The 144,179-nt window shown below is 36.9% G+C and overlaps 5 protein-coding genes across 10 annotated transcripts in view; 2 read left to right on the plus strand and 3 right to left on the minus strand.

Annotated features, from left to right (window-relative positions):
- Window positions 1-3,731, plus strand: part of CNGB3 (cyclic nucleotide gated channel subunit beta 3) — a 60,599-nt gene extending 56,868 nt beyond the window's left edge. The window contains exons 17-18 of the mRNA XM_064703590.1: window positions 2,192-2,372; window positions 3,498-3,731. Coding sequence (XP_064559660.1) covers window positions 2,192-2,372; window positions 3,498-3,731 — 415 coding nt within the window. The remainder of the gene's footprint in view (window positions 1-2,191; window positions 2,373-3,497) is intronic.
- A 3,086-nt stretch (window positions 3,732-6,817) lies between these two features.
- CPNE3 (copine 3) lies at window positions 6,818-35,921 on the minus strand. 5 transcript variants are annotated; one of them, XM_064706550.1, is made up of 17 exons: window positions 35,849-35,921; window positions 33,134-33,192; window positions 26,337-26,476; window positions 25,514-25,693; window positions 24,280-24,354; window positions 23,791-23,862; window positions 22,957-23,040; window positions 21,279-21,368; window positions 17,881-17,979; window positions 16,673-16,759; window positions 16,043-16,102; window positions 14,946-15,079; window positions 14,466-14,520; window positions 14,313-14,364; window positions 13,537-13,670; window positions 11,064-11,300; window positions 6,818-9,678 (listed from the first exon to the last, which is right to left on the minus strand). In XM_064706550.1, exons 3-17 carry the CDS (start codon window positions 26,466-26,468, stop codon window positions 9,568-9,570), a joined length of 1,602 nt encoding a protein of 533 aa, XP_064562620.1. In that variant the 5' UTR covers window positions 26,469-26,476; window positions 33,134-33,192; window positions 35,849-35,921; the 3' UTR covers window positions 6,818-9,567. The 5 variants fall into 5 exon arrangements, with proteins under 5 accessions (XP_064562620.1, XP_064562623.1, XP_064562621.1 ...); XM_064706553.1 differs by lacking the exon at window positions 35,849-35,921 and adding an exon at window positions 35,587-35,814; XM_064706551.1 differs by lacking the exon at window positions 35,849-35,921 and adding an exon at window positions 35,561-35,814.
- Window positions 35,922-35,965: 44 nt separating this feature from the next.
- RMDN1 (regulator of microtubule dynamics 1) lies at window positions 35,966-50,257 on the plus strand. Its single transcript, XM_064706555.1, has 10 exons — window positions 35,966-36,253; window positions 36,885-36,996; window positions 39,681-39,768; window positions 40,716-40,875; window positions 42,228-42,317; window positions 42,956-43,011; window positions 45,071-45,158; window positions 46,711-46,741; window positions 47,929-48,062; window positions 50,060-50,257. Exons 1-10 carry the CDS (start codon window positions 36,143-36,145, stop codon window positions 50,096-50,098), a joined length of 909 nt encoding a protein of 302 aa, XP_064562625.1. The 5' UTR covers window positions 35,966-36,142; the 3' UTR covers window positions 50,099-50,257.
- Window positions 50,258-53,129: 2,872 nt separating this feature from the next.
- WWP1 (WW domain containing E3 ubiquitin protein ligase 1) lies at window positions 53,130-110,648 on the minus strand. 2 transcript variants are annotated; one of them, XM_064706557.1, is made up of 24 exons: window positions 110,468-110,648; window positions 87,845-87,935; window positions 84,078-84,216; window positions 81,732-81,856; window positions 78,807-78,944; window positions 78,643-78,706; window positions 76,428-76,609; window positions 73,268-73,619; window positions 71,921-72,016; window positions 71,120-71,294; window positions 67,768-67,822; window positions 67,589-67,673; window positions 67,361-67,489; window positions 66,399-66,471; window positions 66,235-66,306; window positions 65,164-65,252; window positions 62,387-62,546; window positions 59,605-59,738; window positions 59,368-59,508; window positions 58,328-58,448; window positions 57,066-57,170; window positions 55,623-55,719; window positions 55,250-55,322; window positions 53,130-54,052 (listed from the first exon to the last, which is right to left on the minus strand). In XM_064706557.1, the coding sequence occupies exons 2-24, from the start codon at window positions 87,912-87,914 to the stop codon at window positions 53,953-53,955; spliced, it is 2,775 nt and encodes a 924-aa protein (XP_064562627.1). In that variant the 5' UTR covers window positions 87,915-87,935; window positions 110,468-110,648; the 3' UTR covers window positions 53,130-53,952. The 2 variants fall into 2 exon arrangements, with proteins under 2 accessions (XP_064562627.1, XP_064562626.1); XM_064706556.1 differs by having other exon boundaries at window positions 78,643-78,709.
- A 19,770-nt stretch (window positions 110,649-130,418) lies between these two features.
- Window positions 130,419-144,179, minus strand: part of ATP6V0D2 (ATPase H+ transporting V0 subunit d2) — a 19,862-nt gene continuing 6,101 nt past the window's right edge. Inside the window, exons 2-8 of the mRNA XM_064703592.1 lie at window positions 142,999-143,170; window positions 140,966-141,144; window positions 138,170-138,249; window positions 136,247-136,324; window positions 132,847-133,023; window positions 131,383-131,460; window positions 130,419-130,849 (exon numbers count right to left, since the gene is read on the minus strand). Coding sequence (XP_064559662.1) covers window positions 130,688-130,849; window positions 131,383-131,460; window positions 132,847-133,023; window positions 136,247-136,324; window positions 138,170-138,249; window positions 140,966-141,144; window positions 142,999-143,170 — 926 coding nt within the window. The 3' untranslated portion in view covers window positions 130,419-130,687. The remainder of the gene's footprint in view (window positions 130,850-131,382; window positions 131,461-132,846; window positions 133,024-136,246; window positions 136,325-138,169; window positions 138,250-140,965; window positions 141,145-142,998; window positions 143,171-144,179) is intronic.

The raw sequence follows: 144,179 nt of genomic DNA on the forward strand, positions 1-144,179 counted from the left end.
AAGGAATGGGTTTTCAAAGATGCAACAAAACATTTGCAATTAATTCTACAGAGATATGCTTCAATGCATCCATAGACTTGTATGCATTTCCAAAACCTTAAGCAGCAGTTAGGAATGGATTGAAAGTAAGGCCTGACAAGATGGAACTACACAAATCAGATACTTTTGCATTTCCTTCAAAAGCATTCCAGAATGGAATTTCAAACCAAGATTGCTTTTCACCTTCCTTTGGCTGTAGCTTGCTAGGATCACCATTTTCACAGCTTTGAAAGGGCAAGGTATTGTCAGATTTCATCATAAAATTATGACAAAATGAGTACCTTGCTACCTTGTAAAAGATCCAAATATTTGAAACAGTTTGTCATTATTAGTATACTTCAGCACCCCTAGTGGTCTTTACTGTTGTCTCGAATTGCTATCAAAGGTTGGAAGGTTGGTCACAGACTTGAAATTCCCCCAAAGACTAAATATAGCAAAGGAGAGACATTTTGTTGTTTGGAAATGCTAGCAAATGGCTGCATTCATCCTGTTGTAACAGCCCAAGTAGTCAAATATCAGTATCTTGAGAATCACGATGCCCCTGAGGAACAAGGAAACCAGACAGAGAATGGGCTGACTGCTCAATTTTCAAAACTAGCATTAACAGGTAGAAAAGGGGCACAAATGCATGGACCAAAGATCCCCAGCATCAATCATTCCTGGCTTTTCTCCAGCTTCTATCTAAAAGTAGTATGACCTTGCTACTCCTGCCTCTGTCCCACACTGCCTCTTCTCTTTCTTGCCCACCCTAGGTATATTCTGCCCATCCATTAAATTCTGCTTCCTCCAGACAACCTTTCTAAACTGTGGAGCTAATCACACACCTTTTATATCTGCACTCCCATTTGAGCTCAAAGACCTCTCTAGGTATCAGACTAAAAACAAGATATTCTGTTTGATTTTAAAGATATGCAATACCTGCCCTGTGCAGGAGGCCATGTTCCTTACCAGTCAAGGCATCCACAAATTCTGCCAAAACTAGACACAAAGAAGAAATTTGTACACTGTTCTCATAAAGATTGTGGTTATGGTCAGTTTTGGAATGAAGTTACCAGTTGCTCTGCCCTGGAAGGTTTCCATTAGAGTTCTTTTTGGCCATCTGACACCCTTAAAGGGATCCTTGAAATAAACTGAAAGGATTTATTCAAGTAAGAAATTTGTTCTATTATCACCTGCCCAATAACACCTGTATGTTTTTTGCATAATAAAGCATGCAAGCTGCTAAAGCATACCTTTTTATAATTTGTGACAATGAAATTAAAAAAAAATAAAAAGTAAAAAAAGTAAGTAAACCCTTCACTTCTGAAATTCCCAATGTACAAGATGCTGGAGAATATTATAGCATTATGGGATTTACTATACTTCAGACTGTGAATATAATCTTCACTCACAAAGAACCTTAAGTTAGGGCTTTTGCAAGGATAGAAAAGTGGCCTTGAAACCTGTACAGTAATCTAATAGAAACTGAAAGCATGGGAACCCTCTGCTTTTTACTGGTCCCATTTATCTTGGATCTTTAATCTAATCTTTACCCTCATTATTGATTATCAGTTCTTGCCATTATGGCTGCAAATCAGTGCAGCTATGGAACAGTGTGAAAACCTAGTCTGCCACAAGGCTGGCAGTAGTGCTTGTATTGTCAGGGTGTCTTCTTCTCCTGCAGAGGACCAAAACTAAGTACCACTGTCTGACCTGACCTATGAGAGATGAGCCACGCTGGAAGTTAGTCTGGTAAAGTATTTCCTCCAAAAGTGCCAACTGGAGTCCTGGTGGAGCACCAAATGCTCTCTGGATTTGCATCCAGAAGACCAGATAAGAGACTGCCATCTCAGGATGGGGCACCCATCCCCCTCCACACCTCTTCTTTCCTTATCTTTCTCTTTGATCTCTTTTGTGACACCTTAATTTGAGCCAGCCCTTGTTTGTACTCCAGGATATAGGTAAGCAACTCCAGATTTGAACAGTTGCCTCCATCTCTACCAGAGCCTAGGGCAAAACCTTTACTGTTTCCCATTTTGCTCTTGTCACTTGACCTGGGAACCAAGTAAGAGCCATCAGATCTTCAATACCATAAATGTGGTATTTCAACTTTGCAGGAACTTCACTCAGTTTCACAGCACCATTGTGTATTCTTATCCACTTCTTTCTCCAGGGTGCTGCTGAAGCAGAAGGGGAAACCTCCCCCAGGACCACCAGTGCAACAGCCACGGGGCTTGGCCAGTCTCTTTGGGCAGAAACAGGAAACTCCAAAATTGTTTAAAGCAATGCTTGGAGGAAAAGGAAGAGAAGGCCTTGCTAAGCTGCTGCAGCTGAAGAAACAACAAGAAACTCAGGTAAAGCCACAGAAAACATTGTAGAATCTACTCAGAGGGCTTGGGCAAACAGAGTAGATGAAAATGCAGCCTTGCTGCAATCAACAGCAAAAACTCCCAGTAGCTGAGATATAACCACTTTTCCTAATCTCTGTAAACACTAATTCTGAAATTTGGCTCCATCTTTCTGAACCTGGACTTTATGCAGACCAGAGAAAACAAAAGCAAGGAAAAAAAGCAAGCAAACAAAAAATCCTCTAAGAAAGTAAGGATAAATGGATTTTACAAAGGTCTTAAGGGCATCTGATCTTCTAATTTTATGCAAACAACAGTAAATGCAGAAATACCCAAACACAGTAATCTGATCCAGCTGACTTGGGCATATGGTGAACTTTCCAACTCAGTGTCAGATCTCTGGTAAAAATCCTGAAGACAAACTATAAAGTGTAGCCCACACAGCTAAAACTGATTACATCTCTAATATCTTGCACTTATGAGAAAACTATTGTTTTAACTGATGAAAAATAATTCCCACATAATACCTTGTTCTGAGAAATGCTAATGTTAATAGGAACCTGCTCACTTCTACATATTTACCCAAAGGTGGTAGAATTATTTTCTTTATAGCTGAAATAGCTGTGGTTATATTTAAGTAAAATAAAGAACTTTGCCCTTTGTTCACATCAATGACTATAACAATATGACTGGAGCAGAAATACTGCTCTTTTAAGTGTGCATTTGTGAACTTATTAGCAAATAGGCTTGGCCAAGGAATGGGGGCAGTGTGAAGTATGTTAAGGTTTGCATAACGCTCTTTCTTTCTCCACTAGTTTAAGGACATGAAGGAAGGCAAGACCCAAGGAAGGGTTCTGTGCCCCAAAATGGGTCTGTTTCATCCCCCTATATTAGTAAGAAGCAGATATTTTTAATATCCACAAGTGTTTTCTAGGTTTTATACTGATATTCTGATTTGGAAATTGCATTTTTCATTTAGAAACCAATTTTCAGCATCTGAATAGAAGTTTACATGTGTTGCATACCATTAATAAAGTTGTCATGCTGTGCCTGTCCATGGCATGTGCAGAATAGAACTACTTCCTGAACTTCTTTTGCAGTATTGGAAAATATTTAACTTCTTGTTTCTAGGAAACTAAAGCTGAAACAGAGACCAAACCTAAAGAAGAGGAGAAGAAACCTGTGGAACCTGCAGCCCCCTCTGCACCCCCTGCTAAAAAGGAAAAGCCACAGGCAGATGCTAAGCCTGCAGTTATGCAGAGAACAACGAGTAAGGAGTCTCTGATCATTAGTATGACACCATCCCCCAGAGCAGGAGAAGGAGAGATCCTTAAAGTTGAAATTAAAGAGAAAGAAAAGAAATAGATGGTGCTGTGGGGTGTGGCCCCATCTATTTGTCTTGCTACATTCAGAGGCCTGGCCGGACTTTGCTTTTGGGTATAGAATATAAAAGTAGAGGCTACGTGTGAGAAAAATCTACTCCAGCTCCTCATCTTCCTGCCCTCCTCTCCTGGCACAACTGCACAAATTATTTATATTCTTAACCTCGACACTGAAGAAAGAACTTTTGGTGTATTAGAAATTACGGCTCAGATTGTATTTCACGACCACTTGTTTCTTGTTTTATTCATGCTCTCCCTTTTCTCTTACTCTTTCTTGTTCCTACTTCTCTTCTTCCCTCTCCTTTTTATCCTTGCTTTCTTCCTGTTGTTCCTGTTGCTCAGTTTGCTCTTAGCTTTTGTGTGCATTCTTTTCTGTTTTCTCCTCTGCCTCGCCATAGTTATCCTTTTCCTTGCTACTGGCCTACTGTTACTAAGGTTCCTTATGTTTCTCTCTATCTTTCTCCCTCCTCCCCTTATACTTCTAATCGGTGACCTGGGTTTGTGACCAGCGTGGCTCAGAGCAGACAGCAGCTGCTATGTGTTGGGATGTTTTACCTTGGGACAGAGGGCAACATAACAAAAGCATTGTCAAAAAATAAATCCCAAAATCTGCAATAGGGAAGCAGATTATAGAATTGTTGCCAGCCCTCTGAAAGCATAAACATCTGCTCCAGCTGTCTTTGATTCTGACAAATTAACATGGGAAAGAGTTCACCCTCCAGATCTGACATATAATTTTGGGCTGCTGATTTACTTGCTTGATCTTGTCAAGGGGTTGTGCATGCTCCCTTGTATATCTCATCAAGTAAGCACTTGATAGAGCTGTCTGAAGAACCTTGGTATCTAAGCCAGCTACTTCAAAAATAAAGGCTATTTTATAAAAAGCAGGATTTACACTTTCTGCCTCTGCATTGCAAAGTCGCAACCCATGCTCCAATTGTTCATCTCCATCATAGACTTAGACTAATGGTGCAAAGAGAAACCTGTGTCTCCATGTCTTAGCTACACCACATTTGTGAACTACAGTAAAGCCTTCATGAGTGCCACAGCTGGGGGATACAGCCTCCCATGCAGGAGCTCCCACACTGCCAACCTTCTGCATTGACTCATCAGTCTCAGATGCACTATTACACAAAAGATTACACAAAAGCTTGAAGTGTGTTTTAAGTTAAATTCCCAACTACATAAATTTCTTCTATGGGTTTGTATCTCCTCTCTCTCCCAATCCCCTTTCAGATACCACTGGATGAACAGTTTTGTAAACAAAAAACATTATGCAGAGGCCAAGCCAAGAAGTGAAAAAGCAGGCTTCACAGCTCCTTGGCTAACCAGCCAACCAAGGCACCATGCCAAAATAAAACACTCACTTTGCAGGCTATATATGACCCTACAGGCTGTGCATTCTGTAGGCCTGTTCTTTAAAGCCTTTCAACTTCTGTAATCACAGGCAAAACTGGAAGCCTAACCAGAATCAGTGGGAAGTTTGCCCAAGTAAAAGCTGGATGAGTGAATTCCATATGTTGCATATTCCGCAATCCTCTGACGAGACCCAAACCATAATGTCTTTCAAAAGAAATTTCTGCTGCATTAGCAGTGAGGTGAAGGTTCAACTGCTTTTTGGAAAGAACTATCTTTATTTGTATGCAGCTGGTTATCTGATATGTATGAAAAAACAACATCACAAAAGAAGGAGAAAATTTTAAATTGTTTCATAAAGAATTATTCATCTATTGCACATCCAGGACTGTCTCAATGAAATCTCAAGATTAGAAATACTGCTGAACTGTTCCATGAATGAGACTTTATATGAATAATAATACTCTATGAATTGCAATATATAGTTTCACATCCTTTTTTTTGAGAGAGTTGTCAAAGCATTATGGAAGGGGGGAAAATATTCCCCATATTTTAACATCTTTATATGAATGAGTAAAGCTCACTCTCATTGAAAAGAACCAATTCCCTTCTGCCTGCACAAATGCTACCAGGTAATTTTGAACGTTTTCTCCGTGCACATATTTAAGTTCATCAATCACACACTGACATAAATTACAAAGTAAAGGCTGAGACTGCAGCACCAAGTGCTTCACTGCAGTGACAGAGCTTCCCACAAATTGCTGCTTTGCTACAGCTCAGGTTTGCAGAAAAGTTTGACAGTTCTACCTGCAAGACTACTGTTAAGTACAGCTCTTGAGTTCCTTAGACCCAAAAGAAACTAGGGGAAGTATCAGTGCAGAAGACAGTGGCCACACATAAAGAACATCCATCTGGCTTTCTGTGACATCCTACTTTTCTGTTATTGGGGTATTTTCCTCTTCCCACAACTCCTCCATTCTCAGGATTGGCAGGCACAAGAAGGCTGCACAAATCAAAGTTGCAACTATTTGTATGGTTTTCACCAGACAGAATGATACAAGAAAGGTGTATATTTACTACAGGTGTTTATTTATTACATCTTGCAAGATGCAAGATGTAATAAATTCTTTCAGGAACTAATTCCACCCTGTAGATTCTTGATTAGTGAAGAAGCAGAATGAATTACTCTGGTGCACTTAGAAGATGCAGTTTCCAGTGTCACAGTTGTCTCTGTGTGGCATCACATTCCACTGCAACACTGGCTCCTGTATCTTAGTGTCCTAATTCAGTCCCTCAGATCTGGCTACATTTGAATGTAAAGAAACTAAAGTGTAAAGTAGGATAAGGTATCTGAAAATTACAAGAAACCATCTCTCTATGCCTCTCTAACTAAAATGTAGAGATTGTTCTGGGAAAAAAAGTTTTGAATAATTGTATGAAATAACATGCATAGGAGAACTCTAATGTGGCACAGAATAGGAAACAGTCACAGTTAAAACTCTCCAACTTCAGAATACCTTCTTGCTAGAAGCCTGTTTAAGATGCTTTATGAAGAATAAACTGCAGAGTCATTACCACTAAGTGGAAAGGCATTTTTTCCTCTCCCTTTTATACTTGTTATAAATCTGTGGCATACTTACCATAGGAGTCACAAAAGCAGCATTTAGCATTACACAGGACATGCTGAATACAAAAGCACCTCAGAACAGTAAATTGAAATGATAGTTTTAATGCATAGGTATTGTAAATCAGTTAACTTTATCAGAACTGAAATACATATAAAAGTAAAAAATTCTGGTTACAGGTGAGCTCTCTGCTGTACATATGTATATATTATGACCAATACAAGGCAAAAAGCATCTGATGACAAAGATTGCCATACATCACTTTTATCACAAGGTGGTGCCAGTGACCTACGAGCACATTCACTTTACAAAACTTGGACAACATTTTGCTTTGTCACCCAAAAGCTGTTAGTGCCTTGTAACATGTAAAAATAAACAAAAATGGCAAAACAGCACAGTAACTCCCCTTCCCCTTGACTCACAAACTGCTGCATTTCTTCACTCAAAATATCACTTCAGCCTACCCTGGAAGTTTTCAACAGGCATTAGCTGCACATCTCTAAGTTATACCAGTTCTTGCCACGGTCCTGTCTAAAACATTTAGTTTAAAAATAATAGGGCACACTGATAATTAGATGTTGTTGACATGCTACTTTAACTCCCTAAGCTTGAGGAATATGGGAGCAATTCTCTAGTAAGAGGTAATGAAATCTCTACCATAGAAACTCAGAATTTATGTATAGAATACAGACAAAACAACAAGTTTTCTTTTACATGCAGCAGATACTTAGTATAGTAATACATACTAACACACTTAAATGCACTTCCATGGCAACTTAAAATGGAATTGGTAACACATAACACAGGTGCAGCATTTTCTCTTTGGCAGACAGCTCAGAGGAACTTCAGTAGTATCCTGTACTTCTATCAGTAGTACTCCTATCATCCACTACAATTAATGCAAAGCATTAATACTGCATCCAGTTCTCTCTGTACATGAAGCAGATAGCTGTGAAACAGTTTACTCTTCCAACATCATTCACTCTCAATTTGCAGCAGTGTGATTTAGGTTTATTATAGTAACTTCCTTGATCTCAATATTTCGAGTTGCATATGTGATACGACACTTCATTGTAATTTATACATAAAGTAGTAACAGATTTTAACTACACTGATAAAAAGATGATTACAGATTTTTTTAACATAAATATATGAATTACATTTTAAAAAAGAAAGAGCTTGGCTTAACATGAAACAAACTTCTTCCTTAACATTTCTCTACTTGATAGTATTTAGGATCCCCTTCCACCAAGAAAAACAGAGTGGAGAAAATATATCCATTCATGATTGATTGATAAACGTCAACTGTCTACAAAGCATTTGGTATGTCTTGTGTAAGATAATCTCAATAGATATATCCTTCACCCATCAACATTAATGTGAATTCAGACTTTCTACAGGATTATACATGTAAAACAAACAAAAAACCCAACAAAAAACCCCAAAAAAAAAATCCCAAAAAAACAAAAACCCAAAACAAAACAAAAAAAGCAGCACACTAAGAAGCTCCAGCAGCTAAAAGTCAAATACACTATGACCTGGTGAAATCTTGAGTGTCCAAGTGTGCTAAATTTAGCAGTAGCCCATTCTGTTCTTACATACTACAGCCACAGCCAGACCATCCACATGAGATAAGTTGGATGTCTAAACCACTTCAAAGGTGAAACTGCAAAATTAATGTTCAAGATTGGCATTTCAGAAGTGATAAATGTGACCTTTCCATCCACTTATGTTACACACAGTGACAGGCTCAGAGGAGATCCTCAGCAAGCAGTATGCAGCTGGAGGTCAAGAAACCTTCATTTATTCACTAAGCAAACACATGATTTACACTTGGTATAAAAGGTGATGGGAAAACTCAACCCAAGTAAATAAATCAGAAATGTTTAGCCCTAGAGAAACGCAGTACGATTATAGGATTAGGGCTTGAGAGACTTGACTTTCTTGAGTCTTCCTAAAAGGAGAGAAAAAGGGAATATCAGGTTTTTTTGTAGGCACTTTTCATTAGCGGGCTCATGGAAAAGCAACATGACTCAAAATATGACAAGAAGTAATTTGAAGAACTTACTTTACCTCAAAATATGCAGTTCTAAATCAGAGAAAACTTTTAAACTAAAAACCAAATTTCTACTTCACAAAAAGCCCTTTAAATATCAATAGTCATGACTGTTTTATTGGGGGGGGGGGGGGGATATGGAATCCCAAAACAAAACCCCTACCAAAATAAATCTGGAATTTCCATTTTCCAGAACACTGCACATTGGAACACTTACAGCCTTTACAGTAGTAGCCTCATAGGCCAGTACTACCATGCTGAGATGTCAGAGGTTTACCTTAATTCACCCTACTTATTCCCATACTACTTTAAGAGAAGGCATAGTATAAAAGAATATATACTTTAATGACTTCTTTGGCTTATGTTCACACAGCCCTGAATCCCAGGCATTGCCCAAAGGCACTGAAGTAGCAAAGAAGAAACAGCTGTGCAAGGAAGGCCTTTACACTCTGTGGCACTTGTCTGAAAACAAAACACCTGTATCAAAACTGTGTTATGGTGGCTTAATAGAAACTCTTTTTCCCACTCTTTCCAAAATCAAATGCATCCATGTAAGCACTCTCTCTCAAATCAACATGAAACTTAAATACCATTACAATTTTGGCCCTTAAAAGGCACACTTGGCAAAGTGATTTGTAGGCAAAGTGATTTGTAGGCAAAAGCTAACATCTGGCATTATGATACTGAGGCATGAGTACAAATATACAGAAGTATATTGAGAACCAAAGTCTGTAGATACAGCAAGTAAGGCAAGCACAAAGTCTTTCCTCTGCTCAGCCCATTCATTTTGCAGCAGGATTCTTAGGAGGCTGAAGTTTGTAGGTGCTGAAGTAGTTCACCACTTGCTGAGGGACTTCTGCCAGGACACACTGAGCCAGAGCTTCTTTGGGAGACTTATAAAAAAAGAACACCAAGCTTCAGTTTCCACCAACTGCTAACGAAGATTCTAAGGCAAGTAATAAGCACCTCCTCTAGGAGGCCAATTTAAAGTCTGACATTTTACTGAGGATTTACACAGTGCCCTTGTATGACAGACAGACGGAAGCTTCCCTCTTACCTTCTCACTCCTGTTCCCATGAATCAGATGGCTGTCTTGTGCCACCTGAAGTAACAGGAGCTGAGTAAAGGGCTGCCGTGTCTGAAGACACCTTTTGTCACACGAAATATGCAGTGCAGATATCAGACTTCAGCCATGTAAACATACTTCCACTATCTGCTTAAGATGACCCTTCAGGGATTTGTCTAAATCATCTGCAATCTTTTGCATCAAGTCTCATCCACAATAACTATGGATGAGCAGCTATGAGTATTTCTATGGAGCAGCTCTTCTGTAGATAGTTTTCACTGTAAGACTAAATATCCATAAGAAAAAAAATCCCTTTCTCTAGAAACTAAAAGCATTTGAATATATAATATACTGAGCAATGACCCTAGTTAATCTACATCCAAGTGCATTACTTGATAAGCATATTCTGTATTGATTTTGCTCTCTCATTTCAGTTTGCCTGAGTTACTCAGATTAAACTAAGAATTTCTATTAAAAGTAAAAATATAAAAGCAAAATTAGAAGTTGTAAGGAGTATTATTAACAAGTTAATACTAAGACATGAAACAAAATTAGAATATATATTAGGATGGAAATAAAAATATTGATATTATTTGCCCATCCTGAGGAAATTTTGGTGGTTTTTATTTAAGTCAACTATTTTCAACATTATGATGCTTAAAATTTGACTTCCATTGGCCTACACATACATTCTTGGATTTTACAGAAATTACAGAATACCAGAATTTCATTCTTTCACCACCTTTTTTTGGTATTTACTTTTATGAAAATTGAAAACTACCACTACTACCATGGTCACACAGAGTTTCTACTGATTTTGACCTCCCTGATTATAACTTAGCCTTGAATTTTAATACTGCACTAAATTGTGAGACTAATTCACATTCATAAATGGGCATCCACAATAAAAATAAAAATTGCCATAAGAAAAAAGAAATAGTAAGTTTTTCCTCACAAATGAAAAAAATTATCCATTCGTTTAATCATGTCTGAGGGAGTTTACAAGGGTCATTCAGGTGCAGAAACTAGCCAGAAATGCAGTGCTGGAACTAGAAATTGAGGGATTTGAGGGTTTTTTGTATTTGATAAAGACTTGTCTTAAGAGTACATATTGGATACCCCACAGAAAAGCTTAGGATTAGATGCAGGACATCCTAGCAAGCCCAGCATACTTCTACAATATTTATTAAGCATATCAGTAAGATTACTTACATTTTGGAACTTCCTGAATGGCACAAATTGGACAATGTCTCTGACAGCTGGTTCTCCTGACGAGGACCTAAGAACTCCATCGTCACCATCGAGAAACTCCATGGCATCAAAGTCTGCTCCTCCCACACCAACAATGATAATGGACATGGGCAACTTTGAGGCATTAACTATGGCAGTTCGAGTTTGGTCAAGGTCTGTTATCACACCATCCGTTATGATCAGAAGTATAAAGTATTGCTGTCAAACCAATAAACACTGTGTTATGACAAAGAAATAGCAAACATTTAGCCATGTACACTTAAGAAAACCCACATACAGATACACACACATACACATACATACAAACTCACAACACTACACAGTGTTGTCACTTTGGCATGTTTAGTGTGCTCACTGAATTTTACAACCAAACGTCTAATTTGTGGTCAAGCTTCATCTGCAGAGTCTGAAAAAACTTGTAAGGACAATATAATATTTTTAAAAAAGGTGTCAATAAACAGCCACCATTCAGAACTCCAGTGGTAAGTGGTATCACCCTTCTTTCCTCCAAAATCCCCAGACAAACCAACAGTTAATCTATTTTCCCATTATTTGTTCTGGGATAGAAGGCAGTTCACTGAGGTTTTGGAAAGGTAACACATTTGGAAACTTGTATTTTTTTTCTTTTCTGGTCTATCAATACCTTTATGAAACACTACCCTTTACTTCATTTATTGTATCCAGAAAGTCCTAAATCACACCTTTCAGTGTTGGAACACACAGCCATTTCCAAATTCCTCTAATTATGTTTTCTAGCTGCTTCATGAAGTTAATTATCAAGGTATCTTTGTAGTACATCAGTAACTTAATTAACTACTACCTGATTGCTTCCACTATTCTGTTGGGGCTTCTAAAAGTTGGCATCCTCACTTCTGTTCTGGATTGGAGCACCAAAACTGAGCTAGAAGTACCAAGTCTGGAAATTAGCGAACGCTTTTTGAATTTCCAGTCTTCCCTCACTTCATTTCATATGATTACTGAAGAGCATAAACTCAAGACCCAAAGACACTCCCAGTATTATTGGAAGTCTCTCTTCACTACTTTCCCTCCCATCTGCCTTTATCTGCCTTCAAATAATTGTTCTTCCCTTATCTTGCCTGTTTAGGTATCACATTTTTTCCCCGCTTTCTGCTAGTCTGCTCCCCCACATCAGCAAGAACATCTATAAAGCAGTTATGACCACAGAAAGTTATAAGCAACTGTAGCAGGATAGCACATCACACTGAATTTATTTCTCTTCTCATACTTCCTCCATACTGGAAAAAAAAACCAGCATCAGAATCAAAAGCCAACCCCAAATCACTATGATATGTATCAAATGTCAAGGTGGCAAATTGTCTTCAATACATCCTTTCAGGCAGGAAAAACAAATCTCTTGCTAGGCACACTACATAAAAGTAAAAAAAAAACCCAAACAAAAACAAAACCAACAAGAGGTTTGCTCCTTTCCTAAGATATAGACATACATACATATACGTATATTTATACATATATATATTTTTTCTTTTTTACAGCTACTAGTGAAAATCTGCAGAGGTAAAACTTTAGCAGCCTCATGGCATATGAAAATCCATAGCTCCTTTTCAAATTGGTTTCTACAGATAAATTTACTTTAAACAGTAAATAATAAATTAAAATACATATAAATAAATTTACTTTAAATAGTAAAATAAATAAATTAAAATACAATAAATAAATAGTAAAATAAAATAAATAATTAAATACTTTAATTTATTTTAAATAGCTAATTTTATTTCCTGATTTTACATGACATCAAATACACCAGTATTTGTTGTCATCCGTGATTTAGGATTTTGTGAACTTACATGAATTACCAACATGATTGAATACTCAAGACTTGGTCTTCAGAATTTCTATTTTTAATATGGTCAACAACTCATGTATAAAATGTTAATATGAAGGAGGGCACAGCCCATACAGCACCTAAACCTTTATAGTACAGGTAATTATCTGTGTTGGTACCTATGTGTCAGGAGCTATACCATCCAATTCTTCACTACCTTAGTTAAAGATCTCTTCCAGCTATCTAATGTGAAACAAGGGCTAGTTGAATTTTTTTCTTAGCTGAGGTTAAATCGCTGTCTTAGATATAAAGGCCTAAATTAGACTTTAGCAACTGTATAACATTGCAAGAGCTTTCAACAGAAGATACCATAAAGGTGTTGTGTACTTTTCAGTTTCTATTTCAAATCTGACGAGTTTATTTAGTTAATTGGTTAAGAGGACTGTTATGTACAATCTGCAAAAAACAACTAGTTTTTCTCTTGTTTTAAGGGTAACAAGCATTTATTCACAAGGTAAAGGCCAACTGTCAAATGAATACACTCACAAATTTAAAAGAGAAAAAAGTATTTATAAACAAGAAGAAAATTAAAAAAGTAGAGAAACGCAGAGAGTACCATAAAGAACTTACAGATGCTGTTTGCTGCTGAGTAGCTGCAGCAGCAAATCTTGCCACATGATTTATAATTGGAGAAAAATTTGTGGGTCCATACAACTTCACTTGAGGAAGACAGGCTCTATATGCATCAACAATGCCTTGGATCCCTAGAGAACAGAAACAGATGTTTCATTTTTTTTAATATTAGATTTAGGGTATTTTGAAACGCCTGATTTTTCTAAAGCTGTATAAATCAGTTACTTGAGGTGATTTCGCAAAGATTTAAAACAAACCATGGTGGGAAAAAAAAGCCATGAGCGATGGAAGCTTTCAGTTTGACCAACACTTAAGGCACATACATAACACAATTTGCCTTGTGTGAACAGACAGGCCAAATAATCTATGCTCAAGGGTGTGAAATAACTACAGCAATTCTCTTCACCTGGCAGCTTGTGGGGGTTGGTAGTCTGATCAGAGAGGCCACACTGAACAGGCATTAGCAGCACCACACTCAAACCAGACAACTCCACACCAGCAGGTAAGTAGCATAAAGTGTCTTGACAGCACAAGAGAACTGTTCCCAGCCCTGTGCCCTGCCTGTTTAAACCACTTCTTTAATAAATCATTACAGAAGACAGATGCAATACAATTTCACCCAAGTAAGAAATTGGTTATAAAATTTTTCCTGCTACAGGACGAAACAAATTAATTAATTACAACAACAAGCTTCAGTTCACTTTTCAAGTGTCTTGATGCTGTCAACATAGGAATTTTATTCTCTAGGTCTGATGTTACTTTCTCAGACTTACCATTACAGAATGGGTTTGAAGGATTAAAATTTATTGGGAACTCATGAGATACCTATGAAGACACAGAAAACATAGTCAGGACTGCATATACAATCTCCTTCTGAAGTAAGAGCTTTCAGCTGTCTTAGGTAGTGAATTTACACATTCCATTACCTGAAAGGAGGGAGGAATTTGTGCACCAAATCCAAAGGCTGGAAACATCTTATCTCTAAAGAGGCGATTTTAAAGAAAACAAAGTCAGTGTCTTCCATTAAAAGCTGCCATAGTTCAGTAAGTGTAGTTATCAGTGCTGCCTTTCGTCATTAAAAATGTTATTTAAGAGGCAAAATTAAACAGAAGTTCCTCACTGTAATTGTTTCTGGGACCAAAAGTAGTCTTTAACACCGAACTGGCAAGAATACAAGCATATATTCAAATCAATGCTGCTCTTTTCATCCATTATGAAAAGCCCTGCTGGTCTGCAGTAGACACAAACTTATACTTGCAATTATATGATGGTATTTTAGTTCTGTAACTTAGCTCACAAGTTTCATTCCAGTATATCTGCAGGCATATTCAACACTGGTTTAAAAAGCTACCACAAGTATCTATACATATGTAAAAACATGATCCAAATACAAATCTAGCACTTACGTATCGTAATCCTGAACGACCATCCCGACAGACCAAATGGCTGTTAGGTATTCATTAACTCCATTAGGGCTGAGGTAATGCAGAGAGTCCGGAGAGCGAGGGTCTCCATTGGAGCCTGTAAAATCTATCCCCACCTGCCAAATGCAGCATTCATATCTCATTGCTCTTAAAGGTTAAATTATGCTTCTTATCTCTGGCAAAGCCAAAGTGAAAACCATGAAAGAGTAGTAAACACGACATCTGCAATTCTAACAGGCACAGTACTTAGATGCAGGTTTCTTGGAATATTAACACTCTTCAAACAATGTCACAACAAAACCCTCAAAAGCTCTGCATCTCTCCAGAAGGGCCAAAATTACTTTCATCTGAATCACAGAATGGTTTGGCTTGGAAGAGGCCTTCAAGGTCATCTAGTTCTAACCTCCCTGCCATGGGCAAAGACAGCTTTCACATGACCAGGTTGCTGAAAGCCCCATCCAACTTGGACTTGAACACTTTCAGAGATGGGGCATCTGCAGCTTTTCTGGGCACGATGTCAGGCTTTCACTGTGTTTACTTGCAGTTACTATTCACAGCAGCTCTTCAAAATCTGGCAAATTAATTTAATTCTGTATCTTGATACACACACACCTTTCTTCTCAAAAGTACAACTAGTCAGGCTCCACAGAAGCCTCTCTGACTTCAACAGGTCTTTGCTTTGGTGATGAAGCATGTTAATATGGTGAAGATATCATACTGTTAGTTGTGATGAATTTGGTTCACAAATTACATAACTTAAGGGTTCTAACCCATATGATGACCTCTGTGTGTTGCTTTCAAAGAACAGTAAATTTCTCACTGATCTCCATCCACTCAACTTAGCTAGTTCATAAAGAACATAACCAGAGGTTCAGAACAGTACGCCAAGAGTAAGGACTATTTTTCTGAACAGACTAGAACCATTCTGGCAAAATAGCATCCAGCTCCATGCTACAGAACAAAAATGAAGTTGTCAAGAAAAGAAAATGCAATAATCAAATAAAGCGCACAGCCAACCAACTCTATATTTCAATTTGCTCCAAAACTCAAAAAGTATTCATATAAATGATTTAACTTACGGTGAAATTCAGCTGACACCCACCCATGATGTAATCAAGGAATGTGCACTCTACAATAATCTAAAAAAAGAATATAGAAATTTTGGTTTTTTCAATGGGAGAAAACCCAGCTAATATTATTGTAGCAACTTCTAAGGTTCCAAATATGTTGTTTTTACCCATTAAAAGCATTAGTTTTGCCCTAGAGCTATCCCACCCACTCACTGTAACCAAGATACTTGCAACACATGCTACCATACAGTCAGTATGACTGCATGACAGCATCAGAATCAGGCCTTTAACAAATTTACACACATACACTAAAGCAGCTCCAAAACAACTTTCATTTATAAAATAACACATTATGACAGAGTTTTTTACTTTGCCATAAAACAGCGAGTTGGGAAATGCTGTGAATCAGAAATTACTTAATTCGGTAAGTGACCTTTCTTCTCAAGATAAAGTGAAGAGACAAGGGGGGACAGGTATGGAATTCAGCTCTCAATTTGTCTTCTTGTACAAACCAGAGTCTCTTAAATATTTTCTGTACGCGGAACTTTCAGACATTTTAAAGTTTCTTACAATTTGAGGATGAAGAGTTGTTACACCTTAACACTTAAAACCAGAATAATTCCAGAATATATTACTGACCTCACAATGCTTAACGCTCACAATGCCAGAGTTTTTATAGTTCTTTTTCTTCTGTCTTTTCTTCTCATTGATGCACTCAAATTCAACCTGCATGAATGCAAACAAATGCAACAAAAATATTATATTATCATTTATGCAACAAGTTTAATAATCTTTTATTTCAGGACTGATACTTTGGGCTTATATTAAAAATGAAGTTATTTCATAATCCAGCAAAATTAAACCCAGCCTGTCCAATGCCAGCAATTAAAAAACATATTCTCAAGACAGAAATCCTCTCTTACCCAAAAGTCTACAAACACATTTGTTTTGACAAATGTATTTCAAACAGAGAAAGAAATTCTATACCATTCTCCCTCCGAGGATTCTGCTAACAGCTCTCTTTTTGGTAAAGACATAGCAATTCAAACAAAGCATCAGTGTTTCCAGAAGCTGTGGCTGGGATTATTATTATTTTTATTATTTAATATGAATATAACACTCAAAATATTAGGAAAGTACAAGCATGCACTCTTGTTCATAGATCCCAGTATTTTTAATGCAGAAATAGTTCTGGAGTTTTTACAGGTCTAAAGGAAAATGTGGTAAAACATCTTGATATCACACATATCCATAAAACAAATACTTTTATGTTATATTGGCTATGCCAACTTTTGTCTTCAACCCTGCAAACTCTGCCTATTAAAAGGTTTGGAAACTATTATAGTTCATAAAATCAGGAAGGGTAGTATCACTTTAGAAAAAAGGCACCTAATGTAACATAGCTGCATTTTTGTGCACTGTTGTAAATACTGAATTTTCTCATATTCACTGAAGTATACATAATAGTTAATAAATGCCACATTTTAAAATAATATTTGAAAAAATACTACCAGCTTCGGTCTTTTAGCTGTAGTTAAATTTGTGCTGCATTCTGTCTTTTGACAATCCAAGTTTTTTTATTTCTGTATTTTTATGATTAGTGAATATTTTTGTGCTGATGGTGGGACATTTAGACACATAATAATAAACTGTAACCACAACACTAATCCTAGGAAAATGGATGAACAATGCAAATGCTGTTTCAGCCTCAACTACAATAGCAATGTCAAGGCGTGGCCTAGCCCAACTTGGAGGTCACCCATGGCCAGGTGACCCAGGTTTTGCTGCAATATGAATGAAACAGCTTATCAAGAACACCCAGGCAGCTTAGACTGTGTAACACTTACAGGTGATGACCGAGATGCTTCCTTCAGTTTTGACATTGTTGTTTGAAAACTTCCTATGAGATCATGAGACCCATCACCATCATAGTCATAGCACTCAACCTAAAATGCAGCATTACTTAGCATTAGTAACAGAAATGGCCCTAAAAAAACAATGAACACTGAAATGGCAAACCTGAACATCCCAATCCCTGTATCTTTTATATCACAGAGTTTTTCTTGCACTGAAGTTTTAGAACTGCATAGGGTTGCACTTAAAAAACATTAAAATTGGGTAGATGCCAATACACTCAGTCTTGAATCTAATCTTCTACTCAAGTGAAGGAGAGATGAGAATACTAAGTAGTGTCAGGTCTTACATGAGCAAGTAACATCAATTATATTGAAGAACTATGTTTTGAGAGTGATGGGGTGTTGGGAAGAGTAGGAAAACAACACAGGGTTTTTTAGATTCATCATGAATCTGAGCATCCAGCTAAAAATTTGGTAATCAGTTATGTAAGCCATCACAAGAGTTTTAGTAACACTTTTACGTTACTTCATTAATCTTCAAAATAACACAGAATTCATAAACGTATGAAGGTTCAGCCCTGAAGCTAGAAACAATATATGAATTTTTATTTTTTAAGATTAGAAAACTTAAACAGTGGATCTGTTAAACTTTGATCTACACTTCATGGATCTGAATGTCAACTAAAAATCTCTTTTCTTACAGTGAGAGTTGAATGATAAGCTTTATTATTTAATCAATGCACTCTTCTAACAGCCCAATCTGCCAAAGAAGGCAGAAGTGAAAAACAGTTTGTTTTTTTCTCTTTGAAAATGTGATCAATGTACCTTTCTACATAAAAAGCTGGTTATTTATCTATAAAAGCTTATGTTAATTTCATCCACTTCTGATATTTTATTTCAGTTCAGCAACACAGACATGAGAGCTAACTTTAATAAAAACATACTAAAATAATTTAATAGTGATGATGATAAATAGAAACAATAATAAATCAAGAGTCAAGTAGGTATCCCACATTACTTGGAATCAAAATGCAAGCTTCGACAAAAATGTTCAGAGTATGTATGGCTTAAACTGAATAGCTATTTGCATGTCCATCTTTCAAGTCTAAAAATATTGTAACTTACATTCAAGAATCAATTTAACTGATTACTTGAGCATTTCAGATAGAAATAAAAAAGCAAAACAAACAACTTCAACACACACTTGAGCTTCTGAAAGAAATTAAATTTCTGACAACAAACAGGAATATTGAAGCACAAAACATAATTTATAGATCGGGAGTTCTACTGCACAGAACATACCTCTATCTTGCAGTTTGCACTACTACAACATTTTGAATTCACTAATAAATAAAAAAATGCATGCACATGCACTGAACAGCACCTTAAATTATAAAAGCAGCCAAAGAACCAACAGGCTAATTAATGTTCATGGCAAATGTTATGTAAATTCTTCTGAATGTCATAAATTATGCCAATCAAATACTCAGCAAAGTGCTTCAGTAGCTGAAATTTAAAATGTAACATATTTCCTGACCCAATAGTTCTGATACCTGCTAGCACAGTTGGTAAATATATCTCCTTTTTATTTCAAAGGCATAAAAATTTGTCTTGCTTGATATGTTTGACCCATTTAAGCCAATTTTTAATATTTATTACAGACAAGAGAGAAGCATTTCCTTTCTTTCCATATATGCCCTCCTGGACATGCAATAGCAGTAGGGAATAATGTGATTGAACATATTTTTCCCAGCAGAATTAGGCATGCATGCTCCAGATGAAAGACTCACATTTGAGACACAGAAAAACTTCACTGACTGCAAACACACTCACATGAAAGATAATCATGAATCCAGAAGATAAAGGATCAACTTGGTTTGTGCACTGCTGGACGTACACAAACTAAGCCTTTCAAGAGGTGAAAAGCCACTCATAGAAAAATCGCTGGTTTTACTTACTATGCCAAACAGCCCATTACACATGCAACTGTATGCATATAAAAGTGTTAAAGGCATTGTTTAATTTTTCAATAACATTCCATAATACAATCCTGACTACATTCTAATGTTTGAAGTGATAGATCCTGCATTTCTAAGTTAAGGCATAATCAAACTGCCTGTCTGCAAGTCTATAACTATTCCATGTCAAGTCTATTTCGTATGGATATAAACCTGCACTTCCCAGGTAAGATTTCAAAAAACAGATGACAGAGCTGAGAGTAACTCTACACAGATACATTTAGATCAATGGTCTATAGCTTTAGTATGGCTGTTTACTGAAAAGGAGAAATATATTTATAGTATATGGAGATGTAAGAGCTATCACAGCTGTTTTGGGGACAAGAGGAGCAGAAAGGAATGAGATGGAAAAAACATAGAAGCAGCAGGGGAAGAAGGTTCTGGGCTTGTAAAGTTGTTCATTAGTCTCCTCTATAAATATGTATTTAAATCCATTCAGGTGCTGGTAACACCCAGATCCCCGTGGCTGTTAAGGATTTTCCAGGACTGCCTCAAGCCATATGACTAATACCCATTACATGCAAATCATGCTCTAAGTTTCCCTTCCCAGAGGAAGAACATCAAATACAGAAGTTTGCTGCATTTGGGTTTTCAGATTTCTTTTTCAAATGCTAAAATACCATGTTTCTAACATGATCATAATAGCTTATAAAATGGCATTTCGATTGGCTGTTTAGCTTCAGTTCCACCCCTAAAGATAATTCCTGAAGAAAAATATTCACTAGTTAAACACAATTTATTCTAGATAAAATTGGAAAATAGAAAACATTAAAACCCTGGTAGAACTATTACTTCACAGGTTTGATTAACTTTCTGACAGAAAATTCAGTTTTATATAAAGAGAAAAAGCTGCAAAAACTGATATTCACAAGTTCTAGCTGACCCACATCTGTTAGCTAGTATATTAAGTGTAATTTATTTTATCAGGCAGTATATTAAAAATTTCATTAATGTTACCTGTTGCACCAATAACAAAGTATTACAAGATCCATCACATAGAACAAAACATTCTAGCCTTTAACATGCTTCTTTCAGTGCACAGTATCTTTAATACCACCAGTATTAGCTAATGCTATGTTACAACTGTACAATAAAAATAAGAAGCTGTATTGGACGTTTCAAAGATACTTGTGTTCAGCTGGTTTCCCAAACTTGCAAAGACCAGCTTCTACCACACAATACATCACAAATGTGCAGTGTTTTCCTTTTTTCCCCTAAAACGTCTATCTGTGCCTTTCAAATAAGAAACCTAATATTTTCAATTAAAATTTAAAACAAAAAATCTGCAGTAACTAGAACAACACATCTTCCCCTTGTTACATATTTTAACTTTTAATGCATTAATTTATACACACATTTAATATATGTTACCTTGATTGACTTATCCATGTCACTGTAACACAAAGAATTGAGAGAGATTTTAAAGGGCCTCCAAACAGGATTCAGGTTGTTTTTAATAACCTGTTGGGAAAAAAAAAAGGCAGAACACCATTGTTCACAGAGGTGGAAAGAGGCAATCATAACGGGTCATACCTTCATGCCATGATTTTTGTGTGCAAAGAGCAATTGACTAATGTTGCTGTCAATGCACTCCAAATCCCAATACACAGGATATAAATCAAGCTTAACATGCATGTTCAAAAAGAGATTAGTCTCTTTCAGCTCCATTTTTTGCTAGACTTCACTATCACCTACTTATACTTTTCAGCTACTGCACTGTAAAAAGTTAAATTATCATTACAGAAATAAGATACTGGTCGCTTTCTTTTAATAAGCACACATATATATATACACATATAAAGCCATGCATTACCAAAAATGTGTGTAAAAATATTACATTGCAATTTCTGAATACATCAGTGCTTCAGAGATTACAACTCACTCCCACATATTATTTATTCTGAAATGTCATTTATGGAAATATGCCCTCAAGAAATTCATGGTGTAGTAAAGTAAGAACAGTGTATGAGGATAAAAGGCCTCTCAAGTTAAACACTTAAGTGTTATTTACAGATAATACTCAAAGATCTTCAAAATTTGTCTTTACTTGTAAATATATCCAATACACCAAACAATGATCTTACAAAAGTACAAGAAAGTACACATAATATGTGCTACTTAATTAATAACACCTTACAATAGTAAGGTGTTATTAGGAGTGTAGGAGTGTTGTGAAAAATCTCTCTTGAAAACGAAACCAAGAAAAACAGTAGCTAGAAAAAAGAGCATTTTTATAACCAGTAACATAAAGAACTAATCCACAAGACATTTCTAGGGTGAAACAACAAATTCTGGATTTATTCCTAAAGTTGATGACTGAAATCATAATAGAAAAGATGCACCTTAAGCAGAAGAATCACCTCATAGAGAAACTGTAAGTCTGACAAAAAGGATTTATAGTTCTTCAACATCCATACTTCACAATGAATACAGTCACCACTTCCTATGGGTACAGCACCTCAGCTGTAATGGGCCCCTGAGCTGCCAGGGCAGTGAGACATTCTGAAATGACTCTCAGCCTGTCAGTTGCTGTCAGAGGAGCCCTACCCCTCCTCCTGGGTGAAAGGCTGCTGCTGCTCAAGCACGTTTCCCCTCACTCTGCATTCTCCTTGGCTTGCCCTTGCTATGCAAGCATTTAGCATCATTACTTTCACTAGTAAAGGGTACAGCCAGGTGACACGTTCCTAAGAACAGCACAGTCAGGAATGCCCAAGTCTACCCCAGCATTTGGTAGAACTAAGTAAATGTCTCTGAGTATGCAGTTTTTCAATTTTTCAAAATATTTCTTTTCTCCTAGATTGCTGAAAGTTAGAGGGGAAAAAAAAAGTGTTTTCTTCCCAAACAGAATGGCATATATCAAAATCAGCATAAAGAGAATAAGGTAGATTTCCCAGAAAAGTCAATGGAAGAGATGATGCAATTTCTAACTAGTCTGCACATCAACTCCAGGACAGTCAATTCTTTTTGTAAGGCATTTTATATCTAGTGCTGTGACACACTGGAAATTAAATAACCTTAACCTCTTTGTTGTTAACTGAAAATATCCTACCTCTGTTCTGTGAACCATCACCCAGTTTCCATCTCCAGTCTGCTTGTGGAATTCCAGATAAGGATCTGACTTTCCAAAAAAATCCTGTATTTAAATAACATGCAATTATTTCAGAACAGCCTTTAGAGTGAATATCATTAAATTCCAGTTAACACACACTTAGATTAACAAAAAGTAAATTCAGGGAACAAAAGCTTTAGATGATGAAATGCAAATCTGATTATATTACCACCTGTGAAAGAGGAAAAGAAAGTGGTGAATGTCCACACATCAAACACCTGACAGTTCAAGCAAAATACTTATACCTATAAGTACTACAGTGGATAGACAGGAAACTAAGGAGTTAAAAAAATATGAAATCAAAAGGTAAAAATAGAAACATTTTTCTATTATTTTTCTAATTTTATTTTTTAAAGTCTCTCAATAGCCAGCTCTATAGTAAACATAAATTCATACACACCAAGTACACTCTTCACTATTTATTTCAGAGAGGTAATGGGCAACCATTTACATATCCATTGAAACCAATGGATATAGAAAACTCCCTTTTATTTATGAATACCTGTAAAGATTTACATTTAAATAACATTACATGTTGCTCACAGACTACCCCTGAAATGCATTTATCTTACTTAGAAATACATTACAATTCATTTCAAAACAGTCAATGAAGTTACTCTGCAGGAATCTTACTTCAATTTATTTTTTAGTATAAGTAAAATCTTAATGCATTTTATTTTATAAGCAAAAAAGAGAAAGAATACTCAAATGTTTCCCGCTTTGACAAGACTCTGATTTACTACTTTATCAGAGAAACAGCAATCACTTAAATACCTTATTGTCCAGCTTTCTTGCTTCTAATTCCAATACAACCACCCTGTTATCCTTTACTTCTTCTGCTGTAATCTAGGTAGGCAAACAAAATATTTCAGTTTACTCATATTCACACAATTCCCATGACATGCCCATTAAAAAAGTCCCCGTGTTTTCTCACAAGTGAAGCATTAAAAAATGGGAGTGGGAAGGAGAGGAACAATTTGATTTGACACTGGGATTCCATTCCATCTATTTGTCATAAATGATGGCACTGACAAAGATATGGCCCAACCAGAAGCCCATTGGATGCCCTCCTGATGTTTGCAAAGGAACTTATAATTCAGAAGGCAAGCTGCTATTTAATGGCAAAGATAGATTAGTGGAGGAAAAAACTATGCTTTACAGCATTATATAATAGACTCAAGGTATTCAAGCCACTAACTAAAAATAAAACCCAGAAACAATTAAGGATGAACTCTGAAGACATTTATTTCTTAACTCTCTTACCGTAATGCTTCCTCTTCCAGCAGGTTTGCCATTTTTAAGTACTAATGGTTTTGTCAGAGTCCTGCTAGAAACTACCTGCCAAGACAAAAATTGAGTATCACACATTATTAAAACAATTTAATAGATTTTCAAAGGAATTAAATGAGTTAGTGAGGTATTTTCATTTTAGTAATTTTCCTCTTTGTGAAGATGACAGCATTGCATTTACTTACCATAATCTTCTATAAATAAATAGGTTATACTTTATTCACTTCAAAATTTTAAAACACACATGCAGATGAACATATGCAGAGCTTCAGAAGTAGTAAGAATTAAAATGTTTTCTAGTAACATGACACACATTCATGGACAAAGATAATACCTTAGGTTCCAATGTCAAATTGTTCTTTAGGTTCTCCATACATACCTTTAAAATGCATGCAAGGCATATTTCATAAATGGATGCAGGAAATAAATTTAGAAACACAATGCCTGTCACTCAAAAAAATCATCAGCCTTCCCCTGCACAGTTTCCACCTGATTTTATTTTACCCTATTCAGGCAATGCTTCCTCAGAAGTGTGTCTACTTCCTCCTTTACCTTGAGAATGAATTATTAATTATTAATTGACATTGAATTTCAGTTCACAATGCCTCTTTATTTTAAGTGCATTATAAGGATAAATGCTTAAGACACAGGGGAAGAAAAATCCCAAGACAACTCTTCTGAGAAGTGCCTTTGAAGGATCTATTCAAAAGAACAAGTTTAAAAGAAGCTGCCCAATTGTCATAGCATCAATAGCAGAATATGAGTGGGAAATAGAAGTAAATCTACAGCTGGCAGAACTAGGATCATTGCTTGCATCGAGTGGAGGGCAGATTACAAGGATAACATGGCCTTTGTGAGCACTCATACGTTGTTCTACACTGATTCTCCTTTTTGGGAGCATAAAAATAGGAATTTGTGTATTAGAGTAAATAAATAGCAATTACTACAACTTTGTGCTAATTGAAAGCCCACTTACTTTTAGCTAGCAATCCAACAGTCACCTAGAGCACATTTCAGGGCATCATCTCAAGACCTTTTGCAAATAAAATGCATATACACTGAACTGAGACTTGAAAAGTCACATGAAGAGCATCCTATTCAACTTAAGAGTACTCCAACTACACAAGAACATAGTGATAAACTCAAGGTAAAAGTGGCTAATGATTTTCAGTAACTTAATTCTAAGAGAAATCATCTGCATGCTTACCTGTCCCAGCGTACACTCTAATTCTCCTAAGAAGTCATCATCACTCAGATCATAGGTTTTGTTATCAATGTCATATATTCCAAACTTAAGTTTCTGAACAAGCTCAAAATAATAATCAATTAAGAATTTCTTGGAAAACTTTGGGTTCAAGGAATTCTTAACTCTTTCTGTGCGATCAACCTGAAATTAGAAAGATACCACTTTATCCAGTATTTAATAAACTGAACAAGCAAGAAAATCAAATATGGTATTATTAAATATATTCAAAAGTTCTTAAAGTACAAAGGAGTATCTTCCTATAAACCTTTCATTAAATATAAGTTATATTACAAAATATTATATGTATACATTATATTTCAAAATCCACTGCCCTAAGTTAGGGATACTTGACCTATTTTTCATCACTCGCTCTAAGGTGGGACCTATTCCTGCACAGGAAAGACCAACATAAAATCTAGTATTGTCAAATCCAGGATGAGATCCCAGTTTTGGAATACTGTATTTATAAAAGCACATTAAATCTCTTAGAAAGCTTCTTGTGTTGGTCCACATATGGCTGGGGAACAGTGCTAAAAATCAGACAGTTTAAGTATTTAACAGCAAATGATTATTCATGTGCTGCCCATGTAACTATTTGTTGTGGTTTGACATAGCTTGGTTTTTAGTTAAGGGAAAAATCCAAACCTACTGGACTATTAGAGTTACCATCTAATAAAAAGTACTCAAAAGTGCTGGTACAAAATTAAAATATTTTAATGAAACCACATGCTGTAATGTTTTAAAAGGTCCAGCAAGCAGATTTGTGAGAAGCATCAGGATGTACCTCATACCACTGCTGACCACTTGTGTTCTGGAGAAGCACACACAGAGGGTCTGACTTGGAGCCAACATCTTTATCCAAGAGATCAGTGCAGGAAATAGTCAGCTCCACCTTTGTCACACACTGCGCCGCCATTTGTTACACTAGAAAGCAGCAACAGAACTCATCATTAAAATGGACTAAAAAGCAAACAATAGGATTGTCACAATGCATTAACTCTCTAACTGATCACAAGAAGTGTTAGCTTGTCAAAAGTGATAATTTGAGGTTACAAATGCAAATTTTAAAATTTATGATGTACCAACATTATTATATCATTATTACTGCCACACTCTTGTTTTTTTCCACACATGTATAAAAATCAATTTCAAAATCTGCTCATAACAAACAAGATCAGGTTTCTAAGACTGCCCAAGGAACCAAATGAAAAATGGGATATACCTCAAAGAAGGCACAGTGGTTTGAATTGCTGACAATAAAACTTCAGAAGCTTTAAATGAAATTTAAAAGCCCACATGAATGCCAGTATCTTAGAGATATTATTAATAATTCCATTAATAGGGAAAACACATTGTATTGTATACTCCTCTACCAAATCTTTGTAACAAAGTGCTGAAACCACAAGCATGGCAGAGTTGGAAAAGTCATTTAAGCAGGTAACAGGTTATCTTGCTCTAGTAAATCTAAAAAAAACAACTACAAATTTTAATAATAAACACTTTGACGTCAAGTAAAAACAGAGAAATTGGGGGAACTGTTCTTTCTGAAGATCCATTAAAAAAAAAAGAATAACTGAAAGCATTTTTACATTTTCTCTTTGAGTACCTCCATCACTGTCCACTGGACAATGTCCACTAAGACCAATACATATTACAAACCTACAGAAAAACTTGATTATCAGTTATGAATCCCACATTGGCATAACATGCATTTGCAAGTCCAAGAAGGTCTGAGCACCAGATTATTTTCTATAGATATACATATATATAAAAATCTCCATAATGATACACTTCAAGGATAGAGTTGATAATTTCCATCAACTCTTAGGGAAGTAAACCTCTACAGTACAATTGTCCTTGACTCAGAGACTAAAACTTCCAAATCTTTCCACAAGCAGCCTATCCTGAAAGCTCCCAAGCCTCTTTAGTTTCAGGTTTGCCTTTTTTCCAGTAAATCCACAGTCTAGACCAAGTATCCCTCTGGATTAATTTATCTTAGAAGTGCATGAGACACTAAAGAGAACAAGGCACAAGGAAAGGCATCTATCTGGTCAGTGCCCTATCAACATACATATTCATATTTGAATATGAAACTGTACTTAACCCAACCCAGCTCTATTCCTTTCACTGTATTCATAAGACTTTTCATGAAAGGGAGTGATTTTTTAGAGGAAAAAAGGAATAGGAACATGGAAACGGCAAAGAAGAAACTGAAAGTAGAAGAAAGAAAACGTTGTGGGGTCTGCGGAAATTTTCCTCAGGTTTCTTCTATTCCACTAGGGCACAATTCAGATCTCATCTTCATTTTGCTATCTCAGCGTTGAACCTTTTGGACACTGAAGTACATACAAATTACCTGTAAGAGAAACACTCAAACATCCATATTTTAAGAAGCATGTCAGATTCATAGAAGTCCTGATGCACCTCCCAAAACCTAAATGTGATTTCTTCCTTGAGTATCTTTTTGTTCCCCTGACTTTCATCAAGTTTAATTCATTGACCTTGAGGAAAAAAGAGTGAAGGTCTAAGTACTAAAATAATTTTTAGACCAATGGTTTTTAGGCTTAGAAAGCACACCTCTTAAAAGCAGTCTGCCCCTTTATTCCTAGTTCTCTTTTTATACTGGTATTTTCCACTCCCTATTGCTTTCCTGGCTGCCAGACCAAGCTCATTAACAGTCAGTGCCTTTCCCACAGAATCCAGTGCAGACCAGTACATGACCCCTCAATGACAGATTTCAGAAAAACAAATTTCTGCTGACAAAATGATGCTCTAACTCTCACTGACACTGCAACAGCAAGTAGAAAGGGTTTGCATGAAATGCAACAGAATTTAAACTTGAACTGAGATGCATTTTCAAACCAATCTAAATTTTCTTGCTTCAACTTGTCTGAAAATCCTCATTATTAAGAGTTCTTGAAAGCACTCAATTCTTTTGTCAAGGTAATATTTCGAAAATCACTGGTAAATGGACAGCATTGAGTCAACCTAAAAATATGGTCAGCTTTTTCCTCTTTGTGTGTGTACTCACACTTCTTGTACAACTCAAGTACTTTTCACATGGACACATCAATTCTGTTACTTCCTCTCCTCCTCCATGTCACCAACTCTCCCACTATGCATTTAATGCAGGAAAAGAGAAGATTAAGAAAGAGGTGCTGTGCAAAAAGCATCCTTTAGCATAAGAAGGGAAAAATAAAAAGGCTGATTCCCTTCCCTGAAATGGAAATGCTCATTTGAGATGCAACAATTGTGTCCACATTAGATAAAAGACAACTTGTAACAAGAACATACATTTATTTAAGTGGAGGACACTTAAACTTCAGATAAAGAGTAAAACTTCACAAATCACAAGACAGTCCTTTAATCTTTACTGTTTCCAGTTTTGAAAAATCCAAAATGAAAAATAAATGCAAGGCATTTTTCTAAGAAGTTTTGAGACTATTAGGAATATATAGTTGTATAATAGGTTGAAGAGGTCTGTAATACAAATACATTTCCAGAAATAATTTTGCTATTTTACTAAATACTAAAAAGAATGTTTCTCCATAAAAACGGATACATTTTACTGCAAATAGTTATACTGATTTTCAGTAACATTAAAAATGTTAAAAGTTAGTAAAATACTTACTAGCAAGAAAAAGTCATGTCTCATTAACCTAAAGGAGTATTTAAATTAATGAAACTTAGTAAATAAGAGATACTTCTCTTACTGCATGCCACACCTTACAGAATTTGCAGAGGGTACACATGCTTCACATGTGTGAAATCAGGAGTCTTTCAACCAGCACTACCTGGCAGGGTTCTGCCCATGCTGCACAAATCCTCATCGTCCCAAATGCACGAAAGGAAGAATTACACCAGATCCACCCAATTCTCCTCACTTCAAAAAGCCCATGTTAGCTGAAAAGTTCCCAAGGTTTGAGAGGTGGATGGTAGGGTTATTTAAGATGATAACCATCCTCAAGGATCAGCCACTGCCAGGTAAGCAAGCAATCTCTTCTTGAGGACTTGATGTAATAAAGTCTGGCAAATTGCCATATTTTCAGGATGGTAAAAATAAACTGTGGGTGCATTACCTCTTGAAATACCATTCTACAGCACATCTAGTAGGCAAACCAAATATAAAATATTCTATCTACATGACCAGATTACTTGAGCATTTGGAATTCTGGAATAATTTAACATGGACAGATTATATTGTTCAGACTATGGTAGGATAACTCTCAACTGCCACTAAGTTTTAACACATAAGAGATTTAGTTCTTTAATTAGTTAGTGTTAATTAAGTAGCTGTGCTCCACGTTGGTCATATTTAATTAAAACCTTTGCTTTTCTCAAGCTATCAACTTGCCCTCCATACTATAAAGGGAGGCAAAGCACATCAGAATGTGTGCAGGTGATAGCTCCATCATCCATTTTATTGAAATAGCTTTCATAATTGCAGAAGCCAGGCTTTAAAAAGTGTATCTGAACAGGAAAAGACTGAAAAATACTATATATAACATACATCTGAACTGCAGTGATGTACAGTCACAAGGGACCCTCTGCCTTGTCTAGGCTGCTCGAGAGCATGATTAGGTCAACTAAGAATATGACAAGTTTTTCTGCTTGAGCTGTAACTATCAAAGGAAAAATCCAAGTCAAGGACTAGTCTTGTCTTGCAGTTTTATAGATCAGAATGTTCTTTGAACTCCAGTGATGATTCTAATGAAGATAAGTGGTACACATCAAACAACTGAGACATTGTCTTTTTTCCAACAGAAACTGCAAACATGGCATTCTACCTGGAATGGAACAGATCTATTATCAGAATGATCTATCTAGCAGCTCAGTTGGGAACTGCTAGACTGCAGCAATCCTCTCTGTGCTGCAGTGTCAGAGGACAGTATTGGCTTGCCCAGACAACCTTGCAGAGCATTACAATGACATGTTCCCAATTATAGGTGCATCCAGTCTGACAAGCAGAGATACCCAACTAAAAGACAGAAAAACTAATTAAGTGGGTTTGGCATCACTTCAGTCTTTTTGTCTTTAGTCACAAGTCTCAAACCTGTTCTGATGAAAATTATTTCTGTCCTTGAACATTTCCTAGCTCCTGTGAACTGCTAATGTCATCAGATCAAAAATCTGTAATTTTTAGATATCTCAGGGCCCAAATGAACACAGAATGGCCATGAGAAACTTGCAAATGAAGTCTATTCCTGATCAGCTAATCTTCTTGCCACAATGCTACACCTAAGCATTTTATGTCAGCTGTGTGCCAAACTGAAAAAGGCAGAAAATGCTACGTCTGCTGAAAGAAGCTGACAATGAAATTATGACAAATGCATGCTTCCTCTCGCTGATAAGTCTGGTAGCAACACAATTGCTAGTGATCTTAGGCCACATGCACATAAATATATATTTTTAAAATCTCAAGGTAACCATTCAGTTTTTAAGGAAACAGAGTGCTTCACAGGAAACAGACATTTCATATGAGGTTACAAAAGCTAAGACTGTTTCACAACCTAATTTCATCACCACATTTGAAAAAAATCCCCAAAAAACAGCTTCTCTAAAAATCCTACCTCCAAATTGGAATTATGACTCCTCTTTTCAGTTTGTTAACAAGCAATACAGGTGGAAAAATTGTCCAGCTGATGTGCTGGCAAGCTAAGTACTAGAAGCAGCTTGAGTAATTCTGAATTTGAAGAATCACACAAAATCTTGAGTGTAAGTTTATCTTCTACTAGAACTGATACAGCTATCACTTCCTGAGTGATAGCTCAGGAAATATGTATGAGGTTCACTAACATCAAGTGCTGCATCCTGCATTTGGGTCGCAATAACCCCATGAAGCACCACAGGCTTGGGAAAGACTGGCTCAAAATCTGCCCAGTGGAAAAGGACTTGGGCATACTGGTCAACAGCTGGCTGAACATGAGCCAGTGTGTGTCCAGATGGCCCAGAAGCCCAAAGGTATCTTGGCTTGTAGCAAAACAAGAGTGGCCAGCAGGACAAGGGCTGTAATTCTGCAGTTGCTCCACTGCACTTGGAACTGGTGAGGCCACACCTCAAATCCTGTGTCCAGTACTGGCTCCCTCAATTCAGGAAGGACATTGAGGTGCTGGAGCATGTCAGAGAAGGGCAACAGAGCTGGTGAAGGGTCTAAAGAGTATGTCCTATGTCAAATGGCTGAAGGAGCTGAGGGTGTTGAGAAAAGGAGGCTCAGGGATGATGTTATTGCTCTGTACAACTCCTGACAGGAGGCTGTGGCCAGGTAGGGGTTGCCTCCTCCAAAGCAACAAGTGACAGGATAAGAGAACATAACCTCAAGCTGTGCCAGGGGAGGTTCAGGTTGGACATCAGGCAGAATTTCTCCATGGGAAGTGTTGATTAAGCATTGGAATGGAGTGCCCAGTGAGATGGTGGAGTCACCACTCTCAGAGATGCTCAAGAAGCATCTCATTGCAGCACTTAGTGCTATGGTCTAGTTCACAAGACACTGATAGGTCGGTCACACGTTGGACTTGATGATCTTGGAGGTGTTTTTCAACCTAAATGACTCCATGATTATCATATTCACAATTTCGTATAAAGGAGGGAATTAGAGCATTCTGAACTAAACAAGTAAGATCAGGCTGATAAAACCCTAATGACCACACTACTAATTTTACTGGGGATTATGCCAATCAAAAACACAAGATAATACTTAAGAAATCTGAGATATATGCATACATGAGAATGGAAGCATAGTTTTCTGTATGGGAAATGAATCACCTATTTATACAAGCTTTATGATGCTCTATTGGATTGGTAGCACACTGGTATAACAAGTTAGACCACTATTTGCAGGTTGTTTCCGTATATAAAAATCTATCAGTAAGTTACATTGCCAAAAAACAAGTTTAGAATTCTATTTTGAAATAAAAAATCCACTGCAAAGAAATTATTAATTTGACTTATAGGACACCTGCTTACAAAATTACTTCAAAACAAGATATTTATTTCTAAATATCTTTCTGTTGGTCTTTTTTAATATATTTTATTTTTTTAATCCTGCATTCATGTGTTTTCCCTTTAGGCACATCTTTAAGGCTCAGTTCTTCCCAGCATCTTCCTCACACAAAAGGATTTAGGTGATGTTTCAAGTGAGCTAAACTGTAAAAGGTAATATTGTGCCTTGAACAAGAAGATTAAGAAATACAGATCTCCCAACTTCAAAATTCAATTATTTTAAGCATACAGCAGCAACCAGAGGAACACATGTTCCTTGATTATATGTTTATATACTTTATCAGAGTATACCAATTATTTCATGTAAAGCCATCCATCAACTATGCAATGTGAATACTATCTTAAATTGTGTGTTCTTCATTGCAATTTCCCTATGTAGAGCCACTGACTAATTGACTACATAATTAACATTACCCACAAGAAAGAAAAACCTTTATATCACTAAAACTTGCTGTACTGTAGAAACAAGATGCAGGTGAAAACATGCTTTAAACTAATCCTTTTAACAGTTCTTTTCAAGGGATGTTGAGCCTCTTCACTGTCAAAAATATTAGTTCTTAAAAATGAGCTACAGTAACTTACCACAGAAATCTGCCTCCAGGCCTCTCAGCAAAAGGCTAAAGCTTCAAGCAACAGTAGCACTAAAAAGGGAAATGAAATTAAAACCAAGAATTGTTATTCCCACAGATCAAAGTAAGAGGTTTGAGGAACTACGGTTCCTCTTAAAATAAATAACCCATCCAACAGTTTTATGTGTCCCCAACAGCAGCACTGTAAGAATTACTCAAGGGTAATTCAGAGCCTTTATTAGAGAATAATATATACTAAATATTATAAAAGTCCAGCAAGAAGAGCCCTTTAAGATTTTAGGAATGAAGACCCAATTACTGGTTTTGTCCTATTCATTTATTTTTTTTCCCAATAAGGTCACAGTGGATTAGAGTAAGTAGATCAAAATCAGTAGCCCTCAACATTGTTAATGCTCTAACCTGTGCATCATTACACAGCTAAAGGATGACAAAGGAAAGCCCACGAAATCAGTATTCCACAGTGGTCCAGCACATCTCAGTATAAACAATAACATTTTGAAACCAACAATCACAAAATTGCACTTCACTGTAGCCCAGAAGCATTTCAAACCTTCCTGTATGGAAACCAAGCGCTCTCCAGTCAGCTGCCCTCCAGCTCTGTATCACAGCAGCCACTGGCACTCAGCATTCCCTGCACCTGGGAGGCAGCAGTCATGCTCTGCATACCCACAGCCAGTGGCTCCTAAGACAGACACACAATAATCATGCTAATTCCTGGAACCATCACATATGCTAACCACTTGCCATGAGGATTTTTTTAAAAACCCTTCTGGGCAGGGGAAGTACCAGAAGCAAACAACTAATTCAGCTGCCTCCCAACTGTGCCTTTGATAAAGCACTGAGTGAAAGTGCACTTGATCCATCTACAAGATGGAAAATGGATCTGAAGGGTACAGTCTCCTTCAATCAGAGAACAAAGTATGGTTCAAATCAGTAAAGACTATTCCTTAAACAGAAGCTTGGATCCAGCAACCAAGCTCCTAAAGTTCCTCTATTCATAAATCTTTCAGACACTTAATAATGCCCTTTCAAAATGTCTGAGCAAAAGCATCTCATCTAAAGCAATATTAAAGATAAACCAAAGAAATCAAATAGAATCAGAGTTAATGGAAAAGACCTTTAAGATTATAAAAAAACCACACCACAATTCTACTTCCTGCCTACTTGCTTGCACAAGCCATACCACACCTTCAAATGTCACGCTAGGAGGGGCCAGTATTAATCTTTGCCTAACTGATCTATGAACAGAAGTAATATTCTTGGGTTTAACAGGAACTAAGATCTACAAATACTAAGTTGATCATATATTACTTATGTTGGAAGAGCATCCTGACTTTCACAGAAAAATAAACAGGAAGGAATAGAAGGTATCTTACTCCCTAACTTTGTCCCTGAAGGTATTTCATTCAGGAAACCATGTAATGACAGCATTTGCTCCTAAATCAAACTAAGGTTAAAAAAAAATTAAATTCCATCCCATATATGTGTACAATTGAGATTTTAGTTTTATTATCCCTAACACTGGGGCTTCCCTTTAACATTACATTCTGGAGAAAAAAATTGGCATAAAAGAAGACTGTATGAGCACTGTGGTACCAATTCTGCTACTTTGGATTTCTGGATGACATTTAATAATAGCTTAGTTATTCAGCCAACCAGAAACAGCTTTTTGCTTTTGTTACCTGAACTGAAATTAGTCTGACAGTCACCTACAATGAATCTGTATAGTTTAATTTTAAGACATTTAGAACAAACATACTTATTGCAAAAACACTGTATTCTTCCTAGCACCACAACAGATAAACAAAAGGACCTCTGTTAAAGGACTCCTTTAACATCTCTCCTACTTTTTTTCCTTCAAATGCATTTTGGTATTCTGCATGCACTTCGAAACATCTTTCCACTACGAGTATGCCTATATAAAGTTACAATTTAAAGCTCCAGCTGCAGGGAAAAAAAACTGCTGTGATTAAGTTTGACTATTGTTTTACTTTTACTAAACAAACTTTTGGCACCAGGACAGAAATATCTTTAACTCGAACCTTCAGGGACATAACCCTCCGGGAAAATAAATACAAGTGTTGGAGGCAGGGCAATACATATTACTTTGAGGATACCTAATGTACTTTGAAGATAGGAGTATGTAAGGAAAAGTGAAGAGGTTTCACATTTTAAAACTTTTCCCTAGTGGAAGAGTAAGTTATGACAACATGAACATTATCTAAGATTTATCTTGAATATATTATGCAACTACAGTGAAGAAAGAAAACAACCACCCACTCAAACCAGCAGCTCAGAGAGAACAGCATGCGGTTTTCAGGAACGATGCTGACTCTCGAAAACCTCCTCTCCCAGAGGTAAGGGCGCTTTTCAGAGCGGCGTTTACACCGCCACAGAGACCAGCACTACGGACTCAAACCTTCAGGCCCACAGCTTTAACTTCACCGAGTTCCAGCTCCTCGGGACGGGGACGGGGCAGCGACTCCTCGATCCCGCAGCAGCCGCAGCTGGCAGCGCGCTCCGCTCCCCCCGCAGGAAGCGGGGCCGCAGCTGCGGGGACGCTTCACGCGAGGAAGGGCGAGGATAGCCCGGAGCCCTGCCCGGCCGTCCCAGCCCTGCGCGGGTCCCACTGGACGGGGCAGAGGGGCCAAGAGCTCAAGCCCCGCGGGACACGGCGGCCCCAGGGCACGGCCGGCCCCACCCTCACCTGCAGCGCGGCGCCTCCGGACCCCCGACCCGCGGCGGCCACACCCGCGCAGCCGGACACGCCCCGCCCCGGGGCGCAGGCGCAGAGCCCCCGCGCGCGCCCCCCCGCCCCGGCCGGGCCAGCGGCCGCTCGGGCCTGGCGTGGCTCGGGGCCCGGCCGCGCAATGTCCGGCCCGCGGCACGGCGGGCTGCCCGGCAGGGCCGGCGGCCCTTGCCCTTGTGTGCCCCCGAGCCCGGGCAGGGCCGCGGGGCGGAGCGGCTCCTCCGCAGGCGGGGGGCGGTGCTGGCAGCGGCGATGGCGGCGCTCATGGCGGCGCTGGCGCGGCCTTTTCGCCGTGGCCCCGCCGGCCTGGGGACAGCGCTCCGGCGAGAGGCGATGGGCGGCCCCCGCGGCCGGGGGACTCAGGTAGCCGGAGTGCCGCTCGATGCGGGGAGCGCGGCCGCTTCCAGGGACTGCTTGGAATGCGCTGCCCGGGGGCTGGGGAGTCACCGAGCTTGAAGGTGTTTTGGGGAAGACCGGACGTGGTGCTCAGTGCCGGGCTGTATTTGGCGTGGTGGGGTTCGCTCGGAGGTTGGACTCAGAGGCCTCTTCCAGCCTAATTCACTCCGATTCCCACGGGTGTGGCCGCCGCTCGCCCCCGCGGGGCCGCTCCGCCGGCAGGAGGGAGGCGGGCGGAGGCTCCGGCACCGCGGGGCGTAGCGAGGGAATGGTTTGTTTGTGCGAGAGCAGCCCTGGCCTCGTTTGAGCAGTGCGCATTTGATTTTTGCTTCAAACCTTGTGTTTGCTCCGTACTCACGGTTTATGTCCAGTCTAGTGCTCTGTTCGTTTTCAGGCGTAATCGTGAGCTTCTGGTGAATATGCTTCAAATCCTTGCTTGATGAAGTGACATTTTGTATTATGAAGATTTTTTTTTTAATTGTAAAGTCTTTTTTTTTTTTGCTCAGAATCTGAGATATAACCCGTGATACAGACAAGAAAACCTTTTTTGACTCGGAGTGATAATGTTCATTAATATCTATTTTATGATCCTACACAGGTGCTTAGGAAAAACCTTCAGAGAGGAGTTGTGCTTTCAACTGGCTCCTTTTTGGTTTATGAAGCTCATAAACTGATTTCTGGCTTTGCTGAGGTTCATGCAAGCTTCAAAGGTAATATTTTCTAATTTTGAAGTATATTGGGTATTCTGATATGAAACTTAAAATTTTTAGTACCAGAATTATAGAGGAAAATGGTGTAATGCTTTTGATTTTTTCCATTAAAACTGCATGCAGTGTCATTTCATGATAGGATGCTTTTGAGTTGGTTATGGGTGATGTGGTAGCACTTCAACAAGTGATTATTTCAGGTATAACTGAAAGCAGATTAATAGCTCATCCTGTCAGGGATAGAACACATGCACTAGGTGGATAATAACTAATTGGTTGCCCAATCTTTAATTACTGTTATTTACTCTTACTTTAATTAAGTCTTAATGGGCCTGTTAGGAATGCAGAGCAAAACTTAATCTATTTCTAGAAATTTTAGCTAATTGAGATTTTCAATATGAACACTGTGTAATTTCTGTTTAATCTAGTTTAGCAATACCAAGATAGTTCCTCATATAAAATTGAGAAATATCTTCTATTTCCCTAACACTAAAACGCAGGAAGCAAAGCCTTGCTTTACCGACTAGAAAACAATTTAACAAGTGGTAAAATGTTTTTTTGTATCCTTTGCATAAGAATAGACTCACTGTGGGAAGGACAGTAACAATATCTTAAAAGGGGATATTGTTACAGACTTAAAACTTGCCTGTCTAAATGAGGAATTTCAGAGTAAGCCTGACTGAAAGGAGAATGAGCCTGAACTGGGTGCTTGCTCACTGCATAGATGAGGTAGTAGCCAGTTCAGGTAACCTGTTTCTCTGTGTCTTAAAAAGAGGAAGATCTTAGATGTTTATGCAGAGAGAAATAAAAATTCAGATAATAAATTTTTAAAAGGATAAGGAACTGTTTCATGTGCAGGAGTATCAGTGAGTAGATCTGAAGTAGCTACTCTACACAATTAAGAAATAATAATAATGAGGAATAAAGAATTCATCGTTTCTTCTGAGGAACATAAACATAAATAACGTTGCTTAGTTGGTCTTTTCAGTGCTCCCACATGAATCTGACATTTACATTGCCAAGAAAAGCAATGCTAATGGGCTTTCTATACAAGACGTGATAAATATGGTAAAAACAAGGGTAAAACAGAAATACCTGAAAAAAACTCTAAAGGAATAAAAATATAATAATTTGCATAAAACACCTTGTGGGAAATGCATTCAGAAGTTTTGAGTTCTGAGCATTTAGTCTTTAGATATGTTAGTAGTGTTCAGGTCAGCAAGCAAACATAACTATTTTGTGAAGATCATACTGAAGATGTACCGTGAAGCTCATTTTGGACTCTGAAATCCAAAGCCCACATAGACCATTATCTTATCTTTGAAAGGGTTGAAAGAAGACATTTAGAGACAGCAAGGTTAAAAATTATCCAGAATGCATTGATTTATATTCTAGAATGTTTTCAAGCTGGAGAGGAGGCTTTTGCGTTCAGTTGCCTTCAGTGTTTTGCTTCTTCTGTAAAGAAAACTGTGCTGACTTCAAATTGGCTACCATATTTAGTAGGCAACTTGAAAAAGGAAACCTCATAAATATGATTAATTTTTATGAAAGGGGTTAGAACTTATGTTTTGACTTGTAAGTTTGATCATGGACCCAAGAGTAATACCAAAGAGACAATAAGCATAGGTAGGTCTGTAAAAAATTAGACAAGGCTTTTGACTTAACAGGTATTTTTTTAATGCTTTGATGTTGGCAGAAGAGTAAACTTGAAGCTTGTTCTTCTGTACAGTTACATACACAACAAAATTACCCATCCATCTGCTTCCCTTTGGGTATTTCTCTTTCTAATTCTATCCTTCTTCATGCTATAATCCTCTATAGTGTGGTGTTTGGTAATTCTGTTTCCTGTATGCTGTTCCAAGTGCTATATTTATTTATATATTCATGAAGTTGTGGAAATTATATTTCCCCACCACTGTTGTGTTTCAGAGTATTTTCTGGAAAAAGCATAAAAATAATGGCACTTAGTTCATAAATTGATATTCTAGAAAGCCAGTTCTGATCTTCAAAATTATTTTTGCTATTAGTATCTTAAACACACTGGAGTTGTGGTTGATTGTCTTTTTTGGGGTTGTATTTGGGAAAATCCTATGGACTTCGGTCAGAAAAACTTTAAGCAATGTTTTGTTTTGGCTTGTGAGTAAATAATAGGACTCACTCAAACTGCAGTAATGTTCTGGCTAAACTGTGGAACCATAAGAAGAATGAGAATGAAGAATATTTTTAAAAGTTGAGGGTTTTTCATTGTTATTGTAAGATTTTAATTCTTTACATATACTAATGAAGGGGCTTTGTTACTCTCAACTCTGTACTGCACTTGCTCTCCTCATCTGTTTTCCATACATTTTTTTTTCTCTTCTACCATTTTCACAAGTTAAAAAATAACTTATTTCTAGTAGTCTGATGCACTGAGAAAGACACCTTGGGATGTTAAATCTGTCCAGCAGCCAAAGCTGTCATGCTGAAAGCTGTTGTAGTCTCACTGGAGAGGCACCAGTTGTCATCCTCATTGTGCATTGTGCATGTTGCTTACTCAATCCTGCTGTGCTTGTAAGTTTGAAGTGATGGCCTAAAAATGAGCTACGTTGTTTTCAGCTAAGTTGTCTTGCTTTAAAATGTTTTGGTGATAATGTCTTAATTAACTACCATTCGTTCTTCTGTTTTCACAATTTTAATTCCTTCATAAGTGGAAGATGTGATTGAACAAGCAGACTACTTGTATGGGAGTGGAGAAACTGAAAAGCTGTATCGGTTACTGGTTCAGCATAAAAACAGGTACTTCATTGCCTTGGGACATTAGTGTAGCTTCTTTTCTGTGCTCTTCTGTATCAGTTTATCAATTGATACACTCATTGTGGAATGCTGGAGAACCTATTTTTCACCCTTAAGTAAGTAGGAAGGAAGGACTTGTGATCTTTTTCCTCCTGATGGAAAAATGAATGAAGAAAGAACTGATAGTTCTAGAAGGTGAGGGTTAATATTCAAGTTTTTTAGTCATGGTTGTTCATTACTTTAAGAATCCCTTAGAATACACTGCAAAATTCTGAAAGATATTAAAGTCTCTACTAAATTAGTAAGCCAATAGTAGTTATCTAAAGTATAATGAAGTGTAATCGGTGTTCCAAAGCAGTATGTTAACAAAATGAAACTTTTAAGATCCATAAGCTTGGACTGTAACCTACAATACACCATTTGGTAAATGATATGAATAAACACTTAAAGGTACAGGCTTATGTGCTGGTGGTACAGCTAATCTGTGGTTTTTTCACTGTTTTTCTAGGAAGAATTCAATAATTGGAATACAATTAGAAGGAAAAAAACCCCACATAATAATTTAAGTATTCCAAGTAGACATCAATACAAATCAGCAGAGTGCTGGAAAAAATACCATCTAGCTAAGAAGAGAGTAGCCCTCTTTTTCCTTCTGGTGTTTTGAGTGGTACCATTGGGGTTTCTTAAATCTGTCTTTTTTTGGAGAAAACAAAAACCTTTCCTGCAGATGTGTTTGCTTTGCAGACCAGAATGGCAGCCAAAGGTACTGTCAGACAGTCTGTAATAGTGGGCTTTCATTTGCTGTTTGTTACCTTGGAATTGTCCATAGCATAGCATGACAGATGATTCACTGTTGTCCTATCACCCACTTAAGATATACTTTAAAATATTCCTTTTTTGCTTTGTTTCTCTGATTGCTTTAAAAATTCAGTGTTTCTGTTCCTAACCAGCGATGATGCAGAGTTGTTATGGCGGCTGGCACGGTCATCACGGGATCTGGCTCAGCTTGGTAGTACTTCTGCAGAGGAGAAGAAAAAACTGACATATGACTCCCTTGAGTATGCAAAAAAGGCACTGGAAAAAAATGAATCAAATTTTGCAGCGCACAAGGTGAGCCTTGCAAAATAACTGAAATCTTGTTGATTTCTGCTTACAGAAAATAGAACAAATGTCATTGTGCTGTTTAAGGAACCTTTAGCATAATTTGGCTTTTCAGTTGAGAATGAATGAGACTTCTAATTCTTCCTGAAGTTTTTGGAAGATCTGAGTTCAGACTTTTCCAGGTAAACTTCCTCTAGGGAAGCAGAAACTTTCAGTGCAGGACCATGGAAAGAAGTGACTGGTCAGGGTGATAACAGCTGATGAAATCAGCTCCTCCTATCCCAGCCTCTCCTTAAAAATGTTGAAATGTTGTACGTCACACATTCAGCATGCCTTTTCTGGCTCTGTAGAGTATTTCAGGCCCTGGCTGCATTCTGCCCCATCTCTTATTCTGTATTTTTTTGTTTTGGTTTGGGTTTTTTTTTGGTTTTTTTTTTGGTTTTTTTTTTTTTGTCTGTGCTGCTTTTCTCCCAGGCAAAGCAAAATGCAGTCCCTTACCTTGGTATCTTGTATCAGGAGAAGACATTGATTCCCTTTGCACATGCAGACCAGCAGCTTGCTCTTTTGTTGATCGAGCTGTTCACAGCAAATACTTACTGCTTTGCTGAAGCTTGCCAGAATCCAGGCTGGCTCTGTGCATTCCGGTAGCCACAACAGGAGTGGGGAACAGCTGGGGACTGGGATTTGCCCACAGCTGAACCTAAAGAGCTGCAACCTCTAGTTGCAACAGTGCACACTGCTACAGCCACGGCAGGGACCAGGTGAAGAAGGAAGGAGGAGACTCTTTGTCTTGACCTTCCACTGGGAAAGTTTATTCTACGTGGAGGGAGCAGGACGAAAAGAGCGCCCTGTCCTCATATGGAAGGGGTTTTGTTCAGGGAGTGGATACAAACAGTTAACCAATAGGGAATCCTCAGGGGAGGAGTGAGGGGATTACATTAACCCTGTGGGACCAGTCAGGACAGGGGGAGGAGAGGGAAAGGTCACGTGGGGCAATGGATGAGGGGATTTCTCGGTGGGTGTTCCAATCAGGGGTTGGCCCAGGGGTGAGTGGCAGGGAGCATTCAGGAGAAGGGGCAGGGTTACCTTGACAGGCAGGGAGGAGACTGGAACAAAGGGAGGGGAGTACTTGCGGGACAGCTTTAAGGGAGGGTACAACTTATGGAAAAACCAACTTTGTTTGGAAAATGTGGGAGCATAACAAAATGAACCATTTAGCAGTAACTTAATGAAATAAACATGAACTGCAGCACTGCTTGTGGTTGTTTGTGGCAGTGGCAGCTGTTCTGCTTGGAAGTTTTTTAAAGGGTACTGTTAATATAGTGCTATATTAAATGTTTTTTTTGTTATTTGAATTACAGTGGTATGGAATTTGCCTCAGTGATGTTGGGGACTATGAAGGAATCAAGACTAAAATTGGAAATGCAATTATCATCAAAGAGCATTTCCAGGTAATGCAGTTTTTTTGCATATGACAAGATTAATGTATCCAGTATGTATATTGTGTGACAGCTGGTAACTGATTTTTGGTGAAATATTGAAAGCATACTTCTCTTCAGACTTCCTAGTAGCACTTTGGTTTTTGGGTTACTGTGACATATGCTCCAGAAATGCCCCAGAGACACGGAGTGCAAATTCTGTCCTGCAGTTAACTAAGTCACTTTAGAAGGGAGTCTTGAAATAGCTAAAGTGCTTTACACACCTCTTAGGACTAGATCAGTTGTAACTGTGATATTGAGAAATGGCAGTGTGCCTGTCCTTTTAACTGTGGATTATGTAACAGTAAAGGACAAATACTGGAGAAGATGAAGAACTACTAATTTTATATCACCAGAGGTTATATCAAAATCTAGACATGCCAAGTCTCAAATGCAGTGAGATGTGCTAGACATCTGTCAGTGTCATCAGACTTTTGGAGGTGAGCTGATTAAGTTGTGCATTGAATTAGTGGTATGTTGCCTTGAAATTCTACATACTGCAGTCTGGTTTAATTAACAGTATGCTAACAAGCCTATTTTTAAATAGATTTTAATCCATGTGTCAGAATAACTTCTTTACATATTGTGTTGTTTTTTTCTTCCCACACCAGAGAGCCATTGAACTGAATCCAAAAGATGCTACAACAATTCATCTTATAGGGATTTGGTAAGATGTATTTTCGAACTAAAGTTAGCACATGGCACAGAAAAATGCAAGAGTATAAAATATCTTGCATTAATTGCAGAACTGCTTGGAATAATATAGAATGTAGTTGTAATTGATGCAAGCATGAAAACATATTGAACAGATATAGCATGTCATGCCTTGAAAAAGTCTAGCAATTCTTATGCAGTTGTAAAAGATGAAAAATAATTGTTCATTTAATTTATTTGTATGGAACTGCTAAAAAGTCCTTTTGCAGATGTTAAGTTTGCTTCATGGAATCCTCAGTGGGCATCAGTGATAGCAAGTAGTAGCTCATTTTTTTCTGGATTATGAATGGGATCAAAACTCAGCACTGACTTTACATTGAATTTCAGTGATGGCTGCAACTTAATACAGTCCCTGAAAAGCTATCAAAAATGAGATGTATTCTGAAAATTTTTTTTTTTTTACTATCTGTCAGGATACAGTATTTTAAAAGTTATATTAAATAAAGGGAGCTTATAAATGCATATATATTAACCAAAAATCATTGAAATTGAATTTACTTCTCAATGAAAATGATACAAAGAGTTACTGTTACATAGCAGGTAAATGGAGTAGAAATAGAACTTGCCATACTAACCAGGGTATTCTGTGCAAGTGGTGTGATGGAAAGCAATATCCTGTACATGTTAGTGAGAGACTCTAGACAGCACTTTTGCTTATTTGTCTGAAAAAGACCAAAGATGTCACATTGATTTACCAGAGATCTCTATTGTAAAATTGAGAGATTGAAAATAAAGAAAGGTAATGTATTTTTAGCCTAAAAGAATACTAAAACCCACAGTCAATTTTTCCATTGTTTTTTTTGATCCTAAGTATCAAAGAAAATTATAATGATAAATGCTCCAGAGTTTTTTACTAGTTCAGAACCTTTGGAATCCACCATTCATTCCCATGTGATTCCCATTGCAATAGTCCAGATTTTTAAGCAGAAGTACATGCTACCAACTGACTAAGCCTCAAAGTCCATTTTGAAATAGGAAGCTTGTTCTGGAGAGTACTTCAGACATTGTTCCCAAGGAAAACTAGAAAATATTATCAGAAATGTTAGATTAATGCTGCTTTTGGCTCTAAAATATTCCCATGTTGTATATTTAAATCTACTCCTTACTGAATTCCAGAGCCATCTTTATTTGAAACTGGCATTTAGTATCAGCCAGTTCTTGAGTATATCCTCTCTTCTCTTTCTAATCTCTTCAGAACTAAATCTGTTTCTGATAAGGTACATCTAATGACAGAATTTCAACTCCAGCAGTGTATTCCATGTCTTGCCTGCCTCTCCTCCAAACATTTACAGTTACTAATTTTTCACCTCCTCTAGAATGCTCTATTTTACACAGTTAATAGCAATTGTAATCTCATCGTGGGAGGCTGCTAAAGTGAATATCATTGTTTAATGTTTGCACTCAGAATGTTCTGTGTCCTTGAAATGCTTCAATAAAAATGTTTAATTCTTCCAGCACCAATAAGATAGGTGACTGATTGATTACCTGTGTTATTTAGTAGATAGAAAGCCAGCATAGCATGGCTTAGCCTAGAGCACAGTGGTTTGATTTATGAATTTATTTTCATTCTTATAGATCAGAGTCTCAGGAATGTACTGCAGATCTACTTTATATTAATAATTGAGAAAAGCAAAGTAGTGTTGAGGTAAGGCAATGACATTATTCAGTTGTGTTGCTTTTGCAAATACATTAGAACAAAATATAAATAAATCATTAAAATCATTCAAGCTCAAAATCTGTTTCATTCTTAGTAATTGTTCCAGTTTTAGCTACTGTAGTTAGTTCCCAGTAAAAGACACACCAAAACTTCTTTAGTAGCAGCTTCAGGCATCCTGTATTTTTGTTTACAGGTGTAAGAACATGCTTATAGAACTTGCAGTGTGTCTGCAGTTTTGACTCTTGGAACCAACAATTAGGACATCCAGTTTTTATGTCCAACAACAATTCTGAGACTGTTGTTTAAAAACAAGTGAAATGTGAAGGGTAGATATAAATGTTGCTTTTTCCTTCAGGTGTTACTCTTTTGCTGAGATGCCATGGTACCAAAGAAAAATAGCTGCAACACTGTTTGCCACACCACCAACTTCCACATTTCAAGAGGTAGAGTATGAAAATATTTCACAGATTGTTATTCCCCCCACAAAGCTGATGTTACACTTTGTACTTATTTTCCTGACAAAAACTGACCTCAGATTATGCAATAGGCATGGAGTTGTGAGTTTACAACTGTCAATAATAAAATGAGAACATGAGAGTGAGAGGTATCTAAAAACATAAAAACCTTTCATTTTCTTCAGCTGTAGCACACACAGAATAGTGTAAATTATTTTGGTAGTTTTTGCATGAGAAAATAATAAGCTATATGTAACTTAGCTTGTACTTACTGCTGTGCCCTGTTGGAGATAACTGTCTGTACTAGTTCAGTGCTGATGATTTTTATGGTGGTGTTATGCCATGTAGCTATTTGATAGTTAACAGAATTTGTCCCCTTATATTAAATGCAAAAAGCAACAGCTCACTTTGTTACTTAAGATGAACAAATACCCTTTAATTCTCTGGCCACATATGGTGTGGGCTTTTTTCACTTGAAGTACTTTTGTTCCTCTTTTCCATGAACATTCCTGCTGTCATATACCCTACAACATACTAACAAGATGTTAATCCTTTAAAATAGTGCATCTAAACCAGTGTGCATCTTATTTAAACACCCGTACATAAATAGAAGCTTGACAATTAAATTGGTAATAGAAAAATTTGGTGCAGCTGTTTTAATCTTTGTTTGTTTAGAGCAACCAATAACTCTTTTGTTCTCTTAAAGTGAGGGTGGGCAGGCTGCTTGCTGTTACACAAAAAACAAATTAAGAGCTATTTGAAAAAGAAATAAAACTCTTTAATGGAATGTCAAGCCTGTAAGTTTTCCTGAAAAACCACTCTCAGACGAATACAAAGCGTCAGCCAGGATTTCAAATATTGCCAGAATAATGCCAATCCCAGCATTCAGTTCTGTAGCACTAAAACTTGCTGAAGAAGTAAACTTGTACTGGTAAGATTTCTGCAATCTCAGTACAAAAACTGTTTTGTAGATACATCCATACTTTCAAGTTCTGTGAGAGCTTTTTCCCTCCCCCTGCTACCGTTAGGAAAAGGTAGGGATGGACTGAAATTTTGGATGGGAAACTTATTGAAAATGTGTAGATATCACAGATGTTTATCCTTATGCAAGAGAGGTTACTGATTGGTGCTCTGGGGGAGTCAGTTCTCTCTCCAGTATTTATTAATGACCCAAATCATAAGATTTTTTTTCATCTATTAAATTTATACATGAGAAATAAATGGAGAAAACTGCAGATGTGGTGGATAGTACTAACAAAATCCAAAATTTATCTTGACAAGTTGAATTGGAAAAACACAATCCAGTTTGATAGGAACAAATAGGAGGTACTATGCTTAGGGAAAAAGTAGTAGGGGATAGTTGGGTAAGTACTAATTCTTTTGAGATGATGTCAAATCTAATTGGACATCAGTAGCATGCTGAATTAATAAAAATAATATCAGGAACAGGAACTCCATCAGGTATGTGCATAAGACTTTAGTTTGACTGTTGTGTTGAGTTTATTCTCCACTTTAAAGAATACAACTTTGTGTTTTACAGGCTCTTCGTTACTTCCACATGGCAGAAGAAGGTAAGACCTGTGGCTCATTTTGACTGAAAAATGTCTTTTAGGATTGATGACTTCCAGCAAACCTCTAGCTGTCAGTATTACCGTAGTAACTGTAGTCACCAAACCCAAAACAGTGTAATATGATCAGCTGATAAATGTGGTGTGCCCCTCAGCACACTGAGCTCTTACATTGCAATATTTTATCAGTATGTTACACATCTAGTATAAATACCAAAGTGAAATTCATACCTTCCTGAGAATAAAGTACTCTTCCCTAAGGAATTCAACAGGAGTACAGGGAGGCAGCAGAAATCAAAAAGGGGAATTCTGTGTTACTTTTTCAGAATTTTCTTAAGAGTTCAAAAATCCTCTGTATTCTAAATAGAAAACAGAAAAAGCAGACTTTTTATTATTTCAGAAGGTATTATGCCAATCTGACAGTTAAACTGTGCACATGATTTAAAATAAAATATGAACGTGTTATTTCTCCAGGAGTGAAGCCATAAGCAAAACTCACTACCTGAAAGATAAAGGAAGACAAGGGAGGACAGTGTTCTATGAAAGACTTGTACATAGTTAAGTTATTGAAGATTAGAGGAAAGGCTCATAGTGTGTCTTCCCAAGTGTTAGGTAATGCAGCTGTGAACTGGAACAGTGAATTTCATCTCAAAATTTGCCCCAAAACACCTCCATATGTTTCGAAACCTGACCTTAAATCCAGCAGTAGAGAAAGCCTGTGCTGTAAATATGAACAGCAGGCAAGATTAGTCTTTAATAGTGAATGATGCTTTATAAAAGCAAGATTAAAATCTCTCCTTAAAAAATGTTTCTTCTGCACAGCGAAAACTAAGCTGGTATCTGTATGTGCTAGCAAATGTGCCCCATTTTCCCTTGCCTATACCTGCTAAGCTGGTTGCATTGCCTGTTGTACCTCCTGAGTCCAGAAAAGCCCAAAACCTGCACAGCAAAGCTGTTGTGCTTTAAGCTCATTGCTTTGCTCTTTCTGAGGAATCTAGTGTCATTTAGTATATTAACTAGCAAGCTGCTAATTAATATAATTGTTTATGAGAAGAAAAAAAAATCTAACAAGTGAAAGTTTTACATTTACTTCCTTCTTATCCAAAGCCAAACCATGTTTTCTAAAACAAGTATCAAAGTATAATATGCTGATAATTCTCATCTGAAGTTTTTCTTCTGTCTCTATGCAGCTGATCCAAATTTCTACAGCAAAAATTTGCTCTATTTGGGGAAAACATACTTGAAGTTAAACAATAAGAAAATGGCTCTTCTGTGGTTAAGCAAAGCAAAGGAGTATCCTGCACAGACAGAGGAGGACAAACAGGTGGGAAGTTAAGAACTGTGATCATACAATCATATATTGTATCCAATATGTATGACATCATGGCAGTGGAATGTCTTATAAAAGTAACTCAGGGCAACTTATAGTTCAGCACCTTTAACTCAGAATCACATCAGCACTAAAAAAATTCTATTATGTTACTAGCCACCTCTGGAAACTGTGGTTGGAAATACTCTGTTTTATTCATAGCAGAGAACTCTTTCTTCTTCATGGTAGTTCCATAGTGCCAACAACAACCCAGCCTTAGCTGTGTTACTGAAGGTCACACAGGCACCTCACTAGCCTGTTTCTGTGTGAACACAGAATCACCTTTCATGTGCCTGAAATGGGTAAGGTAGGAATTACATTTTGGAATAGCTCACTATCATGGGAACACAAGGAAGAAAAAACCCAGATGTAACAAAACTTTAACATTCCAGTCCTTTCCAGGCCCCTAGGGAGAGATTCAGATGATTTGAGTAAGACAAATGAAGGTAATGTATCTTTGACAGCAGATCTCCAGTGCTAGATGTCATGAGTCACTTAATTACCCTTTGAAACTCTGCAGAAGGATTCTGGTTGGGAGGGTAGGCATCTGCTTCCTACCTAAACATTCAAAGAACTTCCAAGAGAGGTAGTCCATCAGACTTGTTCATACCTGATAATGCATTCAGTATAAACCAATGCAATTGCAGTTACCTTTCAGAAACAAACCTGTTAGCATCACAACTAACAAAGCCTCAATTTGCATTTGATTTTTTTATGGCTGATTGACCTATATTTCATTTTGCATTAAAGCTGCAGTTGAGATGCAGCACTCTGAATGTCCAACATAAGAAATACTTTGGTAGGATTTTGCATTTCACACCTCAGAAAAAAACACTACTGAGACAATGTTTCAGAATCCCTCTGTACAATTGCTAGTAAGCCTAAAACTGTTTCTTTCAAAACTGAGTTCCTTTAGTAACATCTTTCAGTCGTAAAACAAGTCTTGCATTCCTCCAGTGCCTTGCACAATGTTTAGGAATTTAATAGCCTAGAGGAGTAGTTGTCTCAGGTGTGTAAGGAATTGGTCAGTTCTTCTGACAGTTACTAGTAGCCAGAGGCACACATGAAACCAGGAACCATTCAAAAAGTATAGTCAGGAGTGAATTTTGTGCAGTGGCCAAGTTGTTAAACCACTGACTGCTTCAGCTACTTGTGGCCTCCTGGTACTGACATCTATTTCTTAATCACTTAGAGGGGTGCAGAGCTGCTGAACTGAGAAAGGCAGCATTCTCTCCATTCTCTGGGTGTTAAATGCAAAATTCATTGGGAACTAGACTTGGTAGTCTACTATGAAGGGAACTAGCCTGTGCAAAGACATTTGAATCTTGTCTCAGCATAACTAGGTTTTCTGAACATTTGTTACCCCAGATACTCAGAGGTTTTCTGGCTTACACTGTCTGCATGGCTTGCTATGTCATTACCATTGTTGGGATGGAGTTTTTTTGTGGCTTGAGAAGGGAGGAGAGGGCGTTGAGATTTTTTTGCTTTTTGCTTCAGTTTGTTGTTGGGGAGTGTTTTAATATGAATGTTAGAGACCATATTAAAATTTTATTAGGTTTTAGCCAGAAACCTTAGGCAAACAGAGCCTCAGAAATGGTCTCACTTCTTAGTTGCTGTCTGAAGTGTTGAAATCCCTAGGCTGGTTTGGTATGGTCAGAGGTAGGACAGTTTCCTGCATGCTCCTATTGGACTGCAGCAAATCAAGAACTAGTGTCTGTATTCAACACAAATAAACTTCACTTATGTAGTAAGTGAATGACACTGAAGATACTGGCTTAAGTGATTTATTCTGATTCATATTTCAAGTATTGAACATCTTAAACTACGGAAGAAAAATGACTCGTCCTAGGACTGTCACAGCTGCAGGGAAACATTTGGGTGCTTCTGGGGGAAGTTTTGCTAGAAGAGACTGTAACTATCTGGGACTGTTATGTTACATTTATTTCTTTCAGGTGCAGAAAGAAGCTTTGGAGCTGCTTAATTCTATATAAGAAGAAACAAGATAATGGGAAGTAAGTGCCTCAGGTTTGAGCAGCATAGGAAAAAGGCCCCAAATACTACTTCAGTTTACTGAAGCTGTTACTAAAAGTACAGCTCAGACCTTCTATCTCCCTCTCATTTCTATTAAAATCTGAACTGAAAGAATCTGTTTCATTATGTGATCCTGTGTGTTCATTTACATGGGAATGAAGGGGTCTTCATTCACAAGCAGGGTCAATAGTTAGACAGAAAAGGCTGGGAGAGTGATAGCCTGGGGTTTAAATTAAGTTTTTTACACTTCTAAACTACAAGTTATTTATGAGGAATAATAAGAAATGTGACTAGCGTAAGTTTGAAGAAAGGAGGGACAGGGTCATGACATAATTACAATCCTGCAGTTTTTTCTACAGTGTTTTCTTGTGAGGTTCAATGGCCTTCAAGAGAAATAGATACTCCTACAGATTTAGCATTAAGGCTGCACCATCTTAATTACAATGCTCTTAAATGATAGTGTTTGACTCTGCAGAAAGTGTTGTGGTTTAAAATAAAAAATGAAGGAAAAAAGAACAAGTAGGGAACATCTAAGAAAATCCCTTTATTAGTGATATCAGCATGTGCAGTGAGCAGCTTTGTGATGATTTAGTGGCTGTAAATGTCTGCTGAGCACACACACTTTACCCCAGACTGTAACAATAGGAGAAATACACTCCCAGTACATTAGACAGTAACTACTGTGGAATGATATGGACTTCTGTTTGTAGACATAAAACTTTCTTCTTGCTCCTTCTACTGTGTTGGCAGGAATTTTCACCAGAAATACGAAGTCAACTTAATTAGGTGTCCAGCCAAACAATATATTCCAATTACCCAAGAGAAAAAGTGGACAAAAGAATGAAGAAATACCAAACATGTGGTATTCTGAATAGAACAGCCTAAAAATAAAATTACTAGAAAATACCTAGTATTTGCTATACTAGGAAAGGGTATTGTAATTCTAGGAGTAAGATGAAGAACAGCATAAATTGCTTAGACTAACAAACCAAGCTAAGTCAGTAGTAAAATTTCATGATTGAGAGAGAATCTGGGGCCTGATGCCACAAAACTACAGTTAAAACAGGGTTTTCCCAACTACCATAAAGTAACTATTATTTTTTTATTAGTAGAGCATCATAATGAAGTCCTCTATGTTACAGTGTCTCAGGGTGGGTGATAGAGTGTCCAAGAGAGAATTTTCTGCATTCATATTCTACCAAAACATCTGCATAGTTGCTTCCAGTAGCTTTGTGGCAGAGGCATCTTTATTTAGGGGCCTTTTCTACTGCTGCACAAAGGAAGAATATCCAAAGTAAAGCTGTGAAGTGTGTAGTGAAAAGCAGCTCAGTTGCAGAAAGAAAGGAAACACAACAAAACCCATAAACTACACAACAGCTCCTTCAAGTCTTATTACTTCCCTGGTCTGATCTCCAACCATTGCTGCCTTCCCTCTTTTTGCTGTCTTACTCACTCTCCCCAAGTTTAGGTGAAATATGGGGAATTCAAGTGGGAAAAGAAAAAAATACATCACAGTCTATCTGAAATTCCCAGAAAATGCCAGTACTGTACATACATGCACACAGGTATATTATTTTGCTTTCTTTTTCTCCAGTCATTCTTTCAGTCAGGCCCTTGACACCAATTCACAGGTCATTCACAGAAAGCTACTGGATTTGGTTTTTTCATGATTACTAATCCTTACCCCCAGGAAAAACCACTGCAGGTATGAGACAGCTGAAGTTACCAAAACAATAAAACAACTACATTCTTGTGGTGTGCTGTCTTTTTTATTTCGTTCAGTTACTCACAGATTCACAAAATTCAGCAGTTGGTAGTGGGTCACCAAGTCATTCATTAGTGCAAATTCATTAACTGTGACATTTAGCCCTGCTTGTCTTTTAGGCAAGTGACACACACACTCTGGTGCCTGGCCTTTGACCTTCTTGGTTTGTTTTCTTAAATTTCCTCCATTCTGACCAGCATAAGTGATAATTTACGTGGATTTGCACTTCAAATGAATTTAGTGCTATATAAAAATGGTTTTGCAAAAGATATTTGGTGGTGTATGAAAAACCCTCTAAGTGGTGGAAATTTCTGAAGCTCTCACAGAAAAGTTAATGTAAGACAGCAGTCTGTTTGGGCCCGCTGCACCACTGCTGTGACCAGAGCTCTGTACAGCTACAGCTCCAGGGTAAGCTGTGCATATTGAATACAAAGCCTTGAGACAATCCAATATGTAGAAAAATAAACTTTTGGCAGAATTCAGCTGCTGCATTGGAAAGATACATGAACAGACATAGCTGGTTTTTTCTGCATGTATACACTTTTAACAGTGCAATATGATATGTTAACACAAGTGTGTTGAATCATATTCTAAAATCATGTGTGTACAAAATTCTGTGTAATTTAAATGTAATGGAATTTACAGGTAATATTTAAAGCATATTACAAATGGTGATTTAAAACACATTTTTACTCTATAATAAGGAAGCACAGTTTGCTAAAAGTAGCATTTAATATAATTCACATGAATAAGGTGTTAAATTTTAGTACTTTTTTAAACATGTCTTTGCAGTTCAGCAAATATATGCCAATAAAATGCCAATAAAACTAAATTTAAAATGTTTTTATATTATTGTGCACTTAGGACAAACTTGATCTACATAAAAGGATGACAGGTTTTAGATGTACTTTATTCAAATACATCTAAATTTCAGTTAATTTTAGAGAAATGAGAGTATTTAATACTAAATAATATTTTTATCTGTGCAAAGCTTAAGTAACTTTCATTTTATTTGAGTTTACTAAATCCAGTATCTGAAACTGAACAAGAACATCGAAGCAGCAAAATTCACATTTCCTTTTGTATACCCTTATAGCTCAGTTAACATTAACATAACTCTACAAAGTTATAAAAAGGACATCACAGATTGGAAAGGGAAACCAAACAAAACAAAACCAAATTTAAAAAAAAAAGCCTGCAAGACACCAGACCAAGAAGAGAATGGGTAGTATTTTCTCTTTTATTATTTTTTCTTTGAAGATTACCTAACATCCTCGTGGTAATAACCCAAGGTACTATGTAAACAAATTTCAATGCTGCTCAAATGAATTAAAATACTCTGTTCAGCTCCTGCAGTAAGTCAGAACAGTGGCACCAATTCCTTTCAACATTAAATCACATTCATCTCATTGTACATGACTCTTGTGCAAGTAGTAAAGGCTTTATTCATGACCTTGGCTACATCAGTAAAGAGGGATATATCAGCTATTTATGTATTTAAAAAATTAAACTGACAGAAGAACAGATTCTGTCGTCTCAAATACCAGCAGCATCTTTCTACATATTTAGGATACATTTGGCCTAAGCCTTTAACACCTTTTAGAACAGCCATGCAGTGAAACAAACTTAGAGATGTTTCTTTAGAGAACACTGAGCAGTTTAAACATTTTTCTGAATGATAAAGCCAAGATAAAGCAAATCCAGGCCCTTTTAAATGGCTGCAACTTTTCATACACTTAAAGCTCTATAAAACTAGAGCCCATTAGTATATATATTTATATTTTTATATATATATATTTTAAATAAGTCTCTTGTCTGCTTTCAAAATTTATGGAGGGGTTTTTCTGGTCTTTTGAAAGGGCAATAAATAAAAGTAGAAAAGGCTGAACTGTTTTGCATATATTTGTGGAAGAACAGAGAACAATTAAACTTTTAGAGTTCCAGAAAGATCACTGTACAGAACAAAAAGCTTATATACAATAAGGTGTGCAATTTTAGTTGGCTGGGCCTTTTATTATTCAAGATATCCTTTTTGACTAGAAGTCACTTCTACTCTTGTCCAAATCCCTCCGTTTCTTCAATGGCAAAGAGCAACTTCTCTTTTAGTTGTTCATAGCTTTTATATGGTGGCAAATCCAAACGATTAAAACTGAGCAGGAAAAAAACAGAATTTTGTTAAGTTTACTTAAATCCCATGCAGAACTCTACAGAACTCAATTGTTATAGTGGAAGTTATAAATGTTCTGATCTAACAATTAGAAAAAAATAAATAACAATCAGCACAAACTCATTGCCTTGGCATTTCTACAAGAAAGAAAAACAGTCCAAGTTTCAGAGCAATATTTTAAGAAACAAAAGACTATTACCAGATGAAAAACCAGAATGGTGAAAGACTGTCCAAGATACAGGAAAATATACTACTTCAAAAAATATAATATAAAAACATGACACTTGCAATAATAATTGACTATAATAGTAATACATAGAAAAGGAAATTTTCAGCATGAAATTTAATCCTAGTTTGATGCATCTCCAAATTTCAACAACAGCATGAAAAAGCTGAACTTTTCTCCTTCCTACACATGCTTGGATATAGGTGGGTGTTTTTTCCCTGTAAACTTTGCCCTAAAAGACTTCTGCCAAAACATTTCATTCCGTGTCTTCCTCAAAATTATCCTAGACAAGATATGTTTAACTCTTGCAAACATCACTCAAAACAAAATCCAGTGGAGAAAATGTAAAATGAAGGATACCCTTGAGTAGTTTAAAAATATAATGAATATTATTGTCACAGGTTGCCAAAGGAAACTGTCCATTTTGCACAGTCTATATAAAAAACTGCACCAGTTCAGTATGTACAGGAATGCCAAGCCAATAATGGCCCATCTGAAGCCTGGTGGGAAAAAGTATCAGCATTCTTGGCTAAGCATCCTTTTGAAGGTTTCCTGTCATTTCTTTCATGCTACTTCTTCTTGTGACTATACATTTTATCTTCTATAATGTTACTTCATAATAACTCTACCTAACAACTATGTGCCTACTACTAACATGACTTGTTTAGTTATTTAATATTCTCTAAAAGAATTAGGAAAGCACCTTTCAGTTCTACACAAGGATTTCTCATATTTTTGATAGATCTGACACTGACAAACTGTTGAGCACAGTTGCAAAATTGTAGAAGAGGGCAACTGGGAAAGTTTTCAATACTGGCACGTCAGGGCAATCAAATGAAACTGAAGATGGAGATAGAGAATTGATCCAAATTACATTTCATTTGATTTGGCCAATGCAAGCCTGGAAGAGATAAACTAGTAAAGGTACAGAAAGTTATCACATAACAACTCACCAAGTGTGACTTCTTGGTAACCAGGTTTCCTTACCAACTTTTTCAATGCAGAATTTCTGAGGACCATTACTTCCTAAAAAATAAGATTTTGAAAAGTGTAATCTGTTCCTTTTAAGTACCATACAGGATATATATGTGAACACTACACAACTCAGGCACAGCAGAGTTCATTAGTTACATGAACATGCTTCTCACAGAAACAAGCTAATTTCCAAATAGTTTATAAACATATTCAAGGGATTTATGATATAAAAAGCCCTTCTAGATCCAAGGTGATGAACATGAAGTTCCTCTTATCTGTACACTTGCAACATGGTTCATTTGCAAATGAAACAGTGTCAATATAAAACAGTTCTGGTCACCTTTTACTTACCCATAAGTTCAGCAAATCCACCCAGTGGTAATCTGCAAGTGCCAGTGACAAACTGCAGAAGTCGCATGCGAACCTCGTTGTCTGTTTCTTTTACAAACTAGGCATAGAAATTCAAATTAATTAATAAAAAGCTGGACAAAACCAAAAACCTCATGAGATGGTTGAAAAAGTATAATTCCATTTAAAAAACCACCACCTTGTTTAGCACCTACTTGCATTTCTTTACTTTAGCAAAATGGGGTGGACAGAAAAGAACAGTGATTTCAGATTATATGCACTGTAAGCCACTACAATGTGAAGGCTGGGAACAGCAAATAAGAAGAATCCTTTCCTATTATATTTTATACAATAAAATACAGGTCATGTCAATGTTTTGTATAAAGACTACTGTCATTGTTATTAAACACAGCACTGGTCTAGCCACAGACTGGGTATTTCAAGACTAAGAAAATCTTGCATATAAATGTTGGTACTTAAACTTCTGGTTTAGATTCTTTCAGTACCAAGCATCTTAAAAAGATTTATCATCAGATCTTATGATATAAATAAGATAGGAAATAAGTGATTTGCACCACTTTCCCAGAGAAACTTAGTCAAAAGCATCTCTAAAATGGTGGGTTTTCAAAAGGCAGGAAGACCCTAGGTCTGACTTCTCTTTAGGAAAATTTGTAGAATAGTGCCGGAATAGTATTTGAGGGTTTTCCTTAGCCAACTTCATTAAAATGTGAGTGAAGATTAGCCAGTTAGTATGACAAATAATCATAAGTACTAAGTGACATTTTTAGATCACTGAATCAGAATGGTTTGGGTTGAAATGGACCTTATAGATCATCCAGTTACAACCCCTCTGCCACAGCAGGCATACTTTCCCCTAGACCAGGTTGCTCAGAGCTCCATGCAGCCTGGCCTTGAGCACCTCCAGGGATGGGGCATCCATAGCTTTGCTGGAAAATCTATTTCAGTGCGTCACCACCTTCACAGCAAAGAACTTCCTCCTAATAACTAACCTAAAGCTACTATCTCATCGAATCCACTGCCCCTTGTCCTGTCACTACATCCTCTAGTAAAAAGTCACTCTCCTCCTTTCTTGTAGTCTCCCTTCAGGTACTGGAAAGTGAAGATGTTCAGGTGTACTACATATAATAATATTTAGTAGGTAGATCACTAAGAATAAAATAAACCTCACTGAATAATCAGTAAGGACAAGATACAGAAGAAAATATTCATAAGCCAGCGTCCAAATGTAATGTGTGAAACTGCCTGCCATTTCTCACCCTAAAGTATCCTCCCTAAAGACCAGTAATCCTCCTTTCCTTCTCTGAAAAGACAAAAGAAAGGAAACTGTAAGAATCTTCATTTGGACAGCCCTCCACTACACATACCATTTGTGTTACAGATCAAAACAAAACCTACAGAAGTCAGAAATGTAAGTGATTAACATACCTGCCAGAACCATATGATCTGCTTGCTATTCCTCGTGTAATGACGATAAACAGTGTTCCTCTGCCAGTCTGCTAAATCTACTTCTTGCATACCACAGAGCATAACCTAGAAAAGACAACGATTTATTTACATTAAACACAAAAATTAAAGTGTATTTTCTATTTTGTATGAGACATAGTAACAAAAATGAAAGTTTCTGCTCTGAAAAAAGGACTGGTAATTTTTGAAATTTTATTACACAATTAGATTTTCCTTTATCCTCAGTTTACAGTTATCCAAAATTGTGTATGTATATAAGTGGTCTGAAAGACTGAATACCAGAGACTTGGTATCTTCCAACTAATATCTCAGTAATAAAAGCTACTACCTTTTTCATAAGAGAAATTTTTATATTAAGGAGTATATTGGCCTTTCCATTAAATCTTCACCTCATATTCCAAAATGATGATGATTAAATTGCTGCTACTACTAATAAAGATAAAACATACTGAAAGTATAAGTCTGAAAATTGTTCATTACAAGAAGCTATGAAAGCTGAAAGTTCTAAAGGCAAAGCTTGCAACACTGAATAAGACTGAGCAAAGTCTTTTTTTTTTAGAAAAAATTCCTCCCTTCTTAACTTAAGAAGGTTTCAGAAAACTGCTCATTAAATACAGGGAAAGTTGTCAAGTAACACAGGAATAAATGAGCACAGCACTACAGCGCCGTTTGTCCCTACTCCAGATGACAAACCCCAAGAGTAAACACAGGCCAGGCTGATTGTTAAGTCAACATGGAGCATGCAAGCAATCCCTGTTATCAGCCCTTGGGTTGTATACTGAGGATCTGCAAAGTTCCATTTCATGCCTTGTTGGTTCCTCCAAGCTTTAAATATAAGAACCCTAGAACCTGTCTTAGACATTATATTTGATCCTAAGCAATCACTATGAACTACAATCAACTTCTGTCATCTGTTACACAGTAACTCTACCCATCTACCACAGAGGGAAAAGTCTGTGACTCACAGGTCCATCAATGATCTCATATACTTTCACAGAAACTTTCAAAAATACATTTTAATGCTGAACATAAAAACACTGATTCAAGAACATTGATTCAATTTTTATCATGATTTAATTCCACTGCTCTTAATAAATTCTCCATGTTCCAGAAGCTATCAAATGCAGCATGGGCAGACGAGAGATTCAACCTGACCTATCCATTTAATCTCTCCATATACATTACCTTTGCAAAAGCTAAAAATGCTGAATAAAAACCCTCACCTCCAGTTCTTTTTCATCAAAATAATGTAGCCATTGTAGAGGAACTACTTCATTAAAACCATCAAGAAAAGCTTTGGTTTGTTCTCTAACTCCCCGAGAAAATCGCCACTCTGCCATTAGCCTGGGATAGAACAAAACCAAACACAAATTAAACATCAATTAGCATTCAACATGAAGAAGTTCAAACACATAGGAGTGTGTATGTGTTCCCATCAGGTAAGAATCCCTCAAGTTTCACTTCTTACACTGTTCAATTCCATTAACTATAAGTAACCTACTATACTATATTATCACAAATCTTCACATTTAGATAATGTAAAGTAGCAAGAGGTAACTTAAGATTACCATTCGAGTTAAAAATAAATATTGTTATTAACCTTAATTTATCTATATACTATAGAAACTATTTCTCTGAGAAACTGAAGACTGCTAATTTAAGTGGAAACTTTATATGCAGCACTGGACATACACTGTATCACAGAAAAGGGTCTGTGTGCATCTGCTTTTGAGATCACTGAATAGATCAGAAACAGAGGTTAAAAAAGGGCAGTGATAAAATTAGGCAATATGCAAAAAAGAGTAGTAAAAAGAGTTTAAAAAACAGTAATCACAGCATGTTACACCTTATTCTGAATTTCAGTTTCCACATTTGTAGCAAAGTTCTAAACAATTTTAGGATCGTCTGTCAAACAGACATCTTCCCTCTACCTGGATTTGTTACCTGAAGTTACTGAAAACAGGTTTGCTCATTTCAGTTTCACCTGTTCTCACTGTACATATAAGAGCATTCCAGGTTATCTCTCCACATGGTCTCCTTTTGTACCAAGCAGTTGTATATCAAGATAGCAACATGTACCAAGGTACTATTTCAATAACAGTCACAAGAATTATATAGTAACATGGGAAGAAAAAGTAAAACAAAACAAAACAAAACCAACAGAAACCAACGTGTCAAAAAAGACTAAGGCAAAAGGAGAAACATGGAACATTTTTTTCAGCATCTACACCTTCCTACCTAATATAATCTTTGTTCTCCTTACCCAATATATTCTTCTTTGTTCTCCTCAGTTACCAAGATATTTGAACCTCCTGATTTCAGCTCATGTGAGGTTACTTTCCCTAAGAGCTCCATATCCACACAGAAGTACATTTCCAAGTTACACTCCTCAATGTTATTATCCCTGGATGAAAAGAAAAAAATATTGCAATTAATTCTACATAAACAAAAATAAATCCATAAAATATCAAACACACACACAAGAAAATAAACTACAAACCTTATCCATATTAGGGAGTTGTAAAATTCAGTATCAATAGATTCCAGGTCTTTAATAGTAAGCTTTTTGCTCAGCATTCGTTTGTAGAAAGGCAGAGAAAACCCAGTGTCAATAAATTTCCCATGAAACAAAGCCTGTTGAACAGAAAAATATGTTAAGTTTTTATTGAACTACTGAATTATTAAAGTATTTCTGGACTTGAAGTCTTTTTTTTTTCTTTCTCCTTCAAATAATGAAAAGCACCAAATAGCAGTAGCAGCTTTATAAAGCCATATTTATAAAGAGCAAAACATTAAATTAAATGGTAAGCAAAAAAATTGGACAAAATTTATCCAAGTATATGTTATTACAATTTAGAAATTCTTTGATTAAAAATAGGACTCCTCATAAAAGGACTTCATCCCTTCTTCCCTTAGTTATGTGAATAGGCATAATTGTCAAGTGTTACTTTATCCTACTTAATCAGAATATTTGATCCTACTTGAGTATTACTGCAATTTTTTACTACATACATACATCCAACAACATCATCATTTACAGAATGTTACTGCAGCTTGTAAGAAAGAGCTTTGGGAACCACATTTTTATAGGTGAGTAACAGAACTGAGGAATTAGGTTCTCCACAAAACTGAAAAAAAAAAACCCCAAAGCCAACATGGTCACACTTGTCTCACCACACATGCACATAGGGTGTAAGCTGAATAATAACAGTACTGAAGCACAGCATTACACACACACACACACACACATACGGTGTTGTCTCTACACTGGCTCAGTGCATCTAAGAGCTCACAGAGCACAACCATAATCATGAAAACCCTTTCTTCCCCTTCGCTTTATCAAGTACACTTTCTCCACTTAAATAGCTCTTTTAAAAACACCATCCTAAACATAGGCCATATATGGCATTCATTGCTTCTCTTTCCTCTCAGCTGAAATTCTGAGAGCAGAAGAGCAAATTAACAGCCCATTTCCTCTAGGCTCCATCTTTTTCCCCACCTAATTTCCCCTTTTAGGCTTAGTCTATTATGCATTTCCTTCTGCTTAAGGAGATCTTAAAGAAGTTCTCTTAAAGGTCTATATTTATTTGTTTGTTTGTGCATATTTACTTTGAAACTATTTAATTCTTCTCATGGGAGGTTGAGCTGGCAGAAATTCCACGTCAAGTGCAGCACCTGGGCATATGATTTTCTGCTTTTGCAAAATTAAGCTCTTAAAATCACCTTATTTGAGGTGTATGATAATCTTACAGCAAAATATAAAAGTTGCCACAGCCAACTTCATTTAACATGTTTTTATTACGAAGCAAGATGTGTATTCTTTATGTTTAATCCTGTTTCAGTTGAAAACAACTGTGGCTACTTCAGTACTTAACACTAAAAAACTCACTACTATTTTAGAACTGCGAGAAGAACAGAAACTGCCACTTCATTTCCCAGTTGCATTATTACCTGAGCTATCTTAAGCCACTAGAGGGTATCTCAGGAAGCACTGCAGAAAATTCCATCCAGTATAAACCATGAATACTCAAACCTTGCAACAAACCAAATCAGGCAACATTACATGGGTTTCTCTCTTGCCTCGCTTCGAGAATTTAAAATATAAACACATAAATACTTCAGGAAATAGAAGTTTGTCTTTTAGTTACATTAATTACTTTAATTAAGTTCTCTACTATGATCTGTACTGTTATGAAATAGCTTTCCTAAAGTTAGCATTTCTTACAGACAGGATCAAAAATCACCAGCAAAGAAACACTGGCTCTAGCACCTAACTGGCTTTATCACACCTTCCTGCTGAGCGGCCCTCTAACTTGCTGAGGACTCTAAAACAAAGAAAAAATGTGGCAGCCTATTGAAAGTGCAAACCCAATGAGGTAAATTTTCATGACAGCACAACAATTGTGAACTCTGCCACAAAACGCTTGAATTCAGAGATGCTATTGTCATAGCTGAATATATTTCTTAAGAAGCATCTATAAGAAAAGTAGAACTAAGAAACCACCCAAACCTAATTTATTTTAAGTCTGAGAGTATTTTTTCATTTATGTTATGCTTGGCTTGTGTTTATTCTAATTTTGTACAAAAAACCTGAACAACATGAGGCAATATGAAAATGCTTTCTACTCTTTTTGGTTTCACTATTCACCAGGTTGAGGGATGTTGCTGAGGACTACCTGTAGACATGATGATTATGTGGAAAGATGACTGTATACTACATGGAGGGTAAGAAATGTGACAGAACAGGAGTCAATACAGAAGACCAACTCAGTGATACCGAAGAATGATACAACGTGCCTGATAAGCTTGTGGTTTAAGAGAAATTGGATGGCTGTGAATCAGCTCCCTGACAGCTTCTGCTCTCCTCAGTGTCTGACTTTTATATACATTTAAATTAAGGCCCAGTGTACTCTGCAAAACATTCTAACTCATTTTTTCAAATATCCTCAGGTATACCAGGTCCAACTGAGGAGCCTTTTTCACAAAATATTTAGTCCCATTTTTCAGAGTATCAGTATTCAGACAACCGTTTGCATGAAGTACACACATCCAATTGATGAAAATAAAATATCATATCGAACGTCATACTAACTTTGATAACTCTCCAAGGAAACATGAGTGTGCAAGACACTTAACTCTCAGGGAATTGGCTCAATAAACTTATATGTCTTAATCTTCCATTTCTATGAGATTAATATAACCTTTAATAACTGTACAAACAAATACTGTTCAGAGTAAATGTATAGCTACAGCAAATACAAAACCTTAAAAATCTAACCTACCATGGCAATAAAGCGCCCAATGAAACAGAAATATGAAAGATGGTCAGGATTGATTGTTGATGCTGGATTTATCTGCAGGCAATAGTTGCTCTTGCCAGCATATTCAAATAGGCAGTACATAGGGTTCAGTACTTCATGGGAAAGCAAGAAAAACCATTCTCTAAGGAAAAAAAAACATGTATACACATAAAAACCATCAAATACAGATGTTTATCACCATTCCCATTAGGTAACCAGCAAAATGGTCAAAATATATGCAAACTTTGAAAAATAATATAAACAGTGTTGTATTAGAATCACAGAATAATATATGGTATTATATATTTCTTAAATATAGAAAATTAATTATTAGACCAAATAATGTTAGAAAATCATGGTTTCCAAAGTTTAGAAGTTATTAGAAGTTAAGATTTTCATCTTGAACACACCCTCACGGCACAGGTTTTAGCTGCCTAGCAGTAACACTTTTTTCTTACACAGTCCTTGCCTCAACCAGTACACAGCATTTACCCTGGTCATCCCTACTTTACTCTCTACAACTCACATCTTTACTAAAAAAAATCACAGATTATTCCATGCTTATTATAAACAACTTAGATAAAACAAAACAAAACAAAACAAATTGAAACCTCAGCACACCTTATTTGCTTTTCCAATCTGACAGCAAAAACACATACTGAGTTACTGTCATTTAACAAATTACCATGCATTGGTTAAGCCTACACGACATGAAAGAGTAAAAGTATCTTTTTGCTGAGGTAAAATGAATACATGTTTTTCACCACCTTAATTTTTTTCAACTCAGCTAATCTGAAATAATACCACAATCTGGTATTCAGCATTCAGATAGGTGATTTTGATAAGATTTCTTGTTTCTAATATTTGCATATAGTATTTGCAGAGACCTGAGAACAGTCATACATACTCAGGGGCTTTTTTATCAGGCAATAAATGTTTGGTACCAGGCCTAGGGGTAGCCCATAAAAACAGCTGAAAGTCTGTCCTATAATAACTGTAGGGACTGAATTCCATTCTGACTGCCTTTCAGCTGTCATAGTTAAAAGGCATCTCTTCTATCCTTGTATTTATTCAAGATCAAGGAACAGAAATGAGGTTTGCTGGCATGTTTCTCCTAACAGTGCCATGAAACTCAAGTCATGGATCATGAGTCACTATGATACACTTCCAACCCAAAGGCCAAGTAGAAAGAGTAAACAGAGAAAGGCAGCCAGGATCCAATAACCCTAACAGGGTTCCGTGTATCTTCCAGCAAGCACGAGAATGTTGTACAGCATTCTAGGCAAGTTTCATACTGAGACAATTACATTAACTACACAGAGGCATCAAATTTAATAGACATTTAAATTAGAACAAGTCAGATAACAAGGGAGGAATAAACTAAATCAGCCATTAATAAGAAGTTGCAGAAGCAAGGAATTTTTCATACCAACAGCTAAAAACTTGCCACAGGACATAATGTCAGATTGGTCCTGCTACATGCAAGGTAAAAATCTGACAGGAACACTGAGTTTAGTCTGCTGAGAGACAGCGGATTTATATTTGTATTAATGCTGTATTTCATTAGTCAGTACATGAACATTTATTTAGTGTCACTTAAGAACTCTCAGCTCAAGTTACAATGAGATCCTGGCTGGTTCTCAGTTTCACATTAAAAATCTTGGGTAAGACTTAAATAACTATGAAACTATACTGGTTATATATTTTTTATTTATTCATTCTCTACTTTATTTGATTAACACACTTCAGTTGAATTATTCTAACATCTTCTCTATGGAAAGATCTATGAACTGTTCTGGTTCCCATCCTAAACCTATGACCTTCACAATAGAGACCCCAACAAAACAAAACCCTTGCAAAGCAAAAATTGAATTCCTTCCTGAAATCACTCCCCAAAAAGCTATGTGATACTGTAATGAGAAGCAAAACACCACATACCCAAAAGAAGCTCAACCTTCAGAGGCAACCTTCCTTGCATATAAATACTATACATTTTCACTCAATTCAGTTTTAATGCAGGAAGCTACATAAAACCAGAACAAAACCAAACCAGAACATCTTCACATATTAAAAAAAAAAAACAAACCCAAAGCAACGCAACAAGATAAATTCCATCACCTATGACCTTTTCCTATTCTCTGGATATACAGTAGTACTGAATTTTTTTTCCAAGTAGGAACATTTCATTGAAGTAACTGGCAGCAGTAGTCAGTGGCTCTATTCTCAGTGATCTAGAAATGAAATCTCGTCTATGGTTTTCCTGTTATCAGATTTTTCCCCTCTGAGTTCCACTTCAGATTCTAGAAAAACCCACAGTCCAGCTGTTTCACATTGCAGGGGAGCCAACATAGTCTGTCAGTTGTTCCTTCATGCCTGCACTACTCTGCTTTTGTTTATTTCCTTTCTGTTCTTTTCAGCCCCAATCTGGTGTTCACTTGCCATTTTTTCCAAATAAGCAGAACACTTTATTTTCCCAGTTCCCACTCCTAGGAAAATTAAAATGATAGAAAGTTTTTGAAATAACTCAGACAAAGCAATTAATTTCATTCCAATTTAAACACCACTCTTTGTCAAAGAATTGAAAAACTGAGAGCATAGTTTTACCAATGTGAAGTTATAACCTGTGACAATAGCCAGTGCTGCCATCTCCTTAATACATTTAGGGGGGACTAAAAGGTACCTAGGGTCAGACTGCAAGAGAAATCAAGGCTAGAGAGCTATTAAAAAACATAAAAACTATTTAAGAAAATTTCTTTTACCTTGCCAAGCCACCGTAATCCAATCCTTCTTCTCCTCTAAATATAACATATAATCTTCTCCTCAAATCATAGGGCTTTAATGCCATAATCTATTAAAAAATAAATTCATGTCATAAATTATGGATTGTTACCACATCATTCATTCAGATTTAATTTATGTTGATACAGAAATTGTATATATGTCAAATGTTACACAAATTTGAAAAGCAAGTAGACCATCTCATGGAACAAGCAATCAATGAACTACACACAATGAAATACCAACTTGGACTTAAAATCCCTTAGCAGCAGACTGCTAGCAAGTGGAAGGAATATCTGGAAAGTAATGCTTTATGGGTACCCTGTTCTTACATTCTTCCTAAGGCAGTCATTATTTAAGGAAAACAGGTGAAAAGGCACTTCATCTGATATATATGAATTTTGGTTTTAGGGAAATCACTTAAAATAAATAACTAAATCCAGACTAAGTTCAATATACTTTCATTTATAATATACTTTTTTAACTTATAGAGAATTCCTGCCTAGACGTCTTGTGGTGACAGCAGCAAGAATTTTCATCACTCATTGGCTACAGACTGTAAGAGCTCAAGGGCTGTAAGCTTCAATTACACAGATTTAATCTTTGAAGGACAAAGCAGTTTTAACTGGAGAAAAAAACATATAAGGTAAGGTATCTAAACACACACAGGAATCAGAAAAGCAAATCCAATGTGGCCGATGCCACAGTAGTTAAGCTATGGAACTCCACCACAGGAGGCTGTAGATGCACAAAGTTCACAAGAGGAGCACAGACAAGCTCATAGAAGAGAAATCCCTTGAGGATTACTAAAATACCCAGAAACCCCTTCAAGCTCAAGAATAATTTGAATTGTATACAGCTGGAAAATGAAAGATCATATGGTAAAAGTATTATATACAATACTTCTTAGAGTCTTCCCTAAGAAATCCCCACTAGCTAATACCAGAGGAAGATTACTGTGCCTGAAGGACCATTAGTCTGAAATAGCTATGGCCGTTTTCGTTGCTCTGCTTTGTCTTGATAAACAAACACAATAATTTTTGCAGGCTTACTTGCTGGAAGGAATCCTCAAACAAAGTCTGTCTGGACACATTGATTTTCACATGACTTGGCAGTGCATTGGACTGTAATCATAAGGCAATAACATTAAAAGGTAGCACACACATTTGTAAAAGCTCATATAATTTCAATAAATAAATAATTAATAAATCAGTACCTGACACAAGTAACGGAAATGAGCAAGTTTCCACCTAAAGCTACGCTCATAAGCAATCTGTGGCCCTTTATTTCTGTAAGGAAACACATTGGAGATATATTAAGCATGCAGACATCAAATCAATGCTAAACAACAGTATGAAGATTTCAAAAATACACAAAAATTGTATTTGTAAGATATGATCAAAGATATGCCAGTCTTCCTTTCCACCATTCCTTGTCCTTTTTTATTTTTTTTTCAAGTCAATTTACCAAATTTGATAGAAAGATAAAAGATCAAGAGGGCATCAAAACCCTATGAAATGCGTAAAAACTACAAGTCACATAAAAGAGAGATATCGAATTTATCATCTTCACTGAGAAAAAGACTGCTAAGTTAGGCTTTATAAATTCAGCTGCTTCTGGAACTATGAAGGACATTCTAGTGCAACATTCTACAGGCTTGTTGTTATAATCACTATTTGACAGAAGTAAACCTTACCCATACAAAAGACATTAAGAAAGCCACTATAGGTTGGGTCAATACTTTTAATCAAAATATTTAAAAGAAGATTTGCATGTAAACTTTTTCAGAAGTATTTAGAACTACTCTGTTTAGACATTACTGTTGATAGAGTGTGTATCATTATAAGGAATACTAATAATTCCATTTGCTGTTACTATTAGTTATATTAGTTCATTACTCAAGTTAACCTCATTGCCCCTCTCTATTTATAAAATTATTACAATCTTGGTATTTCAAAAGCATATAAAAACTATTGAACATCAGAGCAGTACAGCAAAATGTGTCATAAAGCCACAAACAAAAGTTTTAAATATATTAAACTTCTAATATAAAAACTTGTTCATAATTTAGTGTGCAATTCCAGCTAAAAGTGTAGATCATTTTATAGTATGAGAAAACTTCACTATTTAATTATAAAAAGGTAAAACATTCAAAGATATATTTAATTTCTCACTTACACAGAAGATTTCCCAGTACGAGGATCATTGAAGGTGGTGGTTCTCGTATTGTGATCAACAAAGTATCTGACACCTTCTCTGGTATATCTGATTTCCCAGCCCTCTGGAAGAGGGTCCTCATTTTGTAAACTGCAAAAGAAATTGCAAGCAGTGCTTTTTCCCCCATATCATGACATAAAAGAATAAGGCAAGATCTTTTGAATCTGCACAGTCATTATACACACCTACCCTTGAGTTCGAGGATCCTCCCACTGTGTTGTCTTTGTGTTATGATTTACAAAATAAACCCTATCATTTGAATCCACTCTTCTTTCTAAGGGAAAAAAAGAAAAAAATCCACTATACAACAACTGCATTCCAAATTCCTGTAATTGCCACTTCCTGAAATCCACAGCTAATTAACTTACCCCAGCCTGGTGGTAAAGGCCCAAGTGGATCATTTTCTGCTGACAACATTGAAGCCTATTTAAAAACAAGAGGACTTTCAGTTAGGCCAAATATTATTCATATTATTTTCTCAGTGTGTTCTAAGGTTATCACTAGTCCTGAAGACTATTCATTCTGCAAAAAAACCCCATCATGCCAAGTTTAATCTGGTTTTGCAAAGAAACCTAGATTATATAATAACAAGATAGGCTTTCCACACTTGTTTTCAGTGCAATGTACCCTCCCTTTCCCTTCCTACAGCAAACTTGAGTGCTCATACAAAAAGGTGCAGTTCACACAAGTTTTGAGGAAGCATGGATCAGCAGATAAGCACTAAGTTCTTGCTAACAACACGTTTTATCATAATAAACATTTCCAAGCACAGTGACTACTGCCAGCATAGGGGGTTTTACTTCCTCTATACATGATAACTTCCCTGAATGTTTGGCTATTTTCAAACACTGTCATTTTTTTTTTAAATGCAGCTGCATCCATATGCGGATGGATAAAATTATACCAACATACAGTAAGGTTAGAAGGGGGAAAAAAAGGGATTACATTATTATGTAAACACATGCTAAGCTCCTAATATACTGTAACCTTGCAGAAGTCCCCAAGTAGCTCCCAAAAATACAAAGCATGGAAAAAAACAAAAATAAAAGGCAGAAATCCCAGGATCCATGCTCTGATTTATAATTAAAAGCATCCAGCCCTAAAAATTTATGGACTCTAACTTTTAGTATGTGTGAGTGCAGAATGGAATTTTGCTGGGTGTGTTTTCCAAAGAGTGTCTTAGGAACTAATACTGCTTCATATAGCATTTGCAATACAAAAATATCAGGAGCAAATTCAGGCAAATACAGGAGCAAATTCAGGCAAAACAAATCTATGATATTTTTTCTCTGAAGGAGAAATAGATCAAGGATCAGAAGGAAATGCATTAGTTACACTCAAAATCAAGCTGTGTAGTTGCCCCAGCCACCAGCTACTACACGTGAACAGAGAATTTATTCATTATTTCAGCAGCAAATGCAGTTAGTCTTTTCTGCTTTAGGAGACCACACAATCACAATAATCCTCTAACCAAAGACTTCTCTGTGGTGACTGTAAAAGAATAGTGCATGAAAGGAAAAAGCTGTCTGCCAAGGAACTGAATGTTGGCACAGTTCAGATATTTCCGACCTTCTTAATGGGTCCGAGGATTTGTGTATGGCTGCTGGCTACACAGAGCTGTATATTTAACAGAACACAGTGAAAGACCAGGCAGATTCACTTCCAAAATGACTACAATAAATTAATCCAGGTAAAAATGAAAGAAATTCAAATAACCATATCCCATCTACTTTTCTGTCTTTACATAGTTTAGCTTTGACCACTCAAGGTAATCTAAACATTCTTTAACTGAAAGTATTAATCTACTTTTTCCCAAAAATAAAAGACAGTCTCACTCAAATTGCTACATAGGCAGAGTCCTGGTATGTCACCAGAGGATGAAAAAGTAGCTATAGTTTGACCTTAACTATTCTAGGAAAAAAGTATACAGAAGCACATTAAAGTAAAAAAAAAAATAAATAAACAAAGAAAAACTCCACTCTTTCTTCAAAAAAAATTCAATTTTCCCCCTCAATAAACTGTGAGTTCTATCTGTGCAACAGATAAAACAGTTAGAAAACAGAATTCTAAAGAGATGCAAGGAGTCAAGTTTTCTTTTCCTTTAGGTATATTCTGTCTCACTAACAAATCCTCACTTATTGATTCTAAGGTCAGATGAGACATTTTAAGGAATGGGTCTGTGGTTTCCAGTAAGGGTTATCCTTTAAGGAAGGAAGCAATATAATTTAATTTTAAAAATATATTGTTCACTGAAGGATAAATCTAGTAAAAAAAAATCTTGGCATCAGAAAAGTGAGAGTTTTTTCAGATGTATTATGCAACTGATCAAAGTAATACACAAGTACAAAAAGTTGGCCAAGCAAGAGTTTTTGGCTCTATGTGCTTCAGCTGTGATTCTTGATTTTTGCATTAGAGGTTACCAGTGTTTAAATACCTGAAGGAGGGTACAAAAAGAATGGAACCAAGCTTCTCTCACTGGTTCACAGTAGCAAGACCAGAGGCAATACACTGGAACACAGGAGGCTCCCTCAAAACATCAGGAAACGCTTTCTACTGGGAAGGTGACCAAGTGCTGGCACAGGTTTCCCAGAGGGGTTGTGGAGTCTCCATCCTTGGAGACATTTACAAGACATTAGTCCTGGATGGCTCGCTCTAGGTGGCCTTTCCTAAGGAGGGACATTGGACCAAATAACCTTAAGAGGTCCCTTCTAGCCTTGACCATTCTACTTTTCTCTGATCGCATAAAACAAATTGAATTTGATACACAGCCCTGGGAAAGTTCAGAAAATTAGTGGTGATGCATGTTTCTGCTATTGCTAGTGGCAAGATATAATGTCCAATTCAATAATGCGAGGCTGAGAATTTTTTAATGTAGTACTGCAGCATCCTCTACTTCAGAGGGGAGTATGAATAAAGCCCATCAAATTTAAACTCAGATCTGTGCATGCAAGGGTCCTATTCCAATGAAGCTGTTTTAGACTTGTACTTCAAAAGTTTCATCTTTAAAACACTCCAGCTTTTCTGCATATCACTTACAAAGTTTCTGGGATCAGATCATTTTTTTAAGAAGCCAAACACAATTCCTGAAGTGTTTAGAGTGACAGTGACACACAGGCACCATCATTCTTAACTCTGAAGAAACAACTATTCTACTTATCCAGTAACAGATGGAAAAATCTGACCTGAAAAATATTCTCTATGAAGCTACTCATATTTTCTTCAGGCAGAAGTTAGCAACCATGTGAGAGAAATGGAAAACCATGTAGGAAATTCCAGAGTTGAACCAGATGTATAACCTTCAAAGTAAAAGAACTGCCACTTGTATTAGTGAAGGAATTCTAATCACCTAAACAGTTTTTAAGGCTATTTAATGCTCAAAACGACCAATAACAGCATTTACATTCCTTTTCAGTTTAAGGGACAGTTTTAGTTGTACCTCTTACTATTGGCATTAATAATGTTACATAAAATGCAGCACACAAAGCTGATGTCAGGAAACAAACTCAGAAGGGAGTACGTTCTGCCCGAAAGTACTTTCTGATTTTCATCCAATAAAAGGATGATTTCTAACTTTTTTCAAAATAATCAGAATCTAAATTACCGATGCTAAATGTCATTTAACCCATATGGTTGAATAGTTACAAAATCACTTTCTTTAAAGTTAAATAACAAAAAGTATACCAATACTTCTGTACTAATTTGAAATGCTGTATACTTTACCGAATAGAGGTATCGTTGGTTGAATTGTTGCATAGCTCCCTGCAGTTGATTCCGTTGCGATTGCCATTGCTCAAAGTTCCTCACTGACTCCATTGTTGGTCGCTGCCACGTTGTCGTTCTGGTGTTGTGGTCCACATAGTAAACTCTCCCACGATCATCAACTCTCCTTTCCCAGCTTTCAAGAAAAACAAATGTTAACAGTTAATTCTTTCAGTAGTGTTAGCAACCAATTTTCTCTTTGCCAAATGCCAAATTCCTAAGTGGTACTTAAATTAACTACTGGAGTCACAGGCATGATTTCATGTTCTAAAGGGCACCAAAGTACCTCAACTTAATTGGCAGATGAACAACCACAATGAGCATACACAGACTACAAGCAATTGCCTGCTCAGCTCTCTGCCACCTCATTCTTAACTTTGTAAACACCTCTGACTGCAAGTAATGTTGGCAGACTTCACAAAGAACACTTTGCTGGGAAATCTGAGGTTTGGAACCAGTGCAGTACACTTAGTGGTGCCCACCTAAATGAAGGTGATCAAATACTCATTATTTCATGCTTAAGTTTTAAAGGAAGAACAAAATACTTTAGTAGCTGTATTTGAGCAAGTGATCAAATCTAGTGACATATCCAATATCAACATTCCTGTAACAGCTGCAATTTTATACAATTAAATGAAAGCTAGAATCTCTTAATATATGATACAGAATTCAGTTTTGATGAGCTGCTGTTTGTTTCCAGCAACAAACACACAAACAAAAATATAGTAAGTTTATCATATTTAATTCAAAAGTATACATTACCCAGGAGGTAAGGGCTGTGGTCTTTCCCATGTTGTAGTTCGTGTGTTGTGATCAACATAATAGGTTCTACCATGAGGATCCTTTCTTTGCTCCCACCTTCAAGACAAAGAGACTTGCACATAAGTGAAGATGCAAATACATCCTTGGGACTTCCCACTAAGACAATAAATTACCTTGGGACTGAGTAAAAATACCATGGTCCAAAACCCATTCTCGAACACGAAAGAAAATTCATAACAGAATACAGATCAGTTATTTCCTATTTAACTGATATCACCGTAAAGACTTTAAAGGATTTAGCACATAATGAGCATACATCAATATTCACAAGCATTTTTCTATTATATTTAAGTTTGGAACAAAGTCAATTAATTATCTGCTCAATGCTTGGATGCTAAAAAAGCCTCATTCCAAAAGTGCTTAGAGAGACGCATTCTTTGCATTTCCAAGTTCATGTCTCTCAAAAATGAAAGTGTTTACATTTTGAAGCTGTGTTCCCAATATCCAACAAACAGCATCTTTCAGAGCGAACCTGAAGTGTGTGCTATCAGCTCTTTTACCTGTGTTTCTATTTCCTATCCTGGTAAATTCTGCATCTGATCCCAAGGGATTACTTGGTTTTGTGAAACAATCTTACGCTGAAGATGGAGCTAGGCCAGCAGCTGAAGTTTCATAATGCTGAGAACTACCACAATGCAATAAAAGTGTGTATAAATGGCATGGAAACCAGGAGAAACATTAGATGGAAAGGTGAAGTGCTTGTCCACAGTTGATATATATTTATTTTTCTTACATAAACACTTAATTAGTTCCTGAAAATGTAAGCAGAACACCTGGCCTGCAACTACTAAAGACTACTAAAGCAATTTCTAACAATCTAGTAAAATTAAAATATTCCAGCTCTTCTTAGCACATACCTACATACACATCAAATATTATTTATAACATTTTTGAACTCATTCTTACACAGCAAGCACCTACAAACATTTATAGACTAGTCATTTTCACTTCTTTGTGCTTTGGTCCCTACTACTAAGAAGCTAAGGAATAATTAATTATGGCCCAAATAAGTTTGAAAATATCAAATGAAAAGCCTTCACATCTGTTACACCCAAGAGTTTGTCTGTTAAGTTCACAATACCATCTCAGCAAATCAGTTATCAGTTATTACTTTCTGGGACAAGACTAGCCAGTTATAGCAGCAGTACAAATCCCATTTTAGATCAAATAACCCCATCTCAGTCAGCTGACCTGTATTTGAAAACCCCTTTATAGAATTAAGTTTCTTCTTCTTTATATGCACATTTAGATGACACAAAATGATAGCATTAAAGCAAAACAACATACCCAGGTGGCAAAGGTTCTGTACTGGCACTACCAGGCTGCTGTCTCACAGGTTCTGCAGACGCACTTGGCGTGGAGGAGGATTCCCTCGGCTTTGCCGCATCTGCTGCTGCGCTGCTCCGAGCACTAGGCTGAGCACACTCTGGGGCAGCTGCAGCTTCTACTCCAGCAGACACAACAGGTAATGCAGAAGTGTGGCTGTCAGAACAACTAGTTGCTTCTGTTGCTGACTGAGGTTCTGCTGTATCATTAGTGCAATCTGCTGAAGACACAGGAGCTTCATCTGAACCCGTCGGAGCCTCAGAGATAGAAGAACTGCCAGCTTCAGGTGCAGAGGCAGATGACTCGCCATTAACTGAGGAATGGGAAATAACATTTGTGTATCAGAATCTGATGAGATTTACTTTTCAAACAACCAACTTCCAGAGTAAATTTTTACATTTTGGAAGCCATTCTCTGTACTTCCATTTACATAGGGATATATATATATATATATATATATATATATATATGAAGTTATTTATTAGTTTCTCCATGTCTTGGTCAACTCAATGTTGCACCTCAGTCTAGATTAGCAAGAGGCACCCATCTGCTTTCCACAAAATGGTACAGCCTTTTTTAAAATTCTGATTTTACAGTGAAGTTCAAAAAAGAATCCTAATCAGTATGACATGAAAACAAGTATTATGAGATTACTCTATGAGATTTGGAAAACTAAGAGGCATTTCCTACAGATAATTTCTTTTTTTTTTTTTCAGAGCTGACGTACCAAACCCTACAATTAACCCTACACCTGTGCAACTTGGAAAAAAAAAATCCCCCTCCAAAAGAGGGATTAAAATATAAAAACTATTTTTGGCTAACACAACTTACATAGTTCAATGACTGAAGAAAATTACTTTAGAATTACAAAGTAAATCAATTCTATCTTTTATAGAAGAATAAATATGCCATCAAACTGAATCAAGCACAATCTCATAAAAGGTTTAAAGCAGGCATGGATTAACAGAAAAAGGATGCTAAGAAAGCTTTATTAGTCCCAAGCCCACTTGGCAAACAATACACCAATCATCTGCAGAGCTTAACTGAACAGTCTCTCAGCACATCCCGATCTTGTCTAACTCAGACAAGTGACATCAGGTACAGCAGTCTGCAGGATATCCATTAAAAGTCAAGGCCGCATAAAAAGCAGCGTCACATCATTCAGCACTTTCATTTTCTGAACCACTAATCAGCATCAAACAGTGACAATTCTTAGTAGCTTGTCCCTGTTTTAGAGTTGCAACAACTTTCTAAGGACTAAGGATATGCAACACATGCTTCAAGCAATTTTTTTACCTTACAGTATATTATCACCTTACCCTGCTAAGGGCTGAAACTAATTTAAGTCTATACCCTTAACCTTACTGATACACATTTGCAAAATTTAATCCTACATTAGTGCCTATAAAATGTTGTTCTATTATTTTAAAGATTATTATTTCACTTGTTTAATTCTGTCATCAGAATCTAAATTAGCAAGTCAGTTTCCTTAAAGAATTATCAATACACCATATGAATTTTCTTGATATGCGTAAGCATAAGCATGAGCATGATTTTACAGGCAACAGATTTTTAAGTTCTATAAAGGCACTACTTTTTGAACAAAACTTTTCCAGTGTAACACACACTGCTTCCAGAGGGCACAAAAGAAATTAACTACATAATACATATCAAGATTTTATATTGTTTCAGCATGACATGAAAACTATGAGCAATTTGACCACGTTTCGTCAAATTTCTGCTTATACTAGCAACATCTTAATTTACACAAGAAAAAAGCCAACTGAAATTTCAATTTCCATTTAAAAAATTCAACTCATCCACATTAAAGAATGAAGAGGATCACATAACAAAGTTAGAAGCAAAATAATGAACAAATCATCTGCTCTATTAGTAAGTTCATGTCCAAAAGAGATGTATAAAACATTACATCAGATGATTACTTCACCAATTATGCCTAATACAGCAATTTTGGCAACATCACATAAAATTACAATCCTGCTAAGCACAACAGTGCGGAATAAAGTGTCATCAAAAAATGCCAGAGATATTGCCTTGCCTTAAAAACATCTTCATCCACTGGTAGAGTAGTTGATTACTCCTATATCAATGCCTCAGTGCAAGGTCAGTGATGATTTCATCAATATTACCACTTGAACAAATCAATTATTTTTCAATTACCCTATTCTAATACAGATTTCAAATGGCTCTCTCTGCTGTTGAAGAAAAAGGGAGCAATGTCTTAATAATATATATGCCCTCTAGCCTTGAGCTGAAAAGAGAGGGGAATCAAATAAAGTTCTCCAAATAGAGAAAAGCTTCAGAGAAGACCTAATTTAATTATAACTTTTTAAAGTCCATAATTCTTTCTGTTATCTTCCAGATATACCAGTCTATTACAGAGAGTTTGACAATCTCTGTTCTGCCATTTAGTAACAACTTGCCTATTTCTATTTACGGTTTTCTTTTCTCTCTGCTATCACTGTAATCTCTCCCAAAGAGCTGAGAAAAGACAAAGGGCTTACAAAGCACAGCCAGTATTAGACACCAGAGGAACAAAAATCAAAAAACTAGTTTCACTGAAGCAAAAGTGAACTGTAGTCAGAACCAATGTTTTGGTGTTTAAGAGATAAACAAAATTCAGTATTTGCCACTAGCTGTTTTTAAATGGAATTTATGAAAAAAAAATTGAAGGCACAGAAAGTCTGCAACACATCTCAACTCAGAGCACAGTAGTTTCCTGCCTAAATCAGATTTATGTAATGTCAGGAAAAATTTAACCATAGTTACTCAAATTCATTGTGAAAGAAACCTGATTTTTCCTCCAGACAAACAGTAATATGGTTTCAGAGAAACCAGGACAGAAAAATGAAAGATTTTGGACACTTTGATCTTCCTTCATCAGAGAAAAGAACGTATGATAAAGTGTGAAACTCCATATATTTAAGAATGGGTCTACTGCAAAAAAATTTACAGAAGTGGACACACAAAATTATAAATTCAAGCCACATCCTATCAGTATTTTTGAATTCCAACAAAAAGTTTCTACAAAAAGTAGCTCAGCTTGAGATACAACTAGACAAAAAACCTCATGGAACACGTTCTCATAACTCTCTCTTACCAGTGCTGTCGACAGGCTGAGCTTCAAGTGGTTTTGGTACTGGTGTATTTTTGGGTCTGGCTGCAACATGATTAGGAGATGGTGTGCTGTCTCCATTAACAGCTTCCACACTGAACGTATTCTGGATTGCAGTGCTGGAAGGTACTTGATTGTCTATCCCATTAGAAATGTCACAAGCAGATCTTGGTAAAAATAAAAGATAATTTCAGGTTACTATAAGCAACATGTTAAATGGTTACACAACTAAACTAAATGCTACACTAAACCATGCTATAGAAACAAATAAAGAAATGGTGGTAAATTCCCAACTGTTTATACTGTATTGTTTGCAGCCCAGATAATTATTTTGGTTTCACACTTGACTATCAAGAAAAAAGCAAGAATCGATTTTGAGGATTTCAGATACTTGTAACAGGTAAGAGTTTCCATTTTTACTTTCTCTTTTACTTTTAATGACATATCAGAATTTAATTGAACAGACTGATGCACCTGCTGCATCTTCCAAAACGGCCTTAGGGACCCTTCCAAAGTGCAGCTATGAGCAGGAAAGCCTTTTCTCTCATTAAGAAAGAGGAAGAACTGGTTTTGTTAGCAATATCACTAAAAATACTCATAACATAAGAAAGCAACAAAATTCTCCCTCAGTAAAAGGAAAATAAGATGAGCTTCTGTTGACATTGGCAGGATGGGACATTGTGAGAACAACTACACATAGGCAGCTCTGTGTTTGCAAGGCCACGTGGAGAAATGTATTTTAAGGGCTTGTGAATGGCAAGTTTTGTTCAGTTACAGTGGTACATTGGTTTTTCACTTAAATCTCTTTCAGAATGCTTAAAGCCATCCACTAGAGACACATATTTTGAAAATTACACTCAATGCCAACTACTTATCACCTCAAGGAGTAGAGGTTAAATAGTGAAATTATTTACTATTTTATCTCACAAAAAAATTCAGAACAGTTAGAAGCCCAGCTTTGTGGAGTAAGAAGGGAAGAAGCAGCATTTCCATGCTACCTTACCTAACTCCAAAGGATCAGTATAAACGGACTGATCAGCTCTGGACTACAAACTCAATTTACCTCCAAAAGACATGGAGAGAAGCTACCTTAAATCTTTTCTTCATCTCTTAATTTTAAAACTGTAAATCAACACAGCTGGATAGTTGTGTAGAAAACTGCAGTAAGTTAAAATAGCAACACCAAAAGCAGGATCCCAGTGAGAGAGATTATCTCCAGCAACAATAGCTGAATGAAAACAAATGATTGTTACTACTGCTTCAAAATGGTATGCAGATGGGTTTCAAATCACTTTTAGCAGTCCCAATTTTTTCTAAGGAAAAAGAAAAAAGCAGAAGCACTGTTTTATTCTTACTCAATCATCTTGAGCATCCATTGGGGAAGAGAGACAAATATCCACAAATTCAAAAAAAGAATCAAGTCAAGCATAGAAGGACAAATGTGTCCCTGTCACTCAAATGCATAGCAACAGGATGTTTTTTCACTCCAGTTGGTGTCAATAACTTAAACAGAAATGGGTTCACACAAGGTAACTGAGCAGACCAGTAACATTAAATTGATCTGAATTGACCTATTTGTCTTACTAGAGATGAGGGGACAAAAAAAATCTATTCCTACTTCTCTCCAGCCAGCCCTTGAGCTGGTTAGAATGGTAGAGAAACCAAGAATTAAGCTCTTAATTAGTCTGAATATCTTTTTCTTGCCACTTCAGGAGGAAACAGGCCTTGGCCTCAGTGTTACAAATACTGCTTGTGAAACTCAATACAAGTCTCTTAAGTTCCTGATTATGACCTTAAAAAGGCTGAGGAGGAAGTAATTCAGGCTTTTTTTTTCCTCTTCCTTCCGTTCAGGTGCTACATTGCAAAAAGCTGCTAGACATTAGTAGAAATGGTTCTTAAGCAGCAAAAGAAAACAAATTGAGTAAGTACATAAAAATACACTGAGCCACTGCTCCCCTAATTTCTGCAGCAGCATTTTTATAGATTTCCAAATGAACTAAACTATGTAACTGTCAAACAAATAAGGTTTCTAAAACCTGTGGCAACATAATTTAGACCTCAAAAGCTAAAATCTCTCCTCTTCAAAACCATTAAAAAAAACCAACAAAAAACCCACCAGAACACAAACAACCCAAACATTTCAACTGATAAATTTGCTGATACACTTCATATCACATAACACACAAAAATAAATTCCAACCTGGATGAACTTCTTGCTGAAGCATCTCTGTTTTCATGTACAGCCTCGCCATTTTGCTGAACTTCTACTGAACAGTAAGAAACAAATTCAACAGAAATATTCTATTATATCAGTTTGAAATCTTAATCTAAATATTATCATCTGACTTAATTATTTTAACTTACTGGTTGCTGATGAACTGAGATTTGTAAGAGATTCTTGTTCAACAACCAAACCATCTAGCACAACAGTCAGTTCACCTGTTTGCACCATGCCACTCTTGTTTTCCAAAGAGAGTTTCAATTGTTCTTTCACCTTCTCCACTAAAAATGGAGTTGGGGTGGGTAGGGGACAAGAAGGAAAGAAGGGATAGAAGAAAAATTAAATTCTAAATAATATTAAAAGAGATCTTCAACACACAAACGTGATACATGCATTTAGATCTATAAAACTGAACATCAGAGATCTTCAAATCAAAGCAGAAATCATTATGGAGGTGTATATATTTACAGCTGCTGTGTGTACATGCACACTTTATTTTTAAAAAGAACTGTCTGTTTACATTGTATATTCTATAGGTACGCTAAAGAATCCATGTGGATTCAGTACTTTGTTGTTAATGATTTCCCAGGTCTGCCGTTTCCATTAAGCCCTTTGGAAATTATGCACTACTTACATAACATGTGATGGCTTAAAGTCAAACAACTTCTGAACCACACAAAGAAATATTAAAAAGTCACTGGGAACCCTTCATTTTACAACCAGAGCCTATATTCATTTCTCTTAGCACCTTCCAAAACTAATTCTAAAAGATCACTGAAAAAACCATCTCTTTGAGGAAGATGAAAATGCAAAGACTGCACAGTGTCCTCCCTCAATTTTAAAACTATTTTTAATGAATCCTTATTAGCATTTTCATAGATTGCAACTCCAAGGATTAAACAGTAAGAGAGGACGCCTCAGGTAACCAAAAGTTAAATCAGATATTATTTTCACTGAAAGAAAATTTGAGATAACTGATGGTGCAGTAAAATTATTCAATCTGACTGACAAGCAACACACACATTTGTAGAGAGACATATATAATCCAGAGGTAAAACATGCTGAGGATGCTACATAATTCTTTCTAAATCAACTGCTACAAGTACAACAGTTAAAGCTACATGTCATAAATCCAAACACAGTCAGCTAGCAGCTCACATTAATCAGGTTAAAATGGTTAAGACCTTTCAGTATTTGTGCTCTCAGATTAAAAGATTAGTTTTTAAAGACATGCCAGCATATTTCCCTCCATATCATAGCATTCCAAGTTAAATTTAAACTAGGCACTTCTATGCATTAAACTAGAATTTCCATTTTTTTTTCATTCTTAGCATGCATCATAAGTGAACAATAAACATGAAAACAGGGGAGGCTGCCATAACCTCCTGCCAGATAGGCCTACTGAAAGAGCAGGTTTGACAGTGTAGTTGGGCAGCAGTTACCAGCAGACACACACTGCTGTGCCACAATGGATTTTAAGGGACTTCACCCCTCTGCAGCAAGCACAAAGCTCCTGAATCTACAGGATTACTGATTTAGCAATACACATTTTGGAAAAAAGTACTATCTCAAAGAAGAGAAGAAACTAACCTATCACTGAATTGTTTAATTAACACATTTTTTAAGTTTTGCAAAGGGTGGTTGGTTTAACTTCTGCTGTTTAATAGGTTATCTTCCTAAACCAGATCAGCTGTTGGCTGTAGCTTAATTGAGCTGGCAAGAAAACTGTGAGGTGTGTGGGCAGCAATTTAATAGTTGTGGTGTTTAGCAGAAAAAGGAACCAAATTAATTCTAATGTTTCTGCATATAGAGGACTTCCCGTTCCATTTTCATCAGCAAAGAACCTTTCAAGTGCTGCATTTTAGAATAGGTATCAATAACTAAATGAATTAAGGATATCAGTCAGATTATTCTACCAGTGAATGCTTAGATAACCCAGTAAGCATCTAACTACTGACTTGCTCAAATAAGAAACATTGCACTTAAATTACTTTTCTTGCAATGTACAGCAAACTCAGTAAACCATTCCCTGAAAGAATTTGTCAAGCTGTTAGATCCTACCTCCTCAGGATCTACAGTAATAAAATGTTAAATATTTTGTTAGAAATTTGTTAGAAATTTGTAGAAAGTATTTAGAAATATTTTTTGTGGCTAACATTATTATAGCCCAATTTATTCTGATACAGTTTTCTTAAGTAAAAGAAAATTTTCAGCCTATGAAATTTACTGCTGAATTGTTATAATACAGTTGAAGAAGACCCACTCAATATTAGATTCTATTTCAATTTTCTGTAAGAATCAGAAAAATTTAGCTTTTTTTTTTTTTTTTTTTTTTCTCCTTTATCCCCACTGTTCAAAACATTCACCTCAGGTTTATATATAGGTAACTTGTGAGAAAGGTTAAGATTGGTTTAGCTTTTAGCTGGAATTCTACTGCCACTCTGGAGTGGAATTTAAAGTGTGGATTCACCATCTTGTTGTACTAAAGAAAAAAAATTTTGAATAGCAAATCAGATATATTCTATTAAAAATATTTAGAAAATAATAGAAGTTACACGGAACAATCAATTTCTAATGTACTACAAGGAAGATCACAATTGTTTCATTAATCAATGCTTTTTATTGCTCTCTGGGCAGCTACATTATGAGGGACAAATATCCAGTGTTTCTATTAGTGACTCCAGAGAAGAAAAACTTGAAAAATTACACAGCCTTTCTGAAAGTTTTTTTTTGGTTACCAAAATTTATTTTTTTCTGGTTACCAAATCTAAAACAGATCTTCTATCAAACTGGTTACTAGCTTGCTACAAAACATTGAATTTCTGCTTTTACTTTCTTCTTTTACTTTCAGCAACTAATACTCTACTGTTTGTTTCAATAGTATTATACCCCAGTGTTACATTTAAAATGCTCTCAATAGCACAGACATCTCTAGAAGAGACAAGTAAAGATATCAACTGAGAGTCAGTTGTAATTACATGTATAATTAGTAGTCTGGTTGCAGGTTTGATATATAGATTAGTAGTAATAATTTTACTTTATTCAAAATATCCTTCATGATAACTTACATTTTCTATTGTGTACTTCCAAAGCTTGTCTCAAGTCTACAGTGGCTCTTCCTAATAAAGCATCTGCTTTTAAAGTGTGATGGCTCCACACTCTAAATTCCAGCGTAGTCTGTGGAGTCACATGCCTGCATAAAAAATAAATTTTAAAAAGATATATACAGATTTTTAAGAATTAATTCTTGTTATTAGGAGTATTTGAACTTTATCCACTTCCTCATTGTATTTTTTGATACTAATGAAGTGCAGTTTTGTATTGCAAGGGGAAATTTTTAACTAAGAACTGCAAACACTATCATATCTACACTTAGGATGAAACTTAAAAGTACATTACTATGATAGCCTAAGGAATTTGAGAAGCATCAGAATAACCTACACTCAGCTCAAATCTCAGCTATATAAAACAAATCTTGATTTATGAAAGGCTTATTTCCCCTCTTCCTCCAGAGTTCCAGCTAAAAACTTGCATTATAAAATGTGGAGAAAAAGGTGGGAAGTATATTTGTCTGTCACTGAAAAGAATAATACTAAGTATTTTTCTAAAAGGAAAAAACCAACCAAGCATCTACTTTTAAGCAAGAGCCCACTCAACAGGTATCAGCCTGCCATGGAAGTGTTGATAAACATTTTTTGTGAATCCACAAATATATATAAAACCATAAGGCATACTCACAGAAATCAGAGAGGAAAATTCAAATGATGAAGCTAAAGTAAAAAGTGGAGGGAAGCAGAAGGTAAAGGACCCAATTGCAGTAATCTATGACAAGCTTTGGCATTGATCTCTCCCCTGCTCAAGCTATGCTAGGTCCTGGGGAGTAAGTTTTGTAATACAGGGTCTAGTACTGCAAAGGTGATCCTGGCTGTGCAAAATAGGAGTAGAAGCACTTCATTGCAAAAAGTCAAAGGCCACAAATCCATAAGTATTGACCTAACATATACAAAAAGTTGTATCAGCAATGATGAGAATAATAATAAAAACAAGCCCCACTCTCCCAACAACAGAACGAATTCTACAGTCATTTGAACATGTTGGACAAGCTGGATATTTTTTGCTGAAACACAAGCAAATATATTTTTGCATTTTGAATAGGCTGCCTTCTAAGGGAGGTCTTAGCAAAAGAGCAGCTCAACAAAGTAAAGGAAAAAATCTCCAACACCTACACACAAAAACATATAGCTCACTCATACAAGTGAGGGGAATTTGGTAAGCCAGAGAGGTCACTTCACCTCAAATTACATTCCAATAGCCAGAGGAAGAGGGGGCCAGAATACCTTAAAAATACATATAAGAGTAAGACCCTGAGTAAGCAATACTCATGAAATGAGTCTGCCATTACTATGCATTGCAATTTACCTAATTTCTATCAGATCACCAAATCCTGCCAAAGCAAACCTGCCTCCTCAAGAGAAACTCAGCTCCCTGTGAGTATACTGATAGCTCTGTAATTGTTCTAGTTCTTGATCCCAGAAATCATCCTCAGGTCCAAGACGATGCTATTCTCTTTTGCAACACTGCAAAGGGCTAATAAGTTCACTAAACTTAAATACCAAGAATGAGGCACAGGAAAACCTACTTGCTTCTGAGCAGGAGTAAGTGTTCCCAAGCAAAGAGTTCCTCAAAGATGTACCACTCCTCACTCTCCAGCACTTACTGGAATCTAGCATGGCTCCTACTGCTAACAAAGCTGGCTATTGCACACAGACATGTCAGATGCTGTGGAATGTACTGGCCCAGGCTCAACACCACTTGATAGGAGCTATGGTGTTCCCAGACCCAAGTCTGAACCAATATAATCTTGCTTGTGAATAAAGCATTCTAACCAAGAGCAAGACCACCAGCTCTTCATGGAGTTCTATTCAGGTATATCAACATCCCTAGCATAGTTAAACCAAACTAAACCACAAAAAGATTAAAACAGTCAAATATCAGGGAAAGGTGTGAGGTAACGGCAGTTTTTGTGTGCACATCCCTTCACTGGGAAATTCAAAGGAAGAAGTGTGCTTCCTCATAACTACTACTTATCCAGTTAAGACTTTACCTTCTAATGTTGAGAATGACATGGTTACAATTAGTAAGTCTTTCTAGCAATGTATGCTGAACACAGTGCTGACAAATATCAAGACTATATCATGTAGTGCCACTGTATGCAAGTAACACATTCAGGAAAAAAAATATTCTCAAAACATTGTAAGGATTCAGAAAAAAAATAATTTGAGATAAATACCAACTTACGTCTGCTTTTAAACATCAACAGCCAGAGCACACTATGTAGGCAGCCAAGCTTAGTAAATATTTGCCTGCAATGTCTGTCTAATAAATAGTATCAAACAACCAAAAAATCTACTTACACTGTCAGCTGCTCATCCCATTTGGGATTTGAAGAACTACTTGATTTTGCTGTTTTCTTAATTTCTCCATCTGCGGTTAATTCCGTGTAGAAAGTTGTTCCAAACCAATTCTTTTTCCGCTTCAGTTTGGCACTAGAAACTAATAAAATACATTGCTTTATCTCTAACAGCATACTGTTGTTGAAAAACAGAAAATGTCCTGCCTACACACTGTATGAAATACTTTGCAAGGCAATGTTTTTCTTCACCTACAACACTTCTGCTGAATAGAAAGAAGTCAATGCAAAAATTACCATTTTATTTTATTAGTAGCTTTTATTTTCAAAAGCTACTTTGTCAGATAGTTGAAACCAAGTGTCACATACTCTTTTCACCACACACTGGCAGGACTGGTTGTACAGACAGCACAATTATTTTAGGGATAAACACTGGAAATAACATAGGTTATTTTCTCACTGTTCTCCCTATTCTTCCCTTAACTGAAAAATGCCTAAGTATATCTGATGATGCATCTGAGGGATAATGAGACAGACTATTTTTTAGTTATATTTTGTTATGAAAGTCGATGCAGTTCACGCCTATTTCAAAATGTCCCTCTATAGGAAAAGCCTGTATACAGAGCTTCATTTCTTTGCCTGTATTACTGCATGGTTGAACTTCTGGGTTTACACATCAGTTGGTAACAATTAAGAAAGCTACTCTTAGCTTTCCTCGATTTAAACAGCTTTGCAGATGAACTCAAAGGTTTCAGGTAAATATTCAAAAATTAAGAAACACCACTGACCCAAGAAGCTACTTTCCCGTCCAAATCAGTGGTCAGTTCCTCTGTGCTCCTCAACATAAATCCTCTTCCATGCCCAGTTGAGGAAGTCACTATAAAAACCAACAGCAGCCCAACTGCCAAGATTTTAAATTCTATTTCAGGTAGATGGTGTCTTGAAAAGACCACAAGAATGGACTCTCAACTATATTTACCTGCTGGCTCTGCCTTCTCTCTAATTCCTCCCTTGCTTCAGTGTGGTTCTTGTTTACTCCACTTGCAAACTAAAACAAGGCTGAGTATCTTCAGCCATTTGAAAATAATTCTTCCCCGTTCCTTTCCTTTATGGTACTTGCTAACTCAATGTGGAATTTTACTGAACTGAAAGGGAGACGTATTTCTGAATTGCAGTATTCTGAGACATAAACATTAGTCACTTAAAAGTTAGTGGGATGCAACCATCCAAGGTTCTAAAGGAATTAGCCATGGACTTTTACTCGTTTCAAATAAAAGGTGCAAACTTAACTTCCTCACATTTGAAAAGCCCAGCCTTAGTAATGCATCATGGGTTATAAAAGGCTTTCACCCAGCTGATGAAAGCTGGATTGTAGTAAACTAAAACTCCAATTCCACACACAAGTCATATTTTTTCATCTCAAATCATGATGTTTTTAAGCTTTGACAACCTCTACTTCTTCCACATTTTCCTCCACAATTTACTTTCCAAAGGAAAATACAACATTTATTAAAACACAGTTATTTAATAATGATATTCAAGCTTCCTCCTAATTTCCCCTTTTTTTGTCTGATTACGTGTTGTTAGTAATTTTTGAGTCCCAAAACATAAAAGGAGACTATGATCATCTTTTGGTTAGGACATCTTCTTAAAAAAACTATGAATAAGTAATAATACCAGCAATACCTCCAAAAGAACAAGACAAGATCTCACCAAGAATATTTGAACAAATACTGATGGCAAAGCATGCCTACAACATGCTGTATCTGTCCAAACTCAAACAAGTCACCACTCCATACAAATTCTTTGTCTGCAAAATGAGTCTATGATACTTGCTGCCTTTATAAAAGTGCTTTTTAAGTATAGTTCTTGAAATAATTATAGCTTCTACAGTAGCATAAACAAAACTGCACATAATTATGCAGTGTAGGTCAGCAATACTACAGTCCCACACTGCTCTGCCTCCTACTACTCAGAATGCCACTGGCATTCATTCCTGTGATCCTGCAATAAAGACTAGGTTTAGAGAACTAAACCTTCAGAAAACTAACCACAAATGTTGTAAAGACTTCTTCCCATTTGAGCCCTGACCCAGATTTCTTGGACTCAAAAGCAGTCCCAGTACCAGAAAAATACAAGACTATTTACATAAGGAGGAGCTCAGCACAGGAAAAAAAAATACCATTTCTGTAGACACAGATCTGAAATTAAGGGTCATTTGTGTAAGTCAGTTTACAGTTACATATATACATTTAATCTACAGGCAGCTCCATCTCTGCTATTAGTCATTGCCAGTTTTGATGATTCATCACATTATTGAGTGATATGCTCTTTACATAAGGTTAATAATTTTTGAGGCTCCTCTCTTATCTAATTTCATAAAATATCCATTTGGGGGACTCTTCAACTCTTGCTCAGATAACCTGGCTGGCCATCTTTGGATCATCTAGCAAGATGCACCTTTCTTTAGATGCAGCCTTTATTAACACGTGGTATCTTACTCATGTTTTTCCCAAATTTTTTTCAGGATAGCTTTAATATATTCCTATTTTTACTTCCATTATTACTTCAGCATTCCCAGATTTCTCAAAATCCCTGGAAAGCTCAAGTTAGTTATCAATGGTAAAATAATACTTATACACATAAATACACACATATATATTTATGGTAGGTGTATTTATGTACAGTATCTTACCTATGTGCTGGTAACATTTTTACTTTTAACTGTGGTAACACTGTCACTATTAGCTATTGCTTATTTAGATGTACTTTGCTTATCTTCAGACTACCAGGAAGCCTCAGTCCTGTTCTGCCATCCCACAGACAGAGTAGCTCAGACTGACAACAATTGTCACATCATTGACCAGTCCTTGTCCATCAGTAGCAATATGCATACTTGGTCTGTTCAACAACTATTGAAAAAGTGTCCCCAGCACAATCAGAAAGTTCCAGGACTGTTTTCCAGAAATTCCCATGGATACTGGGATGGCTTATTTCTGCCTCAAACTATAAACACCAGCAGAGCAAAAGGAAAAAAGAGACTTCACAGCAAATTGTAACTGGATCAAAGGAAAAACATTCAAATTGACATGGCTTATCACAAGTAAAGCTGGTAATCTACAGACTATGAGATACTGAAAATTCAACTGCACAATATAATGAGCAACCTGATCCAACTTCAAAGGTAGCCCTGCCTTCATCAGAAGAGTGGACTAGGGAATCACCAAAGGTCCTTTCCAACCTAGAGTTATTACATAGGTCTGTTAAGTCCAACCAGTGGCCCTAAGGATATTATATTCAACAAATATTTACCTGATATTTAATGAAAGAACTTAATCTTCTGAAGGGCTAGCAAATTTTGTGATGTCCTCCAGTTCTCCATCCTCATTAAAACATTGTACCTATTTTCAGCTTGGGGTTCACTACAACCACCGACCTTTCTCGTAGAATTTCAGTAATTTGCGTTCCCTCTTCAGAATACATGTCATTAACCACTTGTTCCCAAGCCAAATTTCTTGCAATTGTCTGTACTGTCATACAAAATAGCTTTTTTTTTTTTTTTGAAGATTTATTAAACTCTAACATGCAACTCACTGTATAATCTCTATTTAGGCTCAAATCTACATATATTATAGTCACATTATTAACTGTAACATTCATATCATTAATTAAGATATTAACTAGCTCATTTTTACACTCACTTCCAGGATTGCTTTTGTAGAATACATCTGTTTTCCTGTAAAAATCTCTATGACACAAATCACTACTTGCCTGTTACTTGCATCTGTAATCTTCCATTACAGTTGTGACTTGTATCAGATCTTGGTGAGGCTGTGGCCATGTCAGAGGTTTAGGCTTCAGCCTAAAAAAAGCAAACAAGATAGCTTATTAAAAAGTACTTATCTCTGCATGTCAGCTACAGCTATTAAATAAAAATAAAATGTTCAACTAATCAAGAAGTTACCAAGTATTATTTAGGTACAGCAGAACACATTATTTCATAACAGCAGCTAAAAAAAGCAATCACTTTGGAAATTTGTCCCACGTTACACCTCTAAGGATGCCAAGACACTTCAGAAACATATATATTTACATAGCTTAGAACAACTGTGTAAGGCAAGAATAGAAATTCAGCTGTGATATATCAATAATTCTCTCTTTAGAAGACATACTTATGGTCTGATTTCAGATAAGCTGAGCATCAATAATTTCAAATGAACAAACGTTTGAAATGTTTACATGCTCGAAAATCATGCTGTCACCAGAACAATACACTCAGTAATGAAAGCAATTCAGACAAACGTTTGCACTCTATCCCTAGATTTGCCACCAGCTTCCTGCCCCACTGCAAATCACTGTGGGTGATTTGTCCACCCACAAATCACTTCCCTCATCTATTGAGACAGGAAGCGCTTCATAAGGACACCCAGCTCACCACTCAGCAACCAAAACTGAGCGTGTCAGATCCCAGCTGGGGCATCCCAGCACATACCCATGCCAACAGCATCACTCCTGTCCTCCTGAGCTACTACACCTGAAACACATCCAGGAGTAAAACATTCTGCTTCCATCAGACAACTACTTTCCACAAGAAAAGAATACATACGTGTAAAATAGATTTTCCCTGATCTGGATGAACTTCCACATATTTGCTTTGGTGAATACGACTGGTTTCAATTAACAATATGGGAAGAGCTGTCACCAAACCTTTTTGATCATGCACTTCTATAAGTATGAAAATTTTTAGTACATACCCCCAGTACGTGTGTAGTTAGTTCTAAATTAAATATATGTACCACTTTACTAATACACTCTGTATATATTACAATGTATAAAACCAGAAATTTAAAAGGATGAAATGAAGATGAAATAAACAGTATTTTTAAATATTTTAATGGTAAAAAACCCTTATGTTCTTACCAAAAAAAAGTGGTTTTTTTTTTTGTAAGAGCCATGTGATTGAATATGCTTCAGCATTTTTTTAAATGCTGACTTAGCACTTTGTAATACAGTGATTTGAAGGCCTAGTTTCAAATTCAGTTTATTGGCTGTCATAGCTGGAAAACACATTTTACAGAGATACGTACATCCAAATCAAACTGCATCACGGGCTACACTTTCTAAATCATGACACTCATTTTGCAATTTCATCCACTAATTATGCAAAGGTTTTTCTTGAAATATGGCCATAAATTTCTATCTTTCCTGATATCAATCACTTGTTATTGTAAACCAATGGAAGGCACATTTTTATACTTCCATAAAAAAATTCAGATTCTGAAACTCTTAACTGGGAGGACTTTTAAGTAGATAAGGAAATTCTGCTTCCAAGTTTAAGTCTACAAATACAGAAGGTATTACAGATGACACATCTTTTCTGGCAACAAAAATCACACTAGGAAACATTTCAAAACATCCATTTTCAAAATACTTTCTCAATAGCATCAGTTTATTTCAAAAAACAATAGGTTTCTCACTTGTTAAAATTCCATCTTGACCTTCAAGTGAGGTATCTTAACTGTCTTTATTTTTTATTTTTTAATAACTGATAGTCAGCATACTGCTGAATGTTATCACAAAACAGGTCAGGAAATTCGTAACACTTGTTTTTTCTGTGAGATAAAACATGTAATTAATCTTCAAGTTTTACAACTCTTCTAAGCACTTTGCCATGATAACTAGTGATCCTCTGCACAGCACACAAGATCTTCCTGGTCACACCCAGTGTCATTACAGATTATGTTAGATACTCAGCTATTTAAAGATTTTGTTTTCATACAATGAACCACAATAATGACATTCTGCAGCACTTTGTGCACTTTTGGCTCCAACTTTCTTGTTGCTTGCCTATGCATGATGCAGTGAATGAATTCTGCAAGTCGTGCTCAACTTGTAACCTTAGCCAAGAACCTTTTTTACTTGGGTCAAATCAGCCACTCCATCTGTGGTTACTTTTGTACACTTTTTCCATTTAAAAAAGAATGTGGTTATTTAAGAAGACACTGTTTAGAATTTATGCTTAAGAATGCCTCTTGTCTGGTACATCTTTCCCTAATGACCTAGTTCTTTGTGAATTTCATTATGGACCCAGAATCTAGCAATCACCATAAGTCGAGCCTCACCACAAACACCTATGCATTCATCCAAGTGTCAGTAGAGCAAGCCTCTCTCACTGTGTAATTTTTTCTGATATTTGTTTCTTCAGAACTTTGGCAATGTTTTCCAGACATCTTCCAACAGTATCTGCTGACAAAAGAATGTGTTTTAATTTTTCACCACATTGTTTACCATGTATTATTTCAGACATTTATAGTACCACAGAAAGAGGAAATGCCTCTGCAACAGAATCTGTGTCTTCTGCTACTGAGAAATCTCAAAAGAGGCTTCTAATGACCTATCACTAAGTTTAGTGAAATCTTGTAAAATCTTGGATTGAATTCATCATGACTTGAACATTGCTGAAAAAAAACCTGCAGATGCTTGTACGCTTGTCTTCATGTTTTGGGTGCTTGGTTTTTAAATGCCTTGCTAATTGTGATGGCTTCATACTATTATCAGCTGATACCTCAAGAAACAATGTCCATCATTTCCAATAGCGGATGTACATCCGTATTTGAAATACCATTCTTGATAAACCAAATTGTTTTGGCTGACCTCTTGTCACCTCTAATTGCCAATGGTTTTATCTCTTAATACACCTGACCAAGAGCTCACGCTAGAAGTAGAAGAAGCATCAGCTCTGCCATGTTCTTACTATTCATGTTATTAGTATTATCTTCAATCTGTGGTCTCTTTGCAGGAATTTTTTTAAGCTACTTGCCTAATTTCTGAGGGTTTGCTTGTAAAAACTTTGTAAAAACTAAATATTATAATCCACAAATCCTCCTAACTGGGCCCAAGTAAACTGCCTCCATCACACTACGCTGGAAGTGAATGAACAAATGAAGGTGTTACTGTGACCCCATCATACTGTGCAATACTAAATCTGTCTTCGGGGCACCTCATGAACCAAACGTGACACAGACCATCCAACATACAGACCTACAGAGGGTGCCAGGATCAATATTAAATAAAGCTTATATTTTAACTGAAAAATAAGAAAGAAATTAACTCATAGATTTTCTTCACACATTCCACTGGATGGTCATCTACACCTGATTTTGGAGGCCACTGATATGGAAAACATCATAAAAGCAACAAATTCAAACAACTCAAATAAACTCAAATTCTTCCCAAGGAACCAAGATTCTGCAATCTAGTTCTAAACACACATTAAAAAACTAGTTTAGGCATACTTCTGTAATTGAAAAATTATGATTATTTCTTTCCTTCAACTGTTTAACCTATGTAGATGTAAAATGCTGGGGTGGGGGGTTGGTTTTCATTTGGTTGGTTGGATGAGTTTTGTCCTTTTTTTAACTTTACATCAAGGATGTGCAAAGCAAAATAAATACAGAAATAAATAAATAAATAATGTCAGAATTCTCAAGTAGACAGTTCATTGTATAATCTCCTCAAACTTCATGTGCTGATTGATCTGCAATACCACCTGCCCAAACCTGAGTTTCTGGCTCTGCAAGCTACTAAGCTGCTAACTGCATTTGGCAAACACGTTTGTCAATCTTCTGATAACAGGGAAGCAAGAACTCACTGCACTTAGCTTTGCATCATTCCTCTTGAAAGAAAAAATGACCACGATACCTGGGAGAAATTATTGCACTGTGAGGGAGATCTCAATAGCTGATGGAGATGAAACAGTTAGGCTTGTGCTCGTCTGAGGGGCATGACTGCAACCCACAACAACAGCCCCCCAATGTTCTGCTCTGACCCTGCTGAATTAACATCCTTCTGTAACAGAAATCTATTTTATATCCTTGCCAATAAGGTACACTTAGGTGCATTTACACCTAAGCAATGATTATAGTTCCACATTTTCACTATGCTGTAAACGAAATACTGACATGCATGTCAAATACTATTTAGGAAAACACACTAAAATATAGGAAAGTTTTTTTAAAAGCATTTAAACTTTTAAAAATAAACATAGGTTTTTAACAACAATACATAAAGTTTTGTGTCATGGTTTATATTGAAAAGGGCTTTACTGAACAGAGCAAATTAGTTGAACTGACTGATTCTGTTTTCACCATGTTCCAAAGATTCTAACAGTTTCCATCAGGTTCCAAAAATTCTAACAGCTGCAGCCCACTCATCCTTTCCTAACTGATTAGAAATCAAGAACAGGTTGGGAACTAAGAGAAAGGAAACATTTAATTTATTTAAGGCTTCAGTCATCAGTTATTTTCATCACTAACTCAGTTACTGACATTTTTAAATTAACAGGTTATTGCCTAATCAGCTCAGATGAAGGTTGATTCTTTCAGGAGACAGCCTGCTCACATGACAATGTTTGTCATTTTCATTCAAGATCCAAAAAGCCACTCTAACGTTAATATTTAAAAAAAACCAACCAGTCTTCACTGCCTGATGCACACTGGGTCATACTCACTTCAAGTCAAACATGTTTTTACTCCAGATAAACAAAGCCTTCAAGAAGAGAAGTCAGCCAAATTAGATTGTACAAGATGAACTATTTTATCTAGAGCTTTGAACGTCTGTTAGTCCCTAAAGGCTGGTCTGAACATATGACAAATGCTGCTGCACAATTAAAAAAGAGAAGCATAATCCAAAACTTGGCCCTTCAACCTTTGACAGAAAAATTGCTGGTGCAGACATGGCAGGGAGCAGAGGTGAGGTGAGACAGCAGACAAGAATTCTGTCACAGGAACCGTTTGCAGTGCTGACAAAAACAGTATTACTGACATTTGTAAGGTACTAGTATGGATTGTCATACGACATGAAAAGCACTTCTGGGATAACAGACCATGAAAGAGCAGTCCAAAATTAACAAAGACTGGAAGTAAAGAGCGTTGATATAAATGTTCTCAAAAAATCTTGAGCTTCTGGGGAGCAAAGCTGCTGCAGAGATACCACACATATACTGAATGAAACTAAGCAGGGACAATAAAGAAGTCCCATAAGCAGAAGAACTGACAGACTCACATGAAGATGGGACTACCATAATTTTTTTACTTTACCAGAAGTAAAACCTTTTATAACCTGAGGAATATTTCTGCAAGTTCTAGTAGGGATTCTTCCAATACTGAAAATCTGAAAGTTTCAAGGACTAGCAACCTGCCATCTTGATGAGCCAGAAGAAATTATATCTGCATGGCCAAAAAATAAACAAAATTTCAACTTAACACATTGTCTGATCTGCAGAAATGCATGGGATGCCAATTAGACCAAGCAAAGTGAAAATACTCATTAGGAGGACTGAATAGTTTTCACATTCAGGGTAATGTCAAAAGCAAATACCTGTATTTTCTTGATCTAATTTACAAAAAAGTCTCCATTAGAAAGAAAAACAGATAGTGAAGAAACACTGAAAGATGAGGATTTTTAACTAAACAATTTCAAAAGACATAATTCAAATAATGCAAGTCATTACCAGTAATGGAAAAGGGAACACTATGGTATAGGGGCAATATTTACCATTTTCTTGCATCATGGACAAATTTTTTTCTCCTCATCCTTAAATTCCTTTTTCTTGCCTCTCAAAATAAATGCCCACTTTGGCTCTAGAATATGTCAATTAAGGGTTAAAATCTTTGAGGTTATCTTTACATAATCTTAAGAAGAGGATTACATACAGCAATGTAAGTCACCATCTTTGTAGTTATAATCTTCCTGAAAATGAGGGGATTAATTCTGACAGGGCTACAATCACCACACGTTCCCAAATACTAACTTGCTACACCTCTTTATTCAAAGTCTAGGTTAAACTTCATTGGTCTGAAGGATGTGAAGCTTTACCTTCAGAACTGTTCATCAATACAAACAAATAGCACTCCCATCCTCAAAATTCCTGCACAACAAAAATTCACTGAGACTCTGGAGAGCCCTACAAAGACCACAGTGATCACAACCCTTCTTTCTAAACCACCCTCCTCATACATAACTGTTACATCAACTGAAAGAGTACTATCTAATTATTAACTTCTACAGCTGATACTTTAGTATTACTTCAGTTGTCATATATTATTTTGGGTAACTACAGATTGATTAGGACAAAATAAGACACAAGAAAACCATGGAATGGACAACATAGAAGTCTATTAAAAAAATTAAAGGATCATCTCCTAATTCATATGAATCATCAGTTTCACGGAAGTCAGTGTCATTAACAATAATAACATTTATAAAATCTACACTTCTGTGAACAATACTCTCCAAACCTCAAAATGCTATTAAAACATCAGAAATCAAAGGGAACAACTACAGCAAATATTTCATTTATTTATTTTTCAGTCATTAGTCGAATAATTACTTATTCATAGAATTTAAGCAGGCACATTTTAAATTGCAATACTCATTTGAAAATGATCGCATCTAGTGCAGGTATTTCTTGTAAAGCTGAAAGTTAAGAAGTATCACTGGAGCAGCTAGCACACATTTATAAATTGCCTGATGCTGTGAAGCAGTAATTGAAGAGATATTTAATGAAGAATCAAGGCACTCCGATGTAAAAGAGCACACCCACCAAGAGAGAAAACTACTTTCTTACTCATATGACACCACAAGAATCAAGTGAGGAATAAGAAAAAAAAGCACCAAGATAGTATGGTCCAATTACCTGTGATATCACTTCATAACATATGAAAAATCCCATCACTGAAATCAGTTAATTTTTTTTCTACTTTAATTCATTAATATAAAAATGTCAATTAATGCTCAAGGTTAGAGAAGGGAACAGTGATTCTGAAGGCTGTAGGTGTCAGAATCTCTGTACTGTAGCTCTTCTGAGTGTGAAGTATGGGAAGGAAAGATTCTAGGGAAACTCTGCCCATGGTGGAGCATGCAGGGTGACACAGCAACCCTGTGTGAGCATCTTTCAGGAAAAGACATCTGTTCCACTTTGTTGGGTAGCACAGAAAATCATCCACACTTCTAGTCCTGCCTCCAGGCCCTCTTCTTCCACCAAAGAAACAAGGCTAGGTGAGGGAAGGGAGTTACCAGGCTGATGAAAATCAGCAAGTATAGGATCAGAAGCAAGTTTATTGATGTAAAAATAAGAAGGAAAAAAAAGAGAAAAAATGCCTTTTCTTAAGTCAGATACAAATAAGTTTCTTAATCAATCTCTTTCCATTAAGGCTTTGAAAATCCAGAATTTTTATTCAACACAGTTCTGACTGAAAAGTCCATTTCACTATTTATCAACGTTTAAAATGCTGATGGTTTTGTCACAGCTAATTGAACACATGTCTAATTAACTGGTTTTTTTTAAAAAAAAGAACCAAAACTGTATTACTTCCAGAGAGAACCAGTAACTCTATTATCATTTTAAAAATTAAGGATTTCTCCCTTTGCCATCAGGAAACTTTCACCTCAGTAATTTGAGATGCACAAACAGAAACCAGACCTGAAACAGATCTGGAGAAATATCTGTAGACCCAAAAATACGTTGGCCTTTCTTACACTGAGCAGGACAGTAAAGTTACTTCTAAAATTCTTCTTGCCCTCTGCAACATTTACAAAAAAAAAAAAAAAAAAAGACTTGGCATTCCCTATATGGATATTTCTGATCATCAAAAGTTAAAATTACAGTAATAATTACATATAGGCAAATAGAGAACTTAAAGTTTTCTTTCCTCGAATGCCACACACCTTACCACAAACCAAATGCCACTTTAAGAAGCAATGGAAATACTTATCACAAACACCAGCAGGGCCTTCTGAGAACCACTGAACATTTGCTTCATGTTGAATACAAAACTAATTTGTTCTTCACAAAAATTTCATCTCTCCTCCATTTGAGATGTTCTCCTTCTCTAAGATTTACTATTTCAGGCCAATTTAGAAAGTCTGCAGTTCCATTCTCTTTTCTAACAAATGTATGTTAAACAGAAATATCCAGTAAAGCCCAATACAAATTTTGGTTTAGGTGCAATGGACTAGGGATACAGTCAAGACATCATGTAGGCCAAGCATTAGCTTTAATTAATGAGCAATTAATTGGTGTATGGGGGAAGGCGGGGGAAGAAAAAACAACCATACTCCTGTGAACTCCTATAGCTTCTGGTAAAAAGCTATATTCATGGATATTTTATACACTTAATGAAAATATTTGTTGGTTTGATTCCTTTCAAAAGGATGCCAGAATTTAAAATACTCATAAAGCTGGCAAAATGGTACCTTGACATGCCTCAGCCACTTACAAGAACTCTTTGACATATGCACTCTGTTGCCCTGTTAAGGAGCCAAAATTGTTTGAACACAAGAACAAACTTTAAGAAAAAGAAAATATTGCCTAGCTATACTATTGTTTTAATTATTTCACATTACACGTCTTTCTAGCTGGCAAAGACTTTTAAAAGGGTATATAAAGCTCTAAATGAACATATTGTAATAGTTAAGCAGGCAATAAGTCACACTTAAAATTACTAGAAGTTGCAAAAACATTGGAGAGATTTTTTTCAATGTCAAATACAAACCCTGACAAGCTTCAGTTAATTGAAATTAAGTAAATGAACTGAACAAGAACTATGGAGTAATGAAGCACCATTAAGCAGCAGGTGGGTTTTTTATCATTCTTACAGATACACTGAAAGAAATGGTTCAGAGGCAAAGCCCAGCAAACAGTGCTTCAATGTGTGACTCCTGCTAGACATATGAGAGAAAAACAAAGTCCAAGTTACACAAACAGCTCTAACCTTTGATTTTTAATCTGGATGCCTTACCCTGAATGTCTGGGATTCTTTCAATTTAACTTAATAGATGTGTTTATATGACACTGGGATATTACATTTTTTTCTTCACAGACTAAACCAAGCTCCACATCTTCTGGTATCCTGTTTTTGCCCCAAGCAGCCAATTCCCATCCTTTTTATCTGCATGAATTTAAACACTTCCTGGTTTTTGAACCCCTTATTTTTCTTGTTGTTCTTACCTTTACTGCCTTTAAATTTCAGTCTTATATATATTTTTCTTTGCATTTTATACCAATACAATCTAAAATTTTTCTGGGAGATATTTTAATTATTCCACACAAAAGTACACATGAAATCCATATGTTACAAATAAAAAACATCTAAGAATGGAACAAAGTAGCATGCATGCTTACCATCAGGTTATCTACCAAGGTCTTAAAATTATGCATGAAACTGAAGAACCAAGTAAGTCCTAACTTATTTGACAGTATGCTCAATCAAGGAAGGATTATTAACTTTCAGAATCCTTGTGAAAACAACTTAAGCAATAGTTCTATGCTCAAACTGAATGCAAAAGATGGTACAAAATGTATTCAGAATCATAAAGCATAGATAAGTTTAATAATTACCCAGCAAATTTGTAAGATGCTGTGAGTAGTACTGAACAGCCTCCTCACCTGTGAGATACCATTTGTAAAACAGTCATTGTTCAGTAGCTTAGAAAATACTAGTTTTTCCCTGATCATTTAAAACAATGCTAAGAGCAGTGATTTTACTTCTCAGACAATGGAAACACACAGTGACAGAACTTCTAAGACAGGATTGTAGTAAAGTTTGTTGAGCAACAAATTATTTTCTGTGCTACCTACTGCTAAACTTGAGTCAGAGAAATACTGAGGTCTCTCAGTAGGTCTCTACCTTAAATAAAAATCTAGGATAGTTTATAAAAATGCAAAGCTAACAACTTGAAACTATTTAATAGAATAGTTAGATACTTATCAAGATCATAAGATTCCTTCAGATCCCTTTAGTATTACTCCAATTCCTTAGGTATTGATGAGTTTAAAATACATATGCTAAAAAAACCCAAAACTATTTCATCAGGCACATAGATATCATCTATACAAAATAGATCTGGAAAACCTGAAAGGACAGTAAAATGTACTATTCAAAACATTTGTAACTGTAGGACATATTCTATGCTAATGGTGAATATTGGAAACTTTTTAAGTAGACGTGCTTGAGTGCCTTAATCATCTTGATGGCCTTTAATTAAACTCTCTCCAGCGCATCCATGTCTCCTTTGTACTGAGCAGCCCAGTACTGGGCACAGCGCTCCAGATGTGGCCTCACACCAGTGCTGAATAAAAGGCAAAGACCCCCTCCTTCAAACAGACTGAGATCCTTTGTCTAATGCAGACCAGTCACCCTCTGTCGCCATGGCATATTGCTGCATCATGTCCACCAGGACCCCCAGATATCTTCTGCCAAGAGAATGTTTTGCTTCTCCAGTCAAAACTCAAACACACTACCAAAACCATCTTCAACTTACAATATCCTTCACTCCTTCATCTAAAAATAGCTTACAAGTATTACCCTAAAAAATGAGAATTACTTGAGGCTGAGAGATCTGGAAAAGGACCAAAACTTGTTAATTAGTACTTCAACAAAACAAATGAGAAGAAAGCTATGAGAATATCCTCATGCTTTCTGTTTTCATCAACATACTTTAGGGAGTGAATTCAGACCAGCCAGAACAGTCAGGGATATAGCAGCATTTAATTTCTCATCTTTTTTGCCAAGGCCACAGTACATACTGGTGATATAAACACAGTAGTGGTTTCCTTAGGATCTGCTTTCACAGAAGTAGAATGTCAGCTTCAGCACACTCCTCTTCCAAGGGTTACAAGGCCTTGACAATAGGACAAGGCACTAGTTTTCCCTGACAGTAAACCAACAACTTCTCCAGAGATACTCCAACATCCCTGATACACTGTAAATATTTTGTTACTAAGTTCCAAGTTGCCAACCCTGCAGCAGATCGACAGCGAACTGAAGTGGAAAGCAAACTGTAACTCTTCTTAAAACACAGGACATTCTGAGATGGAAGAGAACCTCAAGGATCACCCTATCCAATTCCTGACTCCACACAGTGCAACATAAAAGTTTAACACCTTTTAACATAAAGTTAAAAGTATCTCAGAGCACTGTCTGAATGCTTCCTGAACAGGATGGATTGGTCAGTTCGCAGGGCTATGATATTATTGGTGTTGGGATACACTTGGTGGGATGAGTCTCATGGCTGGACCACTGGGATAGAGGGCTACTGGCTGTTCAGGAGCAAAAGGCAGAGCAGGCAAGGTGGAGGAATTGCTCTGTTTGTGAGCAAGGGTTTGATTGCACATCCTTCCAATTAGCGATGATATGATTGAGAGCCCCTGAGAGAGGATTAGGGGTATGGAAGAAAAGGAGTTGTTGCAGTGGGTGTCTACAACTGATATCCCAGCCAGCACATAATCACTGATGAATTATTCTCAAGGCAATTTAAGGGAAACCTATGAATTTGTAGCCCTTGCCCTCATAAAAGATTTCAATTAATATCAATCAGGAGCACCATACCACTGTGATGAGGAAGTCTTGGAAATTCTTGAAGTCTGTAGGAGGTAACTCCTTGTCACAGGTACTCAGTGAGCCAGCCAGCCCTCCCAGACTTGCTATTCGTGAATACAGAAGAACTCGTGGGGGATGTGACAGCAGTTTGCTGTCTTGGCAGCTGTGATCATGAAATGATCCTGTTTAACTTTATATCCTTCTAGGATAAGGTCTCTGACCTTGTGGATGAAGGGAAGGTGGCAGATATAGTTCTGGATTTTAGCAAGGCTTTTGATACTGTTCCTCACAACATCCTTCAGGACAAGTTGCCCACCTGTGGGAAGAGCAGGTTCATGGTATGCTCAGTGAAGAACTGTCTGAAGGGCAGAGCTCAAAGGCTTGTACCAAATGGGACTACACCTGACTGGAGACCCATCCCAGTGCTGTTCCTCAAGGCTCAGTTCCAGGGCCAGTCCTGTTCAATATTTATATCAATGAACCAGATACTGGAGTTGAATGGACCAGTAGCAAGTCTGCTGACTGGAAACTGGGAGGGAGGTGCTAATCTCCTGTCCAGGTTGTTTAGTGACAGGACACGTAGAAATGGTTCAACATTGAGTCAGGGGAAGTTCAGACCTGACATTAGAAAGGATTTCCTCACTGAGCAGGTGGTTAAACACTGTAACAGGAGAGATGGTCTATTGTCAGGCCCGTCAGTGTTTAAGAGACATTCAGACAGTGCCCTTAACAATATAGTTTACCTTGCTGTCAGCCCTGAACTGCTCAGGCAGGTGGACTAGATGATCACTGTAGCTCCCTGCTAAGTGAAATATCGTGCTCTATTTTATTCTTGCAAACTGACAGCTTGGGGACATGCCCACTTCCCTACTTCCTTGGTAAGGTTGTTCCAGTGCTTGACCCCACTTTTGAGATCCTTTCCAACATACGCCATTCCATGATTCAGCAGAGAATTTCTGATTACCAACCAAACCAAAACAGTTTTAAGCAACTCCTTCACCTCCTATCACTGGACACCAGAAGATCAGCACCTCCTTATCTGTTCCCCATCATAAGGGAGCTGTAGACAGCGATGACGTCACCTCTACGTCTCATCTTCTCTAAGCTGAGCAAACATAGTATCCTGAGCTGCCCCTCATATCATGCCCTCTACTCCTCCTTTGGACAAATTCTAACATTCTTCACACTGGGTCTGATATAAATATTACTGTATATTTATATACAGTATAAACTCTCCTTCTTAAGCCAAGTTGTATGCATTTTCCAACCCTCCATCTCAGAAACCAAATCTTCATCTACTGCTATTGATATAGAGAGCAAGCTATACACAAACAGCATTTTCGCCATTTTTTTCAAGTATGTTCATTGACCATTGCTACGAATGCTTCAGAATTGATCTGTGCATTATCTGTAACATGTTACCAGCCTCATATAAGGGTCTAAGAAAAAATATAGTAGCATTACAAAAGTTTACAAAAAACTGTATTTCTGAGTGTTATGCAAGAGGCCCAGACAAATGACTATGATTCCATTGCACACATCTGCCTGTTCTGGTCTGCCTTATACTTGGACCTTTTTAGCCTTGTTTTCCCAAGCAAACATCACATGCATGACTCATACTGTTCACCTGCCTCTCCCCCCTCTTCCTTTCATCTCCATCCCTCTAAGTGAATCTGTTCACCACCAAATTCAGTTAAAATAAACTGAGAAGCAATATCTTCTGAAACACTAAGTTCCCATGAGTTTCACAAAGTTCAATAGCCTAGCAGAGGAAAGAGACACAACTTAATGTGCTTGCTGAGCAAAGGCTGCAGCGTGAGTTCAAGCTCTCTACACTGCCTGACTCAAAAGCTACAGAAACACCACAGAAAGCTCTGAATCAGTCTGAGCTGCAGCAGTGCACAGTGCCTTTTTATCACAAGTAAGAAGGGTCTAGAACAGCACATGAAGCAAAGAATTGTAACTGTAAGAAAAGTCTGTATGGAGCCTAGTTCCACTGCTACAGAGCAACTTAAGGCAAAATATTTACAGCATGCATTGCTTGCAAATCTTAATCACAATAATGCCTCTAGGTCCTACCACAATGCCTCCTCTGCGTGTTACAGATAAAAATACACACGCAGCGAAACAAACAGAGTAAACAACTTTCATGTTTCTTGAACAGAACAACGGCAGGTGAAGGCCAACACATATGTCAAGATATCAGGGAAGAATATTTTCTCCTTAATTCTAATATTTAGCTAAATAGTTCTCATATCTGTCAGAACACTATATATGTTAGCCACACAAGCCTTCTGGGTTGTCTTCTGTTATGCAGAATCCTAATGCTTAGTATAAATTATTGCTCATCAGACTTGCATCAAGAGCAATGTAAAGCAATATAATAAGATAGATTGTTAAAATATAGGCAGATTTTAGGGTACCTACACTGCAAACAGAAAACTTTACCGCCTAATTACATATAAGTACTTCCATATTAAACTATGTAGGTAACCTATTTTCACCATATGGAAAATGGAGAACTATGAGCTTCTGAACAGGCAGAGCCTGAGCACATACCAAGAGTGCCCAGATAGCTTATAAAATCCACTTGCAGGAATTTGTGTCTGTCAGCACCACCTTATTAGCTACAATAGCTTTGACTGGTGTAAACACATCTCTGCTGCAGCCATAGCAAAATTAGCAAACATGGAACAACTTTTAAGACATTAACCAAGAGTGCTGCTGTTACTCTCACATCCCCCCCACTATGTTTTTATGGGATATGAAAAAGGTGACAAAGGAATACCAATAATGGGAAATACATTATTACTGATCCACAAAATAGTTCCCCAGCCTCCCCATTGTTTTGATAAGTCACAAAAAAACAATAATTCAAAGAGGGGAAGAGAAACCTACTCAGTGTTATGAGAAAGTGGCAGAAAGGGTTTTGCACAATTTTTGTCAGTAAGACATTTGATGTGATCCACCTCTCACCAGTAACTTTATCTCAAAAAATAGCTCAAAGAGGTATAAGTAGAATTCACTGCATGTTCTCACTCTCTTTTCTCTGAATATTTGATTTTTTAAAAGTGCTATGCAAGGCTCTTTCCAGCTGTCAATCTCAGCAGTGTTAAAACACTAAAACATGTCTGTCCTACTTCCAGTCACAGACTGCACTAATCTTACCTACTGCTACCTGAGAGCATTCAGCCCAGCACTGGCGCTTGCTTTTTCAAAAATAGCCCTTCAGTCGCTACAGTGCTAGAGAATTCAACCTGATCCTTACCAGGGCTCTAAGCTGATGAATAATTCTCACGTCTTAAAACAAAGAGTTTCCTGTTTCTGCTAATTATTTTCCAATCCAATTTTAGTCTGAGTTAATATGATTCCAAAATTTAACTACAAAAAAAAAATCACAAGTTGAGAACATGAAAATTAATAAAAAACAGGTCACTGTTTTTATTAATAAATAAAAATTATTAATTAATTAATAAAATTAATAAAAAACAGGTTGTACCAGAAAGGCCCAAGGTTTGACTTCTCAAGGGTCAATACTGAACCACAATAATATCTTGCATAGTAAGTTTAACACATCATTACAAAAGCAACAGTGAATGAAAACACACTTTCATGAAGGTCAGCATCCTTTCTAGATAAAAGCTAAAGACTAAGTTATAAAACTTAAAATTATTAACAGCTTATTCTTGTGAGCAACACTGCTTTGAAATCAGGTGCCTACAAAAAGTGCACAGAAAAGACCAGCTTCCCACTGAAGGAGGTCAAAGTCATTCCCTAATTCAGGTTGGTTTTTAAGGGACTTGTGAGGGTAGACATTAGAGGAAAGACAAGCAAGAGAAAAGCATCTCCAGCATCTTTTACTCACAAAATATACACTTGCACAGTATGGTCAACACACAGGCATTCGGCCTGAAGAGCACTAGAAATGCTTAGTCATTGCCTAAGTCTTCATCCCTATGAATCTCTCCTCCTCCTGCTGCCCTTTCTTGTGCCTTCTCCAGTTGTACTGTACGGCTTTCAAGATGCGGCAGGACACAGAAAAAGTTGAAAAAATACACAAAGCATTCATTCAAGCTAGGAATGCATTGTGCACAGAAACAGTGGCATGATGACATTGTCTGTTTTATTCTTTAGTCTATTCCTACATCTTCTACATCAACCTTTAGAAACACCAGCTTTTAAGCTCTGGAGTGTCACTAAACATCTGGGAAAATGTTCTTAGTTCCCCTCTGTTATAAGGGAGGGACTGAAACACAAAATGTTCAAACATGCAGGAAAAGAAGCCCAAAGTATATGTCTCTGCTAATAAATATTTATTTAATCCATTTTGATTACTTATAGCCTTTAAAGCTTTGAAACTGAAGCAACCAGAATGACAGATTTATACAAGAGACAAGAACAGCAACCAACTCTGAAAGTAGACTGTCCCTGAGTTATATTCAAAAAAACCAACCAAAACATAAACAAACTGTAACAAAAAAAAAAAAAAAAAAAAAAAAAAGCTACAGTGGGCAGTTTAGACTAACTAGTTCTTTGAAAGTATTTTAAAATGCATTTAGTTTATGTACTAAAGTACAATCTGTATGATATTTTTATTAAAATCCCTATTTCTTAGCAATGGAATTTCTCCTTGTCTGTTTGTTCTTTATTTTGAATCATACATCAGTTAATCTCAACTGAACTGTGTAAGAATTACTTCTTGATAGACTACCCTCCACAACTTTTCAAAGTGTTCTCTAATACCTCTTTGTTTAGTTATATGACACAGGATTAAAAGCATGAGCTGAAAGTTATATTTAATATTTAAGGGTCTGTGTGCCTCTGCTAGAGGCCTCTCCTCACTTTCTTTTAATGCCAAGAATTAACAACATTTTTCATTTTATTTGCACAGAAGCTGCACTACTCTGAGAGTTTTCTTCTCAATCAGTTATATTTTCCTGATCAAACACTGAATACAAACAACAAAGAAACACAACAGTTCATTTGTAAAATATATGGGAGATTCCCAAAACCATTTACCATAGAACAGTAACAAATACGCTTATGTAAGTAATATAAAAATAGCATGTAAGCTCATATATGTTATATTCTGAATACATTCCAACATTTAGATTTTTACTACATTTCTGATGGGACATTTTTGTAAAACAGTTCTTCACTGTGTTTGGTTCTTGTTACCAAATACTTCATTACACCTCATTTTGAGGAATAGCTGTAGCTACTCTTTCCTACATTAGGTCTCCTATGTTAACACAGCAAATGTACCTATCACCAAATATGACACTACCCACTGCTATTTCCATCTGAAGGTCCAACTTTCACTACTCAATCACTGATTTTGTCAGTTCATTAGCAGAAGAATTTTTATCATGTTATGAACTAAGATTCCAAATAGTTTTCTTTCCCATGGCTATTCCCTTAACAATGCAATTTAATTCACCATCCCATGACAAAATTTTGTCAGCAACCTCTTACAAGACATTCAGTCAGGGATTTATTTTATTCTGGAATGACATACAGATATCAGTCTTCCACCAGATTTTCAATACTATCTGATTTTTTACTGTCCTTGTAACTGGCATCTTGAAGTCAAAATCCATCTTCTTTTCCTCTCTTTTTTTTAATGCCCGAAACCTTTTCAGCTACTAAGAAAAGTGATCATTTTTTAAAAAGATAACACTGTACAAAGATAGTTGGAAGTGGAAAATAAATTGTGCCAAGAATGGAGGAAAAAAGGGAACTGAAATTTAAGAAGCAGCAGTTTCCACAATTCTAACCTGAGGAGAAAAGCGAAGTTTGCCAATCTTATTACTATTCATCTTCTACTGAGCTTTCCTCTCATATTTTATTTTGCTTTTTAACTGTTATGCTTACAAACATAACTTTATGTCATCACAGACGCTAGGAAATACAAGAGAGAAATGTGTATGTAATTTTGGTACACCAGTTAATAAAAACAAGGTCAGCTTTTAAGACTAAGGTATTATGATCTGCTCAACAGCTTTACTCCATCCTTACAAACAACAAACAGAAAAAAAATCTTTCTGAATTTCTCAAGAGCTATCACAGCACTCTGTTTCAAAACTGGACATGTGTTATTTTTTCAGTTTTGATGCCAAAGCATATTGTGCAATTTTACAGATTATCAACTTTATCTTTCCTGTTTACTTTAGCCCATTCTAAAACTACAACTCATTTGATTTGATTTATACTGAGAATTTCTGGTGATCTTGAAATAGCACATAAAATCCAAAGTCTTCCCATATTTTTCACCCACCTATATGAGGAACAGGTAGAAGTTTTTAGTTGCTTCCTTTTTTCAAGGATTCTTCTGCTAATCTCCAGCTCCATTCAGATCTTATACCAAAAGATCTGGGTTAAAAACCCCAGTGATGAGAAATGTGTGCAGAGTATCCTGTTTACTGCTCTCCAGGCTCACAGAAGCACAGATGAGAGCTCTCCTCTGCCCACTTCAGGCTGCAAGGTGAAGACACTTAAATGCATAAACCAGAATTATTTTGCTGCTTATCTTTAGAATCTGACTTCCCCTTCTCATCAGTTTTTAAATTGCTTTCCTCTATCTTCAAGACAATATCCTGCAAAATAAGCCTAAAATCTTAATGGAATCGAAGTAGATGGGACTAATTCTATGTTGTTTGAACTACTTGAGGGGTCAGATACTAATATGCATTTGCATTCTCAATGCTATTTACACGTAAGACAAATCAAGAGATTGTCCTACTGTGTAACAGATAATTTTATTCAGAAAAAAGTATTCAGGTTTTGAACTGGTTACATTTAAGTATGCTCAGATGCTAGCCACTTAAAGCTGAACAAAAGCATATCTAACATACTCCAATGAAAAGAAAAATGGTGGTTAATAAAAACTGAAGAACATAATCTGCTTTGTTAAACACATGCTTCACTCTAATTTTATTGATGACTTTATTTTAGTCAAAAGCCATTATAAAGTATCGCAACCAGCTCAGTAAATTTCAGCTGACTCTTGGAAATTAAGTAGAATTTGTAAGTTAAATCCAAAGCCATACTCTCTTTTAACAGGATTTTAAAAGTGATTTTTTGACAGTACTGAATTACCAAACTGTACATTACATTAACAACTTACTTACACAGTTCCCAACACTGACTGCGGGGAGAGCAAATCAAAATAGAATTATTTTTTTGTCATACATAGGCTGCTATAAAACTACAGCAGTACAGTCATGTAACCTGCAATGATTAATTACTTCTTACTGTATGTGCAATAATTAGTAAATCTCTATGTAAAAGAAACCTAAAGGTTTTCCTGACATACTTTCCCTGCAATGCTAAGAAATTTAAAAAAAAAAAAAAAGCAATGAAAACAAAACAAAATCAAACCTAGCACGCTCCCCTGTAAACAATTCTGACATCCTATAACCACTCTGACAGCTCCCCTGGAATCTCCAGTGTTCTCTCTAAAGCAACACTACACTTGGAAAACAGAGCTAAACTCAAATACGCTTCTGATTAAACCAGCAGCTCCTCAAACAGCAAACAGATATCACAAGCAGCAGTAATTAGAGCTTTTCACTTACAAAAAGCAACTAAAAACAAAAACTCCCTCTTACTCTCTCTTAAAGGTATCATAGCACATTTTAGCAAAAACTGTGCCATGTCAGTGCTCTACAGGGGAGAGGGCCAGGGCAGGGAAAGAAGGTGCACCACTCTAAGACTTCATCTTTCTTGCAAGCCTTTGGAATGCCTCTTCTGGACACTCCCAACTCCTGCTGATAAGTAGAAGAGGTTTCTCTTTCCAACTATATTATTTTTCTTCAAGAAAACAGTGGTGACACCTCCAGTATTTCCAATGATCCTTACCTCCAGCCACTTTATGTAACCACAGCAGAACTTCAGCACACCACAGTAAATCTGAATGAACACCGACACTGAATGTGGCCTACTGATGCAATGGCAGCAAACTTGGAAAGAAGGACCTGGATGTAACCAGCTCCTGTCGCCTGCACTGGGACACAGACCTGAGAATATAGAAGAGTGTCACTATATTGCACAACTCAGAACCCAAATGAAGAGTTCAGCAGTTCTGGTTTACATGTTTCGCAAGGACAGGAAAAATAACAGGATTTTTGCTAATATGACACTACCATAGAAACTGGGGAATCCTGCCCCAGTTCAGACACTTTATTACAGGCACAGTGGAGCAGCTTTTCTGACTTTGAGTCACTATGCAACTGGTTTTCTGGCAGAGCCAGAAGGGGTTTTTTCTTTTTTTTTTTAATTCAGGTGAATGTTACACTCTGCAGAAGCAGGCAAGTGCAGTACAATGCTTGCCTAAAAGTGAGAACATTTTTATCAGTAGCTTCACTCCTTTTCAGTCTTCAGGAAGAGTCTTTTTACCACACCTAAAGGAACTAACAAGAATCACTTAAAGACAGCTTGCAGCAAGCACTTATTTTGGTTATCACTTCGTTCATTACTTCACCTAGCCTTCACACGTCGTTATTTCAACTCAATTCTAAAATGAACTGGGGGGTTTTTGTGGGGGATTTAGATTGCAGGGGTTTTTTAAGCTAGCAATAAGTATTTACCTTAAGTGCATAAAGAGAAGTCACTTCCAATTAACAGGCATGGCTTAGGTCATAATATTTTGATCATGGCACCTTAATTTTCAAGTCTAATGCTTTAATGGCATAGGAAGTACAAAGAAACTGAATGTGATACCAACTCCCTGCTGTAGATCCTTGCTCCTAATTCTTCCTGTCCTAAACCCAGAAGGGATCTCTTTCCCCACACACATTCTTTCATGAAAAACAACGGGGAAGTGGGGAGAAATTCCAACTTATCAAAATTTCCAACTTCATACTTAAAGATAAAAAGATGAATACCAGTAAAACTAGCTGACACTTCCCCTTCCAAGGGTTCCACAGACTCGTGAAAAGGGGTTGGCTCTGAGCTCCATCAGTATTCCTGTGATTTAAGAAGCACTTGTAGGCAAAGTGATTATTTAAAGTTTATTGAAAACTCTTTAACGAAAACATACTGGCTGACTTACAGTGTTTTTTTCACTGAAATTAAACAACAAATGTAAACTATTTTACAAACAAAAATAATCCATATTCTTTTGGTAACAAAGTGTCCCATACCAAGAGAATAAATCAGTCCAAAAGCTCTCAAGCTTTCAAGCATAATTTTGTGTTTAAGGGAATTATTCTACAGTGTCATTGGGGAAAGTCCATGGATAGTACTAGGCTGCTCAAGCTAGAAGCACTTACAGGACTAGACCTTTAAAATATAGCTCAAAATCCACACTGAGGAAGTGATAAAGGGATTCTAAACCCACAAGTTCACAAGCAGCATCAACCAGAAGTATTTCTACTTGCCCCATTTGAAAGCATCTTTGTCATGAATCCAAGTAAATTGTGTTTTTGTGGCTGTAAAATTTTTCTTAAAAGGATGAAAAATTCTCAATTTTTTCTATAAGTAAATTGATTTAATCTTTATTAGTATTTAAATCAACCAGAAATTGTTATTCAGTTTAGACCTTGACCAAACGGACTCAGATAAGGCAGTATACAAAATTCTTTAAAAATATACAACCAGTTCAAGTTAGTAAAGCTTTACCACAGCCAATAGCAGTCCCTTTGTTTCTATACTGCAGAGATTAAACCAGAATACCAATTTTAAGAGTAGACTTATTACGATGAAGATCATACTGTCTTTCAGAGGTATGTCCATATATAACCCAGCTACCTGCAGTCAGCGATTGCATCTCCTAGTAAACCAGTATTATTAAACTTGCCTAACCTGAGTTTTTTCCAATGCACGGTATCCTGATTACTTTTTATAAGACACAGCTGCCCTTTGAAAGCGCAACTGAAATATGAATACCTTTTTTTACAGTTTCACCCAAACATCGAAGAGCTCTCATTAAAATAATTAGATGGTGTTAAGTCCTTTTCTCTCTTTGATGTACAGTTTAAACATTTATAGATCTGGAAGCAGAGCTAGCTCATCCTAGTTAAACTGGGATGAGAATTGGTATCATTCCAAAAATAAGACAACTACAAATAAAATCAAGTAAATAAACACACCGAGTTGTAACATTTTGCAACAACATAAACAAAGATAAAGGACACAAACAGGTCTTTTGAGGTCTTCAATTCCCACAGTGTGCTCAGCCAAACACCCATCACAGGGACCCCGAGAGACGAGCAGACACCCGAAACCTGAGCGCTGACCGAGCACCCCCCGCGTCCCCGGCACCGTGAGGGGCGACAGCAGCGCACCGTGAGGGGACACGGCTCCTCACCGCCTCCCTCCCCGGCTCCACCAAAGGAAGGTAAACATAAACGCGACAATATCCTTCTCCTCTGCTTTCACCCCGCACATGAGCGAGCCAGGGCCGGCCGTGGAGCTGCCTCACTGACTCCTGGCCACTAAAGCCTCTCGCAATCCACTCAGCGTTGACACAGGTCACGACTCAGCCCCCAGTCACCCTCGCAAAGGCCGTAGACAGGAATAAACAAGGTTATTCGCTGACATCGGACACCGGCGACACTCCCCCTCCCTGTCCCCCCGCCCCACAGAGACACAGGCTCACCACAGCCCCGACCCTCCCTCCCCTCGCCAGGTGCGGGCCCAGAGGCCCTCAGCCCTGTCCAGACGCGAGCCACAGTGGGAGACGGCAGGGAAAACCAGCAATTCTCCGAACACCATGCGGGGCATCGTGAGGGGAGAAGCAACAGCCGCCGCCCCCCGCCAGCAGAGCCCGAGGGGTGCGACGAGTGGAAGTGCCGGAAAGGAGAGAGCGAGACCTCCCTATGGCTCCCTTCGCCATTTTAGCCCCCACGCCCATTCCCCTCCTCCCCGCCCCTCGGTGACAGGGGCAGATCGCAGCCGTCCAGCGCCCACCCTCCTGGCTGCCCACGGCCGAGCGGCGGCGAGGAGCGAGGACAGCAGCCCGGCCAGACCGCAAACCAGAGCGGCTGCGGCACAGCCTGTTTTGCGCCCTTACCGTGCTCGCAGCCTCACAGCTGCTGCCGCCTCCTTCTCCTTCCTTCCACCTTTCTCTGCTTCTTCTTCGCTTCCTCGCCGCCGCGGCGGCACCTCACCCCTCCGCGCCGCGCTCCGCCGCCGCCGCCGCGCAGAATGATGCCATCTCACAGCGGCATCGGCGGCTCCCGCACAACAGCCCTCCTCCCGCCCCTCCCGGCACCGCTCCCGCTGCCGCTCCCGCTGCTCCCGCCCGGCGCCCCCGACGGCCGGGCCAGCCTCGTGCGCGCTACCGGGGCACGGGCAGCAGGAACTTGTGGAGCTGGAGCCGGAGCCGCTGGAGCCGCCCCGGCGGGAGGGCCCAGTCGGGACCGAGCAGTGCGCAGCGGCGGTGGGAGGGAAGAGGCGAGCCTGAACCGAGGCTCTTCAAAGGGGACAGGGCTTATTCCTAGCGCCTGCCCCGGGCTGAACCAAGTCGGGCGCCGCGGCGGGGAGAAGAGCCGAGAGCACGGAATCGACCTCGGGGGAGGCGGGGCCGGGCTGTAGCCCCGGGGCACGGTCCGCGGGACAGAGCCTGCTGGGGCAGGATAAGCGGGGCTCCTGCAAGTCGCTGTCCCCCAACAAGGCTCCTCTGCGGCGCGGAGAGCCAGCACACCCCGCTGCGGTGCGGGCGATAAAGGCGGGGGGTGTCTCCTCCACCCGCCTCCCGCCCTCCCTTCCCGGCCGTGCAGGCAGGGCGGGATCCTGTGCCCCGCCGGGAGCCTCTGCCGCCGCCGTGACAGGAGCCCCTGCCCGTGATCCCCCTGGCTGCTGCCCGTCCTCCACCGCCGAGCCTCCTCTGCCTCTCTGAGTAGCGCAGCCCTTCCCGTTGTGGGGCGGACGGATGTGGGCAGGGAGAGCAGCTCCGCGCAGCCCCCGGCAGCGGCGCAGAGCGGCCCCGCTGCGGAGCCAGACACCGCCCGCCCGCCCGGCGACACCTCCGAGAGCCCCGGCACGGGCCCGGGGCCGGCTCTGTCCTGGCAGGAGCCACAGGCCTCCCCTGCGGATTTACAAACCCAAAAGTGGTTATATGCGCAAATGTGTGGAGCTGAAGTTGTGTCTTACATTGAAGACCAATGAAGCTTTGTCTTCGTACCGTACAACATAACGCTGTGGAGGCAGTGATAGCATGAACTTTCGGGCATAAACAAGGTCTTTGAGTGGTTGTCCCAGAAAGTCCAGCGCTACTGTTAATTGAAAAGAACAAAAGCTTACAGTATGAGACCCTGAAGCAACTTTCAGCAACGTCTGGTATTTCATTATTCTTAAAAACAACATGGGGGCCAGCAATCTGATTTGGGCATGTAAATTCCTTCAGAAAATAAAAGGAATGCTCTCAAAAATGCTACTTTCCAACCTATTCATTCTTTTTAGAAAATCTGTAGGAAAACAAAGTTTCCAAATAGAGTTTGGGAAGGAAACAGTATTTACAGTTTGGCTTTAAAAGTATCTTAGAGTATTCTAGAATAAAAAAAAAATACTAATATTCTCTTGACTGGTGGTAATGCTAGTACAAGCAACTGAAAACTGTGATGGTTTGAGCTTCTGTACACAGCAAATGTAACAGAATATATGGGCTCTACACTCAAAATCTGGCATGGACAGTAAGATGAGCTGTATGCAGTTAGCAACCTAGTTGCTAATTGCACGGTAACCAAGTTAATCCATGTGATTTACAGAATTCAGCATATACTATTTTCTCACAACAACTAAAACTTCCATTCAAAGAAAACTAGAGTCCCTCTTTTGTTCTAAGATTGTCCAAAATTAGGAACTTGCTTACACGAAGAATCACTTTTACAATATTTTGGTAGCATTTCGAGAGTGTGGTAATAAGCTCTATCTTGCTTTCCTGGCTCTTTGTTTTTCTAGTGTAAAGCAATCTAATTGTAATGGATGTAGCATTATATTCCCAGCTGCAAAGGGTGAGTGAAGGTGTACATGGCAACATTCTATCTCTTGCAGAAGATATTAATTTCTCTTCTATAAAACTTTGTTTGTTGCTAATATCAGTAATCTGATGCTAATATTTCATGGAAAGTATGAGCATTACTTCTTAGTATATGTGTAAAATTTCTAAGTGCTTCTTTCTTGCCTTATAAAGTATGAAGTGTATAATTACTTAATACTCTGTAGGCAAGTTATGAACTTCTTTGGCTTTCTTCCTCCCTTTTCCAAAACAAATTTTGTCATACATTTGTCTCACTCTGGGGAACAGTGACATTCCAAGTCTTCTTCCATCTTAAAAGACATGTGATACCCTAATGAGTGCAAAATGTCACAAGCTTGTTAATGCCACAAGTTTGGTTTTAAAAGTCTTACAAAACCTCTTCAATATTTCTGGCTGCTTTTAGAATAGTAGGTAATGGAAACACAGAATCATAGAATTGTTTATATTGAAAAGGACCTTTAGGTTCATCCAGTTCCCCACCCTCCCTGCCATGAGCAGGGACACCTTCCACTAGACCAGGTTTTACTCAGAGCCCCATCCAAGCTGTCCTTGAACACTTCCAGGGATGGGGCATCCACAACTCCTCCAGGCAATGTGTTCCAGTGTCTCACCACCCTCACAGTAAGAAATTTCTTCCTAATATCTAATCTAAACCTACCATCCTTCAGCCTAAAGCTATTCCCTACTGTCCTTTCTGGTAGGTAAAAAGTCCCTCTCTGGTTTTCTCCTAGGCCTCTTTGGGGGCTGGGAGGTGCTGTACAGTCTCCCAGGAGCCTTCTGTTCTCCAGACTGAACAATGCCAATGCTCTCAGCCTGTCTTCATAGAAGAGCTGCCTCATGTTGCAGTCCCCGATGGTATTAAACACTTCATGGTTAAAAGCCATGCATTGACAACTTGCTGAAAACATTCAAGTTATGGAGTTATACATGTATACTTATACCTGAGAAAGTGCAAATACAGTTGTCTTCATTTTGCAGATAAACACCTTTGTTTGTTTGCTTGTTTTCTTTTTTGTTTTGACCAGAAAAGATTACAGACTCTGTCATACAGGGCTGAAGGCTAGCAGGAATTAATGCAGATCTGGTGTCCTTGTTATCTTAGAGCTTTTCTCTTTGTAGGGTGAAATAAAGAGTTTTTATTAATTCCTTCACTATCCCTTTAGAAAAGTTAACCTCAGGTAAGGTTTGATAAGCCACTAAACTTACCAAAACAAATCAACCAAAGTTGGAATATTGCAAGAGGGTTGGCATGAAGATTGAAATAAATATAAGAGTACCTTCTATACACAACATTCCTGAGATAGTAATTTATGATACTAGTGGAAGATTTTAACAGCATCTCCTTGTGTATTTCTGACTTTTTTTTTCCTTTATTCTTTACAAAGTAAGGAGAGCTTTGGAGAACTTGGATTCAGAACAGATCTCTATAAAACAGACTCCAGAATATACTGGGTTTGTCCTCAGATTTTAATAGATCTTCTCTGGCGTGCTTGAACAGTGTGCATTTGATAAGCGTGGATTTTTGGACAGGCTATTGCAATATCTAGGTTTTAATAAACTAGAATGTATCCAGTGGCTGGAATTGTATCTTACCTTTTCACTAATTGTTTCTCTGTTGTAGTTGCACAAACAGGAGTGGCAGTGAGCTCTGCTAGCCTTTAATTGGAAAGTCTGAGTGACAGTACTTTTGCTTAATTTATATTTCTGGAGAGCTATTGTATACTGCCTATTGTAGACCTCAATAGGCAGTAAACCAGTACAATTGCAAATTAATGGCTTTCACAGCCCATAACATTACTGTACAATACCATCTATTTGCATTTCTGTTTGTCTTTGATTTCTCTAACATTTTACAAAAGCTTTGTGTTAAACTAAAATCCCTGAATGTTGCAGCACAGTTTAAAAACTTCTATAGAAAAGTGTAAGTGAAGTGTAGTGATCCAACTTCCTTAAGAGTGATGCAGTAGTAAAAGATGAGGCTGAAACCAAATCTTTCTGCTATTAATAAACTCCAATGAAAGCTGATTTTACCTGAGCAAAGGCACGTAAAACTAGTCGGTCTGGTTTCTGTTTGAAATGAGCAAAGTTTATAATACAAGTCTTAAATGCAAGTAGTTAAGTTGATCCCTTATTCAGTCCTAATTTCCAAATTGGGGGGGGGAGGTTGAGGGTGTGGGGAATGTATCTAATGAGAGTAGAGGGAAAATTTCCTTCATAATTGTTGGTTTTTTGGTTTTGGTTTTTTTTTTCATGGAGATTTACTACTACAAAACTCATGCAGAGTAAGATAATTTTTGGACAAGTTTCTTTGGACCATATTCAAAAAAGCATTTAAGCACCTGAATTGTGGTTTAAATAAAACATAAATTTTACCTTCAATTGCACAAGCCACAAAACCCTGTAGATGTAGTCATCCAAGTCTGCCAGTGGATGTACTCTGTGTTCGTAGGCATTGGCAACAGGCATCTGATCATTGCAGTAAAAAAATACTACTTGGCTTATGCCTAAATTGTTTGGTGTCTAGGTGGTGGGTAATATGTCACCTAAGATCTGTGGAAGGGTGAATCAGGGAAGTGTGGTTAAAGCTGTATCCAGTACAGAAAAGATCTGAAATCAATAGAGAGTACAGAAGTTACAGTGAAGGCAGAAGCAGGGAGAAACATGCTAGCAGTGATCACCCAGCATTAGAGTGTCATGGCTGGAGAACTCAGAACCTAAAACAGTCTGTGTTCTGTGCCCTCCTAAACTCAAACCAATCTCTCTTTTCAAGTCAGGCTGTGACCAATTAGTGCTGTCTCATTTGGGACCAGGATTATCCTTCCTGTGCCAGCTTTGTGGAGCTTTGCAGAGGCCCACTGAAGTCCGGCAGCAGAGTAATGCTGGACAACTCAGCAGCTAGGGAACATGAGCTAGAACAGCTGGGAAGTTTTAGTTTCTGGTCCTGCTTCCCAACAGTGTTCAGACATTTTAATCAATGGTTTTTCAATGCACAATATTGGCTTCTGTTCCAGGACAATAAACACTCCCTATAACAACTGAATGTCTGCACTTTTGGCATTCTGTCAGTCTTCTCATATTGCTCTCCCAGATTCCATGGTTGTTGTGTTCTGAAAGCAGAGTGAGTGTAGTTATGTATATGTTTGACTTATACACATGCTTGTGTCTGTAATATTATACCTTAAACATATATTGACAAAATATCTTATTTATATGGTAAGTAAGGGATAAGGGTTTGTCCCTATGTTGTTATGTGGGTTTTTTTGATGTTGCATTTAGAGTACAATCCTACTTTAGTCACTTTTTACTGTGTATAATTAAAACTCACCAGTTTCACAATGGTTAAGGAACTTGGTTTCTGCACCATCCAATTATTTAGTCCAATTTATTTATTTCCTTCCATCTGTCAGAGGTGGCTTCTCATTTAAGGTGTGAGATATGCATTCTGCTATTATGTGTGCAGTATTTGGCACAATCATGTTCAAGTTTGTAGTATAAGGGGTTTTGTATATGCAGTAGTGTAAATAACACATTACAGTAATCACCTTGGATACACTTAATTTAACCTGATTCCTCACAACAATTTGCTGTCTGATTGCATTAAAATGAGTAAGTCTTTAAAGCCATATTGTGGAGAAATTAAAATGAAAAATTGCAAAGACTTGACTCCAGTTAGTATATCAATAAAATTTCTTGCCTCTGGATTTAGGCAATATTAGTTTCTTTGTCTACAAATTTGGAATTAAAGGGAGATTCTTTTCCATACACCTTTATCCAAGACCAAAAATTGTTAATTCAAAAGTTTTAAATTTTTAAAGGAATTAATTAATTATTGAGGGGTTAAAACTCATTGATTTTCATCTACAGTTCTAAAAAATGTATTTTTTTGTGTACAAAAATGTCTTCCAAAATGTATTCATGAATAGTTATTTCAATACAAGTTATTTCAATACCTTGATACTGTCAGCTTTTCAAATCTGTTAATCACCATTGAGACATCAGTGAATCAGCAATCAATGTATTGCTTTTTTCTTGTAAGTCTAGAGGTTGATATGCCAAATCCTGAATTCAATAGTAAAAGGATTGTTGTTTCTGTGCCATCTCTTAGCAGCACAGTGTTAGATTTATTTTGGGGGTGGGGGGAACTTTACAAACCAGTAAATCTTATTTTTATTCTAATGAGATTGAGTTCTAATTTCCTTTAAGTCTGGTGCTGCACAGTCTTCTCTAAAATCAGAAACCTTAGATTTTATGTCAACATATTCTAATGTATTTGAAAGACAGGTAAAATATAATTATCTTTTAATCAAGTACTGTTTTCCCAATGACAATAGCGTGAAATGTATTAATGTAAATTCACTTCTGTCTTGAAATTATAGCAGATAAGTGTTGAGCCACTGTTGGAAGTCTCTTGTTGTGTACTGGGTTACTTTTTTGAAGTAAGCCTGCCCTCCTGACTTGGCAGTGGGGCTGAGGTTGAGCACAAATATTGAGTAAGCTGAATGTGGCTTAGGCACCTGAGATGAGTACAGAGACAGGTATGGAGAAAAAAGGACTCCAATCCCAGTGGAAGTGGTAAGTCACAGAAGAGTGTGGGAGCACAGCAGCTCACCTTGAGGTGGAGAATGGAAGAGAATAGGGTTGTTTAGAAGGCATGAGTTATGGGGAGGGCATTTAAATAAGGGAAGGCAAATAGTTTGGTTTATTCCATTCATATTCCAGTGGCAATATTTTGATACTAATAAATTTTCAATAAATAAATTTCCAATAAATTTTCAGTGAGTTTTGAAAAAAAAAAATCAGAGTATGGCAAGTTATTTTATCCTCAGTTCACATGGAAGGAAGATGCATGTTTACCAAGTCTGTGCAATTACCCTTAAATCTCCATAATAACTTTTTTGAGTTCACAGGCCAACTTCAAACATGTCTAGTAAATCTGATAAATTCTTTTTCCTTGAGAAAATAGATGGCAGAGTATAGTAGAAAGCTTCTGTAAATGTTCCCTTGAAGGCCTGCAGACAAAGGAAAAGCTACATCATTAAATTGCACACTATTAACCACTGGAGAATGGGGAGTAAGAAGAGAGTAAACAATAAACCAGGCAGCCCTTATAAATGCCTACCATAAGAGAGGACTTCAGCTGGAGTTTGCATTCGTAGGCACCAAAGTCAATCAACCATGAAAAACAAATCTTTAAGAGACCAAGCTTCATTAGTTCCAGTGCTCACTGGGTGATGTGATTTAATTGCAGCACTACCTAAAGCAATGCTATGCAATCCATAGTCTGTGGGTAATTGATGGTCAATAAAAATCAAAAGGGAGCTCAAAAAGCAAGTCAAAACCAGACATTCCTGCACAGCCATATTCTCTCATATATAGAAGCAGAAGGGAAGAGGAGAATGAAAATAAGGTTAATTTTTTAACCTTTATTTTTATTTGTTTCTAAAAGAAGGCCATTGTGAGTACTTTGGCGCAGTAAGCACAGGATGGCTTTTGAATTTGTTTTGCTTCCGGAGGTTAAGTGATCCTTCAGTTGAAAATGTTGAGAAATGTAGTGGTCTAGAGATCACAGTCAGAGAATCAAGGTTTTGGTTGTTGTAAGAAACACTATGTCCTTTTTCCTTTATTGCCCTATTTAGGTTGCATAACTGAAAATGATCAAGTGAATGTAATTTGTGTTTGTCCTTTGTCAGAGCATGGCCTAAGTGAACCAGTCAGCCATCAGTTTGAGTTGCAAATTGTTTTTGTCTTTTGTTGAACCTTCTCTGAGAATTAATCAGAACAACTAAGAAATAGAAATCTTCAAATTTGTATTTTCTGAGACTTAGCCATATATTCTTTCTCTTAACATTGCAGTGGTTTGTGTAGTGTTCATGCTTGTTTAAGAGCTGAGAGCTCTCTCTCCCTTTAATATAGACTACGTGCTTATTGAACTTCTGTGCTGAACTCCTGCCATGACTTTCTTTTATTCTAAGGATAAACAAAGGTCTTGACCCTCAGCTTTCTCCTGACCTGCCTTTCTGATCTTTCTTGGATTCTTACCTGCAAACTTTTTTTTGTTTGTCAAGTCTTAGAACTTGTTTTGTCTCTGAAAACCCCCTCTTCTTTTTCTCAATTGGACATAAGAATTAGACCACAGTATTGTATGTATACTAGTAATAAAATAGACTTATAAATTCATGCATGTTTTTTAACAGCTTGGGAAAATCCTTTTTTGGTCAGGGATTTATAATACAGTACTGTTTGTTTCTTTATGAGTAATCCCAGTGTTTAATGCAGTTAAATGCATTTCAGTTTTAGGACAATGCACCTCCTTGGTAGTACATGGCAATCTTGGTAAACCATTCCTTCCATGACTGTTTAAACTGATAATGGGAATAAACTAGAAAATGTTTAACTTTCCCACTTTTGATTTCCTTATTATGCTCTTTTAATGCCTCTGGGACACCTTGTCCCCAGATTGCTCTTGAAATTTCACTTGCAATTTGTGCATGTTGTATGTTTTAAAATTAGATATAAAATTTATAATTATGTAAATGCAAAATCTTTTAGGCATAGATGGGAGTCATAATATTTTTAAATTGTTGTTTTTAAAACTTCATTTTTCTTATGACTTATACAGGAGAGTTTTAACCAATTAAATATTAATACAGAACATTTCAATGTTTACTGTAGAAATCAGTGTACTGCTGCTCTTTAAAAGCCTTTAAAAATGCATTGCTTTTTTCTTCTACATACTGCACATTCAGCTTAACACGTAAAATTTTGAGCACAAGTCTGATGGAGTGACAAAAGACATGTTTGAAGTAGAGCTGCTTTTGTGCTCTTTTTTGTCTTCTGCCTTCAATTAGATTATATCTGTTGCTTTGGTGGGCCAATTTGTGACACGGTCACTAAAATATTTGCAATATCACATGTAATGCAACTGTGTCAAGGTCTGTATTTCCTGTTCAGCTGTTTGATGTATTGCAGAGGGAAATGAGCTTCATATGAAAATGTGAGTTAGCAAGTTCCCTAATGACAAAGATTTTATTATGGATAAAATCTAGATTTAGGAAGAGAGAGTTAACTTACCTTTCTCAAATAGAAGTATTTATTTCTCTCCTCTTTCCCAAGATGTAGCACATTAACTTTGTTAAGGAGCATGCTAGTCTCGCGATGTTGAGGAAAGCCACAGAACAATTTTGTTGTTTTTCTTGGTATACTAGTTTATTTTTCTTATTTATTTTATGAAAGAAATTGCAAAGAAAATTAGTTGTAAAAAGCAAACAAAAGTGGAACTCAATGAAATGGGAGGGATAAAATATTAATGTAGTAACAAAGTGAGAACTCAAATGATTTTGGATAAGTAATTTTTTAATGGTAAGTCACCTTGAATCTAAGTAATTTTGTACACTCCTGAAGGTTTGAGACCAGACATTATTTGAAAGAGAAATGGTAAAAAAGCTGAAAAGAGTGAGTATATTTCTGCAAAATAATATCCCCTCTGAGGGATAATTCAAAAATTATTCTGAAATAGTTCACTTATACCAAACAATGGCTTGGGCTTTCTGCAAAGATATGGAAATCTATCCTTGTACCATTATATTACCCTCTAGGTAGGAACAGAATTGGATTTTTTCCCTGAAATGTTATGCATAAGAGTGATCCACACATTTAGCCTTTGCTGTTTCCAAGGTATCGCTTTTATTTTTCAGCAGCTGCGCCTGCTGCACTGACAGTGGCCAAACAGCAAACACAAGACTTGGACAACAACTAAGAACGTGTAATTGCATTTTCAGTCAATCTGAATTATGTTCTAATGGGAATGAGAAAGCATTTTCTTTCAAAAAGCAAATCTTGAACATACAGTTCTAGCATAAATTTTATATATATGCAGATATATATGGATTCTAAAGTTTCACTGTCATTTTTAATATACTGAAATACCTGCACACAAATAATTGGTAACAAAACTGAGTTGTAGCCAATGTGATTTTTTTTTTTTTATTGCAACAAACATAACTGACAAAGCTGGACAGACTTAAATCAGAAGAGTCAAGTCAAATATCTTTGTGAAGAAGCTTAATTTTTTAAATAATTAGATACTGGAATTGACTCTTTGTCCCATGATGGGCGGTTATTAAAATGTCTTCTGGCCTTAAGCATTGTCAGTACTTTGATTGTGAAAGAGCTGTTTTCCTGTACTGCTGGCCTGAAATGTCTACTTCAGTTTAATAATACATTGTTTTTCTGTGTGGTTTAATGCAAAATCTGCCATATAAAATTCAACAACAAATTGTTGTTGTTATTGTTTTTCTCTCATAATTAAAATCAAAAGAGAGCAAAACAAAACAAACCACCAATTTCTGAAAATCACTGTTAGGAGATTGCAGTACAAATGTAAAGAGGATCAGGCAAAGTCAGTGTGTAGGAAGTTTTTCCACTGAGTTCAGTCCTTCACATATTGAGGAAAAGAACTGACTTAAACCTGGCGAGTAAATTGACTGGTTTCTGTGATGTATGTAATCCACTTGATGGCATAAAATGTTGACAATTTTATGAAGACTTCTGTAAGTAAATACCAAGATGTGCAGCGATGGCATTTTGGGTTGTTTTTTTAATTACTCTTTTAACACAAAGTTAGTTTATTCCATTTTTTTTTCTTTCTGTGCTTTTCCAGAGTGCTTTTCCTTACTAATCTAGTCCTCTCTAACAAGGTAGTATAATTCCTGAGCATCTACCTTTCAAAAGCCACCAAGGCTTTCAAAGCCAGAAAGATTAATTAAGTTGAAATACATCAAGTGTTTCCATGAGTTGCATATATTTCTAAGTTTGCTTTTACCCAGTGCTCTCTTTGAGACAGAAAGGGCCCAAATTAGGATAAATTTAATTTTCTATTGTTTCCACTTACAGCTTGGAAACAAGTTGTTAATTAACTTCATGTGACTTGCAGCCTGAAAGAAAGTGGAAACCCATTATTGTATTAGTGTGGCATAAAACAACCCCAAATGTATTTGTTTTTATTGATAATGAAAGCTCATGTCTTTGTGTAGGCCATGGATATCTGAATATCCTTTGTAGGGAGGAGGTAAACAGTCTTTGCTATGGCTGTAGGAAGACAAATAATGTTTCAGCTTTTGCTTCACAAGTTTCATCTTGATAGAAAATTGCCACAGAACAAGGTGTTTTCCAGCTTAGCAATAACTTTATTGATGTCTTGCCTTGTTCTGAAATACGATCCCTTCACTGTTTAGGTTTTTTTTTTTATCTTAAGAATAGAAGAACATGCCTGACTGTGCCAGGCAAGAGTGTGACTGTGTCCTGCACTGTGAATGTAAAGATGATCATTTCAAACTATCAAAACCTGTATTAAGTTGGTGGATCCTATTAACAGGGAACTGATAAATTATTTTTCCTAAATTTTGATATTAGTTCTGTTAGGATTCCTAAACTACTGTGTTAGAGATAGTCATTGGTCTGAGTGTGAGCATCATTTTTATTAGCCAAGGACAAACTGCAGCCAAACACATTTGGACAAAATATGACTTGGTCTGCACTACTCTTTATCTTGTAAAAATCATCCTATTGCAGCATTACCCTTGTATATGGTACCAGATTCCTCCTGAAAAACAGCTTCATGTTTTTGCTCAAATTCAGATGCTTAACTTGAGACAAATACAGTCTTCATGAAATACTACTATAAAATTAGACACTTTTGAACTGGTACCATTAGATTAGGTAATTTTAACTTTCCAGGTTTATGACAGGTTTTGGTATCAATCTATATATTTCTGAATTTCTAATTCCATAGAGACAGACTGTCTAACTGTTTTTCTTTTAGTGGAATTAGATTGTTGTCCCCATTTTGGTTGCTGTGGGACTTTGCCAAAATATGTCAGTTATTTGTTCTTTCTGTAACTTCAATACTGTCTGAGTAATGATCTGACCTTGTTTACCAGCATCCTTGAGTAGGTGACAGAACTCTTTAGGGAGAATTAAAGTTCCAAAAGGTTTTATTTATTTTTCCTTCTGCTTATTTGTGTACATTGTAAATGCACAAACTGAAATGTTTGAGAGAGTTTTTAATAATCATCATTCTCATTAATGTGCCTGGTGCTGTGCCCAAAACTAATCTTAATTGGTGCACTTCAGAAGATGTGTACTAATTGGAAGGGGTCCAGAGCAAACAAACAGATTTTATCAGACATCTAGAAAATGTGATCTACAAGGAGGGGCTCAGCTTGTTTAGGTAGTTGAGCACAGCAAAAGAAAAAACAGAGTCTGTTCAGGGTAGTTATCTTTGATGAAAATTTGACCTACTCTCAGTGGGGGAGGGTTGGACTATGCATTATTGGTAAGGTTTGTTGGGAAATAAGTCCTTTGAAAAGAGCCTCATGATAGAAATGCTGAGCTAAGACTTGAGAAATGTGCACTCAGTTCTTGTTTCTTCCCAAAGTGGCCTTGGGAAATCTCTCTGTTCTTTGATCCACCAGCATTAATATGTTAATATTTTTCCACTCTGTTTTGTTTATAGGTCTTAAACCAATTAGGACTTTGGCACTGAAAACATAACTCTGTCATGCTTGCAGCACGTGAATCTAAAATTGCTCCAAACAAGCCTTGTTCTGCCTCTGACTCTTCAAAATATCTAAACTCACCTGTCATTTCACTTTAAAAATTTCCAATTATCTTGCAGGATTTCTGCCTTATGCCTAGTATTGTCTCAGTCTGAACAAATTAGTGAACAAGTTGCTTAAACTCACTTAAAAGCAGGAACTGGTGCAACTTCAAGTTGTTTCCTGTCATGCAGAGTCATTGTGTGCATGTGCAAAAATTCTAGAGACCTAAACTGCATTGGTTTCAGGGCTCACTTTCATCTGGTTTCCAATGTCTCAGGCTTGCAAGTTCATACCTCTTGAGTTATGCTGGTTAGGACACCTCATTGAGCTTGGGTTGTTCATCAGACAGCCAAAACTATTCCAGCTTGTTTGCTGTTGGCTATAGATAAAGTGGCTCTGGCAGCACAAACCAATCCCAAGATCTCCCTGCTGAGGGATTTAATTGATAAGTTAATGCAGTTGTTGGCATTTACACCTAGGAGCAGCCTTCTGTTCCAGAACTGGATAGGCCACTTATGCTCCTGAGAGCAGTAGCTGTGCTTTGAGCGTTTGCTGTTGATCAGCGATGTGTCTCTTTGCTCTGTTGAGTGCAGGATACATTTTGATTTGCTTAAGCTGTCCACACAGTACCTATTAATGAATTGGCACCCTGTGAAGTGTACCTGACAGTTTCTAGCTCTTACTTTGTGTGCTCTGATAGTGGGTGAAGGGACTCATTATCTTGGTTATGACCTGTAGGCATTACAATACAAATTGAAACATACCTACCTACCTACTTATCTCAACTATTTCTTACTTATCTCAACTATTCTTTTAGTGAAATAGAGGAGAACAACATATTTGAAAGTGTCTACATTCCAATTGCTATCACTTCTTTTGAATACAAGTGAGTATTGTTTGGTAAATAAGTTTTGTCTGCAGCATTTCAGAGGCTCATTGTTTATGAGGAACTGGGCTATAACTTTTATTCCCTAAGAGCTCAAAGTGAAGTAGAAGAAAAAATCTTGCAATATCTTAAACCTGAAAGAAGGCAGAGATCTGGGTCAACTTTGTCCTCTGTCATTCTGCTCAGATGGTTCATTCCCCATATTGTCAATATCAACATTTGAACAAAAGCAGCAGCCAGCTAAAGCTAATCTAACCATGACTAAGGTAATGCTGATTAGGTTTGTACATGTATCTGTCCTGTACCTTTGTGGTTGCTGCCACTACTTTAAACTCCTGTTCCCACCCTTTCCAGAGTGCATAGCCATAGTTACAGCTAATTGCAGTAAACTCTTCAGCAATAGGAGTTTTGCTCAAAAATACTTTGGGATATTAAACCAGATCTGTGTATTTCACACTTAAAAATGAGGCAGCTGCATTGTTCTGAGCTATCATTAAAAAAAGTAGTCTCTTATTTGTCATAAAATGGTAATTCGCTGCCTGTACTGCCATAGAAATATAGATTGCCAGGTGATGTGTGCTGTGTAAGTCCCCTGTAGGAACAAATAATGTTTGATTCCATTAGTTGGGTGATATTTAAGAACAATTTGGAATTTGTCATAGCAGTGACTTTCTTTTGGATTTGGAAGTCCTAGGGAATTCTAAAGGAGCTTCTGAGATCAATCCCGTATGCAGTCCTTAAGAAGTTAGCTGATGTATAAATATCCCACCCCTAAAAATACATATGCCATCCATAAAGTACTTCAGTGGATATGAAATACAGCAACTTGTGCCCTAAGCAATGAGAAAGAGCTTTCTAGTTTCTTGATTTCCTCTTCACTGTTTCTGTTTTTCCTGTTCCGGATTTCCATGCCAGGTCTCAAATCTATAAGAGAGTTCAGGGCTGTTCACAGTATGTGAAATGTGGTACTTTTTTTAAATAAATGACTATGATCTGTTTTATTAACTTTTTTTTTTTAATTTAGTTACAAGAAATATGGCACTGCCCACTTCAAGAATAAGACTGGACATCTGGGTGGAATGTTTGTTCAAGGTCTGGCCCACACTTTTCAAAGCCTTGTGCAATGAAACACTTGATTTGCAAGACACTTAGATAAAATAGCATGTAGGGCACATGGGATTAGAATGAGGAGGACTGATTGGAAAGGCTGGCATTTTGATTTGTGAGTTAATACCTTTGGCAAGGGTTTGTTTTAGTGCAAGACTTGGCTTGTGCTTTGGTGAGGGCAAATCCTGAGAGATGAAATTACAAACTGTATCATTTATCATGATTCAATAGCAAGGACTGATCTAAAAACTGTAAAAGAAAAAAGTTGCAATGTTATGATGACATTCAGAGTGACAGCCTTGCTGCCATGGTGGAGGTTGTAAACTGTTACTGCTGATTTTAAGAGAAAAATATTAAAGCTCACACCTTTAAATGACAGACTCTTTTCTTTGGAATGACAGAAATAAGACTTTGATATGGAAGTCCTGACATTATTTTAGGCAGTTGCTTTTAGTAGCACTTTAAAAGCAGTGGCTTTCCCTGGCTTCAGTGGCTTTCTATGTTTGGTTTCTGCATGGTTATTTGAGCAAAATGAGGAGAGTACATGGTGCTGGATCCCATAAACTGAATTAAATAGGTCTGTTTAATTAGTCAGATGATCAAACCTCTGGATCTGAACTGAAGTTCACCCACTCAGAAGCACTCTATTGTAGACCATAGACAGAGAGGCAAGTGGTGATAATAATGTTTGCAAAACTGCTCAGCCACTGTCTCCTGCCAATGAGGAGTCATCAACATTAATTCATCTAAGGGTTCTGAGAAAAGTTATCTTTTTCAGTCAGCGGCTCAGTCTGCTGTGACCTGTGCTGGGCACAGTGATCATGCTGGTTTCTACCTGGCACAATACTTGTCACAGCATCCTGGCTGCTGCAGGACACTGAGAAGTTTGAAGGACAGATTCAGGTTAAACCATTAAGACATTTACCTTCCTGGAGGCTCTAACCTCTCTTCTGCTCCCACTGAATTCAATTAGAGCATTGTCATTTATTTCCACAGGACTATTACTTACAGTAGCTTTTCCTGTATGTAGTCATATGCTTCTGATAAGAACTTTACTTGTTTGGGGTTTTTTTGGAGGCATAGAACAATTTTATATATATTTTTACATGTTTTACAACATATTATTTAGACTAATTTGGAATTTGTGGTTTTTGTACATCCATGAGAGTTCTAATATTTGCTATAAATAAACTTCATCTGGTTTATTTTGGCTTCCTGGACTTCTGCACATTTCCAAAAATGTTAGTACTCCCTCTTCATGTAACATATGATAGACAAAATACTTAGGTTTTGGTTTTGTAACAGTTATGATGGTTCCATCCTGTCTAAATATATATATATATATATATATATATATATATACACACACACACACACACTTCATGAAGCCATTTCTGACAAAGGTCTGGTTGCGGGGAAGGATTTTTAAAAGCATGATTTCAACCCATGATTTCAACCTTTTGAATTTTTTAATTACCCTACTGAGGGCAGAGAATATGTGACCTCCTTTTTTATGTTTCTTGGTTTGTCCAGATAAGGGACAGCTTTTGTCCTCAAATTTTGCCATTCTCAAGTTTGTTTGGATTTTTTGGTTAATAGTCAGGGGTTGTAAGCAACAGTGGTATGGGGTTCAATTGAACTTGGTTCAAGCGTCGTTGTATGTATAAAGAATTTTTGTGACCTTAAATTCATAGGTCTGATAGGCTTGTAATTATTTGACTGCTCTCATTTGCCTCTTGTCATGTATGGTGTGGTTAAAATGGTTTAAATTAGTTTAGTTGAAAATGCAAAAAGAGTTTGCTTTATTTGACCTCAATGAACTTAATACAAATCTTTCAAATATTTTAATTGTTCTTAAATTTTCAATGAAAAAAAGTGTTGTGAAGGAACAACTTCTACATTGTTCTAGATTGACTTACCCAATGGTTGCTCTCTGAGTTTACAGCAGATATGTGACTCAGTAGAAAATTCTGTAGCTGACACATGCATATGTGTGTGTGTGTGTGTGTGTGTGTGTGTGTGTGTACATGCGTTGTTTGCAAAGCAGAACTTTCAGAAACCAGTGAGACACAAAGAAAAAAGAGTATTTACATTTTCAATATAATATTATTTACATAATAATGTGTACCTTTTCTGGATTGGAAAATATATACAGCTATTATCTTATCAATGACCTTGAAAGTTCTACCTGTTCCTTTTCAGTCAGTCTGATTTGCTATTGCATTTTATAAATAGCAAGTTAGAACATGTAATTAACTTCCAGAGAATTTCTTTTTCTTTAGTAATGCTTAAAATAATTGTAGATTATGGATTCCTAATAGTCAAATATTTCTCACAGTGTGCCATAAACATATTTTTTTTTCCCTTTGAGAGCTTTATCTTTTTATTTCTTGAATCCCATTTTTATTTTTCCTTTGTCATTTGGAAGGCATTCCAACATATTGAATGAATTTCTGCTTGTTTGAGAAGATGTTTTTTGTCATGTAAACTGTTTTAACTGCCTGGTAGATATTATTGCCATTTATCACTTATTTTTTTCCATTATTTATATTACATATTTCTCTACATTCCTCAGTAGATCAATCTAGCTGTCCAGCGGATTTGATCTTTTTTTCTTGTTTAAACTATTATGGTAATATTCATCATAATAGCTTTATAAATCTGATGCAAATCCAAACACTGACCAGCTGTCTCTGGATTGTTTTTGGTGTTTCCTGAAAGTCATGCTGGAATTGACAGAACCAGAACAAGAGATTCTACTATTGTCAGCTGACAGTGAGTCCAGAGAAAATCTTATGACCACATGCTGATATGATTCATCCTATAAATCTTCAGTTCTTAGCAAAGATGCCTAATGCAGTAATTCATGCTGGAAGGAGAGACTGGGCCTGGGAGGTGCTTGGGACGCCACAGCCCAGTGCATCCACAGTTCTGTGCTGCCCAGCTGTTTGTGAGCACATGGCAAGCACATCAAGCCTGAGCTGTAGATGGGAAGGAAAGATTCACAGCTCTCAAAGCCCACTTCGAGCTCGTTCCTGGTCCTGCTCTCCATCTCTCATTAAAGATGCAGCCCAAGGGGCACAGTCACCGTAATCATACTGAACAAATTTCACTGGACAGGCTTAGCCATTAAAGAGTGTGAACAAAAGTTCTTGTTGAGAGGTGAAAGGGAAAAGATGAAAAGTGGCTGCTTCCTGTTCCCCTATGTTATAGGTTGACATTTCCACCAAGAAGCTAATGATGCTCTTGGTAGTGATCCTGTGATCGGAACTTCCACTATAAGGTCTTGTTGGAGATGATATACGGCCTTTAAATCCCCTTTATATTGGGTTCTTTCCAGCTCAGCAAACTCTGTGATTCTATTTTATATATCTATATTTATAGATTTATAGGTCTGTGGATTTATATTTATATATACACCAGCATGAAAACCATTTTACTAACAAGGGAGTAATGTAGAATATATTATTTATAGAAAAGGATAGATTTTGAGGAGTTAAAAGTTTAAAGTCCTAGCTTGCTTGTCCTTGAATTAAATATAATTGAGGTCTATTACATGCTGTGTTCATTTGGCAAATATCTAGACATTTGTTTTGAAAAAAAGCATCTATCAAAACTGATGCTGTCCTTTCCATAGTCTAAAGACCAGTTCTGCTGACAACACAGTCATGAAAGCTGCAATTTGTGCTCACTTCTTTCTGAGCCAACACTATCCAGACTGTAGCAACAGCAGCTGCATATCTTCCCTGGCACAGAATGATTTAGGGTGGAGAGCAGATTCTTTCCCCTTCAAATCACTTCAGAAAATTCTTGGCAGAAAGTCAGCTCATTTGTTTTGTTCGAGTAAGGAGGCCTGATTTATCAGTACAGAAAAAGTATTCATGCACAGTGCTGAATTGCATTTACTAAGTTTCTGTGTCCCAGACCAGTTGACTTTGTTATTCTTCTGCTCCCAACATTTTTTCAAATACATATATAGAATTTAATGTAATTTTGATGCAAATATAGAAAAATCTACAAATTTGTGGCAATGTTTTCTTTCTTCATTGCAGTTTGTGAAGTAGTTTGTGATACAGTTTGTGGTATATGAAAGCACTGATCACAGATTAGACTCGGAAATATATTCCTTTTTTTGTTTCTTTTTTTTTTCTGAATTGCTGCATCTACTAAAGATATATGCCTTAATATAGAAATAAGACTTGTATTCTTGTCTTATACACTTACTAATTTTTAGTCAATTTTTCTAAATTCATACTAAATTATTTCTAAATTAACCTATGAAAATATTCTTTAAAGTAATAATATAAGGTTGTCTGATATTAACAATAAAGCAAAGTAATAAAATCATCTCAATTCTGCATTAAATGAATATAGAATGTTCTGGGATATGGCCCTTTGGTGTTATTTGCAGTTCAAGAAGTATGGTTTTATAAAAGAACCCACAAAGTTTATTACTTTTTATGTATGAATGCATGTGCACATTTACATATTATAGAGAGAGCTATATTATATCTCAGTTTTTAAGATCATGATGTCTGAATGTTTTTCCATAATTCTGAGGTGTTGACATCAGATATAATTTTTTATGCCTACTCAGCAGGAAATGGATTGTATTTCTATATCATATTTACTGGAGGAACAGCCAGCTGAAGAGTGAGATTTGCTGTTGTGCAGCCTGAAACTGGGAAGTCATGCAGAAAATCAAGGTATGACCTGTTTGAAAGATAAAAGGGCAAATTCTTTGAATAGAGTAGGAAGGCAGAATGTCGATAAAGCTTTCAAAATCCTCCCTTTTTCTTCAGCAGAATTAATCTTGTCCTGCTACAATCTGGCTTCAACTGTTCCCTCTATTTTTAGTTACTGATCCTAGCCAGTCCTCAAATAGCTCAGAGCTGGTGTTGTTTGTGTCTGATGTAAAACTGATACAGACGTTGTTGGCATTTTCATTCATGTTTCATAATCTTCTCCAGTGCATAGATAAAGACGATTCTTAAGTATGCTGGGAGGGAATATTTTTATTGCTGGGGACTAGATCAGATCCCCGTTGTTTGACTCTTAGTGTGCTCCTCATTTGATCATAAAGGAAGAAATAAAAACATTTTAGTGATACTATAGTTATTTACATTTAGTTGCAGGGAGGAGTCACAGTTAAGATCAGGAAGCTTCCCCTTCAGACTTGTTAACGGCAATCTCACAGTTTCTCTCTTATTTATGTACTAAATCCTTCATACCATCTGTATGCCATGAGAAAGACCCTGTGAGATACAAGTAGTGGTTTAATTTGCCCTTTGAGAAAAACATTAATTAAAAAAAAAAAAAAGCCAGTAAAGAGCTTTTCAAATGTCATTGATACAAATTTTGGTTTCACAAAAGAGAAAGAGTATATATGTGAGACATTGCAAGAGGTTTTTATTGATCAATTAAATTAAAATAGGCACAGTGGGAAACAAATCTACCAACAAATTTGTGAATAAACCCATTAGTATTTCCTTATGAAGTACTCATATCTCTAATTGCATTACTTTTTTTTCCTATGGTGATATATGTAAGTAGGCTCATTAATACAATTTAAAAGATCTGGTAAGAGTTAATTTTTGAAAGAGGATTTTTCTTCTTTTCTATGAAATGATACATCTTTTCAAGCATTATAGATTATCAGATTTAGAAAATTGGAATGTAGTTGTTAATTTTGGTTCTGTGTCTCTGAGAAATGCATTCAGCAATCCATACAATATTCCTGCATTCTTGTTCCTTTAACTTCACATAGGCATAAAATACTCCAAAATGAAACTGGTTGTTGAATGCAAGCACATTCAGCTTTACCTGTAGAAAAGATGAAAGAAGTGTTAGGACAAAATATCAAGGAAGGTGAATGGGATTTTTAAATGGTAGCTTTAATGTTCAAGATTTCTTGCAGCTTTGCAACCATGATTATATTTAGCAATCTCTTGAGTATCAGTGTAATTGAAATGTCATCTGTGGAATAATTTTGGTAATAGAGTACAGCAATATTACAGGAAATAAAAGACAATGGTGAAATAACTTCTGTAGTAGATTACTCAAAAGAAATTTAATTAAGTGGTGTTTATGAGATAGCTTTTGGAAAGGTTATCAGGATTGATAGCTGTGTAAAGAGTCCTCAGAAGAATGTTATAGGATTAATTTCATTTAACAAAGTAAATTCTTCTATTTTGATTCAGCCAGATGTTGACAGCCATCAAAAATCCATGTTCTTGAATAGAAAGCAGTAGAGTAGATAGTAGAGTAGAATCAAAAGCCTGGTACCTCATTACTGTTTTAATTTTAATTCCATGTGAGTAACATTCATTTTTGTATTTTAAGGCTAGAAGTTTTACCTCATGTTCAAAAAATGCGTCTTCCAGTGTCTTTTCTCCAGTGCCACTCCCTACACCTTCAAACACAGCCTTGTATTCCTAAAAGCACAGACAACCACTGTCCATGGAAATAAGGTACTTTTGCATTCTGTGCAGCACAGACACCTTACATTACTTTGTAAATTAATCTTCGTTAAGTAATCTTTCTGTATAGAAGACCTCCTGTATAGACCACAATTCTACATAAATCAAAAGTTAAAAGCATATAACAAGCAAAAGAAAGAAAAATCACATTTATTCTTGTATTTCTTATCATAATTTCCAACAATTTAAATTAATTTGCTGAAGGCACTAATAGAGACTTATTGTGGAATGACGTGACCTTTCACTCCTTTGGGCAGAGAGCATTGAACTTCTGGTACAAATAGTATCCATCAGAGCCAGAGCTATGAATGGAGCCAAAACACTGAACTCTGATCATCACATGGCTGCTCCTTTTAGTTCCAGTAGTCAGCTGGATTTGCCTTACTTGCATTAACATTGTATCCAAATCCATTAGTCTGATTTGTCACCCTGGAGTATCCTGTGCAGATCATTGACTTAATTTCTTACATGTTACGTTTCTGTGTAATTTCCTTCTCTGTGTGTTTGGTTTGTTTTTCCCTTAAGGTAGGAGTGTAGTAGAGGTCTACTACAATGGTTCCCAAATTCATCTAAATAACTCACCATCTCATGAACAGTCTTGGTCCATGCCGCATTGACATGGTAACTCATGATTAAAATGTTCTCTTTATGCACAGGAGCAGATGCACAGCTTCACCTTTGTGGTTTTTTTTGTGGAAAAAGCAATAGACACTTTTTGTGTACCTACTTAAAGGTAGCTTAAATATTATGGTTAGACAGAGTACAGCAGTTAATTCGTAGAGCAAGTATTGCAGATTACTAATCTTTAATAACAACACTATTTGCATCAATATTAACATTTTCATCTATTCTTTGAATATATTAGTGATTTTGAGAAAATTTTTCAGAAGGGAATTTTTATGGTATACTGGCAATAAATCAGGTTTGACTGATCTGTGACATGAATTGTTTGGTCAGCTCGGTTTAAAATGCTGTAGGGCTGGCTATGCTCCAAAATCTTGGAGGCAGAAGCATTGAAGTGAAACTCAATTTGGGGAGAGTTAATGGAGTAGGAAGAGTTTTATTTACTAGACGTGATTTGCTCTTACTTAAACATCCTTGTAAGAGGAACTTTGTACTGCACTAATGTAATAATGTCTTATCTCAATCTTATCTCTTCATATCAAAAGTCTTTGATCCCATACACTTTTTTATGGGAACTTTAGTACCTCTGCTGATTTTTTTCCTCCCTCAAAAATTCTTTTAACTTACACGTATAATCTTAACAACTTTGCTGATGTCAGGAGATGCTAATGAACTATTCTATATTCACTTGTTGTTTTAATAAATTAGTTTACATACTGCATAGTATTCTGCAACACACTTCACTTGCTCGTAGTCATCTGCATTGGCCAACAGGTGCAAGCCTTCTGGATAAAGTTTTCCACAGGTTGGATACAGCTTCTCTCGGTCATCTTTACTCAGCTCAGTGCCAAATGAATTAATGGTGATGATAAAAGCACGTCTGTCTGCCTCAAACTTAATATGCAAAACAAAGAATAAAGAGGTATTATTAGACATCTCATTCTAAATTAGGGTGGGCATATTCTGGGGTTTTTTAAGTAAGTCAAATGGAAATGTAATTTTTTTTAAAAAGTCGACTTGAGAGCATTGGACACATACCTTATTTTTGAAATTGTAAATTCTCTCTTCTTTGCAAATATGCCTTACATTTTGACTAGAAAATCAAACAAGATTTTGCAACTACAGTTTTTATTCTGTGTTTTTCTGTTCTAAAAATATAATTTTTGCTGCTTCCTCATTTCCCTGCTTAGTTACCCAGATGTTGACAAGAAAAAATATCTTCACACCCTCATATGTAAGATTATGCAATAATGATCTTATAAATAAAACTGATAAAGGAAAGGACAAAGAATCAATTGTACTGCCTGTAATTGAAAGTGCTGTTGATAGTAAAAGTTGAATGAAAATCCAAAAAAAAGGTAGTTTCTCAATGCACATATTTAAAATGATAATTTGATAAGGAGAAGGGGGCCGCTTACTTGCAAAGTTAAAATTTGAAGTGGTTCAAATAACAGTTAATTTTTAATATATAGAATGAAAGGTTATATTTCTTCTGTCAGGTTTAGATGTCTGCAGTATCTGTATTTTCACTGCAGCAGCAGACTGAAAGGCAATCCAATGTCTAGATCTCAGGTTCTTATTTTGTACAAGGCGAAATTTCACTTACCATTCTTATAGTATGACTGAAAAATGCATTAGTAAATAAAAACAATCTTTTCTGCTGTCTTGAGATCTAAATTGACTCTGGTTTAGTTCTTTCCTTTATTCCTTGCTTTCATGTTTTAAGAACAGCAGAGCCCTTGCTAATTGCAGGGATTACACAGGGAAAATCTTCCAAGAGAAGAAAATATGGTATAGGCACATTTTAGGAGGCTAAAAAATTTCTTATGCTGTGAATATTTGAGCAGAGAGGTGTTTTTTTCATTTGAATAATAAGGCTGCATATGCAACACTAGTTTGCCACTTTAGCAAAAACACATATTCACATCTACTCTTGTGTATGGGAACAGACACTAACAGGAACTCGCTACCCACTGGTGGTGCTGACTTCGAAGTAAGGGAAAGGAGTAAACAGTAAAGAAGTAATGAGAAGAAAATAAGCATGCTTGAAAAGATTTCTAGCTAATGAATAACAGGGCCAAACTTCACTTCACTACTTAATAAAAATAAGCCTATTAGACCTACTGAAACCATTTTAGAAGGACAAATGCTTTCTTTTTTTTAACTTGTTAAAGTCATGTAGAATCTAGCTGTTAGATGTGTAATATTTTGTTGATAAAAAACCTTGGAGGCAATTGCAACTCATGGTAGCAGGTGTGGGTTCTGCTTCTGGTGGCTTCCAGTTTGAGAAAATTTTCAGGATAACTCCCATCCCTACAGACCTTGGTATTCAACAAATTATTGGCACATGAGTGTCTCCACAGAGAGTAAGGCCACAAGGCAATTACTTGGGTGACAGTCCATTTGATTGCTGCAGGTAGAGGTGGAGTCAGAGGATGACAATTTCCTTAGTGCATGTTTGCATGTGGGAGACTGCTGGTTCAGAATTTAGCACGGGGCCATGCTGACAGACACAGCTCTAGCTGCAGTGCAATGCAGTCCTGCAGTTTCTTGCCAGAATCGGGGCTAAACATGCAGCATGTGCTGTCCACGGTGGAGAAGAGATCATCAGTACTCTTAATATGGAAGTTTGGCACCACATGTGGTAGTCAAGGAGCTGGGGAGCTAAATACCTCAGCCTCATTCTGTAGGGTCAAGTTGGTAATCTTACATATAAGATTACAAAATAAACAGCAACTATTTGTTTGAATAATTTAACTTGTCGGGTTTTTGTGAATCCAACCATCAGCAGTCTGTTCTATGTGTCTATTCAGGGTAATAGAATGTTATAGAAAAGCAAATCTTCTATAGAAAAGTTTATCCTCCTGGCTGATTGATAGGGATTTTAAAGAAGCTTATCATAGGCTGAATTGTTACCACTGATATAAAGAGAGTTTTATCAGATGCTTAAACTAGCATTGGTAAGTATTCTGCACTGAGCATGAATTTCTATTTAAAAACTAATTTTCTGAAAAATATGAATAAACTATGCCAGCCAATCAGCCAGTCTCTTGATTTTTCTTTTTAATAAAAGTCAAAATATTTAATTTCTCTTCCATTTAACTTGATTAAGAGCATTTTGTTTAGAGCATAAATTGAAATGTTGTGACCTGCTTAATTAAAATAGAAAATTGCAATATCTTTTAGGATTTTTTTTGTAAAATGTAATTCAGACACATTCTTCCTTCAAGAATGAGCTCCCAGGGTTATTATCTCTCTTCTAAATGCAAACTTTCAGTATGATGACATCAGCCCTCGGTAAATTTTTTTTTGGTTTCCAGGGTGTAAAATCGCTTATCCAGAAAAAAAGACTCCTGGAAGCAAGTGGGTGGTCTGGCTGTCAGCCTCTGCAAAGAATTGTGATAGACTAAGTAAGAAAAAAAAGAAAAGGGGACCTGAATGCTGAGAATTCAATTTTAGAAATTTCTGCATCTTTTATTAAAAAAAACAAAGACAAAAATATCATTCACTAGATGAATGTATGCTTTGGCGGGAGGACATTAGGAACTTTGTTTGCCATGGAAAAAAATATTAAACTTTGCTGAGTTGAGACAAAAATGTAACACAGAATGTTCAACTTTTTTATGTGACACTAATTCCAAAGGTGATTCAAGTCTAACCTTAATGACTAATTTTAATAAGAGAATAAACAAACGTAGCAGTACCATGAAGCTTGAAGATTATTGATTAGTAAATAGACAGTAATGCCAGGCTTTAGCTATCCCAAAATCAATAGTCAACATTTTTTGGTTTTCTACATAATGGAGAGAAATGTTAAAAGGCAACATGTTGAGATTGGTGAACCATTTCTTCTTTTCTGCTCTCTGATACAGAAAAATATTAACTGAGACAGGACTCTCCTTAGTAATGGTCTAGCTGCTTTTCTAGTAAAAAGGTAAAAGTCATCCTTGAATACACTATTTATTACATCTTAGAAAAAAACAGGTATATTTAGAGGAGAAGCAAACATTTCACAGATACTTTGGCAAATGGAGAGAAATTGAACAGAAAAACAAAGTGAGACAATTATGACAACATTGTGGAGTACTTTAATGTATAAAGACTGAATGTTTCTTACCTCAAGAATAGGTCTCATTATTTCTGCTGTAGTACCACCTTGTTTTTCACAAAACTTATAAAATGCCTCAAGATAAGACTACACGAAAGAAGAAGAGAAGTATTTTAAATACTGCTTAAGACCTGGACCAGGATTGCACATAGCCATGAACCTCATTTTTAAATACTTCCATTAACTTTTATAATTCCACCTATGAATTTAAATTTTAAGTATGTGCTTAATTACTTAGTTCAAATGAAAGTTGAAATGTTCAAATGCAAATGTCTTGTTTTTACAATTTGAGATCAAATGTTTTCAAAAATTGTAATAAGAAAAATATTATGTTTTACTTGCTCTTTAAAGAAGGAATTTATTGAGTTCCATTGAGCTTCCACTGCATAATAAGCAGATGGCTAAAGGAAACTCTTCATTTATAGTGTGTGGAGGAGGGGATTTGGGCATATGCCACGGATGTTGGGCCAGCAGGATGAGAATACACAAACTAATCCCTGCTGCTCTACCCTAAACCCTGGATTAGGACAGAACAGCAGACAAAGCTTCTGTAATACTGGTCTGCAGAGCCCTCTGGTCTATTAAGGATTCTGGCATCTGCACCCATTTCAAAATACCTGTGCAGGAAGGACACTAAATATCTGAGATGCGGTTCTGCCTGCCTCTCAGTCTCCCAAAATACTGTATTAGAGAACATTTATGTTAAAATGCCTTTGCCACAACTTCACACAATCTTGTTATAAGCTGTCACTACCTATGCAATTAAGTGAATTTTAAGTAGAGACATCTCAAGTGGGATCTACTGCATAGAATTATACATTAGGTTCTGTATACTGCTATCTGATGGTAGAGCAGAAACAATTGATCACATTGACAGCTGAAGTAAAGGAGAAATTGTATATTAATAATTTCATAGTGTTTGCAGAATGGTCCCCCAATAGTCAGATGAGCAAGAAGAAAATAAATAGATTTGGTAAGTGTTAATATATGGATATCCACACAGGATAAAAGAATCAAATGTGTATGTTACCAAACTGGAAAAAGTATCTAGTATAGTAGTACTGTGAAAGAATTAAAATACATTAAAAATTAACATATGTAAGCATAATTGATGTTGTATTGAATGAGAGAATTAGTAAAAGTTTCAAGAATTAAAAATCAGCTTTGGAATTTATAAATATCATTTGTAAGACAAACAGAATTTTTTTTTCTTTCTCCCTAGTACAATCAGATCACTGTAAAAATACTTCCTGCAATCTGGGGAATCCACTGTGAAAGAAAGATGATAAAGATTTTGAAGAGAATGTGCCAGGAGGAACCTTTGATGGATTGGAGTTTGTATAGCCTTTAAAGAGACCATTGTAAGAGTAGTGACCTGTGTGCTAAGTACTTTGAAAATGCTCACGTTAAATGCATATACTTGCAGCACTGTGCTGCCACAATGCTAAAACTTGTTCTTAAAGGAAGAAAATTATACAAAATCCCTAAGTAAAAATCATGTTAACTAGACTCAAAACCATTAGACCCTTTCAAATCTCATCTTCCTTATATAAATAAAGATAAATGTTATCCAAAAGTCTGCCTAGACTCACTCAGGAGGTAAGAGTTCTCTGGTATTCGGTGGCTGAGTTATTCGTAAACAAATCTGGAACTGGATATTAGCTTGACATCTAGAGTATTTTCATTAATGAGATATTAAATTAGAATTTGGATGCAGACCTAAAATTTGAAAAGCCCCCAGACAGTGGAGTAGAAATGGAAGCAGCTGGGTTTCATTCCTGGACTTGAAATCAACCAGATGACTTTAGACAGCTTGCTTTATATCGCCATACTTTTGTTTCCCCATCCATAAAACAGGGTTAATGATACTGACCTGCTTTGCTGAGACGTTTGATAAACCCCAAATATTATCACTTTGTTTCAAAGACTTGCCTTGTACAGTTTGTTGCGCATTATTTCAATGTTCATTTCATCCAGGTCATTTTCAGACAGGCAGTCTTGAAAAAATGCAGCTGAAAGCAGAGTTTATAACATAGCAGTATAAATCTGCATGCTGATAATATGCATCTCCTGTCTATTGCTCACTAGTGTGTGAACAAGGATCCGAGGGTTCTGTTGTACAAGAAAGGGTGATATAAAAGAGAGGAAGAAAAATCTGCTTGATTCTCCCCTTATCCTCCTATCCTCTCCTTTTTAATGGGAATCTGCAGTGAGGGGAATCAATCAGCGCTGCAGGCAGAGCCCAGGTCTCCAGAGAGAATCAAATGGGAATGCTAATGAAAGCCCTAATCTTCTCTAAAGTATATAGTTTGGTTATTATGGAGATTTTCTAGTGAGGGATATGAAAAATAATTTTTGTCCGAAATCATGCAGGTATTTTGCAACTGTTAAGGAGAATCCTCTTGCCTATTTTCCCTTTTTTTCTCTGCGTATGTAGTGTGGGAAAGGCAACAGGTTGCAGCTGACAAAGGGCAGATGCTTTGACCTTGACCATCTGTGCTTATGGGTCCTTGGCAGAACTGACTAAACAGCAAGCTTTTGAGCAGGGAGGCAGTGGATGAATTTCACTTGTGCAACTGGACCATTTAAAAATATTATATTCATAACCAACATGTGCCTCTCGCTGTTCCTGAGCTATCCCAGTGGGGCAGAACCGTACCATACGGAAAAGTGTTTTCCTAAGTGGCATGGAAGATGATATTTACAGAGAAGATGTAAGCCTGGCCATGTTTTGTGGTCTTATGCCTTCCTACATTTCCAGCATCTAGATTTCAAATAGAAAATATCAGGAAGTGTAGCCCTGAGAGCACCTTTCATTATCTCCTCATAGATCTATTTGTCCCATGACTTTAAAGAGCTGATAACACTTTTTTCTTTAATGAACTAGTTTAGAAAGAAAAATCCAGAAATTTACTACCAGCTGTGTGAAAACAGTGGTTTAGTTTACCTTTCAAAAGTAGTTTCCTGCTGGCTCTTGGTCTTCTGAAGGATTTGGTAAGCAGCAGTTCATAAATCACTATGAACAAACCACTGCTTTAAGGAATCTGTAAACCGTGTCCATATCTCTCATCAGCTTTATCCACTCCAAACTGCAGTCTGGGCTTTCTAGTCTGTCTACACATGGCAGCACAGTTCATTTCAGCTGTCCTGCTCTGTCCCTTCTCAGATTTCACTGTGCAGTGTGCCAGTCTGCTGCCGGGTGTCCGCTGTGAGGGAAAGGCAGGACTGTGCTGGGCTGGACACAGGCAGCTCCAGCTGGGACCCAGCAAGGGCACAGCCCAGCCCTGCAGTCAAGCAGGTGTTTCTGAAGGGGGCCTACATGAAAAACAAACTGGGACTTTTTACCAGGGCATGTAATGATAGGACAATGGGGAATGGCTTTAAACAGAAAGAAGGTAAGTTTAGATTGGATGTTAGGAAGAAATTCTTACTGTGAGGATGATGAGACAGGAATAGGTTGCCCAGGGAAGTTGTCGATGATGAGACAGGAATAGGTTGCCCAGGGAAGTTGTCGATGCCCCATCCCTGGAATTATCCAAGGCCTGGTTGGATGGGGCTCTGAGCAGCCTGGTCTAGTGGAAGGTCCTTGCCCATGGCAGGGGTGTTGGAACTGGATGATCTTTTGGTTCACTTCCTACTTAAACTATTCTATGATTCTATGGCTCTAAACTCCCCCTGCTCCTTGAGACTGCCCTGCCTGTCTGGAGGGATGCAATGTAACCTGCAGGGATAACAGGGTGGAGTAGAGAAGAAGAGCCTGGCATGAAGGAACAACAAAGGCTGGAGGGAAGGTATTTTCCCCAAGTTTCCCCAAGTTTTCACCTAAATGTTTCATGATTTTCTGTTTGTCTCCTTATATCTGGATCAGTAATTAATTGTGTCATACATGTATAAATCAGCAATAAATCAGGTTAATCTCCCCACTGATTTAGTCTGGTTTGCCTGCAGCAGTACTTTGTGGGTGATCTCAACTGACAATCTATTTTTGCACCTTTTTTCTCCCCCTCATTGTGCTGAGAGTAGAGGGTGAGAAAGTGGCTGGCTGGGAATTTTTTTTCTGTCTGGGGCCAACCTATCACACCTTTTTGAGACGCAGAACCCAAAACCTCTCAGAGTACTGAAGATGAGGGCACATAATGGTTTCATATACATTCAAATACATCCAGTTCTGTCTTATTCTCAGTGCCCTTCACAGGCTATTGGGTTTTGTTCGTGTTGGCTGCTACACCACATTGAGCAGAGTTTCATCTTAATTTATAATGTGACATCTCCAAACTTTACATTGCTTCGCGCTTAGACTTAGTTCTTAAAAAAAAGGACTTTTCTTTATATTTGAACCATGTCCAAATCTTAAGAGGGAATCTGGAATCTAAAAATTATTAGTAGCTGTCTGCTTGATCCTTAGTAAAGACATATTTTTTGGTATAATGTAGGTGTTGAAATAAAAATGTATATGTTTTAAATCAGTGACTACTTTGAATAGAAAATATATACATTGCACTTCTTGAGTAACATGTTTTTTTCTGAGTCTGCTACCCAAGGTGGATATAGAGGCTATTAATAAATGTTACTAGAATATGTCCTGAACACCACTGCAGATGTTCTTGATCTACAGTTCAAGATTTTTTTTTACCAAAACACAGCATATCCACTGGGAAACATCCTGTTTTAAAGAGTACAGGATTAGTAGTTTTGAGAAAAATAAAAGAAATAATTTAGTGGATTTACCTAATGGTGTGTCAACCAAAATTGCATTGAAGAGTTCAGTGGGGTTTGAGGCAATGCTGACTGCTTCCATTTGCTCAAAGCTCCCCAATGGATGGCACTTGGGAACAAGCTCAGCTATGGGTCGCTGATGTAATGTGCCAGTTATTAAAAGAATTACATTGTCAATCATATAGCTGTATCTGTATTGGAAAGAAAAAGTAAAAATAAATTATTTTTATAAACAACTTTCACTTGAAAAAATAAAAACCAAAAATTTTTGAAAATTAGCCATAATACCAGAGTATTATCAGAATGTATGTTCATTTTGTATCAATAGCTCATCAAAAATCAACAGAAGTTTTTAAATAGCAAGTAGATAACAAAGCACTAGTTTTAAACCTAATTTATATGAGAGATTTAGAAAATGGGCATTTTTAAAGATGGTGGTACTGACACATGACTATAATAAGCATAGCAGCTGAGATGTAGATTCACTGTAATAAGTGGCAATGAGTGGTATCCAAAGCAAATCACCTGAGCTAGCAAGTTTTCAAGTTTGGGATTGTTAATTTCATATATACCATGGACAAAGAAGTACATGGGAATCTCGGCACTAAAACTGCAGAGTTCATGCAGTTGGTCCAATCTTAGGTTTCTTCTCATTCAGCTTTAAACATCCTCCCATGAGGGAGCTAAGAACAGGCTCTTAAAGATTTCTTCTCTATTACTAAAAGTTTTCTTTTGAGTAGAAATTTTCTATCAGTTTCATACCAGTTTTAGTGTCAAAGGGGCTGATGAGTCTTGTCAGTGACTCGGAAATGGGAACATAATTCCCTTGAATGCCAGTCTTGAGTGTGCATTGTTGACTAAGAACACAGCTATAAACATACATTTATATGTTCTCACCAAAAATATGTAAAGAGGGCTTGAGGATCTGGTGGAATGTAGTTCAATGATTTGTGTGAAATATCTTAACCAGTATATCCATTATTTTAAAAAAACAACAGTGAGCAAAGGCTGTGCATACACATTTATGTCAATGCAAAACATTTATGTCAATGAGTGTGATAAAAGAACTGCCAAAACTTTCATGCTTTCATTTTAATTTCCCTGAAACAAAATGTAAATATTGCATGCCCACAGGCAACCTAGGACAGCCTTTAAGATCCTGTTAATATATCAGCCTAGCATTGGTCAGCTACATATGACCAGAAAAAAAAAATGATAGCTTCTTTTTTACTATAATAAAGCTGCTCCTTGAAATTTAGTTGAACAGTGCATTGTTCTTGTTAAAATATATTAAAAGTATCAGATCAAGGGGAGTAAATAGTTAGGTTAAATATCATGCTGGTATTTTGCTAGTCCATGTTGTTATATTGTTGTAAAGCAGATCACTGTTCTTGAAGTTGTTGAAGTCATTAATTGGCAAGTTTCATCTATTCATGATGGTATTGAGATCAGAGCTTTCTCTTCATCCAGCATCAAACAACAGCTGAACTTTCAAATAAAGCTACTTGGATCTAAGTACCTTGCAATATACCATATAAAGTCCTCCTGGTTTTTATTTATTTGGTTCGAATAGTATAAAAATTATGGCAGGTGTAGGATGTGTTGTCTTTTCCCCTTTAAAAAGGTCTACACTTTGCTACATGCCTAGGAATTAAATCACTTCGATGTGCATCATGAAATTGTTAATCTTGCATGAATCGAATCACACCCCCTCTCCCAAACATAGTTTTTCAACTTGTCTGACCTAGACGGTGTTTGAAAATTTCAACCATTTTTAAATTAATTAATCTCTACCACTTCTTCTGCCACTGTTCACACAAAGAAAACTTCTGTTTTCTTCTGTTCTTTAAAATAATTAGTTGCAAAGACAACTCTTCGTATAACATACAGTTTCAGAATTTATATTAGCAAGTAAAGCATGCAAATGTAGTAGTATCAATGTAATTTTGCTGGCTTTAAAACTTAAATACAAATTCCAATATGTTTCATTTACACTATTTAAACTGCTTCTTCTGTGTGGTAAGATATTTGGTGATATTACTTACGTGACAAAATTCAGAAAAGTGGCGAGTGGTTCAAAAGCATGGTTTCTGAAGTAATGAAATTCTGTGAGTAGTTTTGTTTTCAGTTTTTCATCGATGGTGGAAACAGTGAGAGGACCAGTTTCATTTGCCAAGAAATTGCCATAGTCTGTAGTCTGTAGATGTAACTTCAGATCTGAAATTAAAATTCAGGAAAGATCATGAGCATAAACTGTCATATTGTCTGCAACCAAATTTTTTTTTAAAGTTAATTTCTAATACACTTTTATATTAAGCAACTGATAATTCTATTGAAAAGTTTTTTTGCATAGGTATAATACAGGGTAAATGCAAAATTGATGCAAATTTGTACTGCCTTCTACCAGTAAGACTTTCTGCATACTATAGGAAAGAGCAAATAATTTATGTCTTTGTCAGAAGTTTCACCATCAGCTTTCATTTTCAGACATACCAGATAGGCTGTTACCCACTACTGCTTCAAGTCCCTCCCTCATCACGTTTGTTCACTGTTTCAGTTTCACTGATTTGCACCATTATAATGCATCAGGTGTTTTGTCTGCTGCACTCTCATGGACTGGAGTAGGAATAATCCTTTAACTTTGGTAAGGTCTTAAATATTCCCATGAAACATCTAAATCTCAAGTACGATTATAATCTTCTGCTATCAGGCTGCCTGAAGAAGAGAAGGAAACACATCTTGCCTGGCACACATTCTGGACTCCAAATGGATTCTGCAGTAGAGCACTTGAAAGGGGAGAGTTTGCACTCTCTTAGCATTTCTGGTTTGGCTTTCTCTGATTTATGGCTGCTACTAGCAAATACTAAGAAGCTGTTCCAGAAACTTGGGTCATTGTGACATTTTCTGTTTGAGCTCTCAACCCTGGTGACTGGGGAAAATGAGTTGTTTTGACCACAAAGTTAAAAGAAACTTTCATGACATCCTAGAATTAATATGATGAATTTTATCTGCTAGCCCTTTTTTACCATGAGGCATAAGCAAGCATTTGAATAATTTCTTGCTGTTCAAAGCAGTTTAATGTTTTCTTTTAGAAAAGGCCCCACTGCAATCCATAATTGTGTTCAAATGCTATATTAAAACTAGTTTAAATTATAGATTGGGATTCTATTATATGATTTGGGCATGTCTAATAATTAGATTTCTATGTGAAATTTAAACTGATAAT

This window comes from Zonotrichia leucophrys, chromosome 2 (assembly GCF_028769735.1).
Source record: "Zonotrichia leucophrys gambelii isolate GWCS_2022_RI chromosome 2, RI_Zleu_2.0, whole genome shotgun sequence".
Taxonomy (NCBI): domain Eukaryota; kingdom Metazoa; phylum Chordata; class Aves; order Passeriformes; family Passerellidae; genus Zonotrichia; species Zonotrichia leucophrys.

Excerpts from the sequence above, each read along its gene's own strand:
- CPNE3 (XM_064706550.1), bottom strand. The coding sequence starts at position 26,468 with ATGGCGGCGCAGTGTGTGACAAAGGTGGAGCTGACTATTTCCTGCACT. Across the intron at positions 14,365-14,465 it reads AAATTCCTCCCTCCTTTCAG|GTATCTCATGAGTTCCCAAT; the intron begins GTAATGGAATGT and ends GTGTCTTCATAG. Across the intron at positions 11,301-13,536 it reads CTCAGCAGCAAACAGCATCT|CAATACTTTATACTTCTGAT; the intron begins GTAAGTTCTTTA and ends TTGGTTTGACAG.
- RMDN1 (XM_064706555.1), top strand. The coding sequence starts at position 36,143 with ATGGCGGCGCTCATGGCGGCGCTGGCGCGGCCTTTTCGCCGTGGCCCC. Across the intron at positions 40,876-42,227 it reads CAAATTTTGCAGCGCACAAG|TGGTATGGAATTTGCCTCAG; the intron begins GTGAGCCTTGCA and ends TTTGAATTACAG. Across the intron at positions 43,012-45,070 it reads ATTCATCTTATAGGGATTTG|GTGTTACTCTTTTGCTGAGA; the intron begins GTAAGATGTATT and ends TTTTTCCTTCAG.
- WWP1 (XM_064706556.1), bottom strand. The coding sequence starts at position 87,914 with ATGGCCACAGCCTCACCAAGATCTGATACAAGTCACAACTGTAATGGA. Across the intron at positions 71,295-71,920 it reads CCACAGCCCTTACCTCCTGG|CTGGGAAAGGAGAGTTGATG; the intron begins GTAATGTATACT and ends TTTTCTTGAAAG. Across the intron at positions 65,253-66,234 it reads TTGAGGATTCCTTCCAGCAA|ATTATGGCATTAAAGCCCTA; the intron begins GTAAGCCTGCAA and ends ATTTTTTAATAG.